The 132,490-nt window shown below is 42.5% G+C and overlaps 2 protein-coding genes across 4 annotated transcripts; one reads left to right on the top strand and one right to left on the bottom strand.

The window, feature by feature from the left end:
- The first annotated feature begins 33,445 nt into the window (after positions 1–33,445).
- On the top strand, positions 33,446–88,767 carry TRIM71 (tripartite motif containing 71). Its single transcript, XM_054059345.1, has 4 exons — positions 33,446–34,321; positions 73,151–73,318; positions 83,448–83,582; positions 86,992–88,767. Exons 1-4 carry the CDS (start codon positions 33,446–33,448, stop codon positions 88,441–88,443), a joined length of 2,631 nt encoding a protein of 876 aa, XP_053915320.1. The 3' UTR covers positions 88,444–88,767.
- Positions 88,768–98,942: 10,175 nt separating this feature from the next.
- Positions 98,943–131,946, bottom strand: CNOT10 (CCR4-NOT transcription complex subunit 10). 3 transcript variants are annotated; one of them, XM_054059312.1, is made up of 19 exons: positions 131,732–131,946; positions 127,328–127,419; positions 124,560–124,721; positions 123,894–124,044; positions 122,873–123,018; positions 121,892–121,978; positions 121,100–121,183; positions 120,006–120,123; positions 118,080–118,229; positions 116,700–116,902; positions 114,181–114,302; positions 113,346–113,522; positions 110,655–110,735; positions 105,523–105,636; positions 103,552–103,682; positions 102,776–102,811; positions 102,546–102,673; positions 101,263–101,338; positions 98,943–99,208 (listed from the first exon to the last, which is right to left on the bottom strand). In XM_054059312.1, the coding sequence occupies exons 1-19, from the start codon at positions 131,751–131,753 to the stop codon at positions 99,054–99,056; spliced, it is 2,235 nt and encodes a 744-aa protein (XP_053915287.1). In that variant the 5' UTR covers positions 131,754–131,946; the 3' UTR covers positions 98,943–99,053. The 3 variants fall into 3 exon arrangements, with proteins under 3 accessions (XP_053915287.1, XP_053915289.1, XP_053915288.1); XM_054059314.1 differs by lacking the exon at positions 131,732–131,946 and adding an exon at positions 125,416–125,451 and having other exon boundaries at positions 127,328–127,409; XM_054059313.1 differs by lacking the exon at positions 110,655–110,735.
- Between the last annotated feature and the right edge of the window lie 544 nt (positions 131,947–132,490).

Here is a 132,490-nt window from a genome sequence, read left to right as displayed (position 1 = left end):
AGGTTCTGTTAGCCAGCAAAATGGATTTTCTGTGTTTTCTTATAGTATATTCAAAGACAGGACTATTCAGGTTATTTGTATATCTTGAAAGTTTCATTCAGACCATCTGTCCGGGTGAACTCTTTGAGTCTTCTTTTTAATATGAAATAGAAAACGTCTATTTTTAACTTATCTGTTTTAAAGATAAATGTATTGCAAGGTGTGGTCTAATGCAGAACGATTCTCTCAAATGTTTTAATGAAGAGGAGGAGACCTGGAGCTCTGTCCTGCTGGAGGAGCAGCCCTGCCAGAGCGATGAAAGATCTTCCACTGGGGGATTTCTGACACACGCTGCCCCTACATTTCTGGTATTTATTATAGAGGGAAGGGAAGACAGAAGCTCAAGGGAAAACAAAAATCTAGGTCTGCCTCGGGTTATTATAAACTGAGAATTGATAGGCAGTCTCAATTGCCTGTTGCTAAGCAGCCAAGAGAATTGGTTGACCATACCCTGGGCTTTCTTAAAAAAAAGAAAAAAAAGCAAAAGCTGAAAGCATTGTGTGTGTGCGTGTGTGTCAGGGTATATGAAACAACGTGTAAATATCATATTAGCACACAGAGAAACAATTTTTTGTTGTTGTTGAATGTGTTTGTGAAGCGCTGCTGCATGAGTGGTGTGAAACCAGTCAGGCCTTGGGTGGAGGAAAGGGCTAACCTTTGCTTTAAAATAAAAAGAAGGAAAGAGAGAAAGAGGACGTTTCTGCAGCGTCAGCAAGGTCAAGCAGCACTTTCTTGGGGTTTGAAGTGTCCATTAGTGTGTGATCTTGCATCACCCTGAAAAGCTGTGCTGACATTCATGGGGACAAACCCCTGGAGATCCAAGCCCCTCCTCTCCCAGCCAGCATCACAAAAGTGGCCTTCGACATTATATTTTTTTAAATGCCAATGTATAAAACAATGCAAAGCATTGGAGAGCCCTCTCCCCTCATCCCCATGGGTGCTGGTCCCAGCTTGCTTTTAGCCAGAGCTGCAGGAAAGGCAGGATGCAAAACCTGCTGGGTGAAGTGACCTGTGTCCAGGTTCCAGCATCCCTCACTAAGGAAAGGGAGAGCCCAGACCTGCCTGAGATACCTCCACACACAAGTCCTGCCCAGCTCCCGGCAGTCAGGAAGCTGTGGGGGTAGAAAAACAGTGTCTGCCTGGCTAAAGAGTCAACCAGGAGCTTATGTCGTTGGGATTTTTTAATTTTCTTATGGCTCAGCTAAACTAAATTGCTTGAATAAAATAGACATTATGCTTGGTGAAGGGGTTGTTGTCTTGGGAGCCAGGTTTGCTGGTTTTACCTATAACAATTTCACTTCCTTTTCCTTGTTTTGCAAGCATGATTTTGCCTGTCTTAAATGGAAAAAAAAAAACCACCAGAGCCTACATTGCTTTGCAATGATCAGTTTCTAAATTGATTTTTGTGTTCCGCCTCTGACATCCCCAAGTCCCTCCTCTGCTCCAGTACCTTCCCAGAAGTTCCTCAGTCACCAGCAGTGTATGCAGGCTTATCTCAATATGGAACAAACATTTGGCAGTGGCCACGCTCCTTTGCACCAAACCTTGTCTTTCCCTCCACCACCCAGAGTGAATCTCCTGGGAAGGTGCTCACAGCAGAGCGCTGCTCCCTGTCCGAACCAGCTGTAGCACCGTGTTCCTCCTCCTCACACACATTGAGCAGATGGGGTGGACATTGGTCTGCTGGGAATTTGGGGTGGTGAAAGCACACCAGTACCAAACTCGTCTCACTCAGTGACTCAGTGTGCACGGGTGCGTGGGGGCCATTACTGCGATGTGCAAACAGGGGCACGCGCAAGGGAGGGAAAACAGTGGAGCTGCGCTATCGGGCAGGGTCAGGCCACCCCTGCCCCCCTCCTTCCCCAAGCACGGGACTAAAAATAGATGTAATCAGGTTTCAAAGAGGAAAAGAAATGAAAAGGTCAAGTGTCATGACCTTAGGCATGCTCTGAGGCTGCTCTTTTCCCCGCGTGGCTCGCCTTCACTGGGCCTCCCAATGGCGTTTCCGGACAAGAAGCGGCCGGGGCATGCACGCTGGGCACAGCCATCAGCTGTGGCCTCTGGTCGGGGGGTTCTTCCTTTTTATGCCTCCCCATCTGCCTTCTTGCTGCCTGCAACAGGCTCTTTCCTGGCCTGGGGAAAAGCACCAGTGTGTGCCCAGGGCTCCATCCCTGGCTCCTTGCTGTGGTCACCTCATGAAGCCGACCTGCTTCACTGGGGCTCCTGCCAGAACCGCACTGATTGCAGGGAGCGTGAGCTCCGCTCTATGCTGGGCTGGGTGCAGGCAGGCACACAGCTTTTGTCCTTTTTCAAGCCCACAAGCATAGGGTTTCCGTGACCAGCCCACGTGGCCACACTGCTCTGTCTGATTCTGTTCAAATCTCAATAGAATAATGTGGCACATTTCATGCTGGGAACTCAAGGCCTGAAGCAGGGAAGGCAGAGGATATGGTGTCTTTGCAATTACAGTCTCGGTTTTCCCTGCTGGTGAAAGATCTCTCAATCCTCCTTTGCTTTTCCTCTGCTCAAATAATATCTGAAAAATTTAGATAATTGGTTTTAGTGTGTATGTATGTGCTCTGTACAGGTATGAGTCAAGACCTACGCTTTGCTTTCTCTCTCCATCTCCCTGGATGCAGTGAGAAGCACGCAGTCCACCCTGCAGGTCCAACAAAAAAGCCACAGAGCCCATCCTTTGCTTCTCCTGGCGGCAAGTCTGTGAACCAGGCTGGCACAGTAATGGAAAACCTTTCCTGTGTTTTCCATTTGCAGATCTTAATTTTTCCTACCAGGAGCATTTTACCCAGTAGTTTGATTTTTATTGCAATAGGAGAGTATAATAGCACAGCAAAAGCAATCCTTGGGTGCTTTTAGCTCAATACATCCCAGGGCAGACAGCATCTGCGCTGTGTCCTGGCAGTGCCTAGAGATGCAGGAGCTGGTGGAGTGCAATTTCTGCAGGCAAAGCTCCAATAACATTTCTTCTGCAGGGGAGACGAGGGTCTGGGTTCCTGGGGATGTCATGGAGTATCGGCACAGGAGGGGAACCCTTCCTGTCCACCGGGTGTGCAAAGCACAGCTGCTCCCTCCTCTCTAGGTCTGGGGGCAAGAGGGCAAAAAAATGACATTTTAAATAAACTTCAACATTTCTGAGGTGTGAATGGTTATTCTAACCGCTTGAAATATTCAGCACTGTAGCACTCTGTCTTCAGTGCTTTGCTGTCCTTTGCCCCCTGCCTTTATCCAAAAAAGCTCCAGCCATCACATTCCCAGCACTTTCCTCTCACTTGCCTGCACCTCAAGACCTCCTCCTGCATCCTGCATACCTGCAATCCCTTCTTATGAAAGGCAGCAGAGGATTTCAAAGCCATCTGTCTCCGTATCAATCCACCCATTCTTGCCCAAAATAACCATGTGGGGAGGTGGTGGCTGTTGTACATAAAAAAAATAACTGTTCTCCAAGAGCAGCGAGTGCATACGCCCTTTGCATAAGCCGCCCTGCCACCAGATAGTGTCTTAGGTGGATGCACAAGGTCTCACTGAATTTTCCCTTTTTCTTGCTCCTGCCAGGATTCAGCTCCCCACACAAACCTCTTTTCCCCTGCCAAGGCCTCAGCTCCACCTTTGCATCCTACAGAGCCGCCCCCAGCCTCTCCCAACATTGCATAAAGCTGAATGAAGGTCTGCAAAAGTTTATCATGAAAATAAGTAAATAAAACAGTTATCTCATATAAGAAGAGGCAGTGGAAAACAGTGAAAGAAAAATAGTGAAGAAGCTAAAAAGTTAGAACTGAATTTATGACTGATGAGTATGGGATTGGTCTGTTCTGCTTTTCAACTAAGTATTTTTATTGTATCAATACAAGAGATTGATATAAATATCACAGGTTCTAAGTCAACAATGTAGTTGATACTTGTTTAAAATAAGAAAAGTTAATACTAGAAAATCACTCTGAAAGACTATATTTGGAATAACACCCCTTTTTCTTTACACAAGAAGAAATATCTACTAAACGGGTATTTTCTCTGCTTAAAATGTTCATTGCTTCTGCATTTTTCTGCCTCTGTACATTTTAAATGTAGTCTGGGCACATGCCTTCTCCCGTAACGCTGTATGGAAAACCTGGTGCATGTCTTTGTGCTGGTGATCTGCTGAGTCTGCAATACCAGGATGTGCCATCAGAGGCAGAGTTTGCTTTAGAATCCTTAAAAACCTCCAGCTTGGCAAGTAAATCAAAGAACGGCTTTAAAAAAATTAAACCCAAGCCCTTACAGTAGGAAGTTTCTCTGTCCCAGATGGGATCTGACACGTAATCTGATGCAAATCTTTCTGTAGGGGACTGTCTCAGCCCAGCTGGTGGTACCAAGTGGTACCTGGAGGTATCAGGTACTGTATGAGCTCTTGGCAATCCAGGTTAAGCACAGGGAAGTTCACAACCACGGGCATCCTCATACCTGTAAGGTGTCTCCAGGCAGCAGGTGCCCCTGCTCAGGGTCCAAAAGGATGTGTGTGAACCATAGTCTCCTAAATGACATCCAATGTGACCTGGTGGAGAACAGGTGAGGCAGTGTTATGAGACCATAGATTTAATGCGCTCACACCTCCTTGACCTCATGTTTTTGAAATGGGATCCATTGATTTTATTTTTTTTTCAGTTTTTCATGCCAGTCTATTCTTGCTAGAACTACAGATGCAAAATGCATCTCCCCTGGAATCCCCCAGATCCACACCTGAGACAGCAGAAATGAAACCACTCAATGCCAGATCGTTTGCAGTCTCAGAGAAGGACACAAGGACTCAGGGAGTGCCTTTCTTGTAAGACTCCCACAGAACATTGACATTGATTGCAAGACACCTGTGGGCTTCCAGGACCCCCAGGAACAGAAGGACCCCAAAGACTTTGACAAACTGGATTCATAATCGAGCACTGCATGTGTTGGCTTAGCAGTCCCATTCTGCTGATGAGCAGAGAATGTTATTTTGGGGATAAAAATCTTGCCTTTCCTGAGCTGGGAGGGCTGTCACAGGCTCACTCTTCCCACCAGAGTCAGGGCAGGAGCAGCAGGTCATCCACTCAGTTACATCTTGTTGGCCACATGACTGCTGAAGTGGAGCAGGGGGGACAGTGTCAGTGCTGGGAGTCACAGGACTACCTTTTGTCTGGTCCACAAAAAAAAAATCTATTAATTAGTACTAGCATAGATCATGATTTCTGAAAGTTGATGAAAACTTTTCCCAAAATCTGCCTTGCTTGTGCAAGGAAAACTTCCCTCACTGGCTGTCTTAGCTGAGCATCTCAAGCAGCTTGAACATGGGCACCAAGCCTACTTGAGGACGTTGGCCCCAAACCTCATGATACACAGTGTTACGTCTCCAGACAGACAAAGAGTCACACTGGCAAACCAAGCTCTGGATGTTCTTCTTGAGCCTTTTTTCCACAGTGTTTGCTGACCTTGGCCAGACCCTCAGGCATTTAACCACAAGCAGCAGCAGCAGCTTTGCAGAGCACATGGTAGGGCAAGAAGAACACTACAACACACGGTGCCATGGGTTCTGGTACATAGAGCACATAGCCATGATATACACTTGTGTAAACCCTGTATCAGGTCTTCCAACAGGTTCTAATGAAGCCAAACAACTTTGCACCCAGTCTCCTTCAAATTTCTGCTTCAAGTGGCACAATTACACACACACGCGGTTGTTGCCTGAATTACAAATTAGCTTGGTGTACCCTGTGTCTCAAACCAGAGCCTGTACCATGAGGTTGTCTCACTTCGTCTTATTCTCTGAAGAAAAATGCGTGCTGGGAATGAATACTTCCTGAGAGAAGACTGGCTGAGACAAAACTGAATGTACTGAGACATAAATCACATTGGCTAAAGGAGAATTGGGCTCACTTCAAAATATCTCTTGTGAAAAACACCTATTCCTCATACCATTTTGACATGAACTCCTTAAGCCCAACCAGCTTCCTAACCTATGAGTTCTGTATCAGCTGTCGGTGAGAAATTTCGTCTCCTAACAGCTGAGTGTTGCTATGCAGAGTACAGCTGTGGCACTTGGAGTTCAACTAGTTGATGTGTTGCACCCATGGCTTTTGGGCTCCTTGCTGCCTCGCACCTCGAACAGGAGGGTCAGGAGCCATCAGCCCAAGTGCAGTTTCCCTACTGAATGGTTTGCACTTGTAGAGAAGCAAATTAAAAGTAAACCTCTGGGGTCAGAGGTTTGTCTTCCGAGGTTGTGTCTACACAAAGAGCAGTGACCAGCTGAATTGTCCTGGCTTGTCAATCATGCTGCTAATCCCTCTATGCCTGGTTTTATCCATAGCAAATGTAAGATATTGTTCTTCCCAGTACCTGGCTGGATTGGTTTCCTCCCTGGGAGGAGATCAGGTGTGTCAATGGGCAGTTACCAAGCGGCAATACTCACACAGTTAATTTGGCCATGTTTTCATGCCCTCCTGAAGGTAATAAAACTTTCTCATATACCCAGGCCCTTGCTCAGCAAATTAAAATGTGACTTAGTCTGCTTAGTTTGTCGTGATAGACCACTGGTTGGAGGCTGGAAAGGATCTGGGAGTGAACCATGCTTAAGAGAGGAGAGAAGTGTCTGTTTTGCATGGGTAACGCTTCCCAGCGCTTGATGGGAGGAGCAAGACACCTCTGGTACATGGAACTCATATTTCTTTCCACTGCTTTGCTTTTCGGCTTAGAATGAGGGGACTTTCTTCCAGTTAGCAGAAGTGGGATTCTCTCTGCTAATGCCAGTTACCAAGAGGACAGCACTGGTTACCTGAGACTGTATAATCAGTGGAGATATCTGCTCTTTCCAGATGATTCCTCAGTCCTGGCACCTTTGCTGATACTGAGAGCCAGAGCAGAGTCATCATGCCCTGGCCTTTTGACATAGACATGTTTGTAATCCATAATGCAGCAAACTGATGCCTCCAAGGTGTGTCCAATCCAGCAAGACAGACTTGACATATTTTAACAAAAGCTTTCTAATTACCCTTTGTGATATATAATCAAGAAGAAAACTTCTTAGCTGGACATTCCCAGAAGGTGCAGAGCAGTTCCAAGGAGGGTGGCGGATGAACCTTGCCGAGCTGTTCAAAGTCAAATGGGGTTAAAAAGTGAATGCTACACAGCAGAAAGTAAAAGAATGACGACAGTGGGTCAGATCTGGTGTGTCTCCTCATCCCAAACCTCCCTCTAGCAACAATGAGTAGCAGATGTTCGAGGAAAGATTAGAAACAGGGTAAATGCAAAGTGATCTCCTTATACGTCCTGCTGGCTTTAAGCACACAATGGTTTTGATGAATCTTTAAGTCCCAGGGAAAAATCGTATATGAGATACATTTTAATTCTTATTTCTGCGATGCATTACTATGGTATTTCTGTCCTGAATCCACATGAGCTCATTCAGCCACTGAACAGGCTTTTCAGAAAGACAGCATTATTGCAATAGCCAGATCTTCTTTGTGGCTTTCCACATGACTGCTGTGAAAGGGCAGCTTGCCAGGGTATCTAACTCCAGCCAGGAAGCCTACGAAATACCACTCAACAAGTGATGTCAACTCCAGTTTCCTAGTGGTTACACTTACGGTTGCAACTGTGACCACATGGGGAATGGTACGTACTCCTCTGTGGCATGAAAGCAAGGCCAGAACATTGTGTTGTTCAGTCCTCCAGCGCTAAAGGGCCATTAAGGTCTGCCAGGATGGCTTCAGATTTCTCTGCAGATTGGTTGACCACCCTGAAGGTTCTGTGGAGAAGGCAAATGCCTAAAAACACAGGGGAGAACATTTCATCTGCAAAAGGGGGCTCTACTCATGGTCCAGTGGGCAGGTTTTGAAAAAGATGGACTCCTAGAGGCCAGTTAATATCTACCCTGCACATAGAATGGAGAGAATCCCTTTGCAAAATGCTCCAATTTCGCCCTGGGCATTGCACAGCAGAGGACAGAGTGGGTTGTGAGCTGTAACCCCAAGAAGATCCTGTCCCCACGCCCTCAAGCCATCCTGCGACACACCCCTAGATATCAGCCACCTCAAGATGCACAGAGATGTATCAGGCTGGCAGGTCAAGGAGAGGACATTGCAACCTTTAGGGACGGTCCCAGGCTGTAACCCACACCGGAGACCGCCTGCTTCCAGACACTGAGCTGGTGGTAGGAGAAAAAGGGAAAACTTGCGGCACCCTAATCCAGCATTAAAGTCTTCACTAATTCTCTCCTTCCTGAGGACACCTGAGCCACGGGGATGATATGTGGGGGCTGACGGCTGCCGTCCCAGTTGGCTCAAGCAGCTGCAGCAATCTGCAGTACTTGGCTCTGACAAGGTACGGTTTCTGTGGATTGAATGCCCCAGGGCTGGGTTTCTGCTCCTCAGGAGCCACTCCAGACCTGGATCTTTCTGGACAAAAAGAAAGTATATGTCTCATAAACATCTCTGGTGCCAGGTGGGAGATGTTAAACTTCTGTCTCTCCAGTAGTGTTGCCTGGGAGGACGGAGAAGTGGTTGCATGAAGCAGAGTTCTCCCTTTATCCCAGCAGTCTGATCCACTGCAAGCTAGGAGAAACACAGATGCTGTATTAAAAACTCTGCAAAGGGCAGGCAGAGAGAATGCAGGGAAGTCGTATCCCATGGGGGAAATAGGGCAGGTGACGTTGTAAGCAGTTCATCTAGAGATTTTACCCCCAGCTGCTGCCAGAAACTAGGGAAATTGTTAAGTCTGTGAAAAGGTGAGATGAAAAAACTCAAAGTGGCTCTTAAATGTATGCTTGTGAAGTAGTAATGATCTACTTTCCAGCTCTGGATCTTTATAATGTGACAATGCACACCTGGTCCAAACTAACAGCAACATAAACTGACCTGAAAAAAAAAATCAGTCAAACTGATGCAAAACTCAAAAAAAAGATAAAAGAATGACATGTTTCACATTCCCCTGCCCTCTTGGGCTATTAGACCCACTGAGGCTGAAGCAATCAAAGAACTAAAAATAACACAAAATGATTAATTTATCCAGCCATGTACTCACAAGTGATGCTTATTTTTAAAATAAAAGGGTCAAGATTGGATTTTTAAAATCCTTACTATGTTATTTAAGTACACCATAGACTGTGGTGAGTATACATATCTATATCCTTCATTGACTTTTCTTGCTACCCCTCACATTGACTTTTTTACTCCTTATCTTTATTTTCTGCTGCTTGGAGAATGAAATCAGCCTGGTCAAAGTAGCTTTCTGGCTCTTCTGCCCGCACACAAAGTGTCTGGGCCAGTGTTCACCAGGACATGAACATGCATGCATCTGGGGGCTGTCATCAGCCCAGGAGGCAGGGGGCAAGGTCCAGCCTGGAAGGCAATTGTGTAGGGTAAGGAAGGTGAGCAGGACACAGGATAGACTCTCATGAGTTTCAACTGGCTCAACTGCAGAATTCCTGAGTGCTCTTGGGGAGATCCTGGGCTGAGTCCTGGGCGACAGTTCCACATCTGTAAAACAGGCATAATGTTTTCAAAGCTGACATGGCTTTCAGGAGGGTCTTGACTATTAATGGTCATGAAGAGCTCCACCATCGCAGAGATGTGGCCCTTATAAGGACTGCTGCGTCTCTCTTGAGAGAAAAGTCTTAATTAAAATCAGCTGTCTGCACTGCTATTAAAATTGTTACCACCGTTCTTCTTTTGGCTGCCTTGGTGCAATCTTTCTCCTTTTAGAACTAAAGCTGCATTTTAAAGCTTCAAACTGCAATTTGACCTCCAGACTACTTGAAAACAGGGGTTGGAGCTTGCTTCTGATTTTCTTCTCAAACTCCTGGACACTACTGGGCTTGAAAATGTAAATACCAACCATCAGCATTCAAATAAAAGTGACTCTAGGGTCTGAGGAAAAATGGTACCATTATTTGGAAACCACACTACAAACTGCTGGCTACCCTCCTTCAGAGCAATAAGTCACAGATAGTTTTAGTGAAGAAGTAAAATTAGCTCCCAAGTTTCTGGTCTGAGTTTCCTACCCCTGACTGCTATTCCAAACTGCAGTTTAATTCAGCTGTTTATGTGAAGATGTCCTATTGGGATAAGGCAGTAAATCTAGCCAATGTTGCGGAGATGAATGCCTTTATTCTTCTTGAAATAAAAATGGTATCATGGGATCTTTCATGCATCCCTGCAGACAGAAGCTTGATTTAAAATGTCATCTGAGGGATCACATCACTAGAAGCACATATTACTTCCGAGCTCAGTGCTAGGGTGTTGACAGAAGGCAATAAAATGTCCTCAGCCATGACATGCAGTTATACGTTGCGCTTCAAAGTGCAGCTCAGCACCTGGGCACCTTCACCATGGCTCTTGGGTCCCTGGACCATGATGGCAGGATTGCATTCCTTCACTGGAGATGTTTTTCTATTTGATTCGGTATAAGTATGGCTTTGTGAAGACCTAATGAACTTGAAACATTCCCGCTGCAGCATTTGCTCAGCTCGGCTTTTGACAGTGTGATTTACTTTTCCCTATCCACACTGCTATTTTCCGACAGAATTAGTACTAGTATTTCAAGTTTAAAGATCCTTGCTAAGCAGAAACTTCTTTGTGATTTATCCATTATTTAAACTGTCTCTTGAAATGTGTCTGCTTAATGGTGTCAGCGTCCTCCCGCTGACATCACGGACCTCCTCACACCCCTGTGAAGGGCTGGTGCCTGTTGGTGCCTGCAACTGGGAAATGAAGGTGGCCACTCCTGCCATCAGGAAAGGTGGAGCAGCAGGCACCACCACACCTTCATCCACTCACCACTGCAGGACCATCTTTTCTGACCCAAAAGCAAAAAGCTACAAAAATCTCCAGGGGTCGTTTGGTTTTGACATGATATTTAGAGTTTCTTAAGGGGTGGGAAGTAGTGAAGTGTTTTGTGAGTAAGAAGAAGGTAAAAGGGAAGTAGCGAGGCTTTGCTGGCTCGAGTGGGATTGCCCAGCGGAGAGCAGGTCTGTGATGGGCATCCAGACCATGCCCAGAGGTGGAGGGCAGCTCAGGTGTTGCCTATTCAGAGAATACTTTGAGGTGAAATGTGCTGCAGTTAGCAGTTTGTGACTCCCCAGGCTTTGGAAAACAGCCAGCTTGGGGAAATGGAGTACAGTGTATGGCCAGCTACACTCACAGGAGTGAAATTTTCACTGAAGTTGCCAAAAAAACATTTTGACAAACTGGTCCTTCCATTGCCCGGTGTCTACAGTTGCACTTGATGATCTTAGAAGTCTTCTCCAACCTAAATGATTCTATGACTTAGGAGGGGCAGACAACAGGCACCCAGGGCATTGATGTAACAAACACTTGGCCAGAGGGCTGAAAGCTACTTTAGCCACAATACGGAAATCTCAGTTGCACCGAGGTCTCTATCAGGAGTAGACCTGTCCCACTACCACCACGCAATGTACTCAGCTTTCTGTCCCTGGAGCCCACGTCTTCTGGAGCAAACCCCTTCTCTGCTTCTGCTTCCACCCCCTATCTCTTTGTGAGAATTTGCTGTGTTGAACACTGTCTCAGGGTTACTTTTTTGGCATAGGGCCTCAGCATCAGCTCTAATTCATGACAGTAAGTGAGGTGAATATGTAAATTCTCCTGAGAAGAAAGGCTTTCTTCAGTGATTTTCTGTCTTTGCAAAGAAAGCAAGAAGTAAATAAAATAAGCAAATGGGCACATTTCTAAGGCCATTAATGGGAGAGGGAAGAAGCTGAGCTGACAACAGAAATGTTTATCATGTGAAAGGGTCTACATGGCACTATCTCCTCAGCAGTGAAATCTGGTGCAAATCATTGTGCTGGTAGGCACTAGCCTGCATCACTGCTGAACATTTCTGCGAGCAAGGAAAACTACTGGACAACAAACTCTCGTGTTTGTCTGCAGCCAAACTAAGGGACAATCTTTGTGCCTTTGCACAGCATCACTTCGTCCGTGGGAGTGAAAGGGTGCTGGGTCCAGTCCCAGGAACAGCTTTTGAGTCCAGTCTCAGAAACAACTCCATGTGAAGCATGCCAACAGAGGCCAAGACAGCAGGGTCCCCTCTTGTGCTCCTACAACTGCTGCTGCTGAAACACAACCCTCATTTTAAATCAGCTGCAGTGAAACGGAAGGCTTTGAGAAAACAAACTCCCTCCAAACATATCCTTAACTTCATTTCCTCTGGTAACCCTCCTTTCTTTCTGGGCTAGGTTTCATGGGTCACTTTGTATTTTTTTTTTCTTCTAATTTTAATTCTTGTCCCACCAGGGGTTGTTCTTTCATAGGATCCCAACCACGAATTCTCAGATGGCAATGAGACTGAGATGGGGAGTTGCCTGTGTTCTCTATTTTTTTCTTTTCTCTTTTTTCTAGATTTTAAGCTGAGCTTTAACATATCCCATATTTTATTCATTTAGGGGGATTATTTTAAACCACAAGAAAAGTAGATTATCTGCCCAGTCTGTAATCATGCTAAAAAGATTAAAACAGATAATAGATACTGGTTTTTTCTTAAAATATTTTTTCCACCAAACTCCGCTTCTATTGAAATGCTTCTGTTTGAGCACCATTTATTTATCTATCACATTTCCAAACCCACAGATGGATCATCCTTATCAACAGTCTTCTCTTACAAAGACAGCAATGTTCAATGCCCTAAACAGGAGTAGGGTAAAGGTCTGCTCACCCTAGGAGTTCAGCTAGAGTAAAACCAGCAGAGCCTGGCATAATTTCTGTTGGAGCTGTCTTCTGGATTAGACCCAGAGGAGTAAGGTGAGTGACGAGCTGGTTCTTGCTCTCCAGTTTACTCTCTCCTGCATGGACTCAGTGGCGCATGTGCTCCCATGGCTGCATTGCAGTAGACATCACCTGTGCTTATTGTGGGCTTTGGGACTGGTTAATTCCAGCGTGCAGGCATCATTAGTGCTAGGCATCATTATTGTGGGCTTTGTTACTCTAAGGCAGTGGATTAAATGATTTTTGCCAAAAATCTGTTCTTAAGTGTAGTACTCTCAACCCAGATGCTCTGTGGGCTCAGCAACTCCTCCATAATGCCACTGAGTGGGATTGAGGTTAAGTCTCACTGGGTACTTATGGATAAAAGGATATAAAGCTACTGGAGAGTGCCCAGAGAGGGGCCACAAAGTTAGTGAGAGGTTTGGAGGGGAAGGCATATAAGGAGCGGCTGAAGTCACTTGGGCTGTTCAGCTCAGAGAAGAGGGGCCTGAAGTGAGAACTTATCATGGTCTACAGCTTCTCTCAAACGGGAGGAGGAGAAGCAGGCACTGATCTCTTCTTTCTGGCAACCAATGACAGGACCCAAGGGAATGGTTGGGAGATGTGCTAGGGGAGGTTAGGTTGCATATTGGGAAAAGGTTCTTCACTCAGAGGGTGGTGAAGCACTGGAACAGCTCCCCAGGGAAGCAGTCACAGTGTCAAGCCTGGCGATATTTAAGAAGTATTGTGACAATGCCCTCAGATACGTGGGGGTTTGGGGTTGTCCTATGCAGGAACAGGAGATGGACTCAATAATCCTTGTGGGTCCCTTCCAACTCAGGATGGGCTAGGATTCTATGACAGATTTTGATCTTCTCTTCCATTTGTCTGGCGGGCAGAGAAAGCTGTGGTTTGCCTCTTGCAATTCAGTCTCAGGACAAAACTGACTTGAGTGGAAAAATCCCACTCTCTGGTATTTGTAAAGGCAAGAGGAAGGTCCCAAAGGGCGTAGCTGCCTTTCTCCTCCCTCAGCACAGCAGCAGCAAGCCCAGACTTCCCTCCGGCTCTCTCAGTCTCCCACCACTCCTTCGTGTGTCTGATTTACAAGGGACGAGGAGAGCATCCTCCCTGTGATGGAGCCACCAGCCGCTGGGTGCCACTCTTGTCCTGCCAAACCCTCTATCACGGGGGGGAAATCTCAGCTGCCGTCCAGAGACGCGGGCAGGATCGGCACAACTCCCGGGAGCATCACCAGAGTCACACCTTGTGTTTTCTTGACAACAGCAGTTCCTATGTCTGATTTCTGACTCCTAAACAAGCCTGCGCACTCTGCAGTCACTGACCTGCACCGCGATGGAGTTCGTGATGTCCCAGCCCCAACACCTGAGAAAGGTACAGGGGGCTCTGCCTAAACACCTGCAGCGCCAGACCCAGTTTTTTCCGTTGTTTTCCCATCAAAAATGTGCCAGGCAATGCTGAACAGGCCTCGGAGACAAACCATGTGCTGACGCCCTATCAGGGTTATGCACAATGCAAAGCCAGAGGCTGTCAGACTAAGCTCTTATAGCAGTATTTAGGTGCTTTACTCCCACTGGATTCAACAAGAGTTTAATACTCAAATATCTTTGCAGATCAGAGTGTTAAATTATACTAAAAAAAGGCAAAAGAGAGGGAGAAGTAAGCTAACATAGGTTTTGAAGCTCTTAATTTTTGAAGCTCTCAATATTTTACATCATATTTTCATAGAATCATAGAATATGTTGTGGAATGGTTTGGGTTGGAAGGGACATTAAATACCCTCTAGTTCCAAACCCCGGGCCATGGGCAGGGACACCTTCCACTGGATCAGGTTGCTCAAAGCCTCATCCAGCCTGGCCTTGAACATCTCTAGGGATGGGGCTTCCAAGACTTCTGGTTTCTCTGGGAAACCTGCTCTGGTGCCTCACCATCCTCACAGTAAAAATATTTCATCCTAATACATCCAAAACTCCCCTCTTTCAGCTTAAATCTGTTCCCCCTTGTCCTGTCCCTGCACTTTCCAATAAAGAGCCCCTCCCCAGCTTTTCTGGAGCCCCCTTTAAGTACTGGAATATATATACTGCTATAAGGTCTCCCTGGAACCTTCTCTTCTCCAGGCTAAACAAACCCAACTCACTCAGCCTGTCCTTGTATGGGAGGTGCTCCTGCCCTCTTTCCCCGTGGCCCTCCTCTTGACTCACTCCAGAGTGAGTTTTGTCCTTCCAGTAACACTAGCTACTGTGGGGGTTTATTTTTTTTTAATTGAATGGAATGAAATTTTAAAAACAAAACACCGGACTCTGTAGCATCAGGATAATACTTTGAATCAACATCTTTTCCTATTAATTGGGGCTGTTTATTTTCAAGGCAGCAAAGAGCAGATGGGTGACCATCAAGAAACACAGGATAATGGCAAGAGGAGCTGGACAATACATTAGCTACTCTCCATTTAAAAGTAAATGGAACTTCTACATCAGAATTTACGTAAAAACAGGAAGCAAGTTCTTACTGCAAACACCAAGTATTCCTATGTTCATGATTGAACAATATTCAAGCCTGGCAATACTGAAAAAGCATTGCGATGACACCCTCAGACACATGGTGTGAATGTTAGGGTTGTCCTACACAGGGATAGGAGTTTGACTTGATGATCCTTGTGGGTCCCTTCCAACTCAGGTCATTCTGTGATTTTAAAGTTCAGCAACCAGCTGTACTCATGAACATTTTAGTCTATTTAGAAAACTTACACTGACAGTTTCCAAAGAAAAAGAGAAACAGTGCACGGAAATTAGTTAGTAATTATGGATTTCACATGTAACATCTACTGAAAAATTCATTATCTACCTATCTGTTTGACCGCAGGCTCATTAATCCCAGAGTGAAAGCTCCAACAACTGCTTCCTGGTGTGGGCTTTTGGAAAGGTCTTTCGCCTTGGCTCACATGGTCCCTAACAAAAGAAACCCCTATCCTGCTTGTGCACAGCAGCAATAACCTGATGTGATTTTTAGATCCACCAGCGATTGACAGACCCAGATCTCTACTGACTTGGCCATTAAGCTCTGAGATACCTTTCTTTGTGGCTGCCAACTATGCTTGGTAAGAGGAATTCCCCCTGGAAACCTCTATATTAAGGGAGTGTGGATGGTATGGGATTTTATATGCTGCAGGATTAACCTTTACTCAGCCCGTATGCCGGGGAGAAGGATTTAAGTGATGTGCTGGAAAATGTCCCCTGAAGATACTAATCTTTCTCCCTTCTTTCTTATTTCTCCTTAAGCCTTCTTCAGGAAATTGCTTGTGGTTTAAAGGTGAGATCTCTGATCTACCAGCAAATACATCCCCCAGGGGTCAGAATCTGCATTTCACACACACAAACCATTTTAGCTCGCTCAGGTGTCAAAGCACCAGCGTGAAACTAAGGTAAAGAGGAGATGCAGAAAACATGCTCCTGGAGCTAGGCCAGAAAAAAAGAGCCCATCTTGGGGACTCAGTGGAGAGCTCTTGAATCTGGGATACAGGACCCAAAAAACCCAGTTTGAAAGGCCAAAAAAACAATTATTTACCTGCATGAAAAATTTTTGAATATTAGGTACGCCTTTTCTTGAGCAAAACTGTGTGTTATTTTTTGTGTGGAAATCCAATCTGAAGGTTGGATTTCCCATGCAGTCCAAATATAGCCTGAATGGGAGTTCAGTCATTTATCACTCTGGGAATATAAATTATACCACAGACTAACCCCAAACTGCTCATTCTTGTAGAGTAATCATGAATGTGAAACAGGTTTACACACTTCAAAATTGAGCAGCCAGTACTTAGCACAGCAGGCCAAGGTGCATTTATTATCCCAAATCCTGCAGTGAGCAGTAAAGATTTCAGTTATAACCAAAATATAACATTTGGCTTTCTCTTGATTATTGATAATTAGAATCTTCCCAAATATCTCTGAGCATTTTCATTACTTCGTAAATTTTCCCCAAATAGTTTAGACAAATTATTTTCAGCAGATGGCTTGTTATGAATAGCTTGTGAATTTTTCACTTTGACATCTGCACTGTGTTTACTGGGTGGTTTAATCAGTTCCTGGGCTGAATGACTAAAACGTTTGCAAGGGAGGAAAAATGAAAACAGGATACTAAACAAGAAACAGCGCTTTTCAAGGACAAACATATTCAGCTGACTGTATTCACAAACACTTGCAGAGATTTCCAGTGATCGCTGCCTACCCTGTGGATGCTGGATGCCACAATGTACATATGCCTGCAAATCAAACTCATCTCACTCAGCCAAAAGTGTAACTGTGAACCTCTTCTAATTTTTAGCAGCCATGTTAGGTAGTCAGAACTCAGCAGAATTTTTGCTCTGAGTTATATTTTAACCACATGCCCAATCCTGACTGTTTCACACTGGTGTGGAGGTATTGTTAAACAGAGCTGCATGTCCAAACGGGCTAATTTATCTCTTTTCTTTGTCTTTCTCAAAATAACGTTTGAAGATAAGGTACGTTCTTTCTTTGATCACTAATCTCTGACTCTTGAATGGTAATCACGAAGGATAAGTATGCATTGAATAGAAGTCATAATGATCAGCACATGATTACAGTTTTAAGGAATGGGAAAATTAAAACAGAAAACAAAAATCCAAAATATGGGGAAGACTGGAAAGGAGGGAAGGAGGGCCAGAGTAAAAACCTTCAAATATCATCAACAGAGCAAAATCATAAAACAAACGTATACATTTGCTGATAAGAATTAGCATATTTTTCCTTTAGTGGTGTACTGTCCTACCTAAAGATAATTAAATTAATAAGAAAACATAGTAAGAAGGAGCAAACCATTGGGACAAGGATTGTCTCTGTGGTATGTACGTATGGTGCATGGTACAAAGGGGTCCTGGCTCCTACCACTGCCATCATGCAAATATTAAATAAAAATAGCACTGGGGGGAGTCGCAGGAGGTTGTGAGACAGCAGCACCAGTGGCAAAGCCATCTGCAGCAGCATAGGCTGCAACACACTTCAAGCTCCAGCCGTGCTTTTTCTCACGCCAGATGCTGCTGTGCCCACCACCTCGGCTCACCCCCAAGTCTCCAGCATGTCTGGCAAGCCATGAGTGGCCTCGAGTTTCTTGAAGGCTTGTGATTTTCTGTGCTGAGTTGCCATCCAAGTGGTAAGTAATAAACACTTTAATAATTCATAACAAGTCAATAATATCTTAAATAATTTAACAAACAATTTGTCATCTTTCCTTGTGCTAGAAGATGCTGGCTGAAGAGCAGCTAAGAAAGGTTTCTTGTTCACCTCAGCCCTTCCAAGGAGCAGACTTTGCCTCAGTCCGAGCTCAGCCAGGCGGACGCAGCCTGAAAGAAGCAACGGGAGCCCACCCAAAGCTCAGGGGGTGCAAGTGCAGACCCACAGGTCAGAGGAGAGGGGGGGAGTCACATTCAGCAATCGTCTCCTGTAGAGATTAGGTATGCTCACAGATGCATTTCTGGAGTTGTTCTCCTACCCACTGGCCTCGATGATGAGACACTGAATTCCTGTCTCCTTTGTCCCTGCCTTCCTGCTGCACAGATCCTGAAAGACACAGTTCCCGTTTTGTCACTCAAGTTGCTAAAGGATCGCACCAGGTCTAAGGCAGCTTGTCTAGTCAAATGGCCCTTCATTCCCATGCAATTTAAGCAGCATGTCCTAACAAGATGGATGTTATCTTCCATAGGCATGGAGAAGACCTTGAAGCAAGGTTTAGTTCAGAGAACCACCTCAGAAGATAAAACCCCAAGAGAAAAAAGAAAGCAAACATGCTTGAGTCAAAAACGGTAGTTTTCACCTGGTTAGACTGTAGCACGTATCTGCAGCGCAACCCCAGCATCGTGTTAAACTCAAACAGCATCAGCGAAGACAGCCAAGCTCTCCAGGTGCTTAAAATCATACAAGTGATTAAGACTGTAATTGAGCAAGGCACCTAAGGAACTGTCAGCTTAGGCATAAGGAACATGTAACAAGATATGGAGAAGCACGCTTTTCATTATGCTTTAGAAGCAATCTCTTATTTCCATTTAATGATGGATACAGTCCCCTGCGCACAGGATTTTTTAGGACAAGATGTTGCATTGGCTTCAGTGAAGTTATGGTGGAAGAAAATGTGTTTCTCTGCTACTTAGCTGTTACCCAAAAGACCCTCTAGCTAAAGCATTTGCCACATCTAAATGTGTACTTTACGTTAAGAGGTGTATTTTTGTTTAGTAGTGACCACTCAGCTACTACAAAGAATTTAGCCCTCTAGCACAGGGCTAGAACAAACAGGGAGGCAGCCCACTGGAGCACTAGTGAGCACCAAGAAGGACAGCAAGGAGAGCAGGACAAAGCATCAGAGAGCTGCACTGCCCAAAAAACACACCAAAAGGAAACATGGCCTGTTCCTGCCACCACAATCTCCGTGCTGTGCTACGAGGGTTAGAGCTCAGGCATTTTGCAGGGCTTACTCCCAGGAAATGGTCTAGTTCAGAAAAGCAAGGGGAAGTCAACCCTGGGCTCCTGGGGGCAGCCCCAGCCCAGCAAGAAAAGGCTGGAGGTGGTAGGCAACTAGACTGAAGCGGTCCCGGAGATTTATTTGAATCAAAAGGCTTGGACTTCATCCTGTAATGCCTTTTCCATAACAAGTGACATCAAAATTCTCTCTTGTAGCAGTTAGTATGTCTGTTAGTGTTGGCTTGATGCTGCCATTCGCCAACAAAGAGATATGCCCTTGCTCACAGGTCTGCTCACCCACAAACACCACTACAACACTAATTAACTCCTCAGAAATGCTCTCTTACCCCTCAGTTCCTGCTGTCTCTCTCTAGCCTTGCTGCTGTTTCTTTGACAGATTTTACTGTGCTCAGGAGAATCCCAATACTGCAGGCTGCGCACAACAGCAGGACTGTCCCAAGGCTCACTCCCATTTGATGTTTGCAATAGGTTTTGACTTCTTCTGGAAGCAGTCCTTCTTCTGCCTTCCAGGTTTTTCCCATCAATACGCCCAGAACCTTTTTTCAAAATGATATAAGCAGATGGAGTTAGTTGATGTCAGGAAAACTGTCAGTTACTATATGGGCAGGAATCTGCCTTCTGGGAGATGCAATACATTATTCATCATCTTCCGAAGATCATCTAAAGGTCAGGTTATTCTGGCCTCAAGGTGTATAAGATATGCATCCAGCCTTATGGGCTGGCTACAGTTCCTATACCTGGAAGCCTGAGGTATTACGCAAAGCGCTTGCATCAGAAACCTGAAAAGCAGAGATGGCTTCATAGCTTTGCAGATCACTCTTGCCAAGATCAGATAGCTATTTATGGGCTTTCAGAGTCACCCACGGTCTACCATGTCGGGAATGAATCAGCACTTCAAGCTTTGCAAAAATGTAGCACTCTTCTCTTTTGCTGCTTAGGAACTACAATTTTTACTATTTTTTCTCCTAACTTTAAGGATCTGCACAGGCAGAGAATAAAAGTCTAAGGAAACGTCATCTTAGAAGACAAAGATATGTATGCAGTTATCTATCCCAAATCCATACTTAGAAATATGCTGAATAGCTCAGAGTTACGCTGGGGCCCGCTCTGCTGTCCCCACCATCAGGTCCACACAGCAAGGCAGGGCTGGGTGCTGTGGGTAGACCTGGTGCCATGCTGACTTGCAGTAGGAATCTCCACTGTCTATATAAACTAAGATGGTTTTACTCCACAGCATCAACAGCTTTAACTGCCACCTGAGAGAAAGGCAGAGTTCATCTGGTCAGGTAAGAACTCTAATAAGCTGCTCTGTACTTAAATGACATCTAATTTCCTGACTTACGTATGGGGCAGGCATCAACCCCACCAAGCCGTGATGTGCTCCTGCACACAGCTTCCTATTTAGCTGACACTAATTGGAAATGCCTAATTCAGTGCCTTCTTTGCCTAATTTTTACTAGAAAGGTCTCAGCCCAGTTCCACAGACTGGACTAGAGAGGTGCTCTCCATGCTACAGGAGGGTCAGGCTAGGGACCAGAGAGAGAAGCTCCACATACATGAGTCTATGGGACCAGAGGGGTTGCAACTGGGGGCCCCGCCGGTGGTGGCCAACATCCCTGTGAGACCATTCTCTCTCATCTCTGGAAGGTCATAGCAATCAGTCCCTGATGACTGGAGAAAGACACTTGCCTTCAAAAAAAAAAAAAAGCAGAAAGAAAAATCTGGGGAAGGACCAGATGGTCAGACTCAACCCAGTGCCTTAGAAAATTACAAAGCAAGTCCTAAGGGACTCTGTGTCCACATCATGAAGGACAGGAAAGTGACTGGGAACAGCCAGCATGGGTTCTCCAAGGGTAAAGTGTGCCTGAGCAGCTTGCCTGCACTTGTGATGGAGTAAGAGGCCCGCTCTGCAGGGACAAGGAAGATAGTGGATGTCACTTTTGTTGGCTTTAGCAAGGCTTTCACCACAGTCTCCCATAACATCCTTGTAGCCATACTGAGATGGTATGGGCTGCATGGATAGACTAGAAGGTGGGTGAAAAGCTGTCTGGATGCTTAGGGTCCAGAGGGAGTGGACATGGATTCAGAGTCCATCAGGCAGCCAATTATGAATTTTGGAGTCAATACTGGGGCCAGAATGGATTTACACCAATATCACGCATGACCTGCACAACAGGACATAACAGGAGACCCTCAGCAAGTTCACAGACAGGGTCAAAGGAGGAGGAAGTCACCACCCTGGAGAGCAGGGCTACTGTTCAGATGAACCTGGACAAGCTAGAGAAATGGGTCAACAAGGACCTCAGGAAGTTCACCAAGGACAAATACAAAGTCCTGCACCTCACCTGGAAAAAAAATCCCTGCAACAGTGGGAGTTATATGCAGCTTTACAGAAAAGGACCCAAGGGTCTCAGTGAGCAACAGGCTGAATATGAGCTCTCACAGTGATGAGGGCTAACCCCAGAGTGGGTTGGATCAGCGACTGCATAACCAGCAGGTCAAGGGAAATGATCCTCCCCTCGTTTTCGGCACAAGCGAGACTGCATCTGGGGTACTGTGTCCAGTCTGGGATTCCCAGTGCAAGAAAGATGAATATACAGAAGCAAGTGCAACAGAGGGTGACTAAGAAGGTTAGAGGACTGGAGCATATGTGAAGTAAAGATGGAGGAACTGGGTTTATTTAGCCTGAGAAGGCTAGAAGGATGAGAGGCAGCAGTCATAAGTTCCAGGAAGGGATGTCCTACCTGGACGTAAGGAAAAGCCTTCTTTATTGTGAGAGGTGAGTCAGACACAGAAGCAGTGGCACAGAGAAGCTGGGAAACCTCCATCCCTGGAAATTAAAAGCTGCCTTGGTAACATTTTCTCTGCCTGCTCCCTATGCAACAGCCACTCTTCTCAGGACTACAAGAAATAAACACTTTTACATGGCTTATTCTTAACTGCCTAGCAGAAGCCAAAACAACAACAAATATCATCTCCTGAGAGAAGACCTAAATACATCTTAGGAATGGAGCACAAGGGCAGGAAGGCAAGTGCCTGGGGCTGCAGCAACACTCGGTCTCATCACCTTGGGACTCCATGAAATGATTGAGAAAGCTGCTAGTGGCCATGGTTTAGTTGGAATTTGGCCTGGAGTGAAGTCAACAAGAAAGAAAAAAAAATCTTAACATCAAAGCTTTCCTTGCAGGGTCAATTTACACCCTCAAATTGTGTATTGTCTAACTCAATCTAGCAGCTCACTGCTGAACAAGGAGGCTTCCTTTACCTCCAAGGACCCCGACCTTCCCACCTCCTCTGCTTGAGCACTCATCAGCCCCTGCTGTCAGCTGCCTGGAGTGTCTAGAGACGAGCAGCAAAGAACAGGAGCTAGAGGGAAGAAGAAGGACTTGCCCCTTTCAGAAGTGTTGAGCTGTTGGATTGGCTCAGCCACATCCTGTCACCTCCTGCCAAAGGGCTGGGTGAGAGGGAGGGAGAAGCAGCTAAATGGAGCTGTCTCACTGCAAAAGGAAATCTTGCTATTAGAAATGCACATGACCAAATTTCCCTAATCTCGTGCTGGCAAGATCACTTGAACAGGCTCAGTGTGGAAGAGATTCCTTGGTATGTGTTGGCCGCAGATATAGCAGTGGTCTTCCCTGAACGTTCAGCCTCTCGTGCCAGCAGCTCTGGCTGCCCTGCTTGGTCTCTGCACAGCAGACTGCAGGGGTGCATTTACCACCCACAGAGGGGAGACCGCTGACCCTGTCCCCTCAAGTGCCCATAAGGACAAAACTGCAAATCCTAGGTGGATGGTTTTCTTCCAATTACCTAAGGTCAAGAAAGCAGGATCTACAGCTATTTAATGCTGCCCAGCATAGACTCTGGAGAGTGGCTATGACTGACTAACCATTTGCTTTTACATAAAAGAAGCTAGCAACATGTGTGGGTCAAATAGTCTTTCTACTTTATGCATCACAACCCAGAAAGGTGTTTTTCTACCACTGCTGCAAATCAATCCTCCAAAAGTTTCCTGGCCCAGCCTCCAAACCGCTTATCTTTGATTATTTCTAGTTCCACTGTCTACTCCACCATGTCTTGAGGCCACAAGACAAAAGCCAGGACTCCTACAGTACAACTGCTCACTTAATTTCTCGGGTGTCTTCCCTGCTGATACATAGCAGAGATTGGCAACTAATCTATATATAGTATAGCACCGCAGCCAAGACACAATGGCTGCATTCAGCATGCATGCATGATGATGTCAGCAATGGCTGTTTAATTGCATCATGGGAAATGAGGGGAGAAAAGAATTGGAAGAAAAAAAAAGAAAGGGGGCCCCTGGCCCCTCTACTTTACATAATTTCCTTCACTGCCAGATGGGAATGCATGGGAATGCCGGCCCCGCATCTTGGGAGCTCCCTCCCTGAAGCCTGGCACAGCCACATCTGTTTCCCTGATTTCCTATGCTTCTGATCTTCTTCACCTGCCCTGCACCCCACCACCTTGGGCGAGCTTCCTGAGATGCTGCTACCGCCATTTGATTTGGCTTCCTGAGGCTCACTCCCTCCTTCCTTATTTTTACTTCTCCAGCTTGCAGTAGCATCCAAAGGCCAGTAGCTGTGAAACACTGAGGAAGAGTAGGGTCTGCACTGCAGAGACCACACAAGCCCCTTGGCTGCTTTTATTTAAACAAATGAGCATCTGTACTGCCAGGCAGTGGTTCACAAAAGGGGCTGTCAGCCTCAACGCAACTCCACTACTCTGCGGCTAGCAAACAGAAGTTATACAAACTTCTCTTTCCAGCAGCCATCTATCATCGTAAATGTACATGGGTTTTATTTGTAACGAAAGACAACACCCTGCTATAGCAAAGCAAAAAAAGGGAAGAGATCCTTTGAGTGACAGCGTTCCCCTCTCTGATACCTACAGCATCAACCACCTCAACAGCTCTAAAATTTTCCTAAATCCCTGCCTTCCCTTTAAAGTTCCCGCTCTTGCAAACAGTACTCGTGGTATCCTCCATTTTAAGAAAGCTTCCCTTTGTGTTGTCCCCCAGTCTATTTATAGCTCCTGTGGCAGAGGTATACTGGGAAGGATTTACACCAGCAAGCACAGGGCCCTTTGCACACAGAGAGGAGGCACGTTGCAAAGGGACATTTAATAGCCTCCAGAAAACACGCAGCTCCTTGGGGCACAGTTTCTGGGAGGAGTCTCTCACCCAAAGGGTTTTGGCTGCCTGTTTTTCCAGCGGCACGTAAGAGGAGCTTTGGGCTGTGCTGTGAGTGATGGGCTGCTTTCCTAAGTCCACTTTTACAAAGGACCATGAGGATGTCACGAGTCCCACAGAGAAGAGGAATAAACCACTTGCTCCCACTGCCAGCGAAAGCTGCTCAGGCAAGAGCTTCTCCATCCTTGGTTCCCTTGTGGAGCAGCGAGAGGGGGAAATGTCCCCTCATGGGGCACTTCACACTCCCAGGGACTTTGCAGAAAAGCTGGGATGGGAAACTCCAACCTCTGGCAAATGCCATGAGCATGAGACTGTTTCGTTCTGTAACCTAAGTCTGGAGGAACTGCAGCATACAAGGTAGCAAAAGCTTTCCCTGAGTCCATCTTCCAGCTTTCCCTGCAGGAAATGAAATTACAACCTCAATATATACTCAAATGAACCAGAAACTTTGATTATCACCCTGCATGGCTGCTGGCTCGTTCATGCACTCCCATAAAGAAGCGTACTCCCTTTGCATATACTCTCCCTGACCAGTGCTGGCTTCAACATATAAACCCCTAAATATTTCAGGTTCAAGTTAGCTCAAAGACTGTTTCCTACTAAGGACAATGCAGAAATACCTCCACTTTTCTCTCTCAGCATTCAATTTATACCTCTGGAACTGACCTTCCTTGGCAAGAGCAGCTGCAGGAGAGAGCAGCACTTGAACACGGGTAAGGATTAGTGCTACACACATTCACATGTGACACAAAATCTTCTGAGGATGTGTGCGGCTCTCTCAGGGTCACAACTCGCCACTGCTCAGGGAATTACAATTCATGGTCCTGAGAGAGAAGCCACCTGTCCAGGTCCCACAAGGAATGACAAGGAAGCAGAAAGGGATGGGCAGCACTTGGACACAGACAGCCTTGAGATGTAGATGATACCTCTTTGCAGTCAGGCAAAGAGATGGAAGGTGCTAGCGTCCCTCTGGAAAGGCTACACACATGCCTCACCCTTCACTGCACAAGGTCAGTGCGTTGTGGTGCTGCAGCGTGTCAGGGGACATTGGCATGTCCCGGTTTAGTGGCTGAACTGGGGGCTGGTAATGAATAGCTGAGGGTGCTGGGCTTCCCAGCTCCTGCAGCCAGATCTGGAGGGGAACAGCTGCCCCCGCCCAGAGTTTACACAGCTGTGGGGAAGCGTTAGCAGCTGACAAGCTACTCTCCCTTAAGCATTAGCATATACCACCTCTTGCAGTTAAAAGCACTCCCCCAGCTGACTAAAAGGATCTTGTGGATGTGAACAAGAATGAAAGTAGGGCAGACTTTTGAGTTACAGCCATGGTAACTGTACGGAGAGGATAAATGCTAAGTGAGGTATGGGACAGCAGCAGCGTCAGGAAATGGGAGACCAATAACAAAACATTTGCAATAATTACCCCATAACGTTGACACCTGCTTTCTACCTCCAGCTGCTCAGAGCCTGCGTTTCTTGACCTGCAGAGCATGTTCACAAGACATGGCTATTCTGCTAAATTTTTTCTGAAGGGAAAAGTGATTAGATGGAACATTTCATTGAAGGTGAGTTTGAAAACCTTTACTACTCCTCCAACATCAGTTTGGATGTGTGTGGTTTTTAAAGTCCTACATCCAATCACTGAAGTAATTTCTTGTGAACCAAAGGCTGGATTTAGACCATTCTTAACGGTAGTCATCATGTTTGAAACCTGGGACAGGGTTAGAGCAGAATCAGGGTTAGAGAACAGACATTTGCGTCTTCTGGCCTTGAGCCCATCCCATCCTGGGGGGCAATAGTTGTGCTGTCATCATTAGAGATTAAAGCCAACACAGGTACTTAGTCTAATGAGAGACCTGATTGAACATATGGTGAACAGAGAGAGACTTGAGACGTCTGGAAGAGGAAACTGGTTTTAGAGATGCAGGCATCGGGAGGTATAGGTGCTAAAAGTCCTTATGATGCTAAATCCCACTATGTAGTTAGAATCGGATGATTTCCTGCTAGAATTTCTCAGAGGATGAAGGAATGAATCAGGAGCACAGAGGGGGGAAAAAAAGTCATTTAGTTTCTTCTCAGATGCATACAAAGGAGTAAGAGAGCTGGAGTGAAGCTTCAACCTAAAGGTGCTCTGAGAAATTCTGTCAATAGAAGGGAAAATATCCTTCTTTAGCACATCCAAAAATGACACTTTTGCATTAGCTGCCTGCAGAGAACAGTGTTGTAAGGCAAGATAGCAGGGTTTTATTTCTCTCAGGGAACAGATAGTAGAGGATCAATCCCTAAACTTGGTAGTGTCTCTGGGGTTAAAAGCAATGCCAGCTGTTCGAGTACAAGATCCTTGTTTCCCAAAGCCACCCCTTGAAGGGTGCAGAGAGGCAAAGATGCGCACCAACAAGATCTATAGATTTGACTTGCACACGAGTATAGGGGAACCTGTCTGTTCCCCTCTGGATCCATCACATCCTAACAAGCACATCTTTAAACTCAAAGTAACCCTGGTGTAGGGGAGATAGACGGGTGGAGGAGGAGGTGCCAAGAGCTTTAATTAATATGCTGAGCAAGCCAGTTCTGAATGATTTATACCACGGGGACAACACTTGCTACTGCTTTGCTCCCCAACTCTCCACCCTGCTCAAGATGCAGCATACCATGCAGGAAGCTCAGCAACACATGTGGAAAGCTGAACTTACTACTGTACTTACTAATGGATCCAATGACAGATATACAGTTGAGCGAGAGTCAGTATGCAAGAGCAGGCATGGCAAATTTGGAATCTGAGGCAAATTTAGAAGTTTGCTCTCACAAGAGGAAAAATGAGGAAGGGGAAAAAAAAAAGCACAAATCAGCACTAAAGTGGCTGGACTTAAGTGGCACAGTTGTCCATGAAGTGGAGTCGTGGTGAAAGCTGAAAAAAAAGGGATATTCCTCTGAGTGTAATTAACAAGTTGCTACCAGTGAGCTAAAAAACAACAGCAAAACTTTCCTCTTTCATTTATCTCCAACTGTTTGACAAATGCGATATCCCTGAAGACTACGCCAGCATCAAGGTCTTGCTGAAGCCCTCCCCTGTGGATAGACCTGTTGGACATGTTTCCTTCATACATTGATTTACTAGTTGAATTCTTGAGCATGGGGGGGGGGGGCAAAGATCCGAGCAGGGTGCAATGCTGTGTCTCTTGCCTCTTCCTTAACAGATAAAGAAGGAAAAGGATTCTCAAGTGCACCAGCACAAGGAGAGTTTTAGTGCTTTATAATCCCTAGAAAATACCACACAGAACTTAAAGCAATGAAGCACTGTCCTGGCTTTTTACATCTGCAGACCTCTTTGGTACAGCATTATAGGAGATGGAAATGTTTCCTGGTCCTTAGGTGCAAACCAGAAGTCCAGTTCTATCTGTTTATTATTACCTGTGCACATTCAGGGACTTGCAGCAGCTACTCAGCTACAAGCCCTACCAAGCCTTGAGCTTGCACGCTGCCTTAGCGCTCAATGCAGCAGGGTGAATGTTTTCTGGCTGCTGGACCATTTCACGCAGGTGGTATAAGGGAGAGCTCCTTATGTGAATGTTTGCCTCTAAAATTACAGTAAAATATCCTCAAACCCACAATTACTGTACCTGGTTCTATTTAACAAAGCTTTTAACCTCAAGACCCTTGGCTTTTCCAGCTGTATTGCTTTTGGCAGGAACACCGTTCTATTTGTCCTGTCGTGCTGCTGGCGGAAAGCAGATGCTTTCCTTCAAGCAAACGAAGCTTTCAAGTATGGACAGTGGAAAGCATATCCCAACATTGGAAGCAGATGCTAGAGAATGACTCAGGTGCAGTCTTCCGCCCCCGTGTCCTACTTCCCACTGAAATAAAAGGGAAAAAGGAAAAAAAAGATGTATTTTTAATGCATAGTTTAGCTGCAGTGGCTGGGCAGTTAGTCAAGGACAGGCAAAATGTTGCCAAATACAGATTTTCCAACTAGGTAGAAGTTGGCCCGTATCTTCAGAGCTATTTTGATGCTTGTTATGTGTCTCTGAAGACCCAGCCAGCCATGCTCAGATTTTAGCATTGTTAGAATGTTTTATCAGTTAATATTTTAACACAATTCTGATGTGATCTTGACACAGTTATGACTTCAACACAGTTTAAATGATGCCTTTAGTGCGAACCACACTGATCCAAATTCAGACCAGCAACAGCATATGACTGGAGGACAAAAGAAAGATGAGAGAAATGGGTGTGGAAAATGCTGGAGAGAAGGGAATAAATGCAAGAAACCTCAGCAGAGCGACACAAAGGAGAATGAGCAGAATGCAGAGAAATGCCTCAGACGCTCACGTAAGCAGTGAGATTTCATTTATTTGGCACAGAGGGACAATAGCCCCGCTAACCAGGATAGCTATTGTTCTTTTGTTTTTAAGAAACAAAAAGGGTAAATGCAAAGCACTAGCTTCCCAGGGAAAAAATATAAATATAAGTTCTCATCCTGCTGTCTACAGAGGAACGAGAAACCTCTTGTACCTCACCTATCGCCTGCACGCTGTTATTTACACACATTTGTCGGCATAGAAAACAAATTAAATATATCAAGGCCTTGCTCTGTCTGAGGAGAGCTGAGGAGTTTTTGTAGCAGAACAAGTTAATTGGATCAAAACCCATCAAGTCAATGTACTAAGCAGAAAGATGCTCAGTGCTGTCTGCTGCATAGCTGAGGACACAAGTGCTTCGGCAGCTGATGTTTCAGACTGTGATATCGGCATATTCCCCATAGCTTTATTTCAGCATTCCTCATAACAAAAACAGAAAGCCATCCATAATCAGAGGAAACCCCAAAACGCTGCATTCCTTCAGTGGTGGTGGAAGGAGAAGAAAAGAAGGACTTAGATTTAGAAAGACAGAGGTGCTCAGACATGAGGATGGCAGCTGGGGAATAAGGACCCCACTGTTCAGGGACAGTGAATTGCTTATAAGCTTTTACAAGCTTAGGGGGGGTCTAAGCTGTAAACGAGGTTTGGGAGCTTTGGCACAAATACAGTGGATCCTGTCAGTGAAAAGGACCTTCCATACTGTACAGGTAGCCTCGTGAATCCGTTAGAGCCATTTGAAGCGTGGACGTGCAGAATTCCCCTCTTCAGCCGGTTAGCTGGAAAGCAACCAGCTGTCACCAAGGAAGGCACGGGTGTCAGATATGCCTGGAGACACACATCTGGGAATTTCTGCCCAATTAAAATATTTCTGAATGCAAAAAATGATGGCTTCTACTGAGGGAGCTAGCGGAAAGCATTATCTGGGAAACCCGAACAGATCAACCACGCGTTTGTTATTCGAGGAGTTGCCATTCTTCACAATTAACTGGCTTCATCTGGAAAGAGACAAGCTCCACAAGCATCATAACCCTCTGTTGGCAACCACAATGCAAACAAAAAGAGCTGAGGCAAGGCTCGATGATTTTTTAACCTCTTCTAGTCAAAGCTGGTTTCACCTGCATGCTCAAATGTGAACTAATGCATACGCAACATAAAGAACACAGTCCCTGAGCCAAATCCTTTACTGATATGTAAGGCAGGTTCCCAGCTGAATATACTACTGAGGGGCATGATAAATATTCATTCTGGTTTACAAAATAATTTGTGTTAGTCAACACGTGGACTTCATCAGCAATTCCTATTGCTTGGTCTCGCGTAAGGGTGACGGTGCTCATGAGTTTTTCGGTCTTCTGAAGGGCTTTTGGTGAGATCCTCACAGGCATGACTTGTCCCTGTGTGCAGTGCCTGTCAGCAAAAGACGAAAGACACTTTTATTGTTAAGTAGACAATTTAAGTTAATGTTACTTGTGTGTCTAGGGCCTAAATAGTGCTATTATTTGCTGTCCAAGGGCCTGAACAGAGGAGGAATGTAATTCAATATAGCTGAGTAGCCTCTTTTCCTTTTCGGGGGTTGTTTTTTTTTAACAAAACTATTATCATTACTTCATACTAATTTGTTTTGAGTTTATTTTGCTTAGTTACAGACGCTTTTATTCACCATCCTGTCTGTATCTTTTCGAATTTGTATTACTTTTCCTAATTTTTTTTTTTTTTCTTTCCAGTTTTAAGTGAGTTTCATATTTAAAACTTTTCAGCATCCCCAGTTTCCTTGTCCGGGGTAGAATGCCCCTTGTCCTTCCTCCACTGGAACAAGGAGGTGGCCGCTCAGCCGCTCCAAAACTTTCCTTTTAGCAGCCGCAGATTGCGAGGCGCTTCATTCAAACATCGTTGCGCTACTATTTAAGTTGGGTCTCGCCGAGCTGCCAAACGGCTTCGCCACTAATTTTGCAGTTTAAAGGCGAGGAAACGCGTGTCCCTGGCTTCGGAGCCAGGCTCGGGCTCGCCCTGCCGGGCGCGGCAGAGCCGGCAGCGACCGCAGCGGCGCGGCGAGGAGCCGGAGCTCAGCCCGGGACTGGGCGTAAGAAAACGATTAATCGAGCGACTTAATGTTTAAAGCTGCATTAATGATATGAGAAGCATCCCCCGATGCTTTCAAAGAACGGCGCCGAAGCCCCTCACTCGCATCTCAAACGGAAAAAGGGACAAGGGGGGGGTGGGGGTGGCAATCGCAGTCAAAATGAGGGGGGGGGGTGACTGGGAGGGGGTGCGACTGGGAGGGAGGGGATGACTGGGAGAAGGAGGGGTGATTGAGGAGGTTACTGAGGGGGTGACTGAGGGGGGGTTACTGGGGGGGGGTGACTGAGAAAACGGGGGTGTTTGGGAGGGGGGTGGCTGAGAAAAGGAGGGGTGACTGGGGGAGACTGGGAAGGGAGGGTTGACTGGGAGGAGGCGGGCGACTGGGAGAGGGGGTTACTGGGAGGGGGTGATTGGGGAGGGAAGGGGGTGACTAGGAGAGGGGAGTGACTGGGAGAGGGATGACTGGGAGGGAGGGTTACTGACGAGGGGTGACTGGGAGAGGTGTGACTCGAAGAGGGGGGTTACTAGGAGAGGAGGGTTACTGGGAGGGGGATAGTTATTGGGGGGGTCTGGGAGGGGGGGTTACTAAGAGCGGGGTGCCCGGTGCAGCGCGTGTGGGAGCGGCGGCGCTGACTGCGGGCGGATGGGGGGGCAGCCCAGGCAGGCGGGAGGGCGAATGTTTCCTGCCCGCCCCCGGCCGCCCCCCGCAGCCCGGCGGAAGTCAAGCCCGCGCCGTCGGAGCTTTAAAAGGGCTCCCGCACGCCGCGCCGCCCCAGAGCCGGCGGCCGCAGCGGGGCCGGAGCCAGCGCCGCCGCCAGCCCTGCGGGCCATGCGCTGCCCCGCGCCCTGAGCTTCTTCCCCCCCCATCCCTCACCCTTTCCCCCCGCCCCGAGGGCCGAGCCCGCCCGGCTCTGCCCCTCCGCACCCCGCCAGGCAGCGGGAAGGCGCCCGGCGCGATGGCTCTGCGCGGATCCCACGCCGCCCGGGACGGTGCTGCCGCATCAGTGAGTAATTCCTGCTAATTCACCCCCCGGTGGGCTCCGGCTCGGCAGATCGCGGGAGAGAGGGGCGTTTGGGGCTTTATTTTTGCTGCTTTTTTTTTTTTTCCCTCCCTTCCCCCTCCCACGGGTTTTATATTATTTTTGTTTTCTCAATAAAACACCACGCGAAGAGGCGAGATGACAAAGGAAATGTGATCCTATGCGCTGCAGGGGCTCCGAGCGAGCGAGGAGGAGGAGGAGGAGGGGGCGAGCGTAAGCGCTCTCGGATAGCATTGCACAGCGGCTCCAATTTGTGCGAGCGAATATAATACACCCCCCATGAATAATTCAGGGCGGCCGGCGGGGACCTGCCGCTGCTCCTCTGCCCGGCTGCCGCCGCAGCAGCGTGTGCGAGCCCCGCCGAGCCCGTGGCTCTGACCGGCCCCGCCGGGCGAGCCCCCCGAGCCGAGCCACGCTTCCAAGGAAAGGCGTGCGGTGGGACTCCGCGAGGGGACTGCTCTTCTTAAACGACCCCGCAGCCCCTTTCTTCTTGCCTTCCCATCTCCTCCTCCTCCTCTTGTGTCCCGCCAGCGTGAGTCCCTGCCGGTGGGGTGGGCACCAACGCCGCCCTCCATCCCCACCCCCCAGTCATGCGGTGGTGGAGCAGGCGTCGGTGGGGGAGGACTGGAGCCGGAGAAGTCTGCTTGGCCACTGTGTTTCAGTGCCTCTCTCTCTCCTAGAGCTGCTCTGGAGTGCAAAAGTGGAGGGGGGAACTGAAACGAAATTTCCCCTTCCCCCCCGACAAGCACAGGTTTAAAGGAAAAGAGGAAAAAAAACAACGCCCCAAGAAGAAAGAGCGAAACTTGAGTTAAACACACACACCCCCTCCACGCGCCCGGCCAGGAGGGACTTGCACTGCCGGCCCGACCCCGTCCTGCGGCCGTGGGAACCGGAGCCGAGCCCGGCGGAGAGGGGTCCGGTCCCCGCTGGGTGCGGTGGGGACCGGGCGATCGGCGCCCATGCACTTTCCGTTTAGGAAGAAGACAAGTAACCAAACCGCGTTGTCAAACTGCTGACCCACGGGAGAAATGAGAAGACTGTGTGAGGTATTGACCGAGCTGGGGATCGATACAATTTGTCTAATGCAACGGGGGATCGGGGGTTAAGTACATGTGAGGGAAGAGAGGAGCCATTTGCTGAGAGGGATCGGGACAGCTACACCTTGATACCAAAAATACCCCCCGTGCGCAGCACCAAGCCCGGCGGCGGCAGCAGCGAGGTACGAGGCGAGGATCCAGCTCCCTGCAGACCGCCGGATCGATGACGCCGTATTTGCAAACCCGGCCGATCGATCCCACTTGGCAAAACGACTGATCGATGCCAGCTTGCTCGTAAGCCGCTTGCAGAACTACCTTCTCCTCACGCCGCTCCAAACGCCCCCCCCGCCTCCTGTGGTCCCCACACCCCCCCCCCCCTCTTTTTTTTTCTTTTTTGTAAGGGAGGGGAGAAAGAGTTTGGTTTTGTTGGTTTTTTTTTTACCCCCCTCATCGGAGAGTCGTTCCCGTCGCAAATGGCTTCGTTTCCCGAGTCCGACTTCCAGATCTGCCCGCTGTGCAAGGAGATGTGCGGCTCGCCGGCTCCCCTCTCCTCCAACTCGTCCACCTCCTCCTCCTCCTCGCAGACCTCCAGCTCGTCCGGGGGCGGCGGCGGCTCGTCCTGCGGGGTCCCGCCGCGGCGGCTCCACGTCCTGCCCTGCCTGCACGCCTTCTGCCGCCAGTGCCTGGAGGCGCAGCGGCACCCCGGCGCGGGGGACGCGCTCAAGCTGCGCTGCCCCATCTGCGACCAGAAGGTGGTGATCTCGGAGCCCTCGGGCATGGACGCCTTGCCCTCCTCCAACTTCCTTCTCAGCAACCTGTTGGACGTCGTCGTGGTGGCCGCCGCCGCCGACGAGCAGAAGAACGGCCGCCCCCCCGGGGCCGGTCCCGCCGCGGGCTCCGGCGGAGGAGGCGGCAGCAATCGCCACCACGGCCGCCCCCCGCCGCCGCACCGCGCCGCCGGCTCCTCGCCCGCCGCCGCCGCCTCGGCTGCGCCTTCCTCGACGTCCTCGTCGTCCTCCTCGGGTGGCGGCGGCGGCGGCGGGGGGGGCTCGGCTTTGCTGCTGCGGCGGCCGCACAGCCGGCAGGGCGAGCCCCGCTGCAGCTCGTGCGACGAGGGCAACGCCGCCAGCTCCCGCTGCCTCGACTGCCAGGAGCACCTGTGCGACAACTGCGTGCGGGCGCACCAGCGCGTTCGCCTCACCAAGGACCACTTCATCGAGCGCTTCGCCGCCCCCGCCGCCGGCCCCGCCGCGCCGCTCGCCCTCAGCCCGCCCTTCTCCGCCTCGCCCTACAACATCCTCTCCGTCTTCCCAGACCGCGCCAGCTACTGCCAGCACCACGATGACGAGGTGAGCGGGGGGTGGCACGGGGGCCATTCGGCGCCCTTTCCAGCCCTTCTGTGCCGGGGGCGGGAGCGTCTGATGGGATGGGGGCATCCCTGGGCTTCCCTCTCTTTCCGGGCGCCGGGAGGATTCCCTTTGCGATGTGCCCGGCGGGGGCACCGGGCCGTGCAGCCCGAGGAGGCTGTCGTCTCGCTGCCCTCCGGTACGCGCCCCGCGGAGATGATGTTGGAGGGGAAAGGGAGAAACCTGGAGTCTCTCGAACCCCTCATGTTTCTAAATGCGAGCTTAAATTATTTAGTGGAATCTCCTTTGTGCCGTGTGCGGCGTGTAACCCGTCAAAGAAAGGGAAAACGAATAAACTGAGGGGGAAGGCAGCTGGAATGAGGAAAGGGCTCCCTTTTATTTAAGGTAATCAGTCAGCAAAGATGTTCGCCCTTCCCTATACCAGCTACGTCTCTTGCTTGACGTTTTAGCTGCCTGTGTGTTGCGACCGAGAACTTTACTGATAAAAAGGGAAATTGCTTTACCTTGTCTTAATTTAAAAGGCTTTGTTCGCAAGTTACTGTGTCTGATGATCTCAAGTGTTTGACAGATTAAAAAAGAGGCTGTGGCTTCTTGAAAACGTTTCTTGCGTTTCATTGGGACTCAGTTTCTTGTTGTGATGGCTTTAAACCTAATTTTCATCTGAAACTGGAAAATGGCGTTCTGCTGTGTCCATCTCTTCCCCCCCTCCTTTTCTGCTCTGGTGGTCAGTGCGGGGGATTTTGCTGGAATTTTCCAGTAACTTCGGTGTTAGAGGTAGTTTCCTCCCAGTGTGAAATCGGACAACACGACAAACCGCTTCAGGGGAAAAATTCGTCTGAGTGCAAGAGTTTTCTGTGGGTTGCTTGCCTTACTGATACATGAAGGCGTTTAGCCCAGTGAAATGTGATGATGCTCTTTGTCTTCAAAGTTTGCTAGGACTCCTTTTCTAGCTCCTCTAATACAACCGTACCTCTAAACTGATTTTCTAGAAGGCTCTGGAAGAGCTTTTCTTTTTTTCTTAAGATTGTTAGTGGCAAAGAACAAAGTATAAATTTTGTGGGGGGGAAAAAAACCCCAAACCACTTTAAATTGGGAGTGGGGTGCCTTTGAAGGGAAAGAAGATTTTAAAAACAAAACCAACAACAACAAAAAAAGCCAAAAACAACAAACCAACCAAAACCTTGCTGGCAGTTGGGCTCCTTACAGGTTTTTTGGTGGCATCCAAGTGTCTTCCTGCTAGGGGGCTTTCTAAAGAACATGTGTAGTACTGAATCCCAGAATGAAATGAAGCATGATGTTCTTACTACACTAAACCTATTTCTGCTGTCTGTTTTGGACTGTAACTTTGGATTTGTGGTATGGACTCAAAAGTTTCTAGTTCTTGTCTTCTCAGTATTATAAAGCTTCTTAAAATGTGAAATGAAACAATGGAGGGCTATAATATCCATCTTCTAAAGCAGGTATGTTCTCCATCTACTTGGTGAAGAGTAGATGGGACAGGAGCTCTAAGGTATTCTGTAGACTTTTAAAGCTGAAATTGGGAAGGGAAGAACTGTTCAGCTTTTCTAGAGGTACTTCTAAAAAAGCTTGTTACCTGACTTCGCACAACCTAATGTCCTATTTTCAGCAGTGTGCTTTGGAAGGAGTACATGTCTTGGAATTGGTTTTGGGTGTCCTTGCATCCTGTAGACCTAGAAATTGCTTTAAAACAAGTGAGTATTTTCAAGCCTTCAGCTCCTGTTGAGAAAGGCTTTTATTCTGCAAATTAATGATCTGCTGCTGTTCTTGATTAGTGAGTTTTGGTGGTTCCTTAATGTGGGTGTGCATGATCAGTATTTGCAAGTATTTATTGTTCACTCAAGGGGAAACGTTTGGGAGAGGCTGTGACTGTTTGGAACAGTTTATACTGCAAATTTTTCTGAGAAGCATGGGTGAGGTGTACAGGTTTTTTGAGAAAGGGTGGCTTCAAAACTGTGAGGGTTATTGCTTGTTTAATTCTAAGAATGCTATTTACAGCCTCATAAAAGGAAGGTAATAGAAAGGCGGCCTTCCAAGAGGGTACTTAAATGATGCACTAAGTACTTTGCTTGTCTTATAGCCTAAAACCAACCTAAAATAAAAGGCTGGAGTCGTAGTTTAAAACCTTAGTTTTAGTAGTTAAAAACTCTGTTTCTGCTCAGTATGTAAGTGGATAAAAGCTGTGACAGAGCAGGATATTCCCTTGGGCTAGCATCATGCAGCTAAGTTTGAGCACAGGTAGATCTCACCTGTAAGCTGCTAGAATAATAGTTCCCTCGGATGAGGAGATATCCTTCCCCAGGATGTATCCTCCTCACCTTCTTTGACATCATTTATTAGAAATTTGACTCTGAATCTGTCCCTGAGGTGTTTCTGGTCCTTTATTTTTTACCTCGTCACCTAGATCATGGTACTCATGTCCTTCCAGCATGACTACTTCACTTGTTACCTTTGGTTCTGTGCCCCTCTGGTCTTTCCACTCTTCCTCCTGCAAAGCACTGTCCATTCCCCATGATTTTCCCTCCTCTCAGCCCCATTTTGAGACTCCCTCGAGTTAGGAGGGAAATGCCACTGGTGGTGGTTACTTCCTGGGTGTTCTAAGTCTCCAGACTATAAATTTGTGAGACTATCGGTGTAGCTGCTCATCCTTTCAGTGCCAAGAGTTGCAGATTTCAGGTCTTTATGGGGATGTCTGGAACAGTCTTTAGTTAGTTGTTGGCTGTGTTCTCAGTCGAGTTGACTTGTGTGAAACAACAGCAAACTGTTGTGTGCTGTGAGTACCTGTAGTCACTGACAACAGCAAATACTGTATATTACCATAGTGGCAAACATGAAAGGAAGTGGACCCTGGGCACTGCTTTCAGGGTGGCTGGTGCCTGCAAATACTACAACGGTACATGAAGGGAAAGAAAGGAAACTATTCCTGAAAAAGAAAAAAGGCAAAAGTTAATCTGTGTCATAGAGCTGCTCTTTAAACACAGACTGGTTGCTTACCACTTGGAACCTCACTGTCTCAGATTAAACGCTATCAAGGCAGCAAGGGAAATGCTTTGAAGCAAAGATTAAGCATCTACAAATGTAGCAGTGTTTGTAGTGCAACCCTGAAAACTTTCTTCTGCTCAACCACCTTTATCGTGTGGATAGAATTACCAACATTGCAGTAGTAAGTGGATGTTATTGTCACAAAAGTATCTACATCAGGACTTCGAACTTGAAGAAGGTTTTTACCTTAGTCTTATCCACAATTATATCCAATATGCAAGCTGATATGTTACTGTGTGCTTAATGTCTCATCTCTCAGACTGAAAGAGCACCTTTAATTTTCTTTTCACAGAATTCTCAATAGTAGGGTGCAAGTCAAACCAAGTTCCTTAGAAAAATGTTGGAACAGCTGTGGGATGCTTGGCTTGTGTAGATAAACTACTTGGTTTCAAATGACTTTGCTGTTGCAGAAAGTGGAAAAGGGCACAAGTCTCAAATAATGCTGGGTTTCCTTTATTCCAACTCAGCTGTTACATGCTTTAGTATCGCTTGGTGATAACAGTGGCGGATGGTCAAAACACTTCAACAGCAGACTTCTAACACTTTCTAGGGAAAGTGTGGAGTTGCCAAGTTCAGTCAGCTTAATGGTCTGTGACCCCCTAGTTCTCATATTGCTTTGCAGATTCCATTTTAGAAGTCGTTCACAGACAAGGCAAAGCCCTGTAGCACCATGGCTCTCTCCCCACTGCAAAAAATAAAAAGGATTTTCAAGTTCTTTTTCCTTTTGACCTTAGCCACGCTTTCTTTCCTTTTGCTTGCATTTGGTCTGGCTTCAATCAGCTTGCTTCTTCATTGATCAGATTAATTCACAATCTCAGAACTTCCTTGCCAGATCGGTGAGTTGAAATGGCTCATGGGGGTGTCAGTGCATGTGGACGAGACTGGCTAAAACTAGATTGCTCTACTGAATTCTGGAGTTGCCTGAATTCTGAATTTTGTCTTTTTAGACTACAAAACCATAATTTTCTTCTTTGTATTGGACTAAAAGATGCAACTTTTGAGGGCATGTTTTGTGTGTATAGGGGAAGGTGTTCAAGCATGTAACTGTCAGCTGAAATGAAAGCTACTTCTCTGGTACCTTGGTTAAATTTGCTGATTGAATTTATACCTAAGCTGCCCTAATGTAGGGTGAAGCTCTGGTTTCACAGCAGGGAGCGAGCTTTAATATCTTATGGCTGCTCAAGGAAAGGTATCTTGCTTCATCCTCTGTGCTCACCAGGCTTAGTTGTGTGCACTCAGGACGTGCTTCTGTGAGCCAATTTAACTCACTTAGTGTGGTAGAAAAATTTTTTCCCCTTCTTCTTCTAGTATTGGTATAAATTTATTTGAATTGCGGAATCTGGCACGAACTGAACTGGCATGAGGGAGAAGGAGGAATAATGTGGCTGGGAAGAGAGACTACGTTAGATACAGTCCCTTTTGTGTGATGGCTTGCCATCCCTGCCGAACACTGAGCGTTAATCTGGGGTGCTCTTAGCACTGTCCACCCTCATCTCACCAAAACAGTTGGCTAACACAAAGGGAATATGCCTGTGTCTTGACATCTGTGTCTCTTGCTCAAGGGCTATTTATATGAAACTTAAGTCTGTGATACAAATGTGATGCAGGCTCCTGCTGTTCCTTTTCTAATGGTTAGAGGGTTTTACCCTCTTAACAGGGATGAAAACTTCTATTTCATCCTGCAGGTAGTGGTCTTAATATGTAGTACTTTATCGTGTTACTGCTGTTGTGGCTGCTATAGCTTCAGCTTAATGGGAGAATGTATGTGTCAGCTAGAGAAATATGCACTTCTAGTATATGTAAGAAACTGTATATACTTCATGTTAATGCTCCCTTCGTTTGTCATACTTTCTTTTATGATACCAAATGCACATGCAGGTGCCCAATCTGAAGACAAAATGTCACATTCAGTTACTAATATTTGTGTTCCTTTTAAATTTTTTTCCTGGTGGAGAAGGGCAGAGCAGTGAGTTATTTTGTTCATATGTGGTCTGTGTAATGTGGATTTATAATCTTTAAAATGATGAAGGGTTTTAACAATCTCTAGTTTCACACTTTTTTTTTTTTTTTTGCTTACAAAACTGGAAGAAGCAGAAATGCTTTGTGCATGAGAGTTGCCCGAACAGATTGTTTTTACTTTAAGGACATCTATTGATACTGATGCTTTTCTTCAAAGAGTAGAAACTTGCAGGCTGCAGCATAGACCTCTGAGGTTACAATAATTTTGAGCAAATAGGATTGGAGATGCAAATACAATAAATAGGCATGAAACTAGGCTACTCTATACTAAGAACTTAATTTCCTTAAACTTCACTTCAAGATGTGGGATTTAGCAAAACTGTAGCTCCCAACTTGGAGGAGTCTTGAGTTTTGCTTTGATTTAGTGATGAAATGTTGCATCATGTGTAGTTTTTCCTTTCTGCTAAATCTTCCGAGCATGTAAACATTCTTCATAAACCGTGCCTCCTTAGAGGGAAACTACTTAGTTCCTCTCTTTTAAAGTTAAGAAGGTATTCCTCTTTCAATGCTGTCTTGACCCTGTCTCTTCCTAGTTCTCCTCCCATACTCCCTTCCTTCCTGCAAAGTCATTGGTGTCTTTCCATCAGACCAAGAATCACGATGTTGTTGAGAGCAGCACAGATCTTAAGCTGTACGAACAATACACCAAATGCAAGACTAATGTTACCACAGATAAGATTTCACAGAAGGGGTTTATTGTCTTTAGCTGTAATCCAGTTTCAATAGAGCAGTTATAAATATAGTCTTGCATCATAATTATGTAGTACATCAGTTTTAGTAATGCTTTTAGTGCTTATTTCAAATCTCAATTAGAAATGCTGGGTGGGACTGAGGCTGCTCCCTGGCAATGCAAGTATTGGTTGATGTAATGGATGGATATCCCTGATCCTAAAATATATTAGGCGTACATCCTTGTTTTAGCTGTTTCCATTGCAAGCATAGCTTCAGCTCCTTCCACAGGCTGTTTTTTGCTTTCTCTGGCTGTGCTTGTTGAAGGGCTATGTGGGTGGGATGGGTTCGGTCCTCTCTTACCTAGCAAATTATGCTTGTTGCATCCAAATCCATTTTGGAAGTCACACTAATAGAACAAAAACATGTTAAAGATTTGAGCAGTACTACCTGCTAACAGTTTTCTAACTTGAGTTCAAAAGCTTCTTTGGATGGTTTTATTTCTCCCTCTTCTCTCTCACATCTTACAGAAATAAAAATGTATATGACTAGTATAGGAGTAGTATAGTACTTCTTTCCTAAGATTCTTTTGACTCTAAGCTACTTTCCTCTTTACCAGCCCTCAACAAAATAACAAAAACTTGGACGCTAGAGTCTAGCTGATAATCTTCTCATTTAGGAACTGAAAATGCTGACCAGCTTTGAATGCTCTAGCTCTTTCAGTTTTGAATGCTCTAGCTCTTTAATATGAAAAGGAGTAAAACTCAGTAAAACCCACAGATGAGGCTTAAGAATGTGTGTTCTGTGCTGCCTCTTGGATATGTGTGAAGTACTGGCACTTCCTCACAAGAATTAATTCATCATTACACATTCAGCTGTAAGAAATAAGAGCTTCATTCCTGTTATTTCACTTGGGCATGCAACATGCATTTCTAAAACCTTAGATGGTGAGCTTGTTGGATAGGATGATTTCTGGTCAGCAGTTCTTGTACATGTGTAGGTGAAGTACTTTGACTAAGACCTGAACTGGAAACTTCAAATAAGAAGCTTATTGTTTTATGATTCTGGGTACTTTGTACCATGCTTTTGCACTGGTGCTGACTTGGAGAAAATGGCTTACCTTCCAGCAGCAGGTAGGCTATTGAGGCAATGGTTAAATTTGTCTCACTAGCAATGAGTGAAAGTCACTTTTCAGAGCTGCATATTTAAAATTTTGGGGACAGTGAGGTGTGTCTTTGGTGCTACAGTGGAAGTGGTCTCTACTGAACAAAGAAATGCGAGACATCATTAAACGTGCTTCTGAAATGAACAGATTAACCCAATCAAAGGCTGCTGTCATCCTGTTACCTCAGTAGTTATGTTTTAACTCCTGTTGGTTGCTGTGGTATAATCTTCACTGAGATCACACTTGTAATCATCAGGGCACCTCTCAGTACCTGTACATTCCAGGACTGTCAGAATAGTAACAGCCTGCCCTTGGATCTCTGCTTTGGGGAGGAGAAGGGTCCTTTGGTGAGGTAAAGGTAATAGCTAAACTTGTGTTGCATAATTTTCCCTTTAATGTTGGCCCCCATGCATAACTAACATATTTAAACGTATTTTGTCAAGTTTGCTAAACCTTATCTTTGAGTTGTTTGCTTGTATTGCATGCCCATCTCATACATACATTTTGTGGATAGCTGGTGTTATAAACTACTATCTACTGTAAATATTTCCCTTCCCTGGTTAAGGTATCGTAGATGTACAGAACCACCAAATACTGTCTTTGACTAGTTTCGAAAGGCTGGCAGGGGCCTGAGATTCAGAAATTGAACTTCCAACAAGATGCTTAGATGGTAGTGTTAGAGCTTGTTGCTTTGTCTTTGCCTTGTCCCACATTCTCTTGAGTTCTGTGGGTTCTGTTTACATGTTTAGGTACTTGCTGTCGAAAATGGTAGGCATGTGCTAGAAGACTGATTTTTTTTTTCTTTTTTACAGCCTTTTGTTCAGCTGCTCTTGGTTAACAAAAGGCAAACTGTTACTTAGAGGAAAATGTCACCTATCAAAGTTTAAAATCCTCCCCTTTCTCCTCCCTCTTCACTTGGGTGGTTCTTACTACTCCCACCCTTCACACGGTCGGACAGTTAAATGTACAATATAAAAATCCCTAGCCTTAAATCTTTGGTGCAAGCAAAGCTTGAAAGCTGTCTGCATTACGGATGCCTTTTGGTTTTGTAATCCAACATAGCTCTGCCTCGAGGAACTAGAGAATGCCGCTTTCTGATGTGAGGGTTGGTAGCGTAGGCAGTCTGAATCGCCAGCGAACTAGTTGGTACTGGTCCCTGTTGCCTGACAAGGTTACTTACTACTCCTGATCTTCTGTAAACATTAAATAATGCAATGTCAGGTGTTGGAGGATGTAAGAGATAAAGATCAGGTAGCTTCTAGGGGGCTCGTTGCTGTGCCTTTCTGTGGTTTGGAAGTCAACTGTAAAGCTCTACAGTGTTTTTAGTAAGCACGTATACATGCAAGGCAGAGCAAGTCACTTACTTTGAGGAAAAACTTGCTAAAGAATGGAAAGAATCATCATGCTTTCTGCCTCCTTTTTCCTTTGAAAGCAATACTGGTAGAGAGTTAAATTCCACCCCCCTTGCAGCACACCCCACCCCCACTGCTATATTTGGTGTGCCCAAAGGCACTGGGGATTTAATACATTGAAGTTGGAGCGTGAAAGGGGGTCTGCAGGCTGCTAGACAAAGTCACTCAAATTTCAGGAATACTTGATCCATAGAAGGATGTTACTTGAGAAAGGCATGACTTCTCTGTAAGAAACTAGTTGCCAAATGAGCTGGCTGAGTGTGTCCTGAACTCAGTTTTTGTGGCTAGATGAGCAAATTGGAAACCAGATTTTCTTTAATTGATGACTGCTACATAAGCCAGCCAGAGTTGTTGTGAGAACCATCTCCGTTCAGAGAACAATGGTTATTTTTAGGGGAAAAAGCAAATTGTGAGTCTCCCACTGAAGTGCTTGCAAGTTATAGAAAATATTGTGCAGATAATTCAGTTATCTATTGAATTGTATTCAATTGACTGGACACTAGACTGAACAAATGGCAAATTTAACTTTTTCCCTCTCTAGTTACTGTAGAAGCAGCTGTAATATTGCAATTGTGTCCCAACACAATGCATTTAGTGTCAGCTTCTTCTGTAAAAGGCTTTTAAATGGATGGGCAAATATTTTGGGAAGAGAGGAAGGATTTCATAATTTTAATAATTAAAAAAAAAATATTAAAAAAAGAAAAATTCAGAACTAGAAGTGTTAGGCAGTAGTCTAGAGCAGATTCTACCGTGAAAGAAATAACAACCAAACTAACAATATCAAAACCTTACAGAATTGGAGAGGATGAAATACAAAAGAATTGCTGGAATACTGAGGTTCCAGTCTTTCCAGTGCAGCTCTTGTACTTAATACAATGGTAAAGTATGTGTGTGTCTAGTAAGAGGTAATACTCTTGTTGCTTTTTATTCTCTTGTACTTAATACAATTTTATTAAGTATAAGTCATAACACTATATCTTCTCCCCACAATATCATAGAAGCATTGATAAGATTAGAATTAGGAATTAGTCTTACATATAAATGGTGGTTGATGACAGCATTCCAAAAGGTGACACGTATTTTAATTGACAGTACTGTTGCATGGTAGCTCTTAAGCTCTTCTAGCATTACTTGTTTTCTCTTACTAGATCAGAGATAACGAACCCTTGAACTTTCTGTTGTTGAAGCATGGCTCCCTTGAGTTCCCTTGTATGGTGGTTGGTGGGTAGTTAGTATGGAGGTTAGTGGGTAGGCTAAGCAGTCTAGCGTGAGTGGCAACAAGCCGGGAGGCCATGAGCTGACTGCGTAATTGGCATGCTGCTGGAGAGCTGCCTACTCCAAACCTCAGACCACTCTTCGGAGAGGTTCATTGCATAACAGATTTGCATACAAATGTATACAAATTTGATATATTTGATGAGGTAGGTTTTAGGCAATTGTGACTTGTCAAAACAAACATGATTTTATCTTCATGTTATTGCCTTTCTGACAAAGGTGATATTATCCCATCTTTTGCATCTTGTCGCAAAGTAGTTCAGTAAGTACCTCTGACTCAAAAAGGTTTCTCTCTAAATAGCAGCAGCTAGGTCAAGCCAGTCTAACTTATTTATCTCTATACCAAAGACAGGCAGAAAAACTCTCACAGTGCCCATGTGAGAGTGAATGGAAGCTCCAACCCCTTCAGAGTGGCTTACTCTTGGAAATAATATTTTCAGGGAGCCAATTGTCAGATTTGATTTGCATGTGATGCTGCTAGTTTTAATCAAAATTTCTGTATTACCCAGGAAGATAGGCCTTCCAGTGAGACATTAGAGATTCTGCAAGTTCCAAAGCACTGTGATTAAAATTAATATAATGTATACATTCATTCCCTCTTGCACGACCCTTTGGCGATGACTGGATATGAGTAAGGTCAGCATCTTTCTGCAAAGCCTGGAGTAGTTGGGCTCTCTGGATGGCCACTTAAGCTTGTAGTGGCATACTGTACGCTCGGGCTTGGATTGGATCCAAAGGCTCTTCTTTCACCTGGAAGCTTCCTTGTCAGTTCTTTCATTAATTTTCCTATACCTCTCAGCCAATGAAGTGAGTTCAAGTAGTATGTGCTCACTGGCAGTATTTAGTGTAGTACTGTTCCTATCTTGGTCTGTTGGCAACAATGCCAAAAAGACTTTCTACATTAAGAGTATAAATGGGAGAAGCTTAATTTAAAAGTGCAGGTTAACATTAAGCTTACTTTTGCAACCTCAAACAAAAAGATTGCCTTGGACAGTTCTTCCAGTTAATAGCTTCATTTTCATGTTTCATCCGTAGATGCTGCACATCATATAAATACACTACAGAAAGAGCCATAATTTTTATAATTGTTGAAGTAAGTAATTTAGGGCGTTTAAGCTACTCATTAGCTTTATTTTTCACTCGTTTCCAATTGGCTCTTATAACCACAAAAACTACAAAAACTAAGTGTGTGTACTATGTAGCGTTTATAAGGGTTTGGCTAGCACAGTAAGACTGACTTATTTTTCCTAAATGAAAGATAAATCGTGACAGTTAATCAATCTAGGAATACTGTATTGAACTAGTATCCTGTCAGAACTACTGTTTTCTCTTCACCAGCGTACAGTATGGCTTTTTCAGAAAAAATATGGAATCAGAATGGTAGGGGTTGGGAGGGACCCCTGGAGGTCATACAGTCCAACTCCCCTACTAAAGCAGGTGCACCTGCCACAAGTTGTGCAGGAATGTGTCCAGGTAGGTCTTGAACATTTCCAGAGAAGGAGACTCCAAAGCCTCTCTGGGCAGCCTGTTCCAGTGCTCTGTCACCCTCACAGTAAAGTGGAACTTCAGTCTTTCAGTTTATTCCTGTTGCCCCTGGTTCTGTCTGTTCTGATGGGCACCGTTGAGAAGAGTCTTGCGCCATCCTCTTAACACCTGCCCCTTAGATATTTATAAGCATTGACAAGGTCTTCTCTTTTTCAGGCTAAACAGATCAAGCTCGCTTAGCCTCTCCTTGTAAGAGAGATGCTCCAGTCCCTTGGAGCTGTATAGTATATAGTTTTAGAGTAACTGGTCTACAACTCTTTCTATTTTAATTTATATAACGGGGAAGCCTTGAAGGTATCCTGTCTTATATTCTTGAACATTAGTTTCCTAATAGGAGCAACAGAAATAAACATAGTCTCAACTGAAGATAACCATATAACGTACAAAACTTATTATAGTCTTGGTTAGAGAAGACAGTGTTTTCATCAATGTTTTTATCGTTTGAAGTTTAGATTCATTTTCATGCCAGCCAAGGTGTGTGTAAAGAAATAGTTGCCACCTATATTAGTGGATACTGACTTTGGAAATAGATTGGCAAGTTTCCATTTGGCTCCCCTGGCTGATACTTTGACAGACAGCTCTATAGTGCCTTGCCCTAAGGAGGGGGAGTAATCCAAGGTGACTTCCATGTCTGTAAATCTAGTAATTTGGTTTGGATGCATATATTCTAATGAAGTAGCACATGTTTTTGAGCGGTGTGATCTAACAAAGGAAACTCCTTCTTAGAGACCCCTGTCTGACCCAGGCAAACTGTTGCCAGCAGTTCACTAGGAGCAAATGGCTGTTCTTAAAAGATACTCTCCGAGAGTCAGAATATCATGGTGTGTGGGTTGTTTTTCCCCATTTCATGTACCTGTTTAAGCAGGGGAGACGTTCCTGTCAAATGTGTAGATCATGGCTCTTTTTTTTGCTACAAATAGATAGAACTGCTTTCAGAATGAAAGATCTTTTATAAACCAAAGTTTAAACAAACAAAAACCCCAAAACTAGCCAAATTCTCAAAACAGCAAGCTCTCATGTGGTCAAAGAAGCTACTTCTCCGAGTAAGCTTGCTTATTTCATGTTTGATCACATATGGAGTTACGAGGGAAACCATTCCTTGAGTGCTTTTGTTAAATAAAGCTGTTGCCATGAATTAAGCAACACTGCCCTGGAATGTTTCTGATCATGGTCTTGCAGAGCTTGTGACCTTTGCACTGAACATGTGAACTGAAACTTCATCTTCCAGTGTTCGATAATCGTGTTAGAACCTCAGAGGTGAGACAGTCTTGGGATTTCCTTAGGCTAGCTTAACTGCCAAGTGAAATTTAAGTACTGATTTACACAGTTACTCTTCCTTTTTTATAAACATATGTCAAATTGAAAAATCTTTATATGTTTTAAAGCTGACAATTCTTTGTCAAGCTAAAAACTGCAGACAGTTTCTTATAATGCTGTCACTTATTGGAGCCTACTAAACCACTAAAATATTGCCACCCTGTACAGAAGCACCCATTTACTATTAATCCGTGTGTTTTTAGTGGTATAGTGCTACTTAAAGCAAGTTGACTTAACCAGGAACTGGATTGGTGCCTGAAGAGGTTCTTCAGTTTAACTAGGCTACAGCTGAATGGGGGAGAGGATCAGTTTGAAAATCTGTGCTTCTTGCAATATATCCTTTGCCGCTTGACTTCCTATCCTACTAGAATGCTCTAAATAATAAGTATTATTGTTTACCAGATAGAACCACTGCCATCTCTTGGCTATTCGTTGTCCTGACCTTTTTAAGAATAGTTTTTGTAGTTACTTGTGATGCTGTAGATACTTCTGATGCTGTGTTTCTGAATAATCTGGCTGCGTGGTGAGTCTTAATATTGCTTACTGTAGACTTGGTTGTGTATGGAAATCATTTACTGTCCCTACCCGGGAACAAGAGGAAGAGGGGAGTCTTACTTGGTTCAGTGACTCTCATACACAGAGATGGGTCAGAAAGATCTGCCTTAAAAATATACTAGGCTAAGACGGACCTCTGTCCTTGCTAGACTAGCTGACTAGACAGTTTGGTAACAGTGCTGGCATCTGAAAGAAGTGTCTGGCACGGGGTGCGGTGGGGTGGGGGAATTCAGCTGTTATGCCTTAAAAAGAGATTGACATCTTAGTTTTGACCAAATTCAAGTAAACAATTTTGACCAAATATTGGATTCTGCAGAGTTGGGGAAAGAGTCATGTTAGGTTCTGACCATGTTTATGATAGTGGTTTAAGTGAAGCTGGCTTAAGAAATTGTTTAAAAATTGCAGCTTCAGTATTGCCTATATTGTGTGGGATTATAATAATTAGCCCTTAATTCCAGAAGACTTCCCAGTTGAGAACGAAGTCATGCTTCTACTCAAATGACTTTTAGTGCTGTAAGCAGCCTTGCCTTTTCCTATAAACTTGCAGTGTTGTGCCAAGTGTTTGGCGGGTTGCACAGTAAATCTTATTCCTGAGAATGTATACAGAAGGGTGATTTCTTCAGCCCAGTCAATTTGCCAGTTATGAACCCAGCCCTGGGTTAGTGCTCTAAGTCAGTCCAACCCAGTGCTAGGAAGGCTTCTTCTGGCAAGACCTCCTGCTTAAAGCCTGCCTGAGTGAAAGAGAAGTCTGACTTGCCACTTCTCGGGGGGCTTTTCCCATAGAACAGCTCTGGTGCAAAGCAGTAATGCCTTTAGTCCAAAGGGTGTGTAATGGCTGTAATATGTTAGTGGAATGCTTACCCCGAGCAGCAAGTTGTAGTGGAATATAGAAACTTGAGACAGAGACAAGGTGCTTGTAGAACATGAGAGGACTTCAGTCATTGAGTGGGATTGACAGGATGCTAACAACATCCTGACTTCTATATTAGCAAATGGAATTAATTTCTTGGTGTGTAACTCAAGCCCCAGGATGGGGATAGAGGAGCTGGGTTTCCAGCATCTGTTCAGAAGTTGTATCTCAAAACTTCTTCCTAAAGGTAGTTGTCTTACACCCTCTGCCCAAGCTCCTTCAAGTGTGGGGGCTTATGGTGGAGAAGTGGCTTTGCTCAGTCTTATATGTATTGTGTGCACATTCAAAGATGAGGTAGGTGTAAATCCAGTTTCCTGTGAATGAACTTTCAAGTCTGATTTCTGGGATAGTGGTTTGGAGTGTCTTGTGGGAGCTGTTCAGCTTTATAGAGCAGAACCTCAGTGACTGGCACAAGAGGGGGCAAGAATAAGCCTGGCTTCCTCCTCAGTAGGAGAGGAGCAGCGTGTCTGTGGTGCCAGTCTGGTCCCCAGTGGCTCTTTTTTATATCACTAAATTCTTTATCGTGACTTAAAAAAAAAATTACTGTAGTACAAAATAGAAAATTAGTTGGATGCTTAAACATCCTATAGCCACAGCAAATAATGTTTCACTGTGCGAGCCGTATGCACCCTTTTCACAGCTTTTAGAGTAGGGAAATGGAAAAGGGTGAAAGATGCTATACAAACATTACTAAGCCTTATTTCATATCTTGACTTTTTTGTAAGCACTGTTAGTTGTCTAGGTTTGAATCATAAGGTTTAGAACAGCTCTGAAATTTCATTCTCAGGTTTAAATGGCAAGTAATATGACAGTCCCAGAGGTCCCCAATATGTATTTGTTTAGCAGCAAAGAAACCTAGTTGATGCATACAGATGAAAGGTCTGTTGTGCCGAGTGCTGATGTTTTGTCATTAATAAAACTTCTATTTAGTGTCTTTATTTTCCAGCATCCTTACTGCAGAGTCAGTGTAAGCAGGAGTGATGGATTTTTAAAATGGAAGCTTACTGGAAGGAGGAAGGATTGGCAAGTAAGGGGCATCTGAAAATTACTGAAAACGGCAATTTTCACTAAGGTTTTTGTAGAGGCAGATTATTCATTAGACTAACATATTAACTGAATAGTTCTGGCTAATTTGTGATAAAAGTGAACAGGTAATGGAAATTTCAGAATTGCTGCCGTTATGGTGGCTAAGTGTTTTGAATGGAAGAACAAAAACCTACCTTAAGATTTTTTTCAGTCTTTTTGACAAAGCTTAAGAGTTTTTAACATCTCAAAACATGTTTGACCTCCCCACCCTTAAGCCATTTTGACACTCTACCATTGCATTTCAACAGGAAAGAAAGATCCTTTTTTATAGCCAAATGGCTTCCTCTTCTCTTCTCTCTTTTCCCTTCCTTCCCCCACCCCCAAGTGCCTTTCTAGTGCTCGGGCTTCAGCTGCTGCCTGGATACTGGTTACATTTGTCTTGCTTAGATGGTCCTAAGGAAAAACAGCACAGAATGTGACCGGAGGGCCAGCAAGATATGTTTCTTTTCAAATTTGAAAGGAAGCCCTGCACTTGCTTCTGCCTGTTTCCCTAAACTGTTTTTAAATCAATCATGGCTAGGGCTGGTACGTGCCTGCCCTCCCTCCCTCTGTGAAATGGTCAAACTCAAAAAAAATTGAGAAGTCTAACGAGTTAAATATGGTGGTGTTCACAGGACTGTTTCCCCTTGTACAACTTCCAGTTTGGTGAAATAAACTTTTTTTTAATGGGCTTTTGCTTTGAGACAGCCATTGGGAAAAGTTTCAAAGAGGATAGTGTTGCTCTGGGTGGAGTTTGGAGGTTTGCAGCTCCATAAAATGTTTGCATTGACAGCAGACTGGGCTTTTGTACTTGCATTAAAAGGGACAGCATTAAAAACTGATTTTGGGTTTGAGCAGTGCTTGATGTTTCATGGGGATTGTGATATAAACATGGTGACTTTCAAGATAAAAGTAATTATGTGGGGCAGATGGAGGACATTGTAGTTCTATTTTGAGGACATTTTCTGATAGTTTTTAAATGCAGGATGAAGGCTGGGACGATGACAATCTATGCCACTCAAGAATGGCATTACAAATGTGGGATGATGGTTCTGTTTTTAAAGGTTAATCAGCTGGGGGAGATGCAATGTGACTTGATCCCGTTTGTGAAATTCAGCTATAGTTTAAATGGATTTGCCCTTTCAACAGCATCTTGTTTCACACAAAATAGGAGTAGATTGCCTTAAAACATCTGCATGCTGTCAGGCATTTACATCACAACCTGTGTGTGTCTGGCTGTTCTGAGGTGCTACTGTGTATTATAATGAACTGCAAGGAACTGAGGAGAAAGCTCTTGTTACTCCTTGTTTTAAAAATGGTTACTACTATTATCTGTTTGAGACTTTATTAGCAATTTCATTTTCTAACAGGCGTATACTGCAGTGAATGACAGCAGATGTATAAGCTGCATTTTATTGTTTTATTGTGATGGTTTAAAGAGCCGTGGAATTAAGGTCAAAATAAGTACGTAGGCTTAGGACGTGCAGCCTGAATAGTCTTCATATTACTGCTGTGACAGAGGTGCCTGAGAATTTAGTCCTTCAAATTTTGTGGAAACATTGCTAGAGTGAGATTCTGGGTTTCATTTCGATGTTTTCTCTGTAGTAACAGTGCTTGAACTTTGGAATCCACTTTCCTGGCTTTTGTGTGGGGAGGCAGAGCAAAATGGATGTTTGCACTGAACTCTGCACGTGCACTGAGGTCCAGATAACAATTATTTGGCTTTTTAGTATCCTTGTATTTGGCATGTTGATCCAGCCACACAGGGTTGTCTTATGTATTAGTGAATGACATGCAGAAAGTAACCTGGTTGGCTTGCAGGAGCTTCAGCTTTCATTAACTGTGTTGTTGAAAACTGGGTTGCAGTCCTGTGCAGAGATGCATAACCTAACCCAGCTCTGAGGCTTCTTTGGCTTGTGCTGGGAAACAAAGATTCTGAAGCTTTTGTCTAGGTTGTGTGATAAGAACAGGCTCTACCTCAAGGCAGTCTCTCTTAATACTGTGTTGCAGAATTAGCTTTAGAAGGGGTAGCTTAGGCCTAAAACTAAAGGAGTGCTTTTAAAACAAATGTGGATTAATTAAGAAAGCAGATTTGCAAAAAGTTAATTCAGTAACTCTGACTCGATTTCCTCCAGACTCGAAGGGGAAAATTTCAGTTCCACTCACTGATTTAATATAAATTTGTGGCCTAACATCTGTTGATTCTTGGCAAATCTGAAAGAGGTGACAAACTGGAATAGACTGTGCCTGTGTAACGCTGCTTCTGTACTGGTGTAAACTGGCATTAGCTAGATTCTGTCTTAACCAAAAGAGCTATGGAGCCCACTTAGGGTCTGAAGATGCTTGTAAATAAACTGTAGCTTTGTCTTCAGACTGATTTCAGGAGGCATGGATGAAATGACCTGCTAATGCCAAAGACCCTCCCTGTTTTGAAACCTGTGTACTGTCCTACACTCTGCACTTTTCCGCTGAATGCGGGGTTGGGGAGGAGAATGCAGGTTAATATGTAGAAATACATTAGGATTGAATAATTGATTAATGTGGTGAATGCTGAGAGAGAGATTTTGAGTTTCTGCCTTCCCAGTCTCCCACTGAGGATGGGTCATGCTGTGAAATCCCTGCATTTGGCCCATAGCTCTGTGTGGGGTGGTAGGGGGGGGCTCAGTTACTGGGGAGGTGGACTTAAGGCATAAATGCTCACTATACTGGGAAGCAGCATGTGACTGGGAGGAATGCTGTGGGCATTCGCCCGTGTTGGAAAGCGCTAATACAAATCTGCCAATTTTATTATTATTATTATTATTTTTAATTCCCAGTGATCGGAAGCTGAAGTTTGGGCCCGAATGTGCCTCCAGCTCCTCAAAATGGAGTCTGTTTTGCTGATACAAAGGCAATCAGCAATGCTGCCGGAGGGCGTTCCCTCCCCACCACTTTGCTCCTTCAGGCTGTGGTTCTGCAGTGGCCCCAGCCAGCCAAGTGCTCACTGCTGCGGGGAGGAGGGGCGAGCCCCTCTTGCTCTCCTGCTCCCCGCCTGGCTGTTCCCACCACTTGCTTTTACCTCAGCACTGGTTTTCATACTGGTGTGGTAGCATTCCCATCACTTCCCTGACCAAATCACGTTAAGGAATTGAGCTGACTTGTGAGCAGCTTTACCATCAATTTGCCCATCACCTATAACCTCCAGCCAGATCGGTTTTTTGATGGTGCTTAAAGGTGCTAAAGATTCTGTGAGTGTTGACTAAACTGGGGGGAAGCTCATAGGGTGGTGGCTTTTTTAATAGGAGGGTTTGCTTGGGGTCAGCCTTGAAGCAGGTGTGAAACTCCCACTGCATATTTGCAAGCCCAAATCTGTGGCTGGTACCATGTGGTGCATCATGGAGTTGATAAATGCTTTATATGAGTTTGTAATCTCTTAAAAAGTAGAGCTGACTTCCCCCTGCTGCTTCCAGAGTGCAGCCCTGGGGATTTTTAATGCTGACTAAACTAGAGGGGAGGAATGGCATGGCGTTGGGATGATCACCTGGAGCTGAGAGTCTCTCAGGGGTGCATTGCTTCTGTTTTAACACCGTGAAACCACAGTACTAAAAAGCTATCTCTTACAGTAAACCTTGAACCACATGCATCTTGAAGTCCAAAGTATTGCTTGCAGTGAATTTGAATGCTTTTTCTTCTTCCTTCAGCACATTACACTATGCTGCTAACAGGAGAGCAGCCTTTATCGAGGAGAGAGGCATCGCTCCAAGGCATGAGCTGAACACAGTGTTACAACTGAAACCTGTAAGAGTGGGTTCTTCTCTCCTGCCTCAGTTTACTAAAACCTTCTGCAAATACTACCTTAGAATAGAGCTTCCAGCACTTTCAGAGGAGTTACATTTGTAATCCTTTCAGATTTAGCTCCTTGTGTCTGGCACCACAGTTTTTCACCTGTCTAATTCAACACTTTTTTTCTTAATCTGGCTTTAATGAACAAATTAACTTTGGGTTAAGGGAGGAATATTGATGTACAGTGTAACTGAGGCTTCTGTTCACTGTAAGGATCTTTTGACCTGCTTATTAGTGGGGGCATTGTTCTGGTAAGCCATTCCAGGACCCATCCTGCCAGTCTTCTGCAGAGGATTAATCATTTCCTCTTGACCTCCTGCTCTCTTTTCCTAACATGTTGCATTGATCAGAATCCTTAACTCGCAAGTTTGCTCCTGTTTTTAAAAAATGGGAGGAAAAGGAGGGGGGAAGGAATGCAAAGAAATTATATCTAATGTCTGCTGTTAACATTCTTAGTAAGCTTTTTTCCTTGACTCCTCCCTTCTTCCAAGAAAAGAAATCCCTTCCTGGTGTGTATTAGCTCCAGATCTCAAGCATCTTGAGTGCCTCTGTTTCACTGGAAATACTTTTTTTTTTTTTTTGAGCATGCAACTTCCAGCAAGATCAGCTTATAAAGGTCACATTTACTTAGCTGAGGCTTTCAGCTACTGATCTACCAAGTCAGAGTGCTGTATTAGTCTTATCAATCTGCAGTATTTCCATCATAGGTAAGTTCATATTGAGAAGATACTGTATGTGACGTAATTTCTTTTACTTTTGTTTTGTTTTGTTTTAGTAATGCCAGCAAAGGAAGGTATTTATGAGGTCATATAGGGTTCCTTCTAATAGGGAAAACTCCATGTTTGTCTTTGACAGAATCTTAGTTATGCCTTTAAGGGAGCTGTTGACTTTAAGGTACAAGGGTCTGCTGCCAGCCAGTCCCAGATTATGTTGATAGCAGAAAGGAATACTTGTTCTGTTCAAATCACCCACGGGCCTGTGTACTCCCCTGCTGCCTGTGGTTGGCAGCTGAAAAAAAACTTCCCAGGAGCAGACCTCTAGACCTCAAATTTCACTTCTGTCTGACGTAGTTGTTCTGTGACTTACTATGTCCAAGCATGGCTTGTGAGAAGGCTGCTCTGGCTTATGCTTCCTCTGCTAAGGCGTTAATGGCAGCTTCAGGTCGGAGAGTGAGGCTTAAGGAAGCAAATGGAATGAAAGCCATGGTCTGTTTTCTTTTCTCATAGAACTTTTTTGTGAGGCTACGTCAGAGGTAGTCTTCCACCCTCAACGTTTGCTTTTCTCCAAGCAGGAAAGAAACTAGTGGTAGGACTAACGTCTCCTGGAAAACAATTTTAACTTCCCTTGTGCCTCTGAACATAGTGGCTGATAAGCTGTTCTAGGCTCGCAGCCTTGCTCAGATCAGTGAAGTGTCTGCCTGTTCCTGAGAGCGCTTTGTGCTAGTCTTGAAATGTCTCCAAAAGAGACTGAACTGTTACTAAGGCACAGGCCTAAACGCATGTTTCTGAGTAGCAGAAATTACAAAGCTGGAAGTTAGACCAAGGGTCTGCTGGAAAGTAAAACTGGATGTGGTTCTCTCAGCAAAAGTGAACAGATTGGAAGCTCTGCTTTTAGTGAGTCCCATGTGGTGAGCTACAGCCACTAGAAAGCCCATCCACTAAGCCCATGGAGCCTGAGATTGAGACAAAATAGCCCATTGTTCTTGAAGCTGCAGGGGTTATTAGCTTTTGTTAACTACTTGGTTTGGAGGAATGTCTAAATTCCATTATGTTTCCTGCTCAGAGGTAGGGTTATGGGATCATCCACTCAGAAAACTGTGATGACTAGTGATGTCTTCTCAATTCCCTGAGCAGGATGTTAGGGCCAAGCAAAACGACCACATAACAGAAACAATCTTTTTGTTGCTTTGTGTATGTCACAGAGGATTTGGAGGCAAGAGGGCCTTTCACAAGAACACAGCTTTGGAGATGTTGCTTGTTTCCCAATAGGCAAAGTAAGCCAAACCACCTGCACTGAAGGAGGGTTCAGGCTGATGGTGCTGGCACTGTGCATAGGAGGTCTAGGGCTAAGTGGGGAGAGCCATATGGCTTTCCTAGCTTCTCTTCTCAGAACTTAATGAGGGGTGGGAGTGTTTTCAGCCACGCCCAAGACTTTGCATGACAGGAGTTGGATTTAGCTGCTGTTGACCACCACACCCGAACATACAGGCAATTGTCCCTGGCTTCTGCTGCTGGCTGTTGTGTTCTCCACTAGCCCTGCTGACATCTGGCTCTAGTGATAAAGAGGCACAGCAGCAAAGATGAGGAGCAGCATCCACTCACAGTATTTTCTTGTGTTACCTCGATGGAATGTATTGACAGTTACTACCCTGTTCAATCAAAAAAGTGGCCTGTTGGCTTATTTCTGCATTGCTTTCATTGAGGCTGCATGCTTGTGAAAATCATTGCCTTAGTAATTCTCTTGAGAGTTTCTTATGAATGGTTTCAAGTTTTAGAGTGGTTGTCTTCTACTGTAAGCTTGAAGTCCTAGCTTCTAGTACATTTATAGAGATGAGAATGGATGTCTAATGGAAAATATTTTTTTTCTAGCATAAACAGGGAAGATTTTTTTTTTCAGTTTCACAGGGCAGCTAGGATAGGGCTGCAGCAAGATCAGGGTTAGTCAGTCATCTGGATGGTTCCTATCTTGCTCAGCTCCCGTGCTATGTTCTGTTTAAGAGCAAATGACTACCTACATTCCTGGTCCAGCATTCGGCTGCTGGTTATAGTCCAGAGAGTAAACCTGAACCCCTAAGGAGCTCTAGAGCATAGTCTTGTCTTATTTCTACCTCAAGCAATTAAAAAAAAATATCTTTTTAGGAAAGAGTAGCTGAATTTCATAAGTTTGTGGCAGAAACTGCATCAGTCTAGTACGCAGTGCCAGAAGTAGCCTTATTATGCAATCTGAAACAACTTCATTTAGTGACTGGCCTGTTTATATGAGAACAGAAATGTGAGGAATAGTTATTGTTAGCAGGGCCTCTAGCTTTGCTCGTCTCGCACCCCTTGTAGGATCTTGAAAGGTAGTGCAGCAACAACTGTAAGTTAATTAACAGCTAAACTGTCCATTCAAGTTGCAGCTTGCAGACATGATAGAAGTTTTGGGCATTCTCTTGGATGAAAATTTGCAGTGGTAGAACCTATCCTCTATCTAGGAAACAGTGGGCACATGCAGGCTGCTTGAAACGAGGATAACATGGCATCTTGGTAGTGAATTTGAGCTTGTGCTAATTTGAGTAAGCCAGAATGCTAACCAAGCATTTTTCTTTCTCTAATAGGTCTTGATGAGGAAATGTCTTCCAGGTCTCTGTAACAGGAGGCTTCTGGTGTCTTGTTTTGCTCTTTTGCTGCTACCTGAATTTGGGTATCTGCAGAAAGGATTTAAGATCAACTGTCCATCTGTATCTCTTAATCTATCAACTGGATGAGTTTTGAAGAAGCTTCCTTTAAGAAATTATCAGTATGGCCTCTCAGTGTTCTGTTTTGGCAGTATTTGTTGTTAAAGTAGACTTAATATTCTTAAAAATTCTTATTTCTGATTTGAGTATTATAAAATTAGCTCTCTGGGGGAGAAAAGTCCTGCTTCCTGTGGTTAGCTCTGTGACCTGTATATAAAAGTAAGAACATGTTATGTTTATATTGGCTGTCTGATCTTGAACATTTCCTAGAAAGAAAGGGTGTGGGAGGAGAGGTTGTTCTGCCCAACCTTTTTCACTGAGGTGTTTAAGGGTTGGTAATGCTTTTCACCTTGCCAGTGTGAATACTGATTGTATCAAAAACAAAAAAAAGAAACAAACCAAACCCAACACGTCTGGCTGGGTGGCAGCACAGGGATGTATTTTGACTCGAGTCATTAATGCCTAATGGGAGTTTTCTGAAAACACTACTTCCCTCCTCCCCACCACGACGAGTTGTGGCTGTACAATAACCTAGTTCATGCCGAAGGTTGCTGCTGAGACTTAGTTTCTCAGGTGAAGAGCTTCTACTGACTAATCCTTGAACATTGGCCCATGAGATGGGGAGGGGGGCTCTTTAGGTTGTATTTAGGCAACTTTGCTGCTCCCTGAAACACAAAGGAAAGCAGTTACTTTGAATTCTTTTGTGGTCATTGGAATAAGTTGTGGGCTGGATGACTCTATTTAGACTAAGGAAATTGCTTGAAATGTCTTAAATACACGTAGAAGTATCGTAATAGCTGATTGTATGCAAACAGGTTTTGCATGTTTTGTGCGTGTGCTTAGCTGCTAATGGAGGATCAAACATACTCTTCAAATGTACCTTGGTTGTTTGTGAAACACCTTTGATACCTGTGCTACTCTTTGCCAAGCAGCAGTAAAACCAGCCCTTTCTAGGAACTTGGAAGCAGTTAGACCAGAACTCGGTGTGTACGACATGGACGTTAAGCAGGGCACTTTGTAAGACCAGTCAGAAACAGAGGACAGTAGCAGATGTAATTTAAGTTCATGGAGATTAGAAATAAGAAACTGGCACCTCAGCTATATAAAAAGCTATAATTAATAGAGATAGGAACAGACTAAATGCAGTGTTCCAGTCCTCCTTAGTCTGAGCACGCATGATCTCTATCTCAGATGTATTGTTTTAAAAATAAGCAACTAAGTAAACTGCTTTCCACCATGATTTCTGAAAATTTAAAACATCCCAGGAAAGAAATACAATATTCTAGTATTCTCTGCAATGCATTCATTATGTTCTTAAATTCTACTTGTTGTCTCTGCCAGATGAATAAAAGCTACTGGAATTATTCAAATGCTTGAGTGTCTTGGATTTCAAAGTTGGTAATTTCATATTCATCATTTGCACTTACAGCTTCACAGTGCAGATTTGGTCTGGAGAGATTGAAGGATTAGTTTAATCTTTGCCAGCAAGACTTTAAACTTCTCCTTCCCTCCCACCCACCATTTTTAAGGATAGTATTCCACTGTGCCAGATTGCCCATATTGCCACCAGAAAATTGCTTGGACCACTTCTTACAAAATCAAAGGTCACCTCCATGCCTTGGTGGCAGCTGGGAAACTAATGATTTAATGCTGCTTTGACCTTTGGCTTCTTAGTCCGTTTGAGTCTGACCCAATGTTTTAATTTTCCAATACTGCTGGGCAGTTGGCTTTTGTCTGTTTCCAGATGTAACTTGCATATTGAGGCCTGGTACTGAAACCAGAACAAAACAACAAAACATCTCAGCCTACAAGGGAAAGGAAAAATAACAGCACCTAAGGGTTTTTATGCTACAAAATACAGCTGTCCAGTGAGACCGACTCTTCTACAGCTAACAAGTTCAGGTTTAGAATAACAAAGTGTGAATATTTTGTCCAGTATTTGCATCTAGAGTTAAAGCATTTTAACAGCAGTCTTGCCGAAGTGCTGCTTTTTTACAGGTCTGTAAAAAGTAACAGAGTAAAAACAGTAGCTCTTTCCTGTTCTGCCCTCAGTCTTTCCAAATTGGTTTTGGTTTTTTTATTGGAAGAGAAGTCAAATGTTTAATCCAATTCTGGGAAATACCAGATATAACCAAATGTTCTTGAAAATGTGTGTGCTTGCTCTTGGTGGGGGAATGGAAGTGCAAGGTGAAGTGGAAGGCAGTGGTGACTTACGCTTTTAGTGTGTTCTGGTTAATTAAAAAAACCCGCAACTCTGCATCATTTGATTTTTATCATGGCCTTTTGGTGTATATACACGGTGAATATTGCTTTAGGTTTTTCTAGTACTGATAATTTTGCAGCCATTACTGGTACAATTTGAATTTGCTATTAATGGTGTGATAATGGTGGGGAATGCACCCTAGGGTGGCCAGCCTTGTCTTAATGAAAAAGCTGCTGATTGTTTGGAAAGATTCCCCTTGAGTACTGATGCATATGGCAACTCCCCTCTGAGTACTGATGCATATGGAAACTCCTCTTTCCAGTGGAAATCTCTGGCTTTGTCTGGGCTATTTGCCCATCACAAGTACCAATCGGACTTGATTCCTGCCCGAACTACACTGGCTGCGGCTCTCAAAGGTCAGTTTATACCCGGGCTTGTGTGCGAGAGGTTGGTTTTGCAGAGCAGATGGGCTCCTAAAACTTTTATGGTCTCCAGTCAAATCACCTCAAGCTGTAATCTCATTAAATCTTAAGTGAATCAGTGGGTCTGGTTATTACTTGAAAGCCGAGTTACAGGAAGCGATGTTCCTGATGCAGTAGGTCTGTCTTGGTAGTAAGCTAACAGAGGTGCTTGCCTGTGTGTGGCTCTTAAAGCTGCTCCACGACTCTGATAGCAGAGGTGGTATGCGGGGTGCAGCACGGTAACCTTTCGGCAGAGGACAAAGGCAGAGATGTAGCTTTTCCTGTAATCTTTGTTGTAACTTATGGAGCTTTAGTTCCACCCTAGGCTTTCGATCACACGCCTATTATGCTGCCCCAATAAGCCATTTCTCTCTTGGAATAAACTAACCTAAACTTATTTAGCAATGGTAGCAGATTGCTTAGCACTGTGCACACAGTTGCTGAAAGAAATGCGTAGCAACTGTCCAAAATCCTGGCTTTCCTCTTCTCAGTTCAGCATACGGTCTTTGGGAGCTCCTGTACTAGTGAACACTACATAGAAGAATATTTAAGAGACAGACAGGTAGCTTTGTGAAAGTCCTTTGACCAAGCAGATGTGACTCAATAGGTTAATTGTCTTGCGCTTGGAAATGCAATTAAACATGTTTTGTTCTTCTGTCCCAATTGCAGAAGGTATTTTTCTTTTTTAGAGAGGATAATTCTATTCTATGATCTCCTCAAACTTTCTTTTTAGGAGGCAGGGCTGGTCTGGCACTACATAAAAAAATGAGTGATCATAGCTTAACATGCAAGATCTGTGCGTACACTTTTTTCACAAAAGCTTTCCACTGATTTTGCAGAGAAATTTTCTTCTGCTTTGCCTACCTGCTTCCTCCCTCGGGGTGGGGAAGGTAGAGAAATAAAAGGAACTGTATCTAGTGTAAACCCAGCCTTTTGGTGAATTGGTGTACTCAAACTGTAGTCAAACTCCTGCCAGTTCTTGTCAGTGTATTTCTAGTGTGGGTCTTCATGGTACGCTTCCATATACTTTCGCTATAAGAATGGTCTCTTCCTCAGAGTTGTATTCTCTGTGAATAGAATACAGTGTGAATTTGTAATAAAATAGGGGTTTTATTGTAGTAAGAATAGTGCATATTTTTCTCTTAAGGAAATGGGTAAGGATTTAACCTTCTTAGATGTTCCTTCTTCCTTTGGTAAAGTGAGTCATTTGACTCTTCCCCTCTAGTTCCACCTGGATAGCTTCACTGATGATTGAACAAGCCTTCTGTATTTACATTATCCTGATTTAAAGCTCAAACAAGGCTACAGTTGAAGTTTAGTGTAAGGCTAACTTGCCTGTAAAATGTAGAAGCCACCTAAAGCTGTTATGGGAATGCTTGAAACTATGAAAAGGCTGGTGCGTTCACCAAAGGGTTCAAAATATTTAAACATTTTAAAAATTCAGAATGCTTTCAAATTATTTAAAACTCCTAGAAATATCGCTGAACCCTGACAAGGTGGTACCAAACCACTCTTTGGCTAGACCAAAACTATAATGCTTTACAACAGAATTTTAGTGGCAGTATGAAATTGTATACTTTGCATGAGATGTATGAGATGCCCTGTGGAATGGGTTAAATATAGGATGCATGCATCAATCATAACTTAAACCTTGAATGGAAGATTATCCTCACTTTCCCAGACCCAAACCTACTTCTCAATAACAGTGTCTATGGCAAAATGACAAAGTGTGGTTGTTAGGCTTTCTTATTCATTGTCTGTAAGCACTTTGATTCTACCCTGTAGTTTAAATGAGTAGTAATTCTGGTCGTCTTCAGTTTTCACTTGAACATCCTTCCCAGAATGCTTATCTCTTCCCCCGTCTCCCAAATTAAAAAGGAAAGTGGTATTACTTCCTCTCCATGAGGAAAAGGACACTGTGCAGCACTTTAATCTGTGATGGAAAGGCAGAAAATTGGGTGTTAAAACTGAAAAAATCCCACTTTGGGAGAAGATTGGGATGTAAGCATTAAACTTGCTTGTACCTGTATTTTGCCAATCTGGAAATAAGTCTGGAGCGGGTAAGTGATTAATTTAGAGTTCTGATACTTCTCTTGCTTTTGTCAGAGGCAAACAGCTGGACATATATGAAGGCATACTCAGATTGTCCCATCAGAACTTGTCTGAAATCTTCAGATCAAAATAAAAATGTCTCTAATTTTGTGTTAATGGCTTGTAAGCAAAGTTTTTCTGTTGTTCTCACTGTTGTGTAGTGATGGAGAAAAAATTATTCTGAGTAAACACTTCTAATGTCCCAGAACAGATCTCATTATTCTTAAGCAATTTTCTTTTATGATTTACAGTCCCTTTTTGGCAGTAACTGTAGAGCCGTGTCATTATATGATAGATGGACAGGAATTTACTCATTCACTTGCAAGGGATTAAAGAGTAACCTGCAGTAATGTTTGTTATATGATTATTGAAATGCCCTGTGGCTGTTAAGACAGCTAGGTCTTCCAAAACAAACATTAAATACTAGAGTTCATTTGAAGTAATAGTGCACTTGCACTCATAAGATAGCACTTCCATGAGGAGTCTTTCATTAAATGTGATTGTATAAGCCTCCTTAAAATTAAGAGAAATTGTAACAAGCGTATTAATCTGACAGATTTAGTCTGGCATTCTCCTACAAGCAGCAAAGCTTTGATCCTCAAAGACAGCATTGTTTCTCTGAATGAGATACCCCAGTGTGCATGCCAAGTCCTATGCTGGGAGCAGATAATGATTATTTTTTACATGGATCGTACAATTCGATAGTATTAGTTGAGGAACCCTGATATGATGTATGTAATACACTCTTAGAAACTACTGCCTGAATCTGGAGCAAACTAATTTTTTTTTTCTTTCAATGCAATCCAAATTGGGTTTTCCGTAATTGAGGTTCCTCATTTATGAGGAATCCCAAATGAAACCTCAACATGTCGTAATTTTTCTTCCTGCTCTGAAACATGTGTACTTAAGCTAGTAAAATTTTACACTTGGAATATTTTTAGTGTGAGCTTTGAAAGGATGATGGTATAGAGGCAGAACTTGAATGCTTTTCAAAATGGTGCCATCTAAATGTCCGTGTTATATGTTTTTTGGGTTTCAGTGAAGTTCCTTCAGAGGTCTTATTCTATAAGAACTTGGTATATGGGCATATAGTTCTAAAAATGGTGTTTGAGACAGAATAAGGCAAGAAGAGCAGTGAAAGCAAAGAGCAGCTGAGTGGGCCAGTTCACTGCTGCCTTTGTGCTTTCCACAAAACCTGTTCCACATAAGCAGTAACAAAAAACATTGCAGTATAAAACACTTGGAATGGATTTATATGTCACTTTTCCCAGACAACCATCTTGGCAGTATTTCCTAATAAAAGGCTATAGTTGGTCATATTCACTTTGACCTGAGTTTGATGTGCATATGGTGGTGGTGGTAACTGGACTTGTTTAATAGGCATGGATTGTTTCACAATTAAAGAAGGGGAAAAAAAAATTAACAGCTCCTGCTGTGGGGGTTCAGTACGGTGGCTGTTCTTGTTACAGCTTTCCTCTGAAGACAGAAGAGGTGCAAGGCAGAAGTGGGAGGAACAGCAGAACTGCGCTGTTCCCATCAGACAGCCAGGGTGCAGTAGTAGCTGATGCTTAACGCTGGGGTATGGGGGAAGGAGGAGGGAGGAGAGAAGGATGGCACTTTAGCCCACCTCCCCTGTCTGCCTCACATGCCTGGCCAGCTGGGCAGTTTCCCACTGAACTTGTGAGGAAGCAGGAATTCTTTCCCATAATATGCCAGGAGATCAGTTTATGCCCGAATGCATAGGGGTTTTTTTTGCCGTTCTTTGTTTTTACTTCATGTAGTTTAAATTGCCATAGGATCACTGTGGTTCTGTTTCTAAATTTAAACTGATAGAGGTCTTTAATTTTTTTTTTTTTTGGTATATGCAGGAGTCTTAAGCCTTACCACAAGGAGTCATTGCAAGCAGCCTAATCCTTTCAGTAATTGCTGTCTCTGTAGTGATACTAGCTTGCAGAATGCTAGGTAAATCTCTGAAAAGCTGATACTGGCAGGGGCATGAAATGGGGGCAGTGCCTTTTACAAGTATGTGGACTGCTTTGCCTACTAGGCTATTACACAGGCTACAGTTACCAGAGTCTGCTAGTGGTGGTGTTAGAAATGAGAATTACTTAATTTTACTACGCATATGTTAACAACCGTCTTTATTAAAAGGACTTCGATATTTGTTAGTCAACAAGTGGATACATTTCTTTCATTATCCTAGTACAAATCCTTCTTTTTTTAAAAAAAAAAGATGAAAAAAAACCAAAAAAACCCCATCCCAAAACAATGAAGAGATCCCTTTGTAAATCTGTAGAGATAATATGGTGTTATTCAAATTAGTTTAGTTTGATTATAGGTGTGTAGACAAACCTCCCAAATAGAGTGTGCACTTCAAGATAGAACTTTAAGATGCTGAGCTTCTGTTGAGCTACCCCATGCTTATATTTTTATATTAAAGCCATTTTTATGTGGAAGTACCATTATCTGAGATCTATTACTTTAGAGTACTGTTCTCTACTAAGTTGTTTTGGCTCTGGGTTTCTTGTGCTCTTACCCCATTATTGGCAGTAAGGCCACACAAGCGAGGGGCAATAACTACATAAGAAAGCTGCAAAGCGGGCTCAGAATTCATGATTGCTTAGTTTTCTAGTATTCTTGAGCCACTGTGGTTTTAATTCCAGGTTAAATTCCTGTGGTGGTTAAACTGGGAGTTCTCAAATGTGCACTTCAATCTTTTTTTCTTTGTAACAAATAAGTGTTAAGTAAGGTAATTGAAGCATTACACTATGGGACAGAATAAGAGTGAACTTGTATTCTAAAGACTATTTCTGAACAAAATAAAAACTTAAAACTGCTTAAAACAAAAGAAGAAAAACCACCAACCCAGAACACCCACATGAAAGAAAACTGAGATGGAACCTATCACAGAGTTAAAATAGGTGAAGCCACAGTTTCTCTGGATAAATGTATTCTTTCTACTCATACTCATTGTTTTCCCCTAACAATTGAGCATTATGAATTTCAAATGCCTGATAGGCTTTCTGACCACACAGAGTAGCCCCATAAAAATACTAACAGGATATATGTTGCACCAAAGTAAATTTTCTTGGGTAGTGGCGGTTTGACTACAGACTTAGCTCTATAAGAAAAATAATCCTACAAAAGACCTGTTTGTGTTGACATCAGGAAACTGTTCTGGCAAGCCACACACAGTCCATCAACTTAAGGACATCTTATCTTCAGCATGAGGACTAGCTGCCCCTTGAGTGAAATGCAACAACTTTTAGGATTTATTTCTCTTCCCACTCCTTTCCCCCATCAAATCAAAAAGAATAAGGTTTGCTTCGAGTATATCCAGGAACAAAAGCGTCTTCAAGCTATCTGTTTGGAGGGCACATAACAGCATCCTCACTGTTAGTTTTTCACGTGAAGGTAAATAGTTGTCAAGGTCCTGATGGAGGTAGTGTTCTTTGCAGTGGTGTAGGAACAGTGTGGAGTTCAGGAATGTAGATTTTGAGAGGTGATGCCTATATTGACTTTAGTCACTGTGCAGCAACACAGGAGACACAGGTGTACCCTGACTCCTATGCTAATCCTTCCTGTGCATATAAGGAAAAATTTCAAAAGCTCTAATGCTGAGCTATGCAGTAAAGGAGAAGATGTATTATGTAAATGGTTTGTAAAGATGTTGAAGTTTGTTCTGTAAGAAACTAATGTCGTTTGCAATAGCAAAGCGATTGTCAACCCATTAGTGTTTTACAGCATCACTGAACTCATGGCCAAGCTTTGGCTGAGAGCTATAAGGCACTCTGAATTTTTTGGAGAGCTGAAGAGTTAAGCTCAGTGAAGGATTTGCAAGGACTTGGAGCAGTGACTTGGACAGATGGGCTTGAAAGTTCAACCTAGGTCCTGACCCACTCCAGTGTCTGCTTCCACAGCAGGCTATTAGCTTGCTGGCTTGAACTGTTGAATATTTAGATCCACCCACTGTCCCCTGTGCCAAGACCACCCTGCTGCTACTCGTGTCATGTAGATTTGGCACAGAAGCTGCATTTAAACAGCTAATGAGTTGCATGTTGAAGCACAGGCTGGTCTCCTCTATTGAAATCTGTGAAAGAGCTGACTTAGCACTGGCTAAGTAATGTACTAGCTACTGATACTATTGCATCTTTACTTTGTAGATTGGCTTTACCTGCTTTAGCAGTGAGGATGATTTTCTGATTTTTTTAGAACAAAAAATTGCAGATTTTCTTACCCTAAACAATTTGTTTTAAGCAGACTGGAATGTAGGCTTACCATTATGCAGTAATTAAATGGTAGGATATGGGATAATTCTACCTGTGCCATATCAGTATTAACGTTAGAAGAATATTAAGCCTTGCTTATCCCTATTTAAAAGAACTATTTAAAAGTGAGGAGTTAAGGTGGATGTGAGATGTTATCTCTAGTCCATCAATAACAGGAATCTCAGAGGCAGTAAGTTGTATCAGCTGGCCAAGTTACCTTGTGGCCAAGAGCTTTTAGAAAGTTAGCTGATGAGATGTTAATCTTGAAACTGGGCAAATTCCAGGGGAGTGGTGTAGTGCTCCCCCTACATTTGGAGTGGATAAACAGGGTGGTGCCGCACCTGGCAGAAGGGCTGCTGTGAGAAATGCTTGGGATGCTGCAGTGCCAGGACTTCGGTGGGTGGCTGCAACCAGCAGCTGCAGTCATCACATGAAGTTTTATTTATAAGATTTTAACTCGAAACACATAGGATGCAGTTTTATAGTGTGCTGGAGCTAGCAAATCCTTAAAGCAGGTTTGCCAAAGGTGTGACATCCGGTTCCCTTGCCCCAGTTTGCAGCCTGTTGTCGCACCATTATAGTGACTCTGTGGCTTTCAGAGTGAAGTGGATCTTGATTGTCATTTCCAGACCAAGTCCTTTTGAATTTGCAAATGCTCTTAACTTTGGCAAAGACAACTTGAATAGTCTTTGCTCCCACCTGACTGTTAATACTCACTGGATTTTCTAAACTTGATTAACAGAACTTTTATCTTGGACAAACCCTTTGGTTTTAACCTGGGTGATTTGACTGACCCAGCGTTGTCACCGCTCTCTCAAACATGCAGATGTTTTTACTGGCTTCATTTCATCAGAACAGGATTGAAGAAAGTGAATGTCAATAATTTTAAGAGTATGGTAGTCTGTTTGGTTTGACAGTGTTCAGCTTATCCAGCTCAACTCTGGTTAGATAGATACTGCTCTTCCAGTTAGAGCTTAAAATGAGTGCTATCAATGAGAAGATTTATACTGATTTCCAGCTGTGAGGTTGGCAAAGTACCAGAACTTAACCATGTGGCTTAGCACAGTAGCTCAGATGATATTTAATATATATTTGTCATCAGATGTCTTCATGTCCTTAGTTGTGGGTTCTTCCTCCCTTGTGCTGGCCCTACTGCTCTTTTGATCCCAGGGTCAACTGATTGAATAAACATTTTCTAAAATCAGTTGCTTGTAATGATCCTCAAATCTCCTCACTGAGGCTGGAGGAGCAGTGAAGGGGGCAGGAAAGGAGGAAGGCAAGAGATATATGGCTTCCTCTTAGAGTGGTTCAGTTTAATTATGGAGTGAAATAACAGCTCTGTGTTGTGTGGTTCACACTGGGGAGTGTTGCTGGTTAGATTGGGGGTTTAGAATGGTTTGGGTTGGAAGGGACCTTAAAGATCATCCAGTTCCAACCCCACCCCACCCCCAGTGATGGGCAGGGACACCTCCCACCAGACCAGGCTGCCCAAGGCCACATCCAACCTGGCCTTGAACACTTTTGGGGATGGGGCACCCAAAACTTCCCTGGGCAACCTGTGCCAGTGCTTCACCACCCTCATTGTGAAAAATTTCTTCCTAATGTCTAATCCAAATCTCCCCCCTTCCAATTTAAAGTCATTTTTCCTCGTCCTATTACAATGTTGCCTTGTAAAAAATCCCTCTCCAGCTTTCCTGTAAGTGAGCTTCCTTCCTCCTCATCTGCTGGGCCAGATACTTGTGTTGCTGAGAAACTGGAGCCAGGAACAGCATCTACTGTAGCATCTGGGGAAGAAAGGGTATTAAGACTAGTGCTGGGAAAAGAGCATGTAGAATTACAGCTTTACTTTTTACAAACAGACTTGCAGAGTCTAGTCATCTGTTAGGTGGTCTTTTATTATTCAATGTGGGGTAAGGAAATCAAGCTGAATTTAACAGAAGGGCTGAATGATCCACTTGCACTTGATGAACTTCTAAATGGACCAAACCTCATCTCCATTCTTTCAAGTTGCGAAGGAAGATAATAAATAGCTAACTGGTTTTGCGAATCCCACTTCATACAACTTTCTGTGCATACTGCCTGCTATGTGTAGTATGGGCTGTAATGCTTCAAGTTGCCAGTACTCTTGTAGAAATGCTATTATTCAAATATTGACCTACATTTGAGAATTAACCCTTGTCCATCGTGGAGACCCTTTGGAGCTGGTGTACAATTTCTCATTACCACTTGGTGCAGCGAGGAAAATTGATGTTAAGCTGGTCTCTTCTACACACCAGAGGATTAAGTAAAAAATGCTGATTCTGGGGGTAATTTCGTCACTAACTGGTACACAGAAATGTGAGATTTTAAGTATCTCTGAAAGCAAAACATTTTGTGTATATTGGGAAACAGGCTGTATTTCTGATGTGTATTACATGGCTTGCTCGTACAGTTTTTATAGTTTTGTATTTAAATATCAGGAGTTGCATCAATGCGGAAGTTAAAGTTCCTAAAACTCTCATCAAGGTGTAAAGCAAGTTAATTGCGACAAATTGCTATTAAAATGGAAACTAAGGACTAGCATCCCACAGAGTAAAAATACTGTGTCATTCCACTTAATCTTACAGCAATTATTTGTGCCAAACTCTGAACCAGTCACCCTGGGTGGTTTACTTATGTTTTAAAAAAAAATAAAATGCTGCATGAGTGATGCGGGGAAGCGGCTTTTTCTCTCGTTTGGGGTAGGGGGTGGGGGCAGGGAAAGAAGAACAAAACACAGTGCTGAGGGAGGAGGACCAAAATTCATTGGAAAATCAGTTTATGCTAAAGTCTTAGTGATCTAAGACTTTCACACTACCTAACAAAGCCACTGGCGTTTGAGGGATTGTCAAGGGAACTAGATAATAAAACACCTTTAGTAATGGAAAACTTTAGACTGTGGCGAGTATGAGGATTTTTTTTTTTTTTTGTGGTCATAAACTCAAAATAAGTTAATTTACGAATGCTTTACTGAAACTTTTCCAAAAGCGGAAACCAAGAGGCTACTGTTTTGTTTGTAGGTTTTTTTGTTGGTTAAGATTACAGCATAGATTTTAGAGCACCGGACTTCTATTTCAAAATAATCTGCGTATGTGTTGCTGTCGTGTACAAATTCTTAACTCTATGGGCTTAAATAGTTGCAAGACACTGAAATGTCATGACAGAAAACAAATACTTGAATATGGTTAGATTCCACGTGCTTTATTGACTACTGCATGCCTATATGTGCTTTGAAATGAGAGAAAATCAAGTGTTTGCCAGCTGGGAGGAGAAGGGCACTGAGTGTTGCTGAAGGAACGTTTATTTAAACACAGGTTAAGCATAAGCCTCATCAACTGCTGTTTCTGTTGAGTTTTCCTCTGTCGTGGTGCCTACTACATTCCAATGCTTTTGTCTGGGCTTGGTATTTAGGAAATTTTGGTGAGGGCAGGGGGGGGGTTGGGGGGCGCGGGGCACGCTGGAAGCTGGTCAGCAGTAAGGAGAGGAGGGCTGGTGTGGGAATTGTGGAGTGGGGTCAGGGTTTAACTTTAGTGGCCATTCATCAGATGATGATTGATTGCTGTGCAGTCTCAGGGGACGTTTAACAACATCTCCGCCCATCCCCCTGCCCCCTTTGAAAGCAGATGGACCAAAAAATGGGGAGAGCGACACCCAGGAATTCCTGCTGTTGTAAAATGTTTTTACGGTGCACTGTACAGCCTTTCCTGAAGCAATCACATTTATGGCCTTGCTGTTGTATTTCTTGGGCTGCTGTGGCTGTAAAAGATGAATAGCCCTGTAATATGGTTCACTGATTCTGTTTAAATTGAAGTAGGCTCCCTTTATTGTTTTGTGTCTAAAATTGTATGCCACCAATTCAGGAAATATTTCCTGTTTGGGAAATAATCAACCCATAGCTGATTTATTTTAAAATAAATCACTTTTAACTAGCTCTAAAACTATTTCCCTCTCGCTTCTGACTTATCCATTTAATTTTGGTGGAAATCCTAAAATACTAATTAATGTGGTGAAACAGTTCTTTACTAGATCTGTGGGGTTTTTTTGTTTAAACTTGTTTATGAATATTTTTCCCCTACTAGATAATTACCAGAATGGATGTTGGAAAGGCACCATTTTTAAGATTAAAAACAATTGTATTTTTACAGAACTACTTCACTACTTCACTACTGAAATGATTCATTAAATGCAACTCAACGCAATTTTGAATTTCTTTGAAAGGAGAAATCTGTCTCTGCTTTCCTATTTCTCTTTCCTCACTGCCTATTAGAACGCTTGTGGGATTTGAAAAAAACAGTGTGTTAGAAGGTTTTTGCTTATAAGACAGTCTTTCATGCATTTGGGAAACCAGTGAAATTAACAGGACAATAGTTAAATTTACATCTTGATGGGGCTTTTGATTGTATCATCTCTGGCTACTCAGATAAGGTGGAGGAGGGGAAGTTTTAGGAATTTTTGCTACTTACTGAGTTTATGGTTTGCTTCTTTTAAGCTGATCTTTTATGGAAGACTTAGTATTACTCTTCTCTTCCTTCCCAGTGCCCCATCCCATCTGCGATTCAAGACCAGTCTTGTTATTTGTCATATAATGAGCACAGAAGGAGCAGTATGTTACTACATTAACAGTGCAAATGAAATCACTTTGAGACTGGAAGAGGAGGCTGTGCTAACCTTTTGGGTAGACTGCAGGTGCATCAGATCTGAATTGAGAACAGCACACTTGTATCTTCCTACTTTAATAAGAAAATATATTGTTGGTATGAGTTTTTTTTCAGGGGACTACTTGTTTTCCTGGAGTTCTGGCTTATTATCTCCCCCTTCTCTTTAGATACAGGCATATAAACTTTAATAAGAAAATATATTGTTGGTATGAGTTTTTTTTCAGGGGACTACTTGTTTTCCTGGAGTTCTGGCTTATTATCTCCCCCTTCTCTTTAGATACAGGCATATAAACTTCATCTAGCAATATGTGGCTTTATGGCCATGACCTAGGTACTGGGATACAAGCAGGCTTGAGCTTAACAATAAGTACCTGGTTGTGATTTCAAACCTCTGCCAAGCTGAGGTTTCTCTTGTAGCACTTGTGTCCAGAAAAGAGTTCTGGGAGGGTTCCTAGTTAGTCTTGAAGCTGGCTGAGTCTTCTCATTCACTTGTGGTGACTGGCTCTCTTCCACTCTGACAGCAGTAGGGACTATAGATTTGTGCTTTCTCCTGTGTGTGTTCAAGGTACCTGTGTTAAATAAGTGTAATGTTGATCAGCCCATCGCTGTCTGCTTCCTCCACTTTTCTTCACCCAAGTCTGTTAAACACTTGCTCTTGTATTCAGGTTGTTGTTCACCATTTTGTTTACTAAGAAGCAAATATGAGGTTTTGGCAATGATTTTGCAGTTGTTTACCCAGAAGACTTTTCCTGTGCCATGTCCTGTGTAATCTGCATATTTCTGAAATGAGATTACGGTTCTTGTCTCTCTTCATTCTAAATTCTGGAGTGATGTTTTCCACCGCGTTTTGGTGGCTGATAAGAGACAACTGAACAGCTTAAATTTAATTTTTCTTTGATCTGAACAGCTGAATGACTATTTACTCTTTATCACTGGATGCTGTTACCTTGCACTAAGGCGATTCTTGGGTGACAGAGCTGATCTGTGGTATTTAACCAAACTTTTGCTTCTGGTATTGACTTTGAGAGGACTAATCACAGATTTAACTTTGTTCTGGACTTCTGTTCATATGGTCATCATTTTCCTTTCAGCTGCTCTGCTTGTTTGAGGCCCCAAATCCCTGCTGTATGTTTTTAAGGTATATCAGATTCATATGACTTAACTTGATACTCTGTCTTGATTTTCATTCTCTCTCAACTTCTCAGTTGTTTAAGTGGAGTCATTCAGCAACATGTAATAAACATTCCTTGTAATTTCAACAGCAAAATTTCAGAACTGCAGGAGCAAGTGAACACCGTATACAGATTTAGACAACCACAGCGTAAAGACAAGGTACCCTCTAGCTGAGGAAGATGATGTATTTGAGTAACACATTTCAGAGCCAGGGCAGCCTTTTACTTAAAAACAACAGGATCTGAGATGCTGCTTGGGAACTCAGAATTTGAACAGAACCAAAACATAAGCCTGTTCAGTTTACCTCCAGCAAAACTTAACCCTTACAAAAAAAAGGGTTTTGGTAAAACTTGACATGTGTGCACACATCCACACCCCCCTTTGAGAAATTAATCCATATACCACTTCAGCTGTTGTGCTTACAGGAGCTTAAAATGTCACTTTATGCAGCACAGGCAGTCTGAAGGAATCTCCTGTACTGTTCTTCCCCTTCCTTTTGGATTGAGAAGGGAAATGAGGATGATATGCACCGTACCATGAACTGTTAGCTGGAATGAGGAGTGACTGGGTGGCAGCTGTGAGAAGACGGGTATATCAAACACTTGTCCAGTCTGTGTTCTGCTCTTGCTGAGGTAGTTTTCAAGTAGCTGGTGATGCAAAAATAGTTTGAACTGTGAAACCTTGTTTACTGTTGTTTAGAGGATTTCTTACTCTTCCATGGTAATCTAGATTTTTCTAACACTACACTCTAACAAATAGTGTATGTAGCTAAGAGTAAGACTTTGAATACATAACTTTCTTGGGTTGAACTGTTGTGCTCTTTCAGTTGAGTCTTTGAAAATTTAACAGCTGATTTTTGCTTGCCTCTAAGAAAACACATTTAAATGGAATCTGTTATTTCTGTGTGCTGCTTCCCTCTACTGGGTGGAATGGGAACAGTTATGGCTAGTAATGGATCCAGTCCCAAGCCAACATCTTGTGTAAGACTTTCCTTGCATATAAGGCTTTTAAGTGCTTTGTGAGGGTTTTTATGGTTACCCAGAGTAGCATTCAAATGCTTTGGGCATGTTAATGTTCCAGTCTTATTATCCTCCAACCCCAAGCATCTCTTAAGCATCACTGGCATGGAAGCACTGTCATAGCAAAGGGGTTTTTGCTTTGCCGTTGGGACTGGCAGGAAGGAGTCTTGCCTAATATTGCCACTGAACATAAGGGATTTGGATATTTTTGTTCCTGGGTATGCATACCCTGTTTTCCCCTTCTGGGAGGTGATTGTGTAGGTGCTGCAGTTCTCCAGTGCAATAATAAGTGACCCACTTAAGAGAATGTGGTGTTTGTGTGTGCAGGAAAAGTCTTCACCTGAAACTTGCCATAGATGACATCTCCAATCTCCAAGTGTTGGCAGATGGCTTCCGCTCTTAAGAGGAGCTGATGTGGACACTCTTCCTAGTATTGTATTGCAAAGAAAACAATGACACTTCAATCTAACTGTAAGAGTATGTTTTGGGGCTTACTAAGAGGGATAGCTCTTCCTCTGCGCAGAAGCTATTGTGAAGTCTGCCTATTGCTACTGCTTTTACCTCCTTTTTAGTTGAGCTGTTGGATGTTTTTCATCCTGGCAGTATTTGCTCTTTAATTCTTCATTAGAGATTTAAACAGGTTATTTTTTTTTTCTTTTTTCCCTTCTAGGTACTGCATTTCTACTGTGATACCTGTTCTGTCCCCATATGTCGGGAATGTACCATGGGACGACATGTGGGTCACAGCTTTATCTACCTCCAAGATGCCCTCCAGGACTCCAGGACTATCACCATTCAGCTCCTGGCAGATGCTCAGCAAGGACGACAGGCTATTCAAGTAAGATACTCCCAACTTGAGTACTTTATTTCCCCCCTGCTTCTTTCCCCCACAGCTTGTCTGTTACAGGGCAAGGTGTCAAAGCAAAATGCTCTCTGCTTCTGCTGTCAGTCTTCTCACCCCTTCTGTTCTCTCAGATCTCTGACAGAAGTGGCTGTGGAGCTGAAAACAAAGTGCTGTTATACGAATTTTGCATTCTTGCAGCATAATCCTGTCATGTAAATCACAATATATATGAAGCTCTGTACAAATGCACTTCAGCGTGAAGCATTTTGAAGAAAGTTCTGATCTTGTATAGCAGTGCCAAGCCTGGTTTTGCTTTCACAACTGAGAGTTATTTTCGGCTGTCTGTCATGCCTGGACAGCATCTAGCTCTATAACTACCTATGACTCTGCTTATGTCTTCAGTGTTGCCACCAAATATAAAATGCTAATCAGCTGTTGGATTAGTGTGACACTTCTAACCTGCCTGTGCAAAGGATCTGGAGAAGGATTGCTCTGCACACACAGGTGCAGACTGTAACTGCCTGTTATTGCCTTCTACCTCAGCTATGTTTTATAACGCAAATATAAATACCAGCCAGGGACTGGAAGGACGCTGGTGCAGTACTTGAAGCTATAGAAGAACTTTACGTAGGAAATTAGGCTGCAGGGATGTGTAGTTACTTTTGCTGAATAATACATAGTAGTAACTGTTACATGGTTTTAGCTGTAGTTTTGCCTTTATAAAGGTACTTTGGGTGGGGAAAGCATTGTGGGAAGCTACGTTCCACGCTACTGTCTTCTCATTTTGTTAGCCTTAAATGCTCTAGATTTGAGCTGGATACTCTGAAACTCAGCATTTCTTTGTGATTTAACTAAGAATTTTTATTTTTTTTTTTAGTAAACATTAATAGAATGCCATGTATGGGAAGTAACCTTACATTTTGAATTAGGTGTGCTTTCCTGACACATGCATGATAGAAATAACTTAAAAAACATACAGACCGATTGCTTGTTCCTAGTGTATAAGGATTTGAGTGGGTCTCTTAAATTTTCTTGCTAAATGAGATCTTTAAAATCAATTCCGCTGTTGTTGGCAGTGACCACTTCTTCAGTCTCTCCTAGCTCTTTCCTGCAGTGCTGTGGAATTCCTCTGTACTCTGGCATGTTACTAGATCTAGGGCTTGTGTATCTTGAGGACTGGCTGTTTTGAAGTTCAGTCCCCTTCTGTGATGCGCCAGTTTTTCTGCCATACTGGGTGGTGAGAATAAGCCTTAAATTTTAGCCTGTCAGATAGCTTTATAACTCTTAAGTAAGCTTGTTCAGTGGGACAGGAGAAGCTGCTTCTTCTCTCCTTAAGTCTTTGCACCTGTGGGATGAAATAGTAAGTATCATGGTGGGATAGATAGTAAACTGTTGTTTGTCTCTCTTTAGCTTGTAATGTTAACTTGCCACAACAGAACAGCAAACTCCAAGTTGTTGGAGCTGGATGGTAATTTAAAACACCACTGTAAGACAGAATCTTGTAAACTTTAATTTCTTCCACGATTTATGTGTTTTAAATTAAATGATAAAGCTCTTCTCTTCAGCAGTGTCCATACTGAAACATTTAACATGTCCTCAAAATTAGCAAGAAGAGGATTTATGCTAGTTTAAAGAACCTCACTGGTGCAGTGTTCTGAATTTCTCCAGGCTGTCCTAGACAAGGGCCTGTCCGTTTGTAATTAAATTAACTGCTTTAAATTACTCCAGGACTCTTAATCATCAAACTGGTGTGGATAAATCAACTAAGAAGGGACTGACTCATAAAGTAGAAAGTAATAGAATAACATTGAGTGTCACTTCACTATTGCATGAATGCTTTTGTGCGTGTTTGCTTCCTGCTGGTTTTACTTTGTTTATTACTCCCTCTTTCTTCTGTCTTTTGTGTTGGAGGCTCCTGCCATTGTGGTGAGCTGACTACTTTATAACGGTACAGGTAAAGGATGAGCAGTAGTGGGTATGCTCATGTAACTTAAACAAGCAACTCAACTCAACTTTGTGCAGTTTTACCTCGGTCTGTCCTCAGCCCCATCCAGGGTTAAGAGGCTGTCTTGGAAGTGTTAACTGGGCAGCTTCTGTAAAATGAATCATGCTTTTGAAGAACCAAGTCGTCTTGTTTGTATAGCAGGCCAGATATAGATAGTATAGATTAAAAAATCTGGACTGCTGTACAGGGTAAAGGTTGTATTGAGCAAGTGATAAAGTTGAAGTGGTCATCTGTGTATGCATATACAGGAGTGGGAAGATGGTGCAATTCACGACAGCTGCTATCTAAGCAATATCAGCAATGACTGGAAGAGCACGTGTAGCAGTTAAAGAGATGCCTGACTCAAACGTAATGCAGCGAGCTTGCTGCCTAAGAAAGTTTTCATGGAGGAGAGCTTTCCTTGGTTTTGGATGATAGGGCTGTGAAGCTATATATTTATCCTAGGGAGAAGACAGTGTGTCAGCATGAATTTAAAACTAAAGCAACTAGGCTCTATATTAAAAAACTGGTTTGAGTGCTTTTGTTACTTTGAAAACAGTCTACAGGGAATTAAATGCCAACATAAGCTGCAATATGAGGAACATAGACTGGAGCTCTGTAAGGCTTGACAAGTAGTAAGGTGTAGTAACACTTTAGTGGGAGTGATTCATACTGCTGTACAAGTAACTCTTAATAGGCTCTGAAAGTGATAGCTCTCTGCCATGAGATGTTGAGGATGAATGAGGAAGGGTAGTTGAGAGTGAAGGGGCAAAGGTGGAATTTGAAGGGCATTGCTGGAGAGAGGAAATCAAGCCATGAGCCAAATGACTGGAGAGTATCTGGTTAACCAAAGTTGAAGCCTTTTAGGAAGAAATGTTTATTTAAACTCTTCCTGTGGCTTTGGAGGGAAGATTGTTTTTCAGACTTGGAAAAAAAAATGCTGTGAGTTGGGATACATTTCAGCCTCTTGATCCACTGAAGCCTGATCTAGTCTGTCACTCCTGCAAAGTCCCAACCTCACTTTTCAAAGGAGTTGAAGTCCTCTTTAAGAAATAGTAAGTCTGGCAGCAAGAGGCTTTTTCTTTTTTTCTTTTTATCCTCAGTGAGGTTCTGCAGCAATGGAAAGCTTCCCTGTGCTGCACTGGTTCTGGCCATGATCATGCATTTCGAAGCCTGTCCCTGACTGACACAAGCTTGCTCGTACGCCCGAGTCATGTGCCGATGCATCTGAAAGGGCAGCCTTTCTGTAGGGTTACCCTGGGTGATTCACTGTAGTGCTATAAGGACTGCCAATGGTGCCAGGGGATGGAGCAGAAGCACTCAACGCTGCTTCTAGGACCTCTCTTGTCACAGTGGAAAGCCTATCCTCCTTGCTGGGATGCTTTTCTAGCCTTTTTCAGAGTCTTGAGTTGATTCACATGATGATATGAAAGCCAAAGATGATATTAGATTTATGGGGTGCCAGGGAGCAGGACTGCTGCCTTTCTATATGGGGGAGCTTGTCCTGCTGCCTTGTTTTACCTCACAGAAGCGCACACTTAGCTGTCTTCTTTCAGAATTTTTTCCAAGGACTGGGTCACAAACTGAACGTAAATCTGTTATGATGAAAGATAGATGGGTTTTTCAAAATGTCATGGTCTTAAAATACTTCTATACATGTGTAACTGTATATATGAATGTATGTGTGTGTAATCTAATGCACTTGCGTAACGGTAAAGCATTGAGTGTTCATTCCCATTTAGGGTCAATTTCCAGGTGAACATGTTAAAATACCAGTTGATCTGTCCATGTCAGTTGTGTTAAAAATGGCTTTATTGGAAAACAAATTCTTCCCTAGCTGAGCCTATAGTTTTTGTTGGGATGTTTGTCAGTGCATTAAATTAAACATGGAAGCCTGCAATGAGACTGGTTGTGTGCAGATTATTAGAGGGAGTCACTCTCTTATCTACCAGCATGAAAGGCTTAAGAATTCGTGGCAAGGTGGGTCAGTCACTAAGGCAATGCCTCTTCTCTCCCAAATTGTGAGGGAGGCAATATGAAGTAGACTAATGTCCTTATTCCAGGGAATGGGGGGAGGTGTTGTAAGAAACTTGGCCAGCCAGAGGAGGAAGCTGATCTGTTGACTTGAGCCTCTGCCCTTCACTGGAAGCTTCCCTGTGGGTTGCCATATGGATCTGAGCTGCTGGGAGGTCGATACCTGAGAAGGATGGCACCGCTGTGCTGCAAAGGATTGTTCTGGGGTTGTCACTTTGAGTTAGCTCAGGCACCCTTGCGTGTGGCTTTGAAGTCAGGTTTGAGAATCTGAAATGAAGCTTTGTAAACAAAATGGACTCAATTTGGCTTTTCTGAATCTTGGGAGTTACATCAATAGAGGCTGAATTTCTTTGTACTTCTCGTTACTTTGTGTTGTGTGTTATGAGTTCCTTAGGGTAGCGTACGAGCAGATGGTTAATGGGGGGAAAAGGGATTTGACATGTATCATTGTCCAAACTACTGTTCTACCTAAAATTTAGGTGAAAAGTCTGTTCTTGCAGTACAGACCAAAAGTGATTTGTTTGTTGGTTTCTGATATGAGTTAAACTGGTCTCCAGCCTTCCTTCCATCAAAGCTTCTTTTGAAATTCTCTGCATGTGAGCAATTTTTTCTTAAGTGGGAGGATTTTTTTTAGCCTTTTACACTTTTTAGGCTGAAACCTTTAAATAGGTCAAATTACTATGATTTGTGCTGTAGCTGTACTAATGTTACTGCAAAGCCACTGCTAAGCCTGTTACTCCTAGTATCTTTACTGCAGCTATACTTTGTATAGGATCTTCCAATTTTCCTAGTCTAAGAATGTTTGGAAACTTGCATCCATTTCTTGGTGCTGGAGAAAGCTAGCTATTTTGTCCTGGTTGTTTTATCCTGCTCCGAAACAGTGATGTGTAACTGGAGAAGTTCTTTGAAGCAAGCCCTGTGGTTTTTTTTGTTACCATAACTGAAAGCAAACTGTTGAGGGATGGAACAGCTTTTGTTGGTGGAAAAAAACTAACTTGAGATATACAGAGATATTTCCTTAAGGTTTTTTTGGGTTTTGTATTTGACATGCTTTTAAAAGCTAGAGAGAATTGGTGCATGAGAAATTATACCTCCCTCCTGTCTTCAGGTGGATGGAATTAAACATCTGAAGGAACTTGTAAAAAATGTTTAAGAAGCTGGTGTTGATGGGTTATAGTAGAGTTACCATAAGCAGCCTTTACACATCTCCTCGTGTTGCCACAGTGATGTCTTGTGTCAGTTTGTTCAAATGGATGGTTTTCTGAACTGAAGCGATACAATCTAATATCACAGCTCAGCATATGGATTAACAGGCTCTGTTTCAAAGGCATAGATTACCCTCTTTAAATAACTGTGTGCTGTGTGGACATACTGGTTTTCATTTGAGTGTTGGACTGTGGAAGCCACACAGTGTGAGGGCATCAGCACCTTTACAGTAGCTCTGCAATTTTTGTTTGTAGTCCATCAGAGCATGTGCTTTGTAATGACTTCTTTCTCCTGGAGTGTTAAGTAATTTTCACTAGTTAGTTGGAGGTTTCAGTCCCAATGTCCAGTAGAAGACAGGAAATGTGATAATGGCTGAGAACTGGCAGTCTACAAAATGGCAAATCCTGATTTGCATCCACGTTTGGTGATACTGCTTTGCTACTTCTGACTCTTGCAGGTGGTTTCTTAGTAGCCTTGTGTTATAGGTCCCTCCCCCTGTCAGAGCCATGGTAGCAAGCTCTTTGCTAGTCTTTCTTGCAGCTGGTCACATGTAGCTAGAGGGAAGCTCAGAGGTAGCCATGTAAAGGAGGCTTGCAAAGAATACCTGGGGCACAACATAACTTTGCACTTCTTTTTACTCAGAAGTGGTTGGAACACGTAGGAACTGGCCAGGTGTGCCTGGGTCTGCTGTCTTGATCAACCATATCCTCGGCCGCGCCTAAAGAAGCGTGGCCAGCAGGACGAGAGAGGTGATTCTGCCCTTCTGTTCTTGTCTTGTGAGACCCCATCTGGAGCATTGCTTCCAGTTCTGGAATCCTCAACATAAGAAAGGATATGGAGCTGTTGGAATGGGTCCAGAGGAAGGCTACAAGGATGATCGGAGGCCTGGAGCACCTCCTGTATGAGGACAGGGTGAGAGAGTTGGGCTTGTTCAGTCTGGAGAAGAGAAGGCTCAGAGGAGACCTTATAGCGACCCTCCAGTACCTGAAGAGGGCCTACAAGAAAGCTGAGGAGGGATTGTTTTCAAAGGCTTGTAGTGATAGGACCAGGCGGAACAGCTTTAAATTGGAAGGGGGAAGCTTTAGATCCGCGACATTAGGAAGAAATTCTTCACAATGAGGGTAGTGAGGCAATGGCACAGGTTGCCCAGGGAAGCTGTGGATGCCTCATCCCTGGATGAGTTCAAGGCCAGCTTGGATGGAGCCTTGGGCAGCCTGATCTAGTGGGAGGTGTCCCTGCCCATGTCAGGGGGTTGGAACTAGATGATCTTTAAAGTCCCTTCCAACTCAAACTATTCTGTGATTCTGTGATTTGGAAAGAAGTGTTTGGGTTTGGTTAGCATGTTGTATGTAGGCGCTGGCGACCTCAGAACCAGTGTTTACATAGGAGTGTGTTTATGCAGAGCTAGGTCTAATAAGATGTGAAATGAATTATAGAAATAGCTACTATGATGTGTTAACAAAGTAGCTCTTTTTGTATAAAATATCCAGAGAATAAAAACTTAGAACCTGCACATCTAATAATCCTCATTAGATGTTTTGAAATCTGAAAGTACAGATAATACTGCATGCCACTGTCATCTTCTGCTAAACTGTGTGTGCTTTAAATGTTGTTTGTTGCTATTTGTGTAGGTTCATTGAAGAGTAAGAAATTCTGAAATGTGCTGGTAGCAATAGCTAGCGATGGGTGTCTGCATTGCTTTCCTTCATGAAAACATGCTTGTCAGTCCCTCTGGAAGCTATTTGCAAGGTTTCCTCTTGTTCTGGACCTCTGGAACAAATCGCCTGCACACATACATTGTCATTACTTAAATTTTAGTCTGAGGAATTGGAAGTATCAGTTTTGATCCTGAAGTCTACAAGATACACTGCAAAGTCCTTTAATTTATTTTTTTAAACAATGAGATTCTGTGCTAAATACAGGCCTTATCTTCTGTTTCCCAAGCATGTTAACTGGTTGACCTTCTCATTCACTAGCACTCTAAGAATTATGACATACCACGAGGAGAGTGCGTTGTAAAAGCTGCTTTTCTTTAAAATGATTTGTTAAAAAGATTGTGGTGCCTGACCAGAACAAGAAATGCTGCTGTTCAACATGTTTCCTGAAAAGCTGACCTCTCTGAAGACAAGTTCTGCACAGGAAATTCCTACAGAACAGCAGGAGAGAGTTATCAAGACAGAGCTATTATATCTTACAGTAATCAAAGAGAACAAGGCATTTCCATGTAAAGAAGGCTTCCAAAAGTTGTACTTTAGGCTCTTGGCTTTCACTTCAGATAGATAACTTGCCCATTGCTGCTCCCTTCCCACCATACTACTGCATGCTTCTGTGTTTGGTGTTGTCAGCCTTTCTAGGCTGCTCTAGCACGTTTAGGCAGAATGCGGGATCCACAGGCGTTTGACCAATATTTTGCCAATATCCTGGACAACATTGGAGCCTTAGTGTTTTGGACATCCTTCACTGATCTCAGCTGTTCAGACACAGGCAAGTAAGAATAAATCGAGATGATGACATGGGTTGTTGGTAGGCACTCTTGTGTTATTGATTATGGTTGTTTGCCCTGCTGTAATTGGTTCCTACAGATGAAAGATCACAGGCTCTACAGGGAATTAATGCTTCCCTTGCTACAATGGAGTTCTTGAAAGGGAGGCTCTGGTTTTGGTGAAGAATTGAGGGAAGTTGTGATTGCTCTTGGCTATGAGGGAAGCATACACACAGATCTCTGTCCTAATAGTACTGCTGTACAAAAAGCTCAAACAAGTAAACCAAACCTTCCCTGCTTTCACGTATGTGCTTGCTAGAATTGAAATATGAGTGTATAGCATACATGGTTTCTTCAATGCTTCTCTAGGACATAACTGTTTCTCTTTGGAAAGGGACAGTACTTTGCTGTACTTGACAAGAATCCATGTCAGCTTTGGAAGAAATATGTACCTTTTGCCATCAGTACAAGCAGGTTCTGTATTAGAATGGCAAAATAGAAGTGATAGAGGCACAGTATTCGTACGTGTTTACTCTTCCAGCTAGGACTGAGACTTAACTGGCTTTTATGAAGCCTTAATCTGTGGCCAGTTAGACTTCATATTGTCTTTGATAATTGGTGTAATGAGATTTTTTTACTTCCTGTCAACTTGAAATGTTGAGTCAAATTTGTCTGCCAGAAGCTTTGTGTGAAGGCAGTTCAGGTCTGCCTCCAATGCGACTGGGATACTCAGGCTGCCCATGGGTTTGAAGGCATTCTCCATTTAAAAAAAAGGGAAAGTGACTCTGACCTAGAAGTTCCATGAAGGAAACAGCTCAGAAGTTCTGAAATGGACCAGTTTCTTGGACCAGGGTCAGGGAAAGTTGTTGTAAAGTCTATGTAAAATGCTGTATTTAAAAACAAATACTCATGGTGATTTCCATGACTTTCAGTACGTAATGTGGAAAACAAAGGTAAATTTGAGCTATGTTCTCAGCTGTCAACAATTTACATTGTTCTGTGGTGAGCTGCTGCAATCGTGTGTACAGTGTTGGTAGGGGTTTAGATGTTTTGTGTATGTTGATTAATATAAAAATTATAGAAATAAAATGCTGTGTATTGAGGTTATGAAAAGAGAAAGTTGATGCTTGATGGTACAGTCACAGAACCACAGGGTAGTTGAGGTTGGAAAGGACCACTGAAGGTCTTGTCCGGCTCCCCAGCTCAAACAAGGACATGTAGAGCCAGTTGCCTAGGACTGTGTCCAGGCAACTTTTGGTATCTTCAAGGCTGGAGATTCCACAGGGTCTCTGGGCAACTTGTGTTCAGTCACCCTCACAGTGGAAAAAATGCTTCCTGAGGTTCAGAGGAATCCTCCTGTGTTTCATTTTGTGCCTAGTGCCTCTTGTCTTGTCACTGGGCACCACTGAAAAGAACCTGCCTCAGTCTTCTTTGTGCTTTCCCTTCATGTGCTTATATGCGTCGAGAAGATCCCCCTCAACCTTCTATTTCCTAGAGTAAATACCTTTACATACCATCATTTTGCTCTAGAATTTTTTAATTAATAAGAGGTTCAAAAGATACTAGTTTAAAGGTTCACATCTGCATGTTAATCCTGCTTCACTGTATGACAACGGTGTTGAAAAGATCCACTTAACTGATCCTATTGAACCTTTTCCATCAGGAACTGTGGTCTTTCAGATTTGCCTGCTCTTTGTCTTGCTGGGTTTTATCCTCTTTTCTATAATCTGTGAAACTGGGAGTAGTTTGGGAAGGATTTTTAAAGGAAACCATTTTCTTTGAGGGGAGAAAAGATGTTTAGGTGGTCTGCATGTTCCTTCTAGATGTATTCTGCAGAATACGACTACAGAAAGTTTTAAAAATACTAGTATTACATGATTATGTTAGAAAGAATTTGCTCCCTGTCCAAGGTGTGACTATACGAATGCTTTTTAATGATAATCAGATAAACTGCCCCACTCAGATGTGTAGATAAAACCATCTGTTCCCTACAGTGTTATTTCTTCCTAGAAGCAGAACCATCACACAACAATCTGAACTATTTTGAGGGAATCATTTTGAGAAACAAGGCAAACTGGGTTCCTTGTATGTAGGAGAAAACGAGTGTGAATTCCTGTGCGAGTCTCTTGTTAGAGGTCATATTAGCTGCATGCTGGAGTTGCACAGGGAACTTAGCCCTGTGGTGTTGGTGCATGGTATGATGAAGGCATAAACTCCATGGAACAGATGTATTAAAATATTACGTCAGTTTTCAGGCTCTTGTGTATGAAATGGATGAAGGCCTGATTAAAAAAAAAACAAGCACTGTCATGGTAAGCATTTAGCTGAAGGTGTAGTGAAATGTAAGCAGCAGTCTTCGGATGCATTTCTGATTGGTTTTGTTGAGCCTTAAGTGTGTTGTCTTTTTTTCTTCCCAGCTGAGTATTGAACAGGCCCAGGCTGTGGCAGAGCAGGTTGAGATGAAAGCGAAGGTGGTACAGTCTGAAGTCAAAGCAGTGACTACTAGACACAAGAAGGCCTTGGAAGAGCGGGAGTGTGAGCTGCTCTGGAAGGTATGCACTTTATATTTGTGGTTTGAACTGGTGGCAAGTGCCTTTTAAAACTGAAAATGTGGTTTTTAACTAGTCCATGGCCAGATCCTAGTACCCTCCCGCAGAACGCTGAATTGAAACACTATGATCTACTGTGAACTCACTTTTTTGTAGGTAGCAGGATACTGGATTCTGATCCTGGCTGATTTTGTGCTAAAGGCATCTCTTAATCTGGGGAACTGATTGTTTTTTGTAGGAACTAGGGTATCCTTACACAAGCTCAGCACCAGAAGTAGAGTGGGTACTCCCTCTGCTGGCTTAGAAGCTATGCCTCACATCTCTGTCTTGACCGGAGAAGAGATTGTCTTTGAACACCTTATTTAAAGAGTGTCTTCAAAACCTCTTCAGTATGTTGCTGTAGAACTAGATATGTAGTACATGGATTTTCTTATGTGATCCGCCTTTCATGAAGTAAAGGAGCAAAGATGTATGTACTGTCTTTTTCTAGAAAAGACTAGTAGGAATTCTGCAAGATGCAATTTTCATTGTCCCTGCACATAAGAACTTACTTTACTCTCAATCAGTGTAGTGTCCTTCTGGTTTTTTTTCCCCTCTTGCTACTAGTAGAAGAGAAGGACACCCTTCAACAAGAGTATCTGCGCAATCCCAAACTCTTGCACTCACCTGCATCACGCCTGTCACAATGCATGTGTGCTATTCTGGAAGTAACAGCAAAGTTTCTTATTCCAGAAACATGACTTAGCAGTCATGCTTCTTCTCTGCTTGTTTAGCACAGATTAGTTTGGATTGGCCCTTTGGCTGCCACTGTAAGAATTGAACAGAAACCCACTCCCTACTGGTGGAATGGGTGCTTTAGATCAGTGAGTCAAACTCAATTGTGGACACGGGATTGCTGCTGCTGGTATAGGGGAGCAAAAATGTAGTGTCAAGATGGGAAAAGTTTAGGAGTAAATGGGAAATGCTCCTATGATACGCTGTCGCACCAGATACTGTGGCAGGGAGCCAGGTTCTGTACAGCTGTTGCCTATACTAGCAGAGCTGGGCAGGACGGCATGTACTTGCGGTTGGCGAGGCATATGCTGCCAAGAAGCAGTGGCGTCCTGCTAAAGTACTTTTCCCCTGCCTCTCCTTCATCGACATTGACTGGAGCATGGAACAGTTAGTTTTCAGGTTTAGTATCTGTTGCCAGCAAAATGACCGCACTTAGTTTATTGTAAGGATTTGCTCCACATACAGTGAGACTATCCCCTAAAAAGCTTGTTTTTCTGTGGTATTTCTACAAATGTCAGTGGCAAGATTAAAAATGCATTTTATATAGTTACTGTACTTAATGCTGTGTTTTTCTGAGGTATTTGGATTGAGGGAAGTGAGTTCCCCTTCTACTTTTAGCCTTTTTCAAGAAGCTTGGCAGTCTTCTCTTGAGATATTCCTAGTGCAGGAGAAGTAAGACTTGCCCCTAAACTATATGTATCCCAAAAGGCTGTGTAAATACACTTTATTGGAATGTCTGCACATAGAACAAGTTCTCTTCAGGTTAAAAAAAATCTTATTTTAAGAAGGAAACTTGGTGGAGGTAGTAAATCATTCTAGCAAAAAAGGCTTGAGTGTATTAAGCCCTCATATGAGGAGTGTCAGTGAATAATTTTGAGTACCAAAGCCAAAGATTAAGCAAAGACCCTAAAATTAGTAATTTGTTTTGGAAATCTACCGGAGGAAGCATCTCTGACTTTAAGGCACACAAGTTTTACCAGATTTGACTTTAAATGAAATAGCATGTTTGTACATCTGTTACCTAGTCAGTATGACCAAGGAGCCTTCAGACAGTAAGTTGTCCATCTTTGAAATACATTGCTCCTATTGTTCTGCAGCTAAGCAGGTATTCAGACATATGGAAATATATTTTATTAATAATGACACAATTACATGTTTCATTAGTTTTACGAAGCAGATGTCTTTGCTAGATGGTCTAAAGTGATTTTTCACAAGTAAAGATATAGAGGTTATTGTAAAAATAGTTACAAACAAACCATTTTTCCTTAAGCTTTAGTCACCCAAGCAGGGACTGGCAGCAGCCTTCTCTGGTGTTATTTGAAGTGACATTATAGAGCATCCTGTTGTAAAACACTAGCTTGGAATGACTGCCAGTATTTGCAAGAAAACATTAAAATAATTGGACCCTAGAAGTCCTTGGAGATAAGTGTCTGGTATTATCCAGTCACAGGAAAATGGCTCTGGCAAGCAAGGGAATGACGAGCCCATGTGAGTTGGCTGATGCTGACTCCTAGCCTCAACTTTGTGTGAGAACAGCCTGCCTTCTGAAATTGGTCTCAATTCCAGTTAGAGAAACCTCAGCCTCTGCTCTTTCTTGATAACCTGTGGTAACCTCTGTCCTCCCTGGAGTCTAAATAAGATGTACCTTCAGAAGATCTGTCAAGTACCTTGCAGCTAGAAAATAGAATACCATGTGAGGAAGCAAATCATATGCAAGTGACTGCAGGAAAGCTGGGGAAGGGCTCTTTACAGAGAGTGCGGTAATAGGATGAGGGGTTAACAGTTTTAAGCTGAAAGAGGGGAGATTTAGATATTGGGAAATGTTTTTACTGTGAGGATGGTGAGGCACTGGAACAGGTTGCCCAGAGAAGTCGTGGCTGCTCCGTCCCTGGAGGTGTTCAAAACCAGGCTGGATGAGGCTTTAAGCAACCTGATCCAGTAGAAGGTGTCCACTAGAGGTGTTCTAGGAGTTGGAACTGGATGATCCTTAAGGGTCCCTTCCAACCCAAACTGTTTTGTGATTTTCATAGAATCATTAGGTTAGAAAAGACCTTAGAGAGGTCATCAACTCCAACAATACCTGTCTACTACTAAATCATGTCCACAAGCACCTTATCTACCTGCTTTTTAAACACCTCTAGGGATGGTGACTCAACCACCTCCCTGGGCAGCCCGTGCCAGTGCCTGATAACCCTTTCTGTGAAGAAATTTTCCCTAATGTCCAATCTAAACTTCCCCTGATGCAGCTTGAGGCCATTCCCTCTTGTCCTACCACCTATCACTTGGGAGAAGAGACCAACACCCACCTCTCTGCAACCTCCTTTTATGACTCTTCCTTTCAAATGACGTTCTGATGCAGCAGATCTGCAGAGTGTGAGAATGATTTTGGCTGGAGGGTGGGGAAGAATAATAATCCTGGATTTGGATAAATAATTACTTTTCCTTCATTGTGGCTTCTCAATATCACAGCTTTTACAGGCTTTCTTGTTCTACAGTTCTGTGTCAACATGCTGCAACAAATGCACAACCAGTTTTTATGTAGAAGAGTCACATTAGGAAATGTTTGTGTTATGGGTTATCTTTCCCAATGTAAGTGTGCTTTTCTCTCCCTTCCACCCCTCTCCCCCATCCCTCCAAGGTGGAAAAGATTCGTCAAGTCAAGGCTAAGTCACTCTACTTGCAAGTTGAAAAGCTACGTCAGAACCTAAATAAGCTGGACAACACCATTAGTGCTGTTCAGCAGGTCCTGGAGGAGGGTCGTACCATGGATATTCTTCTGGCTCGGGACCGCATGCTGGCTCAAGTGCAGGAGCTGAAGAGTGTAAGAGGCCTTCTCCAGCCACAGGAAGATGACAGGATCATGTTCACGCCCCCTGACCAGGCATTGTATATGGCCATTAAATCAATGGGCTTCGTCAGCAGTGGTGCTTTTGCTCCTTTGACCAAAGCCACTGGGGAAGGTCTGAAGCGTGCGCTGCAGGGCAAAGTGGCCTCTTTCACAGTGATAGGCTATGACCATGATGGTGAACCACGCCTTTCAGGAGGTGACATGATCTCTGCAGTGGTGATGGGCCCAGATGGAAACCTTTTTGGGGCAGATGTCAGTGATCAGCAGAATGGGACCTATCTGGTCAGCTACCGTCCACAGCTAGAGGGAGAGCACCTGGTCTCTGTGATGATGTGCAACCAACACATTGAGAACAGCCCCTTCAAAGTTGTGGTGAAATCTGGGCGCAGTTACATAGGCATTGGGCTGCCGGGGCTCTCCTTTGGCAGTGAGGGAGATAGCGACGGCAAACTCTGCCGCCCCTGGGGCGTTAGTGTAGACAAAGAAGGTTACGTCATTGTTGCTGACCGCAGTAATAACCGCATCCAGGTGTTCAAACCATGCGGGACCTTCCATCACAAGTTTGGCACACTGGGCTCCCGGCCAGGCCAGTTCGATCGGCCTGCTGGTGTCGCCTGTGACACCTCGCGTAGGATCATTGTGGCTGACAAGGACAATCATCGCATCCAGATCTTCACATTTGAGGGGCAGTTCATTCTAAAGTTTGGGGAGAAAGGAACAAAGAATGGTCAGTTCAATTACCCATGGGATGTGGCTGTCAATGCAGAGGGCAAGATCCTGGTCTCTGACACAAGGAACCATCGTGTTCAGCTCTTTGGGCCTGATGGTGTGTTTCTCAACAAGTATGGCTTTGAAGGGGCACTCTGGAAGCACTTTGATTCCCCCAGAGGTGTGACTTTCAATCACGAGGGCCACTTGGTAGTAACAGACTTCAACAACCATCGCCTTCTAGTCATCCATCCAGATTGCCAGTCAGCGCGCTTTCTGGGCTCGGAGGGCACTGGGAATGGCCAGTTCCTGCGCCCCCAGGGAGTGGCAGTGGATCAAGAGGGGCGCATCATCGTGGCCGATTCCAGGAACCACCGGGTGCAGATATTTGAGTCAAATGGTAGCTTTTTATGCAAGTTTGGCACTCAGGGAAGCGGCTTTGGTCAGATGGACCGTCCTTCAGGTATAGCCGTCACCCCTGATGGCATGATTGTTGTGGTCGACTTTGGAAACAATCGAATTCTCGTCTTCTAATCTGTGTTTGAATTAGGAAGAAACTGTCTCAGGGAAATTCTTCTAAGAGAAAATGAAAAAATACAACGTTAATTCAAACCTACCTCATCTTTAATTTTTTTTACAGATGAATGTACTTATCTTTTCTGCAGGGAGTGAGCCTGTAAAGTTAAATTCTATCTACCTCATTGTTCTTCCTTCCTTCCCTCCCTGGTTTCTCGCCCTCTCCCCATCCCCACATACTCACAGTTCAGAACGTTTTACCTCTCCCCTGATGGGGTTTCATGCACAAACAAGTGTTGCTGTGCACATTAGGTGGTTTGTGTGGTGAATTCTGTAGACTAAGCCAAAAAAAAAAAAAAAAGGCTCTTTAACTTTTTTAATGGAGAAAATGGTAGTAGGTGTTTGTAGATAAATTGTGTTCTTGACCATACCGCAGTTCTGTGGGTGGGGACATGGGAGGGGGGATTTTTGTTTTTTTGAATTGCTGCTGCAGCAGAGAACTTTTTCCTGTTCTCCTTTTATACCTCAGTGTGTTTGATTTACTGGCGAGCACAGCGTCTTGTTCCCAGACGACTTTGAACATTCTGCGAAAGTGAGTGGGATTCACTCGCAGGGAAGAGCAAGTTTGCATCTTTTTGGCATTTCTGTGTATTTTTTTCTGAAACACAGTAATCCAACAGCACAAAGTAAAGCTGATGAAAATGCACAAAAATTCTTTAAGTTTAAACCAAATAGTTCATTTTAGTGGCTTAGTGCAGTTGTAAAGTTTAGATAAAAAGCAAGGCTTCCCTCAATGTATCCTGTCATTGAGTTTCTTTTTACCCTTTCACCTGAAAGCTGTATTAGTTTTAAAAAAATTACTGTTTCTCTTATCAGTGCACCTAATCTGGATAACAGATGAGGTTACAAGGAGCATTGAAATAGGGAAAATCAAACCCTTTTGATTTGATTTCTTGTGAAATGACTAGCTTGCTTTTTTTTTTTTTTTTTTTTTGCCCCTCCCCATAGAGAGACTTTAAGGGAATAACGCCTGATGGATGTGTTAGAACAAAAGTGGTACCTTTTTTCAGAAGTAAGAAATAAGCACAGCTTTGGAGATTCAGGGTGTGTTTTGGAGAAGTCAACAGTTTTTTGTGTTTAAAGAGGGTTGCAATAACTATCGGTGACAAAAATATATATATATATTTTTTCATCTAATGGCTTCCCCAAAGAGCTGGACTGAAAAATTTGGGAAGGTTTACTGTAGTTTTTAGGGTGGGATGGGCCTGTGGCTCCGTGTATCTCTTGCTACAGATCCATGTGAAGAATTACCAGTACCAGCATAAGGCAAACTGCATCAAGATGAAACTTTGCTGCTTTTTTCCAGGGCAGTACCAAAGAAATCTATGTGAAATAAATGTGTATGATCCTTAAAAGCTTTGAGGCAAGGGAAATTTAGCCCTTTCAGGGATATTAAAACAAAAAGAAAGGCCTTTCTGAGAAGTGGAAACTTTTTTGTGGAGAATAGAGATCTCTTTAGCAACATGTGACTTTGAGTCCCTGGAAGTATTTGGTTTTATTCCTCAATCTCTTGCATTCCAGTTTAGCTGTTAATGGAGATATGGTCTCTAGAGAGCTGTTGCTTCACCCTCTGGATAAGGCCTTTGGTGTGGCAAACAAGAATGGTTAAAGTAGAGAACAAAGGGCCTTTCTGTCTCTTCGTGATGTAAAAAATCATGTATCAGTACTCATAGGTTTGGAAAACCCATGGGATTTACCTTACAGTTTGCAAGAGAAGATCTCTGAAGCGTGAACTTGGTTGCTGTCTAAAAGTTTGAAGAGCCTTTACCATCCTCCAAGGACAGGGTTCATCTCTCTGCCAGCCACCATGCACAAAAGTGACCTGAGATTGGAAGGCTCTCTACAAATTTGTGAGAAATCACAAGGTGCCCTTTCCTTCTTGCTGCTTTTCCCCTCCAAGGAGTGTTAACTTTCTGGATTTTGTAGAAATCCTGATGATGTGTGCAGAGAGCTGCCACTTAAAGGAGGCTTAAATGAAAGCACCAGAAAGACGAATTCATGAGACGGCAAAACCTCTTTTGAGAGAACGGTGAGGAAAAACAAAAAACAAAAAAAAAAAAACAAAAAAAAAGAGAGAAAGTAACTGTGCTGCCTTTCAGCCAAAGCCTCAAGGAAGCAAACTCTTCAAAGCAGTATGTTTCAGCTAGGCTTAATCTTAGGATAGCATGGTTTAAAAATCATCTTTAAAGGATTATCTTTTTATGCAGATATCTGTCACTACATTTGTGCGGCTGCTCAAAATATGGGTATGAGAGAAAGCTGGTTTACCTTCAACTTTTTCAGGTTCTGCTTGTGTACATGCCTCCTTTCTTGGGGGTGGCCTTGCAGCTGCAACAGATGTCCATGTTTGTCTTGTATTATTCAGCCCAAGAATTATTTGCAACTTGGGTTGTGAAATAGCCTGCAAGACCTAGATACCAAAGAAAATTGGTTTTAAAAGCTTTAGCGTTTCGTTTGCAGTGTCCTTGCATTTATCCTGTCATCTCTTAAAAATGCTAGGTTTCTTAATATCTTGACCAGAGTGACTGACAGCATTGGCATGTGCTAGAAATGCTCTTGTGCTTTAATGCTTGTGGGGTTCCCCCTTCTCTAGGGCTGGAAGGGAGTTGTTTTCCAAGCATTAAAAAAAAAAAAAAAATAAAATAGTTGAGTGTGCATTCAGGATTGTGTTGAACTGCAGAAACCTTTTTGCCTCTCTCCAGCCTGTGCCACATAGAAGGTGCCAGGCACTGAAATTGGCCTTTGCTATTTTCTGTAGAGCCATTGCACAAACCCCCAGTCCAGCTCTGTCAGGAAGAGGAATGACTTTAACTCTTTCAAAGTTCTGTCTAAGTCAGTGGGATTTGCTTACAAACTGAACCTCAAGTGTTTGACCTCACATGTTGGGGAGCTTTTTCGTTTTAAAAACACTACTGTTTAGCTACCCAAACTAATTCCTTTGTCATAAATAGTGCTAAGCACACTTGGTCTCATTGAAAAGTGATAGTGTAGCTTATAAAATGGAGTGGTTTATATGCAATGAAAATTAAGTAGTGATAATATACAATGCCAACATCAGATGCCCCATAGGGGCCTTTAAAAATAATACTTAAATGAGGTTCAAACCTTGCTCTGTTTTTTCCGTGCATGTTGTAAGGCTATGCATGTTCTCGGGTTAATGCCCAAGTATCATAACATACATGCAGAGAGAAAAAGCAAGGCTTTGAAGCTGGATTGCAAACTGAACAAGCATTCGGAGTAATCTTCTTAATTAGTGAGAAGTGTTCTGGAGAAGGACGAGGCGAGTGTGTGCCTCTTTTTCTCTTGGCTCTGACATTGGGGAACAACAGATGTGACAGACCTGTCTGCTAGAACTCCCAAAGGAATTTCGCTGTGCCAGGTTAAACCAGTGGCTCTTGGTAAACGTTTTGCTTGACAAAATGTTATCAGCAATCAGTGTGGCTGGTTTGTGTTCAGCCGGTGAAACAATCTCGTCCTTTCTCAGAACTATTTCAGCAGGAACTTCAGTGGCAAACTGAAGCGGACTCGGTATCTGATAATGCAGGTCCTTCAGATCGTTCACTAGTTTTTGTTTAGTACCTTTCAAATCTAACTTACTTAAGGAAGCCCATAAACCTTGAGCTTGTAAAGAAAGCAAAGGAAGGAAGACAACACCCAAAACCTAATGCGTATTGTGGCCAGACATAACCTAGTTGGGAGAAAGAACAAAGCACCTCGATGTGGCATTCCCTTGGAATTGCAGGAAAATGGGCCCAGTCTGTTACGTTACAGTTAAACCAAAATTAATTTCTGAAGAGAGCAGGCTTATAGACTTACCTTGCCATAACTTTCATCGTAAGATTTTCTTTGTTCAGTTCTGGTTTAAAAAACAATTGTGCCAAAGTGTTTTGTTTTATTTTTTTTTTTTAAAGGAGTGTAAGCCAAATGGTGCCAAAAGGTAATAGGGTATTTAAAAGTAGAGATATTTAGACAAACAGTTTGGAGCTGTATAAAAAATGAACACTGGTACTTGCGCTAGACAAATACTGTACCTCTGGTCTTTGAGTTCTTGGGAGTTTAAACCCCAGTTTGCTGTGGTACAAAATGCACAACTAGAGATGCCACTATCTTTTTCTTGAAGTTCTACCTCGCTTTGCAGAAGTAAATCCATCTACCTCAATTTAGCATCAGACAGGTTTGAGAAATAAGGGAGAATCTGCCTGGGGGAAGGATTCATCCTGCCTGTTGGACAAGTCTTTTAATTGAAATGGAGATACTAAGTGTGTACAATGTGGTGACTGCTTGCTTTTTGTTTGCTTTTGTTTTTGCTGCCTGCCCATGGAAATATTAAGCTAGAGAATCTGTAAATAAAACCAAATGTTCAGGCAAACTGGACTGAGACATCTGAAACACTTCGAGTTTGTTCTGTTTTCACTACAAAATATGGAAATGTAAAGTTTTTTCAGTATTAGCGACACTACTAGCTGACATGATGAACTTCATGTTCATTTGCAGTGTTCTTATGTCTGTAAGACCTTTAGGTCTTCTCTCTACAAGAGAAAAATTTTTATGCATGCCTACAAATACGTCCTGTTTGGAAAGACTTAATGTTATGATGGCTGTAAACACAATGCTATACCAAATGCTTGAAGGGAATAAGATCCTGATTTTTTTTTTTTTTTTTTTTTTGATTTGGTGATTGTATTCGTAGCTTTCTTGACTCAATGGGAGCTTTTTCCACCATGACAAAGCAACCAAGTTCTATTCCTGGAGGGCAGTGGAGGTTCAGACATTCTCGGGAGAGGCAGTTTAAAACTAGTACGTTGGGGTTTTATGCAACTTTAAGAGTGCCAGGCAACATGGCCCTTGTTTTACCTGTGGAGTAAAGTTGCAGAAGCACATTTTCAGATTACTATATGGAAAAAAAAACCTCTTTCCCCCCCTGCTTACGGGGGTGACAGAAGTGGGTACAGGAGACCCCAATAACAATAGGCTGTGTTGGGTTTGGTAAATGTTATGGTGGAAAATGTACATTGATGTCTCTAAGTGATCTTACGGGTGAACGAGCCAGACTGGCATCTTTTTCCATCATTGTTTAACCAAGAATGGTTCTAAAAATGCTTTGTGTACCTGCATGGTCTTAGACCTTCTATTAATGATTGTATCAACTTACAAACTCAGGTAGATAATTTTTTAAGCTCTTTTCATAGAGCCTTACTGACTGAATGTTAAGTGTCTGTGTAGTGATGTAGTTAAGTAACTTCCTTTTTAACTACCAGACTAGTTTAAAGAAAATAAAGAAGTCCTTTTATAGGTTTGTTAGAGTACTTTTCAGACAATGTAGTAGTTTTTCCTTCTGAGGGAGAGCTGTCTGTTTCTGGGTTTTGTTTTTAGTTTCTTTTCTAAAATGACTAAAAAGTTTTTAACTAGTTTATAAGGTGTGCTTAGTCACCGGAGTTGGTGGGGGTTTCTTACTGTATGTGACTCTTGTTTGTACTGTGCGTTACCTGTCATGCCCTGCTTGGTTTGTGCACGATTTTTTTGGAGCAGTGAGGGTGTTGAACACATGCCTGCAATTTAAGTCAAGTAGAAATTGGAAGCCTTGAACAAAACAGAGGTCGTCCCGTGTGAAGCCAATGTCAAACATGCTTTTTTTCTCCCTTCATTTAATTGACTGTAGATGTACGGCCTCATCTTACAACTTCATTACCCGTGTATGAGTGGCATTGCCTTGGTGCAGGTTTGCATCGGGATCCAGAATGATTTTGTCAGCCCTTGGAAGTTGGGCATCTTGAGCTGTTTTGAGTTTGTCGTTTCCTCTTATGTTGCAATTTTTTCTTCTACTTTAGTGATTAATCCTGCTGCTCTCCCAATAATAATAAAAATGTCTCAGCAGGACAGACAGTGCTCTGATTTTAATGAGTTGCTCAGAGCTTTTATATCTAATTGATAATGAAACAGGCTGTGACAAGAACTTCCATGCTCCAAAATGGGCATCACGTTTCTCCTTGGACAAAAAGTGACATTTGTAGATGTCAGATGTCGAGTACTGCAGAGAAGAAAGCATGACAGGTTATGTGCAAACTTTAACGTAGAATAAGTGAACAAAATGTTAGAACCCTGGTGTTAATGGAGGCTTCTGAATGTATCTTTGTGGTCCATAGGGAAGGCTGAAGGATGTAGCAAGGAGACAATGTATCAGCTACTGGCAGCCTTAAAACAAAGTCAGTGTCTCTCTGGACTTTAAAATGTTCCTATGCAGTTTATTTTATTTTTGTTTAATCAAATAAATGTGAGGTTTTTTTCATGGCAAACCTGTGTCTGTGTGTTTCTGTATTACCCAGCCAAAGCCTTTTCCTCTGTCGGGATGCGAAAAAGAAAAAGCTCTTGCCTGAATTTGAACCTGGCTGCCTCTCGGGGATGACTATGGGAAACTTGAAATTAGCAGCACCTGCCTTGGAAGGAGACAGGAGAAATGGTGGGGTGCTTTGGAGAGAAGTTTGTTGTGGCATTTGGGTTTTGTTTTTTTAGTAGTTCAGACTCAGTAGCCTCACCCTCAGAACTGGAGGAAATGGCTTCAATACCGGGCTCGCATGCACTTTTTCCAGTATTGGCCAGAAAGTTCCTGGTTTAACCTTTTTATATCCATTTCTAGGTTTCAGTTTCTTCACCTCTGCAATCGTGAAAATGATGCTTTTTCTAAGTGGCAGCATAAAGCAAAGCCAGCAGAACGTTTAGTGTATCTGGCATCTTGCAGAGCAGAGTGCGGCATGAGTTGGGTAAGCAGAAAAGGTGTCTTTTTCCTTACTACTTTGGAAAAGGTTTGAAAAGAAGTGGTGAGCAGGGGGAGATGCTCTTTAGCAGGGAACGTTAAGGCCACTGACTGTTCCTGTTCCCAGCATGAGTAGAAGTGGAGGTGGATTGCAGTCTCTGAAAGCGCTGCCTGCACTAGCTCTTCAAAGCTGAGATGCTTCTGGCTCCAACTGTGTACAGCCAGCACCAGGCGCTGCTCTGTTCATCAATATCCTTGACCAGACTGTGGCTCTTTCCTCCTGCTGGAGCAGCCGGCAACCTGTCAGCAGTACAGAGATGAAGTTGAAATGAGGTGAGGGGGAAGAGGCTGAAGGAGTGAGGAAAAGGCTGCTCAGGTGAGTTTCAAGACTATCACCTTGGTCAGTTTTATGTGGTAACCTGTTGGTATTCCATTGGCTTCTCTGCACTCTCTCCTTAAAGACAACCACAACCTGGAAGCTCATTGAGTACTGTGAGGTGGCTCTGAATGCTGAATAAGTGCTGCACAGGTCTTGCACCGTGGCTGTGGGTGACAGGAGGTGGGCGAGGAGGCTGAACAGCACCAGGGTGGCCTCTGCTTACACTCCCCCTTCAAGCACCATAACCTGCCTGCAGATGGACTTGTGCTACTCCCGCTCCCACTGCTTTAACCACGGGGAGTTTGCAGTTCTACTTAACCTTCACTTCTTTACTTATTGGAGCCTGAGCACAGCTGAGCAAAAAGGCGAAAGCGGGCTGTGGTTTTGTGGCAGAGAGGGAGACAGGTCCTTGACTGCTTCTCTTCTTTTTCTCCTCTGCTAGTGATGGTAAAACCACGAAACCTGGCAGCTGAAAGTCACCGCAGCTCCCCCCTCTCTTCAAGCAGTTGGTGCCCCAGGCAGGGGGGACAAACTGCAGAGCTGCTCTGGGCAGTGCAGCAGCTGTAGGGCAGAAGAGCAGTTACTGTTAGGACAGAGCTGGGGCTGAATGCTGCTGCTCACATGCAAATGCAGCTGTGATAAGATGGGCAGTAGATAGGGAACAACTGCAGCCTTCATCCTCCGAGCCTGGAGGGGAGCGTCGGTGCCTCCGGTGGAGCCGGGCCCGGCCGAAGCCAGGCATTAGCATCTTTTGCATGTGAATGCCCCGCATTCCTGTTGGGGCAGGGAAGGGCTGAGAAAAATCTTCCCTATTCAGGGCCAGGGACCACACAGCATCTTTTTGTAGTTAATCAGTCAATCTACTTTGACATAAGGGAAGTATCAGCTCCCCCTGCCCCGTCTCCTTTCTGTCAGAAAGGTAATCTCCATGTATTTTTCCCTGATTTTTTTATTATTTTTTTTTATTCCTAATAAATACTTCAAAAGTGCTTGCCCCTCCCTGGGGGCAGCGTGAGTGCTGCCACCTGCACCCCTAGAGAAGTTATTGAAAAGGTCAGTCACTTATCTGATCCTTGCTCTGGAAGCCTTAAAAAGCAGAAAATCCAGTCACCTATCAGAGGCTACCAGAGGGAGAACAGCAGTCCCCAAGCTTTTGGCTGTGCTGCTTCATAGAATCATAGAATCTCTAGGTCGGAAAAGACCTCTTAGATTCAATGATTCCTGTCTGCCACTAAACCATGTCCCTGAACATGTCTACCCATCTTTTAAATACCTCCAGGGAAGGTGACTCAACCACCTCCCTGGGCAGCCTCTGCCAGGGCCCAATCACCCTTTCTGTGAAATTTTTTTCCTGATATCCATTCTGAACCTCCCCTGGTGCAGCTTGAGGCCATTCCCTCTTGTCCTGTCCCCTGTCACTTGAGAGAAGAGGCCAGCTCCCTCCTCTCCACAACCTCCTTTCAGGTAGTTGTAGAGAGCAATAAGGTCTCCCCTCAGCCTCCTCTTCTCCAGGCTAAACAACCCCAGCTCTCTCAGCCGCTCCTCGTAAGACTTGTTCTCCAGCCCCTTCACCAGCTTCGTTGCTCTTCTCTGGACACGCTCCAGAGCCTCAACATCCTTCTTGTAGTGAGGGGCCCAGAACTGAACACAGTATTCGAGATGCGGTCTCACCAGTGCTGAGTACGGGGACAGAATCACCTCCCTGGTCCTGCTGGTCACGCTGTTTCTGATACAAGCCAAGGTGCCATTGGCCTTCTTGGCCAACTGGGCGCACTGCTGCCTCATGTTCAACTCATGGTGGCTGTCAAGCAACAACCCCAGGTCCTCCTCCAGGCAGCTTTGTAGCTGGCTTTCTTCCTGCTATGCTTGTGCTCATCCACCCTGTGCACGTTGTTTAATAAACCTGCTATTCTTTTGTCAGTTGTGGCTTGTTTGTTCAAGATTGTGGGGACAAAGCCCAGCCTGTCCCGCTGGCTTCATCTGCATTACTTTTCACTCAAGTTAGTGAGAGCAGAACTTGCAGGACCTGCATCTCAGGTGACTACTTGTGTGTGACCTTTCTGGTGGTGGCTGGAGGCAAAGTATGACAGCAGCAGCTCAGGCAGGTAAGGTGTTTGCCCAGACAATCTCTGAAGTAGAGCTGGGATAAGATTCAGAACAGAATCATAGAATGGTTTGGGTTGGAAGGGACCTTAAAGATTATCCAGTTCCAACCCCCCTGCCATGGGCAGGGACACACCCCACTAGATCAGGCTGCCCAAGGCCCCATCCAATCTGGCCTTGAACATTTCCAGGGAGGCAACTTCCCTGGGCAACCTGTGCCAGTGCCTCACCACTCTCATGGTGAAGAAATTCTTCTTACGTCTAATCTAAATCTTCCCCCTTCCAATTTAAAGCCTGCACACAGCAGAAGGGGTCACTTATCACCCAGCTCAGTCCCACCCCAAACCTGCCAGCCTGGCATGTTGGCCTCAGCACTGTCCCTCATGCTCAGACCCTGCCGTCTGGACCCCACTAACTCGAGAAGGGCACAGACTAGGCTTCAAGGGTAGTTTGTACTAATTATATATAAACTAATTAAATTATTTGCAAACTAATTATCATTATGTCACCCTGCAGAGCCACTCTGAGGGCTCTTAAGGGCCTTGGTGTGTCCTTTGCAGCAGTGCAGCTCCTGGTTTTAAGCAGGACAGAAAGGTTATTTGAAAGACCCCACTAACACTGGGCACTAAGGCCTTGCACCGCAAACACTGGAGCTGTGGTATTTGCACTTAAAAGTAACTTTAAGAAGGTAACTACAGGAAACTCAGGGTACCAGGGGAGAGAGGGGCACAAAGCTCTTCTACTCTTTGTTATGACCTGCAGAAAAAAGATCTCCTTTCCTTAGAGCTGAGGCCGTTTACCTGCACATGCCCACACGCGCGCCCATCCCCGTGCTGACAGGGCAGCTACAACTGCAGCAAGGTCCAACCTCCCAGCTGCTGCCAGATAGTGGCCTCCAGCTACACCACCATAGCAAAGATGCCTCTTCATGGAATACAAAACCATAGGAGCAACGTGTCAAAGCAGAGCAGCCAACACAACCCAAGTGCTACTTCAGAAAGATTTTAGTTCAGGTAAATGGTAATTCTTCCTTCCAGTCACTTCCCTCCCATGTATTCTCTTCAAAAAGAGCAGAATTGCACTTAGTTAACCACTTCTTTTCATTGTAAGTGAACTGCCACACATTCTAAACAGACACCAACCTCTCTTGTCATGAAACCACCTTTATGAACACCCCCAAGAATGCCTTTTTTTTTTTTGTTTAGATATTTTATTAAAAATTTACAGAAATGAACACACTCCAGCAATTGGGGTATTCAGGTGTCCTAGGTTTAAAAAAAATATACAAAATCCCAAGCCCTCCTGGGCAGGGCAGCAGCAGGTTGAAGTGTGACCTCATTTCCTTTGAACAGTGGTGAAAGCTGGCATCTGAATGGGCTGGATTGAATGGACTGGCTGAAAAACAGGCTTCTTCCGCATGTCGGAGAGTGTTTTCACAGAGGGGAGAAGCTGGTTTCTCTTGATGATCTGCAGGGCCAGCTGGGTGTTGCCTATGAGACAACAAGAAAGAAGTGCCTTTGTATGACTTAGGAGTCACCGCTCCTAGAACAGAGCTGACAAGCCAGCCCTGGGCCTAGGCCTGGCACAGCAGTGATCTTCCCGTTCAGTGACACGCTGACACAGATGTGAAAATTTTTAGACAAAAGTAAATTTGAAACAATAACACTGCTTCATTCTACCTATTCTTAAGTGAAGACATCAAGCTTTCTCCTCAGACCTTAAAGATGCCAGAGCACCTGAAGGGCACATCTCTCTTCCATCTATATAGCAAGACTCTAGATCTGACACAAAGTGCCCCCACAATGAGATATTATAGACAGCAATGCAAGTGTTAAAAGGTGTATACAAAACACATTTTTAATCACGAAACCTGATTTTCAACTGTATGTACGGTCCATCAAATAAATAAAAACCCCTATACGTTCCGAGAAGAACATTTAGAATCACAGAATGGTTTGGGTTGGAAGGGACCTTGAAGACCATCCAGTTCCAACCCCCTGCCATTGGCAGGGACACCTCCCACCAGACCAGGCTGCCCAAGGCCCCATCCAACCTGGCCTTGAACACCTCCAGGGCTGGGGCATCCACAACTTCCCTGGGCAACCTGTGCCAGTGCCTCACCACTCTCATTGTGAAGAATTTCTTCCTAATATCTAATTTACATCTTCCTCCTTCCAATTTAACATCATTCCCCCTCATCCTATCACTACACGCCCTTGTAAAACATTCTTCCTATTATCAAATACTTTCCTTTCACTACATTTTTATTTTCAGAAGAGATATACCATTTTGTGGCTATTTGTGAAACAAAATAGATGTCTTCAGCTCCTTCTGGTTATGTACTTAGAAGGGAGTGAGAGATGTAAATCCCACTTTCTACTGTCTTCTGCCTGCTACTTATTTCTTGCAGGAAGGTAGGTTTCCAAAATTCCAACTTAGAAATATCTCTATAAGCAAAGCTTTACAGAGGTCTCAATTCTGAATACAAATTCTCAAGTCCTTTGCCTGCCTGGAATGCAAGACAATGGAAGGAGAAGAACACTGAACATTTCGCAGCACAAAGATATTAAGCCCCAAGGGACACAGGTCCACAACTGTGACAGCTTCAACAGTGCAGCTGCAGCAGAATTCAAGTGCTATTTGTTTGCCATTACATAGAGGTTTTTTCCCCATGCAAACACAGTGAAACTTCAACAGGAAGGGTTTTGGAAGGCAGTTATCAGTATTACAAGCTTTGTTGTGGTACATGCTACATAGGCCTTGACATGACTTCTCTGGGAAACTTGGATTACAGTTGTCTTTTAATGACAAGCCTTTTCAAGCCCTCTTTATACATAAACCTCATCAAGGGTTTTATTGAGCCTATCCGAGACCGCTGATTTCTGCACAAAGCATAGAAGATTTCAGCTCAGAAGACGAACGTTTAGGAAGTCTGGAATGCATACGCACGGGATGGCAAACAACAATGGAAATGAAGGTACAGCTACACGGATCTGTCGCTGTTTAAAACGGAGACAGGGCCTGAAGGGCATAATTCAAAATACTGGCACAACTCTATGAAGACTAGGAATGATGATTACCACGCTCCTCCCCTTATATCCCAAGTCTGGGTTGGCAGAACATTTGAAAACCTAAGAATCTGCTTTGAAACGGTTTTAAACTAAAGGAGGGTAGATTTAAACTGGGTAAAAGGAAGACATTTTATACAATGAGGGTGGTGAAACACTGGAACAGGTTGCCCAGGGAGGTAGCGGAGGCTCCATCCCCAGAAACATTCCGGGTCAGGCTGGATATGTCTCTGAACAACCTGACTGAATTAAAGAAGTCTCAGCTCATGCAGGGGGGGTTTGACTAGAGGACCTTTAAAGGTCCTTTCCAACCTAAAGCATTTGATGATTCTATGAATCTGTTCTAACATTTTGCCTGGATGTAAAATTCAAGGAAAAAAATCTAACATGTTAAAAAATACCCAATTACATCCAACACTGCAGCCTACAGGGTAAAATAAGGTTTCTAATGTTGGAGGAAGAGTTCATTTCCTTACCATTCTGTAATTCAAGATATACAGCCAGCAGAATAGCCTCTGGAGGGATCTCTTTGGGGTGGATCAGTGAGGCAGCCTTATTGAAAAAGAAGAAGGGGGTGGGGAGAAACATTAAGAGAAACATCGAGCAATTCATAAACTGAGATAAGATTTTTTTTTTTCAAACTAACACACTCCCTCAGATTTATGCATGCAAGGAGAGACTGAAAGATTATCTACTTTGCAAGATTGCTTCCCGCTAATTAGAAGCACCATCTGCTGTATGCTTGAGTCTGTAATTCTTGGGCAAATCTACTGTGGTTTCCTGGTGAGAAGGTGAAGAAGGTGGAACCTCCACTGCTGCGAAGTTCAGAATATACAGTCAACAAGGATTGTTCATTAGCTTTCCGTACACAAATTTTTTTCAGCTATGAACTCAATGAATTTATTGTAGATGCAGAGACCTTCTATACTTCACATCTACAGGTGGCCTTACCCTCCTTTGGGCTTTCCACATATGCTATAGAACCCAAGCACAGACACCTGCCCAACCCTAAGTTGTCTCAGGAAGAAAAAAAGGAGTAAGACAACTGCCTTAAGCAGCTGAGAACCTCACAGAATTCGGACCTGTTCACCTACAAACTACTATGAAGTGATTTGGAAGACTGCTGTTTCAGTTTGCGGATCAACAATGCTTTTGAGTGGTCTTCCTGACAGACACGAATGGCTGCAAAGAGACAAACACCATCATAGAAAGAGACGGGTCCCAGCTGTAACACAGACCACTGACACAAGCCAAGTGGAGATGGGAGTTTCAAGAGCAATACTTGAGAATTCCTGGGACAGGAGGAGGAAAGCCTTCAGCAGAACTGCAGTTTGTTCTCACAGCCCTGAAGTTAATAGCTTAGATGGAGAGTTATTAACTGATTAAGAGAGAGAAGTAAACTCAAAGTCTCAAGACTCTCCTCTGAAATCTAAGTTACTACAGGACTATTAAAAAAACAAGCCAAACAAACTGAGAAAAAGTATAAAGGCTTCCAACTCATATTCCACTGTTTTGATGTAGAAAAAAAATGCTGCCCATAGTGGTATTGAACTATTTACACAAGTAAGAAATTTGGAATCCTTCATTTTATGTTACTAACAGAGATTGGTTCATAGAGACAGAAGAAGGGAGCTGCCATTACAGTGAAGTCCACAAACAAACTTGGGCTACGAAATCTTCAGGACTTGCTGTGATCTAAAGGGCACTCTGAAGGAAGGACATTTGTGTCTCAAGGTCTCTCAAGATTTGTTTTTCATACCTGATGAAGACACTTTCGAGCTTTGTCATATTCACTCCTTAAACAGTAAGCACTTCCAAGGTTAAATAACATCATTGTTCGCGCAGATGTGACCGAACTGGGGTAACACTGTGGTGTCTGCTTGCCAGCTGTAATTAAAAAAAAAATATTCCTTTTCTTTCCTTACACTTTTATTCCAAACTGGCCAAGTAAGTTCCTGTTCTCTGCTGAACACAGTGGCTGGTACTTACAAGATTCCATTGCCTCATTCTCTCCTTTGTCAGACCCTGCAATGAAAACAGAAAACCCACTATGATTTGTGAGCTTTTTTTTAAAAAGCTTGTTACAAAAATACTACAAAGATACAAATATGCTTCTTTCTTCACAGTCTGATATTAAAGAGGGAAACATACCAGTGTGCTCGAGAGTTTACATCACTTAACATTTCCCATCTTCAATGTTTTGCTTTTAGATTTGCAGATGATTATGGTGAAGTTTAAACTGAAACAGAGCTGCTGTAGACTTATCTATACTATATATAGATGGGCTCTAAAGTATGTTTCTGTTACAGAATACACACTTTCAACTGGAAGAAGATTAAGATAGAGATTAACTAAGTTCTCTCCTATCTCTCACTAAATGCAATTAAATAGACTGCACTGGTACTTCAAAGTGTGCCTTAGAGACTAAAAAGGTGGAAGAGAAGGTATGAAGCCCAAATTTAACCCTAATTGTACATTTAACAAAAGCAGCTTTCAAAAGTTACCTTCAAATAAGCTGGAATGCTACAATACACAGTTCTGCTTATATGTTACAGAATTAGCTACTTCAAAGGACTGACAAACCAAACACAAAGTAAGACCAAAAGGCAGAAAAACAAACCCACAACAAACGAAAAACCAACCCCCAAACCACCTACGGTCTCAAAACAAGATGTCTTAATCATCATTATATTTGCATACAGAAAGTTATAGCAGGAAGGCAGCTGAAAGCATAACCAGATCTAATGAAGTGTGGATTCATTAACCTTGATCCTGCTCATTTGAAGAGATCCCAAGGGAAACATCAGTGACGTTCTCAGGGTTCAAGTGAGTGATGGCATCAGATATTCTGTCTAGAGAGATGAGAGCTTCTGCTGCATACAAATGGCCAAGAAACCTACAACAGCAAAGGTTAGGTACAGATGTCAGCCTAACAACCCCCACAATTTGTTACATAAGACAAACTGAATGCAGTTTTTAACCCGAGCACATGAAAACCATTACTTGAAATACTTGCATGGAAGTTAGCTTGCTTATAAAGAAATGTCCTAAAACCCAGTTTTGCCATTTGCTGCTTTTAGGCATTAATGTTGTGGAAAAAAAAAATCTATACTTGAGCAGTGACAATTCCTTCATGCACAAGAACTGTCATTCCAGAAAGACAGTACCTTGGTATGGCTTTGTCCCAGAGAATTAAATCAGGAATCCTTAAAGAACATCCCAGGATATGGATACCTCTATAATTTGAGGTGTTAAGTAATTTTATATTCAATAGAAAAATAATTCTGTACGGTAGCTGCATTTCTAAGGACAGCAACTATATAGGCCTGTCCATGGGGCACAAAGACCTTTCCAACAGCAGGTTTTGCAAAAGAATTAAGCAAGTCTGATGTTTGCCACTGTAGTTGAGCTCTGCTAATCAGCAGCTTTGCTTTTCAACTTTGGATCAGAAGGAATCCTGTTGATCCACACTATAGTAAGTTTGCAAATATTTAATCTGAAAGTTGAGCAAAAAAGCTCACATTTGTTCTCTGTGGCTGCACACACATCTACGTGGCTGCACACAGTAGACTTCTTCACAATCAACTGTACAGTCAGTTTGCATTATAAAACTTCAGGTAAAATATCAGTCAGTCATTCAGAATAACTTCTGCAATTTAGATCTGACACAGCAAATGCTCCTTTCTACATGCAACTTATTCACTTAACAGGAACAGCTGAATATTCCCAAGCTGCACAAAAGCCTACTTTCCTGGGACCAAGTGCTCTGCCTTTGCAAAAAACTATTATCTGCCTTACATAATGGTAACACTGCCCTCACTAAATTATATGTTACCTTGCAAACTCCTTTAAAATCTTGCTTAAATGATGACTATGCAAAAAGATGAGCTTCTGCAATAGTTTCTTGCATGGGAGTCAAAGAACTTCTGCTTTAGAGTACGCTGCTAGCATATGAAAGAAGCAGAAGTTAACTTGCTTTCTGCAAGTACATCACCAGTTTTGAAAAATATCATTACTCCCACAAAATCTCTGCTATATTTTATGTTGTCTATGACACGGGAAGTGAACGCACAAACAAGGTCAGAAGGATGGGGCAAAAGCTGCCTTTTCTGAATTTTCAGAGAGGTACTATAGCTGGTGGCTTGAAACAGCGGGGACTCTGAATATTCTTCAAAAAAATATAGTGCCACATGAGAACTGAATAAGAGAAACTGAAGAATGTAACCTATATAAGCAACAGTAGCAGGTGAAGGGACAGTCCTGCACACCCAAGATCTGGTACCCTACTGACTGAGCAAACTTTCTCTTCGATGCTGTTGTTTCTTAAGTGAGCTTTCAGCAGCAGCACGCTGGCTTGAGCAGGTGTTGTCCACCCCCCAGCTGCTCATTCCTTGTGCTATGCCAACACAAGCACGTGCAGCCCCGCAGTGAATCAGGACAGAGACCTGACAGTCCTGCCACTGCATGGCACCCATAGCTGGAGATTAACAAAGAGCAACAAAAGCAGCAATAGATTCTGAATTACATGGAATTCATATACAAACGAGGGGACTCACGTTCCTGTGTGTCAATGAACATTTAGTCAGGGCTCCAACAAGAACAGGAGCGGATCAAGCAATTCTTTGCATCAGATATAGATAGAATTGGCAAACAGCTACAGACATTGGGACCTTCAATTCAGAACTCTCCAGCAAAAAGCAGGGCTAAGAAAGAAGAAATGACCACATCAGACTTACTTAAGAGACCCTGACAGCTTTGGCTGCTGAAGAAGTTTATCTGCGTGATTCAATGCCATAAGGTTATCACCCAAAGCCAGAGCCACGTATGCGCTACATGCAAGTATTGAGCACCTGGAGGGGAAAAAAAAAACAAAACAAAAAAAAACAAAAAAAAAAAAAAAAAGAAAAAGGGGGAGGAGGGGGAAACCAAGACGTTAAATGGAGAATTCCATTGTTCTAAATGCAGCTGTTAAATTTGTTTCTTATTAAGTGCTGAGGAAATAAATCATAAATTTTCAATAATGTCTTTGCGTCAAACTATGAAGTAAAGGAGCTAGTGTTTTGTTACCTATACCCTCAATCGCGTTCTCTGAATTAGAAGATTATGTTCTACCAGTATAAACTGAGGACCACCAGGGTGTGCTCAGTAACGTTTTGCAACTTTAACCATATATAACAGATTAAAAAAGATGCATCTCACTACATGTGTCATTTCTCACGGACAGTCTCCCTTTCTCACCCTCTTTTTATGCTTTTTGCCTTGCACTCTCATTTGTACTCCCCTACCCCATCTTCTGCTTCAGCAAAAGGTACCAGACTTACAGATTTCTATAGGGTACAACCTATAAACACAAAGTACCAATCAATTAAGTTGTAACATATTTCACTCTTATATTGTACAATGTTTGCACACAGGGAGACAACAAACACTAGAGAATTTGGCATTTCCAGTTTTATGTTCAATTGAGAGCTACAATCTGCTGCCAAGACTCTGACTGATTCATGACATTTTGTTGCTGTCACAGACTTTCTTATCTTTCCAAAACAGCAAAATCTCTGACAGTTCCTGTAATGAAATCTGAACTACTTGCTTTATCCATCTTCAAACAATAACCCCATGTCAGGATGCCATCATTAGGCCAAGCTTCACACTTTGTGGTAACTCTCCCCCTCTCCCAAACACAGCACTTGGGGCTATTTTCCACTTCATAAGACATCATTCAGTGCAGGCTGCCTTGCCCTCTAGGCACAAGCCTCTGCCCGAGACGCCATGCTGTGAGCACGGACTCTATCCTTCTCCAGGGAGGAAGAGCAGATCCTCTCAGTGGGGTCTCACGTTGAGAGCGATGGGAGGAGAGCCTTCGACTCTCCTGCCAGTAGGTGGGCTATTACCGCACCAACCTTCTGGCAACTGTCAAGCCCACTTTTGGTCCAGCAGTAAGTCATGTAATTTGCGGCAGAACCTGGGGTGCCTTTATTCCCCTTTCCCAGGAGGCATGCTCCTTAATTATGCACAAGCAGGGTAAGAAACTTCTCCAGTGTTTCTCCCTACCCCCCACTTCCTCTCCACCGTGCCCAGATGTCACATCAAATCTGAACACATACAAAAGCTTGAGAGGGAGAGGAAAGCCTCTCCAGCTCAAGTCCCAAACCTAAAATATTTCTGAAAGGTTATGACTGAGGAGGGGGAGGGAATGGGGGGATGGGAAATCTCTGTAATAACAGTCTGCTTCTAACTAGCCTTTTATTGTCTCTGCCTCAAGGAAGCACAGCTTTTAAACCAGCAGAGATGCTAAGCATCATCAGCAAAATACCCTTAGACACAAGCCAAGGCCTGCAGAGTTGGTTGCTACTGCCCTTTACATCAATTTGTGCCTTCTATTTCCCACAATTTTTCTAAAGCCTATTTTTATTTCTGAAAGTGTAAATTCCAACACTAGAAACACTCCAATCACACGATAGGCAAGTCCAGCAAAACTGAAACCTGCTCCTGTTCGAGCCATGTAGAAGTTGGCAGAATTCTTCAGCAGTCGCTATGTAAAGAAGAGGAAAATATCCAGGTTTTCTTCCCTGCAGTACTGTTCTTACACACTTGGATCCTTTGTTGAGCCGGCTAAACCAAACGCTCAAGAGAGCTGACAGCTAACCGGAGCAGAAGAATTGCACCACAAGGGAAAAGACAAACTAGTTTTTCACCCCAGTCAGGATTCTGACAAAACTCCACAGGTCGCCTTTGAGCACGGCAGACTTCCAGCATCACTGAGCCTCTGCATGCCCTAAATAAAACTGCCTTTGCACTAGGAAAAAGAAAAATGTTTTTTTAAACTGCCAGATTATGTCAAACAGCCTGTTGTGTAGGTCTAGGCAACAAGATTTGTCAGCCCACACTGACTGCAGGTTTACAAAACCCAAACCCTACATCTGACTTGTCTTATTCTCAGGCCAAGGGTGAGCTGAAGTAAATCCAGTTGTTCAAAATTTACTACCAAAGCACCAAATATGGCATTTCTAAACCACTTAGAAAACACCGCTAGTCTGAAATAATTTAAAATAGCTATCCACTATTGTGCTTAGAAGCTATTCACTTTTTATGTTTCAATGCAGACAAAAAATCCAAACTATTAGAAATAAAGAATGCAGATTGTGCTGACTCAATGAGGAAAATCAGCACCAGTGAAGGGGACATGAGGGAGAAATACGCAGCAGCTGACAGTGAGGGAGAAGAGTGGAACAGCTACTGGTGATAATCACTGTAAGGTTGCAGTATCATGGCGGGGGCAAACAGACCACTGCAATCTTTAAGCAGACAAATGAGGGAATACCAGGTAGGTGTGGAGAAGAGATAAGGTATATGGCAATGGTAGTCTTTAGAGGTAGTATTACCTGTGAAGTTATTAGCAATGTCAGTGATGCTCCTGTAAATACTAAGATACACACACTTCAAAATTACATAAGGAAATAAAGCATAATGATGGGGTGGAGAGGGCCAATGGAAGAGCCAGAATAAAGCAAAAATAGTAAAATTTGATTATGTGCCTTATAGTAAGAGTTTGCAGTTCAAATCTCTTCAGGACTAAGCAGCTGATCAAACTACTCCTTTATCTTTAGCTGCTTTGAAGGGGAAATACAACATTTTCACACAAAGTTGTTCAGTCCAGGGAGCAAAAGGCTACAACAAGCTCTGGTGCTTTCTATCTCAACTTTTACAATAAAATCCACAACATTTTCTAAATGCAGCACTGTGGTCTACCAGAACTCCTTTACTCTTGATGTATTCTAACAGTTCTAGGTTGTTCTGGTGCAGTGAGACAATGCACAGGCTGAGAGCAGAGCAGGGGAGCTGGCTTCTCGGAGGGTGAGAAAAGGCAAGGAGGAGAATTGTTTAGAAAAAACTCATGAAAAATCTGGAGTTTCTACTTCCTATGCATAAATTCTTAGCAACATTTGGTGTCCTCAGACTTCAGCTTGGTGCTTTTAAAACCTTGCAATTGAATTACTGCTTATTAAAAGGACAGTCTGTTCCACTAATTTGTGCACAAGCACCAAACATTACATAAGACACTTTTCCAGATCGTATTTTTAGTTTTTAAGAACTATTTACGGGCAAAATCAGTCAGTCATTTTAAACTCTTATTAGTATATGCAACTGTAAAAAATCATGTCAAAAAAACATTTAAGCTCCACATTTTAGTTCTAGAAGTGACAGGTTTTTCAATCCAGTGACTTAACAGGGAAAATCTGACTTGAATAGACACCTATTCTTCAGGATTATCCTTGCTAACATTCAGCATTGTTTCTTACTTTTCCCTGACTAGATAGGAATTTAAATTTTCTCATTTAGGTCCTTAGTGAGCAAGACTACCAACATTTGAGTGTAACACATTTTGATTTTCACAGCTATCTACAGAAACCTCAAAACAGCTTTAGCAGAACCACTCTCTAGGGATGTCTAGCCCTCTGCATTTAACCACCAAAGCAAATATTGCAAAAAAATAAATCAATACTTTTTGTTTCCTTATATGACATTCTTTACCAGAAGCAGTGTAATCCTTGCTAAACTGATAAGTTTTTCCTGACATGTTGTCAGGTTTCATCAGTAGATAACAACAGATGATGTGAGAAAAAAAAAAAAAGACAGACTATGAGTTAGAAAAAAAAATAAATCAGTGTGTCACCACGCAATTTTGACATGTGGCAACCATGTTTTCAACAGCCAGGAGGAAGAAAAACTCCACAACTAACCCACATCACTGTTTTTGATCCACTGCTTTCTATTTCAAGTAGCATACTCTTGTACCACTTCACTATAATCAAGGTCTCAATAATGTCTCCTCACAGATTCCTGCTAAATTACTTTTAAAGGAATATAAGTAGTTTTGCTACACATACTGAAGCAAAGTAAAGGTTAAGCTGGTCATTATAAGACACAGGTTACCTGGGGTTAGGCTGAAACAGAGTGTTTACCCAAGACTTTAAGTGGGAAATTACTGTATGCTTTGTCCATACTGGAAACTTAAAACAGATTTTATTTTTTTTTTCCTAAACAGGTGCGAGCTTAATATTAAGAGATATTTTCAACAGGCTGGCAGCCAACTGTAATAATTAATGTTGCCAGCAGATGATAATCTCGTTGGAGAAAAGTAAAGAGGTTCCAGATAACACGATACTTATTTAGATGTACGGAAGTTACTCTGTTTGGAGAACACTCAGACTGCTGAACAAGAAGTTTACGGATTTTTGAGAACATGAAAAAGTCTCCAGTCAAATTTCACCTATGTTGCTCCATGGTGAGGAAGTGAAATGCCTGGAGAGAGACAATTTTTCTTTCTATTTTATGCAAATTGTGGATTTACTCTTGCTGAAAGTAGCATTGGTCTCATTTGAAAGGGCATAGCTTCTTTTACCACTTTTCTTTTTTTTTCCACCCAACAAGTATATAGTGCTCTGGGAGCTGAATTCCCAAATAGCCTCTATCGAGGCCTTAAAGCGAAAAGATACCACAGCAATTTCCACCCCTTCCATCAACCACAACAGGCACTGTCAAGTTTTTAGCTTTGTTATTTATGGGACTTGATTTTTTTTTTTTTTTTTTAGTTTTGTCCAATATATAATTCCAAACCTACAATCACGGGATCAAACAGACTGATCTACCTTCTGAATTGAAATTCTGGATGGTTTCTATTTGTTCGGACTCAAAGCCCAAAAAAAAGGAAGCACATGCATTTGAAAAAAGTCTTTCTTAGATTAACAGCTACAATTCAACATTGCTAGTGCCTTAAAAAAAAAGAAAGTCAGGAATTACTCCAGAATCACAGTATAGTTTAAGAGGTGGCTTATTTAGTGGTGAATATTTTATATTACACACTTGCCTTAAATTTTCTAATTCCTGTTTCTTCAAAGGTGAAGAAGGTGGAGCTGCAATGAATTTATCCCCTTCATGACTTTTATTGCTAGAATAAAAACAGTGCATTAATTATAATGAGTGACTGATAATAATTAATTAAAAAATACTCAGTGTATTAAGCATTGATATTTATTCGCTCCATTTTAAAGGACAGCAAAAAAACCTATAGCCTAAAAACCAGGGAAATGAAGCTATGCATAAATTGAGGCACGTGCTCATATCCTAACTATTCTATTTGAGAAGGGGGACATTTTCTGGAAGGATCTGACTGACAGACTGAACAACCCATTCTCCACAGCCCTGAGCTATTTTTCAGGTTCAGTGTAGGACAACTTTAAAACTGGAGTGATACAAAACTCACTGCATTTTCAACACATCTTCTTTTAGCCTGCACAAAAGCAGTAAACTTGTTCTCTCCCTAGGCATTTTAAATACTAACTATATAAATATTCTAGAAAGATTAACACAAACAGCCACAGCTTCCTTTAGACTCCTAGCTGCCCTTTATTTTTATTATTTTTTCCAAAATATCTTTTTTTTCTTTTCAAATAAAGTTCTGCTTTCTTAAAATTACAATTAGCTTTTTTGAGGGAATGAGTATTCCCTCTATTTAAAAAGTAAGCAACGTTGCTCTCCAATAAGCTGAAAGAACCTCCGTCTAGAATAAGAACTGAAGAGAAGGCAAACAGAGCACCTTGGCAGAGAGACACAAAGGTTTAGAAACAGATTAAAAAAAACCAGAAGTGAAATTGAATCTGTTCACTTAACAAGAAGTTTTTAATTGATGTAGTTTCATATCTGTTTCTTACAAACAGGTAAGATAACTCCAACTTATATCTTCCAAAGAGATAGCAACAGTCTCCAAGCAAACCTGTACACAGTACTGTTGGAATATATACACTTTGGCCTTTGCCAAAAATCGGATTGAAAAAATACTTTTAACCACTGAAAGTATTCACTGTTCTTTGTGAATAAGAGAAGAATCTGCCTCAGAATCAGCCTGCTCAATTAGCGGGATTTGCTTCAAAACCATCCTGTTCAATTAGTGTGGTTTTCTTCAAATGCCTTATATGTTTTAGTGTTCTCTTACAGAGGGACCCTTGTCAGAAGGAACAAATCCTTAGAGAACCTTTCAGAATGTGACACATGAATTCAAGGACACACAAATTCTGCTTTGTTGCTGGATATTTTGAAATTGGCAACAACCACTGGGAGATATGAGGGGAGTCTTTTTTCAATTTTTTTTTTTTTTTTTTTAAGCTGAAGAAGCATCTGGTTTTGAAAGCAGAAGGTAATAAAGGATCTTCCCATACATGGCATGTTTTCCTTTCATTACTCCCACAAAAACAAACCAATCCTTCCTCCCCCTCAACAAAACAAAAAAGGATGTCTTGTTGGAGTAAGGGCCACCATTTTGTTTTCATCACTGCCCCTCAGTGGGCCCCATAAGCTTAAAATTGAAGTCCCATTTAAACCAGAGAGGCTTCACCTCAATTGGCTGCATACAGCTTGCCGGGGGAAGTAATTTCACAACCTCCAACCTCAGTATCAAAAAAGAAAACACAAAAAACTCCCAAACTTTTAGTAATTTGGTCACTTGACAGGAAAGTCTGTCATTGGGGGAAAAAGGGAGAGGACAGAGAACAGCCTTCAAATATTGTTGTAGCAGTTGCAGGCACTGACTCCCAGCCCTAGGACACCCCAGGGAACCTCAGAATATATGGGAATGCAACTTGTGCCTATGCAAGACACTATGTGCCGTCAATCCTGACAAATTGATCTGATCTTAAAATTTATCTGTACTTGGCTCTGACAAAAAAATCATGTTTTTTTCATTACTCTAAACAGTGCAAGTCCAACACAGTTACTTTTTTTAGATTAGTTATTCTAATTCTTCTCAAAATGGTCATTTATGAAGGCACAGGCTATGGTCAAAGCTACTCTTCAAAAGGAAATTTGGAACACAACAGTATCAATGCAAAAAGTTAAACCACATCCTTGCTACTTCATATTTGGCATACATTGTCTACAAGTTACTTTTTCGGAAGCTTTAAAAAAAAAGATTTTTCTTAAACTCTTTTTTGTAAAATGCTATTTATTAAGCAATAGCTCCATGCTGTTTTCCTACTTATCTTCTAAATCTAGTTTTCCCATTTCTACTCTAAAATAGACAACAAAGCATAGCAGGGCTGATGAATGTCAAACCTGATCATGGGGAAATGTTTACAACTGAATCACTAGACATCTCTATATCGAATCAAGTACATGGTGCACATGCACATACACACTAAGTCACTGTAAGATGTGAGACTTCACTTACAATTAGAGAAATACCAATAATCACTGTGGGAGGGTGTGGGAAAACACAGCATTTGCAGCACAGAAAATAGGGTGGTCAGTGAAAAAAAGAATGTCACTGCCTAATTTATTAAGATTGTTAGGAATGGTAGGAATCAACTCAGTGTTTTATTCTTAACTTAACATACTGGCAACAAAAACAACAAGAAGCTAACCAATTTATTTGGATATTTCAACACTGCTAAGCGCATTTACAAATATCTTATTTTTGATGCTGGCCAAATAGGATATGTAGCAGACAGACTGACAGCAGAGTTCCTTTGGACAAAAAGAAAGGCTTATATGCAATTCTGTTTACCTGCATGCTTCACTGCTTTCACTGTTTTCTGCATTTCCTCCCAGCTGATTACTAGTTTTAGATCCATTTTCCTGCTTTGGCTCCTGCTGATCTTCTGGCAGTAGCAGCAAAGCATTTCTTAAGCAAATCGCTGCAAATTCCATACTGGCTACAGGTATAGCAGAGGACTGCCCATCACTTAAAGAGACACAGAAGTTAGCCAGTGAGTAGCAAGCCTACTAAATAAGAAAAATAAAAGCAAAGCTCCAGAAAAATCTGAAAGCAGAGGAAAAAATATCCTAAAAAGTTAAATAATGTTTTAATACTACAGATTTAACTTATGAAGACTTCTGTATCTTGCTTTTCTTGCATAGGAAAACTACATCACTATGCCCAAATAGAGTGGGCAGATTCAATTACATAATTACAAGAAGTTCTGCTTGATTTTTATTTCACTTCCTTAAGTTTTATGACAGAACAATTAGAATCTTCCCGCATTTTTCTAAAGTGGACTACTGAAAACGGTTTGATTTTTTTTTCTTTTCCAAAGTGAGAGAAAGAAGACAGATTTAGATAACAGGAAATATTTCAGATAAATCAATTTTAAGTTTTAATGGACATCTTAACTTTAATGAACAATCAGTTAAGCCCTCTGCTGGCCATCATAGAGGAAGCATCCAAATGATGTTTAAGTGGGACTCGGCAAGTATTTTATTTTAGCATGCCTCTCTCATCATTACACTGAAAATTCCAAAATGAACATTTATTCTGTGAGTTTTAAAAACTCTTGGTAAACAGATACATGACCTTAACAAAGTTACAATAAAACAAACGAGCCCAAGGAAAAGATACTTACTTATAAACAACATTCTGTATGGACTGAGATGCAAGGACTATCTTACGGTGATAGCCTTGACCTACTATAGATTGCACAATTCCCTTTTTGCTGGGAAGACCTTTGGTCTCTTGTTCTGATGTCTAAAAAGAAAAAATAAAAAGAATTAAAGGCTTTTGAATGAGAGCTTGACAGAACATGAGAAAGCTGGAAGAAGACTTTGAACTCTGCTAAAATGTAAAAATTAATAGATTATATGGGGACAGTTTTAAATTTTAAGTACCATGAAGTATCAGGCACCTTCTATTGTCTTTGTTGCAGAGGGATTTTACTGCATGCAGTGTAACTACAGATTAGTTCTGACAGCTTGTCTGATAGCCTACTGACCTAGTTTCTTGCTCTTGCCTGTTTTGAAAGCAAAAGAACAATGAACCCCGTAGTATTAAAAGAGCTGCCAGGATATCTAAAAAGAAATCATATGATCAGTTAAATAGCATTCAGAATTGGCACTGTAACACCTGCCATCTTCTCTCTCTGCTCACCCAGCATTCAAAATGCTCTCTGAAAAAGCTGCTCAAACCATTCCATGGGGGAGCATGAAACTGAACTACAGCATATGCAAAGTTGAATTAAATTAACTCATTTAACAGATTTTTGAGTATGCAGACAGTCTGGAGGTCAAACGAACTTAGAGCACCCTAGCTGTCAGCCCAAGAATTATGTCTACACCTCATTTACTGCTGTTTGTTTGTTCTGCCATGAGGCATCTTAACTTTTTGGTAAGTAAAGTTAGTGATGAAGAGCCACAGTTTTAAGGAAAAAGTTACCCTAGATTTTAAATAGCTATCACTTTTTAGAAAATTTATCAGAATCTATTGTGAATATTGATGTCATAATGGCATTTACGGTCACAATACATACCATGAATTTATACATGAAGCACTTATTTCAGAAAAGTTTGTTAAACTGCAGAAAGGGAGTGTTCTGGGAATCTTCTTTCACTTACATTTTATAAACTAAAATACTAAAGCTGGTGAAAATTAAGATACTTTTCTGTATGGTGTTCAGAGCATAAATATGAATCCATACTTCGACATAAGGGACTATTATTGCAAATTGAGTTAAAAGGCCAAATTAAACACATTATTGATTTTATAAAGGGCCTCACTTGACACGTTGCAAATCTATCTCATAATTCAAAGACACTTCTCCTTTGTCTTTAGTATTACCAGCATCCAAAGTTAATTTTTTTCTCTTAAGATTACAAATTCAGGTAACAGCAACCTGGTTTTGTGACCTAAATTCAAGTTCCCTCACATATAACACATCACAACTGTAGGAAGAAGCAAGCTAGGCTTCAGGAACCTGAAATGATCTACTGCTTTGGCTAACCTGTGATAAATGAAGTGTCCCACGAGGGTCTCTCTCCTTCTTCCAGACAGCTAAATACTATCCTTTTAAGCAGAATCCTACTTAAAGTTGTTTCGGTGCATCAAGCTTGAAAGTGAGTATCAAACCTCTAAGAACAGCTACAAAAATTTTCCTTCCTTGGAATACTATAAATGGTCACTGACTCCAATCTCACCTTGTTATTTCTGAAATCCAGGAACAGAAATTCTTGGAAGTATAGAGCTTAGTACAGAGAAAAGATCTTGAGCAAGTCGGTTTTTCCGTTCATACAAAAAAAGGATATTATTACTTTTAGGGTTGTTTTGTTGTTGCCGTTTGTTTTCAATGTATAGCATAGATTGGTTTCCATGGGGTTTATCCATCTATAAATATATACCCATATATAAAAATAAACCCCAAGATTTTGCAACCAATATGAAATTATAGTGAGGAAAGCTGAGGCATCAAAATATCCATAAGTAGTCAGCCAAACTTCTAAAGTTACTATCTACATTTTAAGTAGAGAGTATTCACTACAGAAAGAACACATTGCTTCCTGGTATAAAGTGGTGCCTCATTAGAGAATAATACAAGCTTATTTCCTAATAATAATATTTTTAGGTTTATTTCTAAAACTATTTCAAGACAAAGCAAGGTAAACCATCAGATGACTCTGAGAAACCTATTGTTCTTCAAACCACTTCAGGATTACCCATTCACATTATGAGTTGGAACGCCAAAGCAGTGTGAGGGTAAATTGCCAACACAAAATCATGCTCAATCAGTCTCACCAGCAAAAAATTTGTAGTTTCATAGAAAAGCAGCTCTAAATAGCCACTTATGTAATTTTATTTCATCTCAGGCCAATACGTTGTGTAGCCTACTCAAATTCTTCTGATCTCAGAGAAGTCAATTAAACACGGGGTCTCAAAACTCTGTTTTTATGGTGGTTTTTTTCCACCTGTTGCAGCTTCAGATTAAACCCACAAATATGCATATACACAAGAATAATTAATCTAGACTTACATAATGGTGTTGCAACATCAGGCCTTTAATGTACATAGTTCAAGTTCATGTATTATTTCTTCTCTTCTGTGATCACATGTATTTCATAACTACAACCAAAATAAGGAATCTGTAAATCTACTCACCCCTTTGTTGGCAGCAATACAGCATTCCGCTATTCTCAGCCAAAGACGAGGGTTTGAGTGATAAACCTGGACTGCCTCAATCAGGCATTCAAAGGCAGCTAAGGGCCTCCCAATGTGCAAGAGCTGAATACCACAGTTGTAGAGCAACTCATACCGTTTGTTAGTCAGTAGTGTACACATGGGTCTCCCTGAAAATTTTTTACCTGCAGAAAAGGATTACATCATATTGGATGTGCAGCTCAGGAGAGCAGAAAATATAACTCTGGCAGGAGAAGGGAAGCTGTGGGAAACACCCAAAAATTACCAACCCCCCTTTCATCACAGAAATTCACTATCCTCCCTCTGTAAATAAATTCTTTCCATGTCAAAGCCAATACCAAAGTCAAATTAATTGTGTTCTCAGTAAAGGTTGAAGCACATTAAATGCTTACCATGTGTGTTCCTTGTCACTTGAGCTAAATATTATATAACGATACTGAATTCCAGATTTGTGAGAAATCACAACTTTGTTACTCATATAATTCCAGAACACTTTGCTGTTAACAAGCATAAAACACCTACTCTTGAAGACTGCATCTCCCTACAGGGCCAGGGGGGGAACAGGGAAGCCGGTAAAATGCATAACCCTAACGGTCCCGAAGATCTTAAAGAAACGATTTTAAAGAAAACAAGAAATAAAACAATTATCACTTCATCATGAAATCATTTACTTGGAAGAGGGGAAAAAAACCCTTCAGTATTAATAATCAAAGCAAGAGAACTTACTAGAATGTTTATTTTCTTGCCTTTTGTATACTTACAACAGAAGCACATGGATAAAACCAACCATAGAACTAAACAACAGATGAAGGTTTCCCATACAAGTCTGGGAATTGTTCAGTAAGAAAGTTTGAGATATACATCATCTTCCAAATGCTAACTTAATGGTATTGCACTCCACATTTTCTACATCTTCCAAGCAGAAATAAAACCAACCGACCACCCCTGCTGATCCTTCAAGTCCTGATGATTCTACCTACCATCAGCAGGACCATAACATCTCTAATGATGCATAACAGGTGACAGAAACTTTATTTTGTGGTAGCTCCCTGAATGATGGTCAAAGACTATAAGCAAGAGAGAAGCAATTGCCTCAGGCCAACAGCACATCAAAGAAAACAGCAAAAAAAAGAACATATTTCATTGCCATCATTTATTTCTGTCAACAGCAACTATATTCTGAAATCAAGTTACAATAAAAATTCTCACCCTCCTTATCCTGTCCTCTGCGAAGAGATGGAACAGGAATTTTGCTCATAATTACTGAAAGCGTCTATCCTCTATTTTCTTGATTCATCAACCCCTCTTCCACCATCTATTTTCACCTCTTAAAAGTCTTACCTGGATCTGAGCTGCCCGTTCCTAGCTGTGCACATGCATTATCATTTTCTTGCAAGGCTTTTTTAAAGTAAAAGATTCCTAAATTGTGCTTTCCCATTGCAAAGTGGATGCAGCCAAGATTGTTCCAGAACATACACCTTAGGCATTCACCTGAGAGAACAGCAAGAGACTGTTTTTGTAAACTGAAATGTGTGACTGAGTCCATCAAATACTCCCAACCACTCTCTAACAGGTCAGCATATAGAATATGATGGTAGTTCATTAAACATGTTCTTCAGTGAGATGTTCATGGATTATGCAATTACCTCCTTGCCTCACAAGCATTTTAATAACCTACATTTCTGTACACCATTGCAGTTCTCTTGGACAGTTGACCTGAAATGACCTATATATAAGCAGCCATGGATTTCTAGATCTTATGCACCACATTCTAAGAGAGACAGGTATAAAGGCAAATTGACAGACTGCAAGTTGAAGTTCACCTGAAGGTTTTCATAGCATTTAGCATACAAGCACTTGCCTAGAATGCTCCATCCCGTGAGGTATTTAAGGCCAGGTTGGACAGGGCTTTGAGCAACCTGATCTAGTGGAAAGTGTCCCTGCTCATGGCAGGGGGGTTGGAACTAGATGGGCTTTAAGGTCCCTCCAACCCAAACCAGTCTCTGATTCTACGAAATTCTCTACTTCTGTTACCTCCCTAAGAAACAAACAAATAAATAAACCTAACCATACAAGTAGAAAATGTATTCTCCTTCCTAAATGCATCATATTCAGGTAACACTGTAAGAGGCTCCTAAATAATAAAGGACAGAAAAATTAAACTTTTGACCTATCTCCTGGTAATTGAAACTTTTTACCATTGATAAAAAAAAAAAAATAAAAATTCAAAAAGCCAAGAAACAAATCATTAACAAATTAACTATATATTATTTTAACTGTAACCTAAGACTATTAATTGAACATTCTACTGTGCAAAAATGTTATATGAAAATAAAAGATTCCAGAAAGCATTAAGGCATAAAAAGAACATAGAAACTACAAAAAGATAAGTCACAGTAAATTCTAAATATGCCAGATTGAGCATTATGGCAAATATTTTTAGTGTTTTCCATAACATTTACGTGTAAATAAAAAAGTTTACAAAATTTACTCAGTTTTGTGATTTCCAGCACCAGCTGGACTTGTGACTTCTATCACCTAACTGCAATCTACCCAGCAATACCTACTAGACAAAAGATCATGCATCACAAGAAAGAGTACCATCACAAACCCAGCACCGAACAAATTGGTACAGAAACTGAGTAGTTTTACAGTGCTAATCCTAGCTTTCTACTGACACAAGACAGCTTTCTCTCTGGATTTTTCAGCTGATATTTTAAAGAGTCAACTAAAATCTCAAATATATTTAAACAATACTATATACAGTGACTGTATGTATGTATATATACATATTGTATATATTTATACATACACACCTTCTAGATATAAAGGTAACTTAGAACGAAAGTAAAACCTTAACAGCTCATTAAACACTTGCATTTCCCCCACAATAATCACTGGAACTGCTATTGCCTCCTCTCAGTACAATCTGAAATTTTATTTTAGATGTAGTATGTTGCCTTCATGTCTTGATTTAGAGGTCCACATATAAGCCTTGTAAATGCTACATTTACACCTTCACAAATCCATTTTCTTAGACAACCACCACACTGTCTGCAAGAATGTTCAATGAAAAACACAATAGTGTTACATGAAGGAGCACAGCAAGAAAGATAAAAACATCCAGAGAATAAACCCATGACACTCAGGGCCTACTCCCTTAAGTAACATGTTTAAAATCATTAACATGTTTAAAATTAATATTAACAAGTAGTTCTATTATACTACGCATTTATGTACTTGCAGGATGAAGGTTTTCTATTTTACCTGTTTTCATGAAGCCTGGATGTTCAGCAATGTTTGCACTGTTTAGAAGTTTCACCGCCTTACGATAATTGCCCCTCAAATATTCAAAATTGCTTTTAAGAAAGAGAGAAGGAGCTGACTGTGAAGGAGAAACCAATAATTAATTATCTCATTTTATAATTTCTACTGCTAGCATTAAAACACTCCACAAATACATTGGCTCTGCCTCCATTTTAAAAATACATGGGCTTAGGCATTAATACTTTCACCGAGTAGCATTTCCTCCTCATTGAGCACAATCTACACTCACTTCCTCCAAACTACAAAACTATGCACACTCTTTGTTGCTGCTCTAACACACAACATTATTCGAGAGAACTCTGTCATGGCATTGGCTAAACACAGAGGATCTCCTTTTTGTTTAAGAGGATCTTTCTCCAACCTATCGTCTAGTACACTCCTCTCCATGCTTCCCTTCTAGCAGAGTTCAATAGACTTCCTCCTGGGCTGTGATCTTCCTTGTCTGCCAAGAGAGACTTCATAATCCAGAAGGTTTTCTGTTGAACTAGCAGCTGTTGAGATTGGCAACAAAAAGGGAAGCACTCTCCTCCTATTCCCTGCTCCTCAGTTAATGTAGAATTTATGTAGGATGGTGGACATAATACTGAGTTGAGAACTTCTACGTGAAAAAAGAAACTGCTTTCTAGCAAGAGGTAAGCCTCCAAAAAAAACCCAACCAAACCTGAATATCCCAGAATTAATCTTATGAACCGGTGAAGTTTGGACATCTGCAACATTTATAGTGAATTAAAACTTGCTTTGCACTGCTTATGTTATAAAGCAATCTGAACTTGTTTATTATATAGCATTTCACTGTCATTTTGGTATCATTAACAATCAAGTGCATTTATTCTGAGCACCTGAAACCAGCACAAATAAGAAAATTCTGCCATAATTATATTTGCAGAAAAGAGATTACAAACCCCACTGACAACCATTATTTCAGACATCCATACTCAATAAGATCTTTCTTTGTAAAGAAAGTTAGCCAATTCAGTTTTAAGACAGACAACAGATCTAGATCAGAAAAAAACAACAGCCTTAAGAAGACTTACATTCCCAGCTGTATTCATAACAGACTTGATCTCCCTTTTGCAGGCCTTTAGTGACTTCATCTGGATATAGGCTCTCACCTTATACTGTTAAAAAATTAGATTTTTAAAAGTAGAAACAATAACTTGTGCAAGTTTGCAAGATCAACCATATCTAGAGATTTATTACAGAATCTTTCATATACACCTTAAAATAGGCAGTAAAAAGCTTTCCTAAAAAATAAATTCTATTCAGACTTTCAACCATAAGTTCATAGGTTTCGTATCTACAGTAAGCAGATGCACGTTTTGTTCAACAGTCAACAGATTCTCTATGTTTAAACACAGATACTAGCACTTACAATAACAAACTAAATAATATAAACCTCTTAATCCTAGACATTTACCCACTAACTGAAAACATCAGTAAGTGAAAGCTGATAGAGAAGCATTTTGTTATTTCACATGGTTTTTCACATAACAGTACCATAAAATAAAACCTCAGCTGATTTACACTGTTGTAGGTTTGAAAATACAGAGTCAGTGTAGCTCACTGCAGTTAAAAAAAAAAAAACCAAACCAACATGATAAGCTTCAGGGATTGAAATTGGGTTTGGTTTTTTTTAGTGTTAGGTCAGTTTTTCCTGTACATGGATCTTACAGAAAAGAAAGTTAAATTGATTCATTCGTTTTACAATGTGGAATTCAAGAATATAGCATCACAATTCATGCTGAACTAGATTGGAAGTAGATGACACTCGATTTTAAGAAAACCTTGAACTGATGTTCTTGTATAAATAATACATAGACACTTACCTGATGTATCTTTGATTTAGCAACTTCTATTAAAGCCCCGCTTTCAGCTTTTTGATTTGAAGAATCTTTATTTGTATTATTACCCGACTGTCAAACAAAAAGAAGTGTTACTATTAGTCATCTTTTAAATTCAGTTTACAGACTCTTTCATAAAGCTATTTCTATCAATCTTACACGAAGAAGAAAAATCAGTATTTAATAGTCAAAAAATACATATCTCACTAAATACTGTGACTTGAGCTTAACAATCAAAATCCAAGAACAACCACAGCAGCCAACAAACCGCAGAATTCTATATTAACATTAGCGTTATGCTATGCCACTCTGTGGTTGAGTTATTTTAAGAATTCTCTTACCCAGAAAGGTGATACGCACATTCTAGAGTCTCTCTCTCTAATATTTTCTCCAGTAGAATTAATATATACTTAAAGATAAAATGTTTCATCTCAAGTATGACATTCCAGCAACAAGAAAAGACTGAAGTGTCCTCTTTTCACTGTCAAGCCACTACTTATTTTGCTGATTTTTTCCACGAGACACATACAAAAGATTTCATTTCCAAGTATGAGACATACTTTAAGATACCATGCGAAAAAGATGCTTGATAACCCATGCTGTGGTACGTAATTGCAATTCCCCTCTGACATCGATTTCCTTTTCAAACTTATAGTCTTATATGGTCATAAACCAAGAAAAACAATAAAACTGTATTTTTGACCCTGAAGACAATTGTCTTTCCAATGCATATCTCTGACCTAAGAAACACATTTCTTTTACTCTGCGAGTAAAAGAAAAGGGTGAAAGAGGATATAAACAGTTACTGAATAAACTCAGTTACAACCTGCATAAGTTGTTGTCTGAAGTTACAGGTCATCTAACATAGTTTCATAATTAAAAAATATTTTAAAAGAGCAATTCTGGACTGAATTAAACCATACTTCTGATAAAGATTTGGTGGCATTAATGAGATGTTAAACTTACATCATTTTTCCCATTCTTGCTGTTATTGTTGCCCTGTGAAATCATCTTTTCCAGAACAGCAAGCAGATGCAAGGCTTTCTCAGCTTGGTAAGTCAGCAGGTATAAGTCTACAAGCAAGAAGCATACAGCCTGGGCAAACTTCTCTTCTGTATAAAGTGAAGTAGTAAAAATTATTTTACAGCTCTAATACCAATCCTTTCAAATATGACTGAAGAAAAAAAATACTACCAAGTGCATCTATGCCACACTGAGAAAAATCAATATATTACATAAGAAAAAAATGCAAACATCTACACAATGTAGGTAAGTACATATACTGAAAAAAAAGGCAATTCAAAGAGCATCAGCACAAAAGCACAGACTAAAGACCTATATTCGTGTTTGTAGATTTTGAGAAATGGTCTAAGCAGATAAGCAGATAAACATCTGCTTAGATGGTGGTGAAATTTGGAGGTGAATTTGGAGGAAATTTGGAGGTGAAACACAGGAGCATTTACTTAATTTATCGAGATACACATATATATTGTTCAGCCTTGCCACCTCTAAAATTCAATGAGGATTATGAAGTTATTTCATACAAGTATGGCAATTCCACTGTAGAGGGTGCCATAGCTCATAGAAGCTGGGGACTTTATATTCAGATATAAGCACATAGAATATGCAGGTATTTAAAAGCATGAATGTCCTGACATATACACCCATCCACGAAGTTGTATGATGACTCAAAATACTAGATTTTAAATATTTTAATTAGCTTATACACATTATTTACATAAATATCTCTTAAAGTTGTCAAAAATCCATTTAATTTTTTTAAATATTTGTCTGTTAAACATCTCTGAGGTACGTCCCCCCCAATTCAATCGTTTTCCTTGATAAAAGCAAAACATTCTTCACTCCACAGCCTATCTGTATTTTCAGAATCATATTAGGCAATTTACAAATCACACGTCTGATAGCTAGAAAGAACAAGTGATCCTTCCATAGTTATTGCAAGAACAAAACTCTTCTTTCTACATACCAAAAGGCTCTATAAACTGGTACAGCTTCTCCCCAACTGATATAGCTTCAGTGTACTGACGCAGATGATACAAAATAACAGCTTGATTGTAGTACAGCATACTATTTTCAACATCATCTAAACCATCCATTTCTTCAACAGCAGAGTGAACCTGAAAAAAAACCTCCCCTCGTTTCATTAAGCTTTCAACACCTATAATATGGTAAAGTGTCAAATACTTAAAAGAAAATAATCCGAAGGTATTAATCTGTCTAAAGTGAGGTTAGTAAATTATAAGCTAACAAACTTTGTTGTTCAACGTAAATGCAGAAAAAAAATGGCAATGAAACAGAAAGCCATCAACCGAGTAGTAAAGTAACATTTTCACTACTTTTTATTTCACAAAGTATTTCAGATTAAGGACCTTTCTATTCAAAGAATATAGCAGGTCCTTCTATAATCCCTGAAATGTTTCAGTTTCAGATCAATTTCAACAATAACAAATAATATAAAAACAGCGTCCTAAATTATTAAACAGACTGAGAGGTTTAAAAGCAATGTTACCTTTTTATTCCTTTATTAAATGTAGGGGACAAGTGGCAAAAGTTTTATTCCTATTTCACTGGAAGATCTCCCCACCATTAATAGTACTCAAAATCAAGTACTACATCAGTTTGTTTGCATTACCTGGTTCTTCAGCTGGTTGAGGGTTTGTCTCAAATTGTCTGTTGTAGTCTGGTTACTCTTACAGAACTCTGCAACAGCAGTATTCAAAGTAATTTTGTAGTCATCTTTGTTTATGTCTTGAAGAGTATTGAGGTGTTGTAAACAAGCATCATAGTTTCCAGCCTGGAAATTGCAAGTATACCAGAAACATCCATTAGATGTTACAAAGTTTAAACTAGCCAGAGACTAAGTTTTAATGAAAGTAGCTTCTAAGTTTAGAGAGCATAGTATTTCCTCTATTAAGGCCAAGTGAAGCCAACTAAACTTCTACACACATACATATTAACTTGCATAAAGAATTAAGTATAAGAAGTAAATCTATAAGTTGAGGTCATATCCAAACTTCAAAAAGAATTCTGAAGAGGCAGGACAAATGGAATAGTCAATTACCATAAAACAGATGTTTCAATGTAAAGCATTATTCTGATTTCCCTTCATATTATTTTGAGTTTCAAGATTCTTTATTTCCTCAGTTTTCATAATCTTTCCCTATCACATGTACACTGACTATAGTTGCTTACATAAGTTCTAGTCCATCATTTTATGTTCATTCTTCACTTCATCTGGAGAGAATGCAAGTTACAGTTTAGTCTGTAAAAGTCAGCTTAAGACAGGCTGGAAAAAGAGAGTATCACTTTCTCAGTACAAGTTTAAACAATATTTTTACAAGTTTTAGGTGTTGAATGAAGTATTCAGTAGAGTAGGCACACCTAAACAGAAACTAGGACCAAAGCATGATGCTCCTCCAGGGTGTGATTTAATAAAGAAAGTCTTTTCTTTGACCTTAGGAACAGGCAAGGACTTCAGAATGGCTCACCTCTTTCTGTTTTCATTTTTAATCTTCTCTGTGTTTCTGCAGGAAGAATTTAGCAGCATTGAGGAATGAAAGAACTCCAGAGTCTTTCAGCTATGTTAAGCCTAAATGATCCTTCACTCTTTACTGTACAATTTTGGTACAAAAATAATCACCTTCACCCCTTCTGTATCAGGGCTGCTTCCAACCTATTCAGTCTGGTTCATTTCCATCTTTGTGGATGCTTCACAATCAAGAGCTATGCTCTTGGATACCACAACCACTTTCCACTTCCTCCTCCTTTTAATGTGCTGCTCCATGGAGCTTCTCCTAGGCTCCTGCCTAACTTTCTCTATTCGGGGAAGAATTACAACAGAGAAAGGTCCTGTGGTCCTTCTGCTCTTCCCTTTAAAGTTGCCATTCTGCAGCTACTCGCAATAGAGCAAGCCCAGTCCTCAGCAACTCTTCAGCCTCCTGTGGAAGCACACTCAATATACACAGAAATGTAGCAGAACATTGACACATTGTATTTTCACAACTCTTAAGTATCAACAACATGGATTGTTTAGTGATCACCTGCATAAACACATGCTCTTCAATTAACACAGTTCATCTCCCAATGATTTTCTTCATGTTTCACACTCTGAGCTTCCCTTCAACAGGAGCAGATTTCAGATCACAGCAACAAAAAGTTTCTAACCACAACTGGACTAAAAACCTTTAACTCTTAGATGCTCAGCTTATTTTGTGATGTTTTTCCTCACCCAACAGTTCTGTACTCTACTAGACATGATCTAGAATATAATATAGTATTTCATATTACTTCTATCACAACTGAAATTGGAAATGCAATATGATGAAGCAGCACGCAAGGCAGTCTGCAAAGCTATTTACAGCCACTCAATAGCAAGGAAAATTGGCAAGCAAGGCATCAGAGTAATTCTGTTGACATCTGTTGTTAGCGTAGAGAACATCCACCTTTTTCCAACACTGTCACCACCTCACAATTCCATGAACTTAGAGAATTCTTAAAGGAAGAAAAAAAATAATGAGATAAATAAGATACACTGACCAGTATAAAACTAAAGATGAAGTCAGCAACAGTTCAAAAGTATTTTATGTGGGCAAGGTGGAAAACAGATGACCCTTTCCTGTGCCTTCAGTTCACAGGATCAAATGACATGAGCAAAAAGTTATTGAAAAAGATTAACTGAGCAAGAACACACTCAAGAAAACATCAGCGAACATCAGCTGTAGCCAGCTAAAGGACCAACTACATGCACAACATTCCAGGCAAAATTAAAGAGCAAAACATGCAAGCAGGAACCTCAAAAGACAGTATTTAATTTCTTCCCCTGATCTATTTAAACCAATCTATTCCAAAACTGAATTAAGTAAGGCATTGTGTAGGTGGAGGTACAGACGTTGCCTGCAAGTGTTCTGTTGAAGAATGTTTTAATGTAAAGAGACAGAACATCATACAATGCTTTTTGTGAAAGAACACAGCAAGATGTGAATATGAAAGAGTTGTTCGGTTGCTGTTTCTTGAATACATGCGATTCCTTTAAACCTTCTAAAGCAACATTTTTAGCTTGAAGAGATTAATTCTTCAGAGAAATCATGCATTTCCAAGGCTGATACAGAAGCAGTCTGCTTTTCCTAATTAATTCATTATGCAGATTTTAAGGCTATCAAATTTTGAGAAGCAAGATTAAACACACTCCTGCCCACCTCACTGAAGTATCCCCTTCAGTCTTCATACATCATAGCAGACAGAAAGTGCACATGCTGGCTTTGTAACACAACTAGCGCTACTTTTGATATAATAACCTGTTAACACATTTGCAGCTGTGCGAAGCAAACAGGGAAAATAATGATATAAGCCCATTTAGCAGTTATGTAGTAAATTAGAAGGCTCAGTTCGGCTTTGTCTTACCAGAAAAGCTTGTAATGCATTGCTTGACAATTCCTTTTCCTGATCAGTAATCCCAGAAGTACCTGCTCCTTCATGTTTCTCAGAATTTTGATCTGTAAAGTGGACAGAAAGTTGTAAGAAAGTTTACAAATGTGATGACAGCTATTCGGCTTAAAAAGTTTGTTTCTTCCAGTTCTCCAGATCCTCCTGCCTGAACAGGTAATTTCCCAGATAACTGCAGCACTGTCTCCCTGCTACACTAGAATATCTCAAGTTATCCTATATTCCTAGTGAACCGCTCTCCAGAAAATGTAAATGTAATAACCTCTGCTAAATTACTGTGCTCAATTAATAACCAAAGTCCTGCAAATTAACTCACAATGCACACATTTTAGATTTCTCTTTAAAGCTGCAACCATATGCTAGTCTTGTCTCTCCTTGCACAAAAAAATGAGCAGTGAAGGCCACGTATCACAAAATAAATAACACACTGGGTTGGGTTAGATGAAACAACCATACATCCAGTATGCTGCTTCCTAAACAACAAACAAGGGATGCTTTAGCAAACAACAGAAAACAGCAAACACCCCACTCAGCTCCCTGCTTTGGAAGGATAAACATCCCTAAATCCTAGGAGGCTGCAATCAAACTATTTATATAAAATGGTTAATAATCACTGTCAGACATAATATGTTATTTAAAAACTCTCTATAATTCTATGCTCTCCAACACACTCCATCAAATGCTATCTAGTGATTATACTGCAAGACACAAGTAAATGCTGCCTATTCACTTTTTCAGCCTTATTTCTGATCTTACAGATCTTTCTTTGAATCAACTCTCTTCCAAGGTGAACAGGCACAGTTTATTCTGCATCTTCCTCACGTGTTTTTTCCCCAGAATCTTCTCCATCTCTACTATATCCTTTTCCAGATTAAGATAAGAACAGCATGTAGCAATTATGATATTGCCCCCTTTGAGCTTCTATATAGCAATATAATAAAGTTTCAGCCAGCTTCAGTTTCTTTTACGTAGAATCCCTTATGTTTTACCTTTCAGTCACTATTGAGCATGTTTTTCAAAAAGAGTACACTGTACTCTTTTATCATTATGTAACTACCAATTCAGCGAAGTTGCATGAAAAACAGCAGACACATTCCATGCCAAGGAAGCTGAAAGAAATCCCACCAAACCATTCCTTGTACAGAACACAACTCAACAGAAAAAAACCACACAAACCACCAACCCAAAACACCACACAACCACCACACCAGACAGCTTATTTCCAGAGGAATTAACTCATGTGCTAGAGCATATAAAAATCACGTAATGCTTTTGAAACTTTTGAGACTTTATAAGCCAGCAATGGTTTCTACTTTTGCAGAAAATTATTTCTTGACTTTCCCAGTGGAAGCTTTGCTCTGACCTACATTTTGACATCTTAATAGGCTAGGCAGGCTTTATAAATTCAATGTCTTCCTCCTTTTCTCTAGAATTCAGAGATGTAATGCAAACTCTGCTAATTTTATTTTCACTTCGAACAACTGAAAACACTTATCTGTGAGCTCCACTGCAAAATCTACTCCCCATTATCACAAATACATCAAGATCACCTGCTGCTGACTATCAAAATTAACAAATATAAGACAAACAGCAATATTGCAGGGCAACCAAACCTGGGAAGATTCATCAGTTAACATCCACAGCAGGAATAAGGTGGACTTAGTAATCTATTCATAGTTTGTGCTTCTTGCTGGGAAGACAGCGAGATCCCTTCTATTGCCCTGTGCAATAACACATTTGAGCAAGAACTGTAAATACTTGGTTGTGACTTTCATACTGCATCCAGATGCCAAGGAAGTTGAGATTTTGAAGTCTCAACAATCTTACACCTTCCAGTTACAAAGTAACCCACTGTATTTTAGACAAAATTAATGATTGGTCCCTTTCAGTACTGGGAAGGGATGGGGTCCTCCACCGGCTACAAAACTGCATGCTACAAAATATGGCTGTGCTTAAGGCACTGATCAACACCACTTGCACTGCCTTTACTTTGAAATGGAAAGGCAAGAGAGAAAATTAAACTGCAGAAAACTCAGAAAATTTTTGATGAACCAAGGTTTTCTGCAGCAAAAGAGGAAAGGAACAAGAAGCACCTCTCCTTCAAGCTAAATATAGGATAGATCTGGTTCCTGCTCTAAATCTCGCGGTTGCGCAGCTGAAAAGAAAGCCATCGCCCTCCAAGCATCTCTAGAACAGCAGTGAATAAGAAAACTCATTTTCTCCTCAAACTTTCATGATAACAGTAATGTCACCTGCTGTACTTGGTTAGCACGCCTTTCAGAATATGCTAGTGAAAGTAACCCTAGTACAGCAGAACTTTGGGAAAACTAACTCTACAAGAGGAGAAAAGGAAAAGCATAAGACTGTCACCGAAAAGGGAGATTGCTCTCCTCATTGGCTTTCTGCTACAAGAAGCCATATCTTCCCCATACACATACCCTAAGACACCTGGAGAGTGACCGCAGTCATTATCCTTCCTGTACCTGTTCTCCATATCTCCAAGGACTGTTGTTCTTAAGATGTCCTTTTCCCAGGCCCTGTAAATTATATTTTGCATGAACTGCGCTGTTGAATACCAGAGCATCTCTGGAATTATGGGTTAATTTCTAAACTCTACAGGCAGGGGGATAATCTCTTCCTTGGAAGGGGAGGAACCTATCACATGATTCTTGCTCTAGAAGCATTTTGAAGGGTATGAAGACCAGCCAGAGTGTTCAGCCTTTATAAGATGATGACAGTTTGTGGCACTAAGACTACATTTTTCTATGAAGCACTGCACTACTAGTATAAACATAATGGACTTCTTCAATGCTTTACAATAAAAAGCAAACTCTTGTCAGCAGAAAGTTATTTGTAACTCACTGCTACAAACGAGTAAAGTATGCATAATACTTTGCCACAGCTCACATCTTTGATCCATTTGGGCATACACTTTTCTTTTAATCAAGTACAACTGAAAAGTTTCTTCAACACATTCAGGAACAACAACAAAAGCCATACAGAAAAAAATCACGTCAGTTTCTTCTTGTAATTTCAAGATGCTTATAGTGCTTACAAATAAACACAAGATAATTTAATACACATCACTCGGTAGACTAATTATTCCCACGATTGTTTTCAGATACTGGGGAGTTTCATATTTAACATCCAGAGAAAAAATGCTTGAGGTGATTTAAATAATGCTGCCACCACATAAAACCAGATGAAAAAAATGAAAAACACTAGTAGATCCCATTGGCTTTCCTCGCTGAACTGACATCCAGGAAAAGGACGTTTCCCATAAAGAGCACATCTTGCACAAGGAGATTTCTTATGGGCGATGTTCGAGCAGTCGCTTATCAACGTGAATAAATTACACAGCAACCGTGCTTCGCAATTTGTTTTGTGTGTTACGTGATTTGTGTGTTCTGTAGAATCATTGAATGGTTTGCATTGAATGGGAACTTAAAAGCCCATCCAGTTCCAACCTCTTGCCATGGGAAGGGACACCTCCCACCAGGTCAGGCTGTCCAAAGCCACATCCAACCTGACCTTGAACACCTCCAGGGATGGGGCATCCACAACTTCCCTGGGCAACATGTGCCAGTGCCTCATCACCCTCATTGTGAAGAAATTCTTCCTAATGCCTGATCTAAATCTTCCCCCCTCCAATTTAAAGCTCATCCTATCGCTGTAAGCCCTTGTAAAAACTCCCTGACCATCTTCTCTGTAACCCCTGAGGTACTGGAAGGTCGCTATAAGATCTCCCAACAGCCTTCTCTTCTCCAGGCTGAACAACCCCAGCTCTCTCAGCCTGTCTTCTATTTACTAGACGATTTATTTTTTTAATCTCGGTGACTTCTCTCCGTGGTGTCTTTTCAGGCCCGAGTTTAGGGAAGACCCATTCACCCCCTGAAACCAAAGTGGCAACTCCGACGACACCCGACTGAGCTCTGGAGTCTCACCACTAACACGAAGCGTCCGAACCTCCCGAACGCCTCAGTTTAACAACTCAACCGAGAAGTACAACTTCTGCAGCGCTTATTAAACTCGGGGCGACCCCCAACCCCGTCAGCGTTGTCCATAACGCCCTCCCCACCGAATCCTGAACGGCTAGGCGGCTACCACAGCTCAGCCCCCTCGGCAAGGCACGGAGAGCCCCGCCCCCAGCCGGTGACACCCGGGACGCGGCCCCACCGCTCCTCGCACGGGGCGCTACTTTTCGGCGGAAGGAAACAGCGCAGAGTGCGACGCGCGCGCGCTGCCGTTTCTTCTCCGCCCGGGTCGCACGGCGCTCAATGCCCACCCCCCCAGCAGCGTATCCCTCCGCACCAGGCGGCCCGAACCCGCGGCGGTCACTGCGGCGGTCCCCTCGCAACTCACCCGCAGCCTTGTCCGCCGCCATCTCCCCACGCAGGACGGTCGTCAGGGCCGAGGTTTTAACCTCCTATCTGGCGTCGAGCAGCTAGTGGCAGGGGCGGCGGCAGCAGCAGCAGAATAGCCAACCGGGACCGCTGTCGTCGTCGCCCCCCCCTACTCTAGCCCCGGAACTACTTTTTTGCGGTGCAGCTCGTTCCTATTCGCCCGCCGCTTCCGGGTTCCCGGCGGCCTCGCGACTTCCGGCCGTTGCTCGGGGCAGCGCGCGCGTGGCGTCAGCGACGCGCGGGGAGGTGGGGGAGGAGCAGGAAGTGGTGCGCATGCGCACAGGGGGACCCGGCAGAGCCTCGAGGGGTTGTCTTGGCAACGGGAGGTTCGTGCTGGAGTCCGAGTCGTAGGACGGTTTGCTTTGGAAGGGACCTTAAAGCCCGCGAGTTCCAACCCCCCTGCCAAGGGCAGGGACACCTCCCACCAGACTAGGCTGCCCAAGGCCCCATCCAACCTGGCCTTGAACACCTCCAGGGATGGGGCATCCACAACTTCCCTGGGCAACCTGTGCCGGTGCCTCACCACCGTCATTGTGAAGAAATTCTTCCTTTTATCTAGTCGAAATATGCCCCTTTCCCGTTTATACCGATTGTCCTTCATCGTATTGCTACAAGCCTTTGTAAACAGTCCCTACCCAGGTTTCCTGTAGCCCCTTCAGGTACTGGAAGGTCTCTCTAAGGTCTCCTTGGGCCCTTCTCCAGGCTGAACAACCCCAAC

Source organism: Cuculus canorus, chromosome 2 (assembly GCF_017976375.1).
Source record: "Cuculus canorus isolate bCucCan1 chromosome 2, bCucCan1.pri, whole genome shotgun sequence".
Taxonomy (NCBI): domain Eukaryota; kingdom Metazoa; phylum Chordata; class Aves; order Cuculiformes; family Cuculidae; genus Cuculus; species Cuculus canorus.
This window is presented reverse-complemented; position numbering and strand designations above follow the sequence as displayed.

Excerpts from the sequence above, each read along its gene's own strand:
- TRIM71 (XM_054059345.1), top strand. The coding sequence starts at position 33,446 with ATGGCTTCGTTTCCCGAGTCCGACTTCCAGATCTGCCCGCTGTGCAAG. Across the intron at positions 34,322-73,150 it reads GCCAGCACCACGATGACGAG|GTACTGCATTTCTACTGTGA; the intron begins GTGAGCGGGGGG and ends TTTCCCTTCTAG. Across the intron at positions 83,583-86,991 it reads AGTGTGAGCTGCTCTGGAAG|GTGGAAAAGATTCGTCAAGT; the intron begins GTATGCACTTTA and ends CATCCCTCCAAG.
- CNOT10 (XM_054059312.1), bottom strand. The coding sequence starts at position 131,753 with ATGGCGGCGGACAAGGCTGCGG. Across the intron at positions 110,736-113,345 it reads GAAAGCAGTGAAGCATGCAG|CAATAAAAGTCATGAAGGGG; the intron begins GTAAACAGAATT and ends TTTTTATTCTAG. Across the intron at positions 105,637-110,654 it reads CAGGAATTAGAAAATTTAAG|GTGCTCAATACTTGCATGTA; the intron begins GCAAGTGTGTAA and ends TTTCCCCTCCAG.